This window comes from Tachysurus fulvidraco, chromosome 20 (assembly GCF_022655615.1).
Source record: "Tachysurus fulvidraco isolate hzauxx_2018 chromosome 20, HZAU_PFXX_2.0, whole genome shotgun sequence".
Classification (NCBI taxonomy): Eukaryota; Metazoa; Chordata; class Actinopteri; order Siluriformes; family Bagridae; genus Tachysurus; species Tachysurus fulvidraco.
In genome coordinates this window covers 17,056,466-17,200,644 of record NC_062537.1, presented here as the reverse complement: position 1 = coordinate 17,200,644, position 144,179 = coordinate 17,056,466, and the positions used below count along the sequence as shown (strand labels likewise).

The window sequence follows — 144,179 nt, the reverse complement described above, 5'->3', positions numbered from 1 at the left end:
GTGATAGGGCGCTGGAGAGATGAGCGGGATGGATGGATAGGGAGATGAGTGGGATGGAGGGTTGGAAAGGGAGATAAATAAGGATGAATTGATTGATGGGGAGATGAGTGGGATGGATGGATAGGGAGATGAGTGGGATGGATGGATAGGGAGATGAGTGTGATAGGGCGCTGGAGAGATGAGTGGGATGGATGGATAGGGAGATGAGTGGGATGGATGGATAGGGAGATGAGTGGGATGGATGGATAGGGAGATGAGTGGGATGGATGGATAGGGAGATGAGTGGGATGGATGGATAGGGAGATGAGTGGGATGGATGGATAGGGAGATGAGTGGGATGGATGGATAGGGAGATGAGTGTGATAGGGCGCTGGAGAGATGAGTGGGATGGATGGATAGGGAGATGAGTGGGATGGATGGATAGGGAGATGAGTGGGATGGATGGATAGGGAGATGAGTGGGATGAATGGATAGGGAGATGAGTGGGATAGGGCGCTGGAGAAATGAGCGGGATGTTTGGATGCATTAGGGATACGAGTTGGATGGATGAACGGGGAGATGAATGGGATAGATGCATGGATGATGGAGTTGATGGATGTTTAGAAAGACAGAAAGATGGAATTTGAGAATAAATAAAAGAGTAAAAAAGAGACAGAGTGAGAGCTGGAAGGCATTTGGAATGGAGAATCTCAAAACTGAGTTACAGATGGAAATAAGATTTATTTTAGAACAAGTGACTAAATAACACCATATTCATTTGAATAGAGCAGCAATAAAATGCTAATTTATTCATTTCAACCAATTATATTATTTCTCTCTCTCTCGCTCTCTCTGTCTCTGTATATCTATTGCTCTCTCTATCTATCTCTCTCTCTCTGTCTCTCTCTCTATATATATATCTATTTCTCTGTCTCTCTATATCTATCGCTCTTTCTGTATCTGTCGCTCGCTCTCTATCGCTCTCTGTCTCTCTCTATATTTATCGCTTTCTCTCGCTCTCACTTTCTCTCTCTATATCTATCACTCTATATCTATTGCTCTCTCTCGCTCTCTCTTTCTCTCTCTCTGTATCTGTCGCTGTCTCTCTCTCTATATATATATCTATCGCTCTCTCTCGCTCTCACTTTCTCTCTCTATATCTATCACTCTATATCTATTGCTCTCTCTCGCTCTCTCTTTCTCTCTCTCTGTATCTGTCGCTGTCTCTCTCTCTCTATATATATCTATCGCTCTCTCTCGCTCTCACTTTCTCTCTCTCTGTCTCTCTCTCTCTCTATATCACTCTCTCTTTCTCTCTCTCTGTCTCTATCTATCGTTTTCTCTCTCTGTATCTGTCGCTCTCTCTCTATATATATCTATCGCTCTCTATATCTATCGCTCTCTCTCGCTCTCACTTTCTCTCTCTCTGTCTCTCTCTATATATCTATCGCTCTCTCTATCTATCTATCGCTCTCTGTCTCTCTCTCTCTCTATATCTATCACTCTCTCTCTCTCTCACTTTCTTGCTCTCTCTCTCTGTCTCTCTCTATATATATATATCTATCGCTCTCTCTCTCATTCTTGTCTGAAGGGAACCGTATCCTGACTCTGGGTGAAGTGCCGAAGGAGCAGGTCTACGCTCTGAAACTGAAAGGAATTTCCATCTGCTTCTCCATGCTGAAAGCCGTGCTCAGCGGAAACTACGTCAACTTTGGGGTTTTCCGTCTCTACGGCGACGACGCACTCGATAACGCTCTCCAAACCTTCATTAAACTGCTGCTGTCCATCCCACACAGTGACCTACTGGTGAGAACTACTGATGGCAGGCCAGATCAATCCACTGAAATAATTATGGAGTCTTTTTGAAGAAAAAAAAACAAAACTATATAACAAAAGTATATTATTTAAGAAGTTTTTAAGCTAAATCGGCAGTAAATTCTTGAGATTTTTTTTTTTTTGCCGTCTATCTGTTTATTTATGTTTGTTTGTTTGTTTTTCAGGACTACCCAAAGCTCAGTCAGTCGTATTACTCTCTGCTGGAGGTGCTGACGCAGGATCATATGAACTTCATCGCCAGCCTCGAACCTCACGTCGTCCTCTACATTCTGTCCTCCATTTCAGAAGGACTCACAGCTCTTGGTGAGAGAGAAAAAAAACATACTCTGTGTGTGTGTGTGTATATATATATATATATATACAATACACATTTCCTTTCCTGTTTATGTTAAAAAAAATAGACAGTACTTCCTGTTTTGTAGCTAATGCGTACATTACTGTTGATCAGCAAATATCTTTTGCTAACTTAGAAGTAGGTTGCTGGATGATTTAACCAGCCCTGATCCTTAGTTATTTGATATTTAAGAAAAAAAAAACCCACTTGGTAACATGCTGATGTAGGAAAGAAATCAACAACAGGATGGTGAAATGATGCCCGAAGCTCTTTTCAATCTTTAAATGTTAATATCCATTACATTGAGTTTCCACACAGGCGGCTTAGTCTGAAACTGAGCCGTTTTTTTTAGTTAATAAAACATAAATGCAGCTCTTCCTGTTACTTATGCCTCTTTTCCACCGGAAAGAACCGAGTGCTGGTTCAGAGCTAGCGCTAGTGCTGGTTCAAAGTTGGTTCCACTGCACACACACACACACACACGTTTTGTTTTGTTGGTCTTTGTATTTGTATTTTTGCATCTAGTAAAAAAAAAAAAAAAAGGTGGTTCCACTGGCGAACCTTCTAAGAACCGGTTTGCCTTTCCACCAGCTAGAGAGCCACCACAGCGCCGAGTGTGACGTCACTGTATACGTGTCACATTTCCAAGCAACGTTAGCGCAGCAGCGGCAAACACAACAACAATGGCGGATGTTGCTTTACTGTTAATGCTTATGGCTTTGCGAACCTACATTAGCGAATAAAACGTGTACGTGCGGCTCCGTGTAATCTGTAGAAACGGAGGTTGTAATCGATAAAGTATATAACGTTATTTTATCGTTAGCACAGAAAAAATTATAAACTGTGTGATTATAAACTGTTATAAACAAGAGTGTGTTATTATGAATAATGTCCTTTCTACAGTCAGATACAGACTGAGAATTGTGTATTGATGTGGAGGTTGTTGTTTTCAAACACCACATGAAGTCGGCATCTTCTCACCGAAGGTCAGAAATCTTGGAGCATGGAGCAGAACACGACTGGAGCACAACAAAAAGACATAAACTGTCAGAAAAGATGAAGTTCTTATAGTTTGCAAGGAAGCAGGGTTCATCCCAAGTGCGATTAGTTCTAATAAGTCATGTTTATGATCCCACTGAACTATTTTAACTATTTTATAACCACAATTAAGTTTGTTGTAGAATTGTTTCAAATGTTCTCCTACTTAACAGGAATGGATCAATCGATCAGCTCAGTACTTTTTTTTTTTCTTTTTCCCTTTCCCTCTCCTTCCTCCCCTTTGCCAGACACAATGGTTTGTACAGGCTGCTGTTCGAGCCTCGATCACATAGTGACGTATTTGTTCAAGCAGCTGTCGCGTAGCACCAAGAAGAGAGCAGCGCCCATGGCTCAGGAGAGCGACCGCTTCTTCCACATCATGCAGCAACATCCAGAGATGATCCAGCAGGTCTGTGCACTCACTGTATATCAGATATTGTTTTTATACCTCTACCACTAAGGGCTGGAAGCGTCACGATTTTGTCCACTCGAGATTCTCCATATTGTAAGAACACAGTTTTGAAATTGATTTTGAAAACAAAATTAATATCTGCAGCTGTTTATCTTCTTTTAGATTTTATTTTTTTTTTCTTTGCCTTCCTGTTTATGCTCTGAAGGTTCACTAACGAACTGTACTGTACAATGACCGTACAGAGTCATCATTGGAACCAAGATAGGAGCTGATGAGATATCTGAGATCTTTTTTTTTTTTTCTGCAGTAGTTTCCTTCCTGTTCTTCATACACAGATGTTACTTGCATATTAAAATTCAGGAAACAAGTTTTTCTTCTGTAGCATCTTTTATGTTTAAAGTATTATTTCAAGGTAATTCTGGAATATAAATCAGCAACAAGAAGTACTAGACATCCCCATAGGCGCCGTTGGAATAGAGTTTTAAGCCGTTTGCCTAAGACGTCAGTTTCTATCTATTTCTTCCCCTCTGTCTCCTGTAGATGCTCTCCACTGTACTGAATATCATCATTTTCGAAGACTGCAGGAATCAGTGGTCCATGTCTCGGCCTCTGCTCGGCCTCATCTTACTAAACGAGAAGGTGAGATCTGATTCCATACAACTTTGGTGGAAGTTCAGTACACCCAGCTTGTCGATAACCCACTTAACATGCACAACTCACTCACACGTTAACGTTGTACTTAAAGTACTCCATCATATGGATGTAGTAACCACTTTCACAGGGACTAATGCAGACACTCCATATTGTAAAAAAAAAATCGCTCTTGGATCAAACTGATAAATCATTTTCTTTCCTTTCGACAACATGTCCTGCATTTTAACGTAATGTTTATTTATGAAAGTTAAAATGATCCTTATAGTTTTATGGTGGCTGAGATCACAGACAGGGGGCTGAAGCCACCCTAATAAAGGGCTAGAACCACCCCTGGCTCTAAACAAATAAACTAGGTGAATTGTTAGTATGGAAGAGGCAGCAGGACATCAAAAGCCGTTACTAAAAAGAGTAAAACGCGACACTGGTTACATTTAAACAGTAATCTCACCCGACTGTTCAGGAGACACTCGGTTCTTACACTCAAATTACATTTTAAGTGAAACCCCATTTAAACAACAAAGAGCAGTAACTGTGTAACATGTTTGAGCAGGATTCGTCCTGCGTTCTTATTGACCCCGTAGAACCCTGTGTGCTTCATGTATTTTGTCACTCCTTCGCTGGAATAAACGTCCTCTTCATTAAGATCTTTTCATCGCTTATGGTTTTATTTCCTTACAACATAAGAAAAGTTTATCTATGTTAATCTCAGATTTAACCTGTTTGTGTTATACCAGATGCTGCATTGAGTCAAGTAGCTTAGATTAGTTTGTAGATTTAAAGGTCTATCGCTCAATAGCACCGACTCTCACACTGAAACACACTAATGCACTTAAACTTGTTTGTGTTTGTGTCTTAGTATTTTGCAGATTTAAGAAACAGCATAGTGAACAGTCAGCCTCCAGAGAAACAGCAGGCCATGCACTTATGCTTCGAAAATCTAATGGAGGGAATCGAGCGCAACTTACTTACTAAAAACCGTGACAGGTGAGTCGCTCCTTCCTCGTGTGTAGGAACCTTTTCACAGCATCTTTTTAAATAATGGAAATCCCCCCCCCCCCTTTTATTTGGCTTCGGTCCTAAATTAGCTGTGTTTCTGCTGAAAAACTACTTGACATCATGAGTAGAGCAGACTGAAGCTCAGAGATTTTAAAAATCTGTTTTTAATCCTATGAGCTGTTTGAGCTTGTTAATCATTCCTTTGATGGCATGTTTTCTCTCCTCTGTGATTTTACCCTTCTCTTTTATTTATTTCATTTTGTACTTTTTACTTTCTAGCTGTTAATTTTAGTTTTATGTGAATTTTGTTTCATGTTTTTTATTGATATTTTGTATATTCATATTTATTTAATTGTTATGTATGTATATACATGTTTCTGTGTATGTATGTGTGTGTGTGTGTGTATGTATGTATGTATGTATGTATATATATATATATATATATATATATATATATATATATATATATATATATATGCACTTAATATTTTAATAATAATAATTTTTATTTATTTACTTACATTGCGTTGTTGATCTTTGCCACAGGTTCACGCAGAATCTTTCAGTATTTAGAAGAGAAGTGAACGACTCCATGAAGAATTCCACATACGGTGTCAACAGCAACGACATGATGAGCTGACATTCCACTCTGCTGCAGGCTCCGCCCACTCAACTAGACCCCGCCTCTAGGGCCCACAGGCCCCTCCCTCTTCTCCCCCCACACACTCCACTCTTCCTTCCTCCCTTTTTATATATACACATATAAATATATACATATTTTAAAGCCAGTTTCCAGAACCAACGAAAGTGAGGAACGGTGTGTATCGGGAGTGTGTGTGTGTGTGTGTTTGTGTGTATGTGTGGATCGGAACAGGGTTGGTTTGTGTGTGAGAGAGAAAGTGCATTATGCGCTATGATATGGAATTGTAGATTGGAATCAGCTCGTGTTTAGAGTGTGTGGTGGTTTTTTTTTTGTTTGTTTTTTTTTTCCAGATCTGTGGGGTGATAAGGGAAGTGGGAAACCTGATTGTGTGTGTGTGTATGTGTGTGTGTGTGTGTGTGTGTGTGTGTGTGTAAAAGGGGGAAGGGGCAAGCTGCTCTGCTTCTGCCTGCCTTGTATAGAAACACGCAAGAGGAGAAAAGTGTACATTTTTTTTGTCATAACAATTTTTGATGCTGTTTATAATGATTACAAAATTAAGGACAAAAAAATTACAAAAATGTGTGATTGGGTAAAAACGAGATCTTTTTACAGTGTAGTTAGTGCAGCTGTGCTGAAAGTGTGGCTTGTCTGTGTGGAGAGACGGAGTGACTGAAGGATTTGATCTGTGTTTGTGTTGAGATTTAGGGAATTAGAGGATCTACAGGTTTTAAATGATGTACATTTTCCTCAAGATGAACCTGAAGGAAGAGCAAAATGCGCCCGAAACTGTAAATAAATACTTTTTTGCTGTGCAGCAATGCCTGTTCATGGCCACCAGGGGGCACTTGTGTTGCGTATCAGTTTGTTAAGGCAATACGTTTCAATAACAGGTCATAAAACAATCTACTGAGTTTGTGGCATCTTCATTGAGTCTTTGTCCTGCTTTTAGCCACCCGCATCGAGTTCCCCTGCTGAGTTGGAATCTTGGTGTTGACATTCTCCTGAGAAATCTTTTTGTCCAACTCCGTCATCTGCATCCCCATTAGCTCGTTAGCAGGGTAAAGTTCAGATATTATGTGAGAAATAAACATTTATTTGAGCATGGACAATCAAATGTTAGCATTATTTCTGAAATATTTATCGCTCCTGTTTAAACGAATAAACAGTTTCATCATTCAGTTATTTTAAAAAGGTAAAACTGTCAGGTGGAAATTCCTTCTGAACTTTTCCTTCGTTGAATATCAAGAGCTGACGTCTCAGTTTGAGTGGGAATCAGACAAGGGGAAGTCAACAAGGGCGTGTTTAAAAACAGGAACGAGACTCGGGGCGGGAGTTTGAACAGCCCGTTTTTTTTTTGTCTGAAGTCTTTTGAGACTAAAAAATGACTAATGATTGTGGAGAAATTCGATCAGCCTGCTCATGTATCACTATTTCACTATTGTTTTTTTTTTAAACCACACACTGGTGCCCCCTTACAGTTCACAAAGGTGTACTAAAAAAAAAAACACACACAACTTGGTACTAAAAACAAAGCAAGAGCTGATCACACTTGCCAGTTTGCCTTTAGCTCGCTCCCTCACCCTTTCACTCCTCTTTAAAACAAAAAAAAAGTTTTTTTTCCTCTGAAGAATTCCATTTTTTTTTTAAAAACCAACAAAGAAATAATGCATTAGAAATATGGTAGATTTACAAAAACAGAACCAGAATGGAATATTTTAGCGACTTGTGCTATTTCTCAACATGCTGCTGCTAACTGTTTGTGAAGAACTAGCTCATTTCTTTAACCATGTCCAACACTCATTTGTTTTCTTGTTTTTTTCCCCCTTTATTTTTTATTTTGCTTCCCTGATGTGAATGTGTCTCTGTTTGGTGCGTGTGTGTGTGTGTGTGTGCACAAGGAGTCCTTTCTGAGTGATAAGGTAGCTGGTTGAATTGTTTGGATGTCTGCTACATATAGTGTTAGCATTGTGACTGCAAAATAAACGTCATTGGTTTGTACTAGCGTGCAGATCTTTCTATGTAATTCGACAGAATTTGAATTTCGGTCCGATCAGAACGGATCCACACACACACGGTTCAAAGTTTTATCACACCACATGTTCAGTACAACACTTTATGGCTACGAGTTTCAACACACCTGTGATCTCTCCTTTACTCTTCTGAAGATCATCGCTTCTCTGAAGCCTTTATACAAGATTTTGCAGCATGACTCGGAGGTTTTGTGCCTATTGACCTACAAAAGCACATCATAATGAAAAATCTTTATAGATTTTTATTCTAGACAGAAGATACAACCAATGACAGACGATCACCCGGCTGATTTAAAATAGTGCTGATTAGGATACTGACAACTAAATCGTTGTTCAGTCAAAAAATGTAGCTGTAACACGTCATCACTAATTTGTCAGTTGATCCATGTTGGGGTTTTCTACTGGAGTCTTAACATTTTACACATTTATCGGTTCATTGCTGCTGTATGTTGGATAGAAAAACCTCACTAAGACCTCAGTCATGACAGATTTGAGCTTTGTTCATTTCCTAAAGTTGTGAACAGGATCTAATTTTCACCACCAGTGAGACATTCAAAGCAAGTGTGTTAGACACAAGTTTTGTTTTAGAGAATGTCAATTTTTTTTTTTTAAATACAAATTGATATTTAATTCTTAAGTGTCAATTTAGAGGTTTTAACTGAATTCGAATTATTTTTAGTTTGTGTTCTTAGCTATGTGTTTTAGCTTCAGTTTCAAAAAGTATTTTAGCTTCAGATTCAAAAAGCTTTAACTTTTAAAAAAAAAATCAGTACATTGACGCAAGAAGACATTTTCAAAAGACGTAAACAAATGAATTATTTACTCACCGCGAGTCTGATCTAAATTGAGTCAGTATTGTTTTACTGCTTTGTTCATAATTTTTTTTAATGTTAGTGGTTGAACATAAACACCTTCAAATTTTACATATTTATGAACAAGCACTCACAGACAGCAGAAATGGGTTTGATATTAACATTTACTTTGAAGATACAGACATTTGTGTGGAATAAAAAAAATGTGACACGAGAGACATTTAATGCTGAAACCACAAAACAGGTACAAACGGAAAAAAAAATGCAAAGACAAAATATTGGATGGGGTATCAATAGCAGGTAAATATGCATGGTTTCATTATTAAAAGAAAAAGTGTTAAGGTGCGAGCTGTCATTTACATCAAGTTCTTTAGCAGACACGATCATGTGGAACATCTTAGCGGTTGATGATACAACAATGTAAAGTATCTAGCAAGGATTCATAACCTGAAAAATAAACACATCCAAAATACGAACAAAATTGTTCACACATGCTCAGACCATGGCTCAGAAATGCATAAGTAGATAGTTATTAAGAATTCTTTATTGAAAATGTACAATACCACGAGTAAGGACCGTTTTTCACGTTTCTCTTTGAAAAAAATACGTCATCATAATATTGTTGTGAATGATCGACAAAGTGTAGTTAAATTCGTTTCATTAGCGTTGGGGTTGCCAAGAAAAATAAAGACTTCGCTCACTATATAATTAGTGTTAAAGAAGTTCTTTAAATATATATACGGATGAAACGTTTGTTAGATAACTAAGCTAAACAGCTTTATAGGAGTTACTTGAAGACGTCGGAAAGATGCCAGCTTCGGATACGCGGTACACATCTGCAAAAGGTCAGAAGGTTAGTTGCAGCACAAAAATGAAAGATTTTTAAAAAGTTTTTTAAGTGACTCGTCAAATTTAGTTCGTCAGTTCTCATCCGTTAAGAATCTGATATTATGTAGTTGTAGTGCATAATTTGATATCAGACATTTTCACAAACGTGTTTATTCTAAATAATTTAGCATGAAATAAACGATTAGTTTTTCTAAAAAAAAAAAAGTTCCCACCACCAGAGCAGTTTCCTTTTTGTCCTTGCTGAATACAAATAGAAAAAATTCTGATGACTTTCTTGTGTCTTTTAAAGATTTTCTCCATGTCATGCTTGTGCTATTATTCCATTCTTGTACTTCAGTTCAACAAACATTGTGAATAAAGTTGTTTGTAATCCTTTGCTAGCAATCCTAATCATCATCTTTTTAAATCAGCATAGGCATGACTGAAAATAAGTTCACTGGAACAAACTTTGCCTGTTAATATATCCAAAAACCCATAAGTGGAGATTCAGTGGCTAAACCGAAGATGCACGGATCTATGTGATCAGGTTATGCGCTGTGTATAATATGGGTGAAGTTAAAAAAATGATGTATGACTTAAGTAAACAGTGTTAACTATCTAAAGTAGTTTACTATCTAAAGTTGTGACCAAGCATGATACACTTTGTGTGGTCATTAATTAAGAAGGTTCATGTGTGTAAAAATGAACTTTCTGTTCAGTTACGTACCTCTGCGCCATAACCCCTGAATGAAAATAAGACTGTTTGAGAGTGCTGATCCTGCACTTGTGCTCTGTAGATGAAAAACTTATTTAAAATACTGCATTTTAAAGTCCAATGCAAATGACTGAGTAATTATTCATTAAAGTGTTTACCCTGGTGTGGTTAGAGCTTACGTTCCTCAGAGCCAACCTTCCTGTCAGTGCTTCTCGGACCTGCAACCAGAAAACAAAATTAATACTGTTATTTATGGACACAGGGGAAAAGGAAAAAAATAAATAAAAGCGTGATATACTTTACTGTCCAGTAATGTTCCAAACAGCAAAATGAAGAAACCCTTTGAAGAGACAAATTGGACAATTTTACGGATTAGTTTGATCAGCTCATTTTTGTTTCATATAGAAGATCTTTATTATGTCATTATAAATACAAAGAGAATAGCATTTGTACCTGCAGTGAATTAAGGAATGCAAAAACTATGTGAATCCCAAAGTTTGGTGACACCAAGGTCCCAATGCCGAATCCCCACGTTAGACCAAAGATAGGTGTTAAAATCGCCACACATCTAGCAATGACAGCTAGGGGATGTTTCTCATCTGGCTGAACAGAAGCATTAACTCCTCTCATCAACATCTTAAACAGAACCACAATAAGCACCAGGAGGTTTATAGCTACAATCGTCAGAGCAGGAATCACAAATGCCAGGAGAGCCTTTGTTTTATTCCAGTTCAGCCAACAATTGTAACCTTGTTGAATGTATCCTTTGCCTCCAGCTGTAGATGCCACAGTAACGACAGCTATGATTAACGGGGCTCCATAGCCAACAGTGAAGCCTATGGCCATCATTGCTCCTCTGGTCATTCTGGAAAAGACCATGAGGGTGCGGTAGAGGAGCAAAAGTGCTGACAACAACATCCAGAAGAAAAGGGCAAGGTAAAAGAAGTGCATGAAGAACGTCGCTGTACTGCAGGGACCTTCTAGTTTAACAACAGCTGCTCCAATGATGAAGCAAATGTTCGCAATCAGGAGGGAGACAGCGATGTTGACTATGGAGACATGGCGCATGTAGGATGTGTCATTTCGTGTCACTGATTTCCATATGATGATTTCAATGATGAGGCACAAAACCAAGCTAGCCATTGAAATGCCAACACCAATGTAGGTTATATAGTCTAAGATTATGGCTTGGACTTTATCCAGCGTAAATGGTGACATCAGGATTGAAAAAGAGGTGGTGTGATTGCACTCACATGTGTATCTTTCAGGTTCATTCCCTAATAGCTTTAACTGACATCCAGTCCAGTCCCATCCACCACTACCATTCAGAATATTAAAGTTCCAAAAGACACACTGAGGGTTTCCAAGTGTCTGATTTTTGATGGCAAAAGAAAACGATATGTTGTTAATTGATGACTTTGGTTCAATCACAGCTACGTCTCCATTGATGCTGGTGTTAACTGAACTGTCATTGTACGCAGTGCGAACAGGTAAGACATTGTCAAGTGCTGAAAAAACTATGATGGTTATGAAAGTCTGTTGACTAATCATTGGAATGCTTATATGGGTCGATGAGTTATTACCAAATTCTTCAAAAAATGGGGCAGTAGTGATGTTATTTCTTTTAAGATGAGCAGAGGTGGTTTTTATCTTAATGACTTCATCTGGTAGGCTGCGTGCGATGCTTTCAATGGATGCCAGAAGTTCAGAACTGGCATTACTGGTTGTACTGTTTTTATTTAAATCAATCCATGCTTTCTGTGCATCTACTGACCCAATGACATCCACAGTTTTTAGGAAACCCTTAAAATTGAAATAAAAAAATTATTAGAACGAGCCCATCTAATCAAATCAAATCAAATATGGTATCACAAATTAAAAGTAAAACATAAATTCTCTTTCTTTCAAAAACTGCAATGAGTTTCGAAAGACAAAAAGAAAAAGAGAAAACAATACTATACTTACAGTCATAATGACTTCATTGACACGCAATGATTGGGAGATATTGGCAATGGTTTTAAGAATGTCAGCAATTGTTAATATGGTTGATGAAGACAATGTTATATTTCGAGCATTTGTTTCAGTCGCATTGCTGAGATTAGCCACAAATTGTGGGAGTTCAATGATAGTTAAGAGCTAAGGGAAAAAATGCAGAAATTTAGATTTTTTTCTCTGTTATTGGACATAAAATAAAAAGCAAATCTGATTACCCCAGTTTGATCTTTTAGATTTTGAATGACTCGCAGGACACAGTTGGTATATGTAATTTGCCACTGTCCTGTTGAGTTACACTTAGCTTCTTGATAACCAACCATGCCTTCATCACAGTCCCCAACATGTACGTCTTCCACATTCCCGGGTCCAAATACAGCATCAGAACACTTCGATTCTATGGGAATGATGTTGAGAAAATTTCAAGAATAACAACACACTTGCACAGAAGGTAGTTTAAAAAAACTGATAATTTTCCCTTTGCATGAAGACAAAATATATTTTTATACAATTATGAAGAGAAGAATGAATGTAATGTATACTGTACATAAAAACCCCCACAAATGCAAACAAATTTAAATGCTGTCTAATGTATATCTGAATAAGGTAATTACACAAATTCATTCAAATTTGCTTTCTCTGATCTTCTATATTTACATTTGAAATAAAAATGAAGGATTACTCACTTCCATTAAGTATATTTATTGTGATTTTCTGTGCCTTGTAATCACTTTTAATAAGTTGACATGTGACTGATATATTCTTGTTACTCTGACATTCCTGTGTGTTTATTTTATAGTCACATACTATGCAGCCTGTTGGTGGAACTGTAGGAAATAATAAATAGTTAAAGTTAAAGTACAAATCAAAACTATTTCAGTGGTGTAGCTTGACGAAATATTTGACATGAATAAAGTTTTGCTTTTTTATTTGTGACCTTCTGAAGGTTGGATGCAAGCTGCAGGGTCAATGCTCCATTTCACTTCATAGCTCTTCTGAACACAACACTGAAGCATAGTTTTTGGGTTCTCACAATTTACAAATTTGTCATTGCTCACTTGGATACTGGGCTCTGGAATCATAATCCTTTGCCGGATCACATGTGGAATTGAGTTCACTGTTGTGCTACATTCATACAGACCTGATCATTTTGAAAGGAAAGGAGATTAATATGGAAATCATAAACAATATCACACGAATAAAATGTTCAAGAACATTCCTGAATTTACATTTACATTTACGGCATTTAGCAGACACCCTTATCCAGAGTGACTTACAGTGAGCAACTGAGGGTTAAGGGCCTTGCTCAGGGGCCCAGCAGTGGCAGCTTGGTAGACCTGGGGATTTTTGAATTTTAGTGTTTAAACGAGAGCGATCTACATGATAATGTATGAAAATATGGGAAGTTATTATGAGGATTGATAGCGAGTAAAGATTCTTTTTGGTGCATGAAGTGAACTTATACACTATAAATGTATCTTTTACCATCTGGCTATTTTACTATGACAAAATAGGGTTAGATTTAAAAATAAATAAGAAAATAAATAAAACAGAAGACGATTTAGATTCTGGGATTTATAATTTGTATCCTAATATAATCTACTAGTACAAATACTGATCCAATACAAATCTTTGGGGACGCAGTAAAATGAATGTAAGGTTGTTTACTAGATACTGCAGTGACTTTTTTTTACGTACCACTATCCTCAGGAGTGGTATTTTTCACAGTGAGTACATTCTGATCAATTGTATATCTGTCAGACTCCTTTAGTTCAATTCCATTCTTCGTCCAATTAATGTTGTTATTTGTTGTTGTGTTACAAGTCAGTATCATATTTTGCCCAGGATATATTTGGTCTTGACTTTTATATAGCCCATCTGCCACTGAAACACAGAACCATGCACATATTTATTTAAGGCTTTATTGTTTTATTTTTTTACCATCAGTGCTATACAGAATGAGAATGAGAGTGTTCTGGATTGCAAAAATTAATAATAATAATAAGATGAGGAGAACGCAATAATAGGAAGAGAGTAATTTCCCTACCACTTTGACTGAATGCATCATTGCTTATGTTGTATCCCAGTGAACGGAGATTGCTAGCAAGTTGTTGGTTTGCCGATGCCAAATTAAGGTTATCGCTAGTTGCATTAACCTCGAAGTCTGCAATTACACTGCCAGGCCTGTCAAAACACAGAACATCACCTATGTCCTTTTGAAAGAAGCAGCGACAAAAGTCTACAAAAAATTGTAGGTATGAGTGGTTTTGTTTCCAGTTTCATTAGGTTTCAGTTAATGATCTATATATGCATTGAAGATGGTAAACATCATCTTTTCAACTAAAATATTAAACTACGAATAATGCAGTAAATAATGTTACCTGAAACCATTCACACTTGCAGAGTTGGGCTTATAGGCAGGCAAGCTTCTGTAACTTTCATCAATCTGAAAAAGGAACATACTCAGCCTCAGTCATTTATTTTTCTATAACAGTAACTCTGACAACAGTTCTAAATATAATTTCGATGGCAAATCTATGTTAATAAACTTTTAATTCATAAATGCTCATATTAATATATTATTGTTTCTACGGTAACAGCTCATTCACAAGGACACGTATGGAGGATGGGATGTTCCACCTAATCCATTACTAAAAATAAACAGCTTATTTACTGTATGTTTTCCTCCATAGAAAAGTCTTCATGAGAGAGACTATGAAGGAATGACGGTATATAGATACTTTTACGTACAGTACAGTAGGTTTTGCAAACATTCCACAATATTCAATGTATAAAAGGCATGATGAGTTTGTTATTATGAAATGTAATAACTAGATAATTGCTTTTGTAAAAGAGGAACAAAACACTTTGTGCTGTTATAGGAAAATATCAGTGGAAGCAGTAAATGTACTTTGTATCAGGCTGTATGATTCCAGCAAACCCAATAACCTTTAAGTATGTAATTCCTTGCTTGCATACTTCTAAATAAAAGCTGAAGTATGAACTGATGCTTTCACTGTGTTGAACTTACCGATTTCTCAATTGTTGCTTTAAGTTTTTTGAAGGTTTCACTTGTTTTATTGGTGAGTGCAATGTCAAATTCACTGTTTATTTTCATTGAGTACCCAAGGACACGTGTGTCTGTGGGTGAAAAACAAAATGACAACAGAAGTGAAATGTAACAGGTGTAAATTTAAGCGATTGAAATGGATCATACCATTAATTGGTAAAAGATGAATGAACACAGAAAGGGCAAAACACAAGCAAACAGAGAGGGGAAAAGGGAGGATGCATTCACACACCTACATTAAGCTTTAGCTCTTTCATATTTTTGTACAAATATCTTTACCTGGGTGATTATTTGTGACTTAATTGTATTTTTGTAACATTAAATTAGGGTCAAATATTGGTCTATTTATGGAACATAAAGGGGAAAGGCTTTGGGGGAAAATTAGAGTTTTAAATGGCTTTGGCATAAGTATATTATTGAATTTTATTTTATTTCAATAAGATTTAAACGTTTGAAATCTTACCTTGGTTTGGTGCTCTTGTGAGTGTGGTGGTGTTTGCAGTGGCTGTGGTTCTAGTAGAGCTCTCTATAGTTGTGGTGACAATGTTTGTCGAGGTGTCTGTAGTTGTTGCATCAGTGGTGTTGGTGAGATTGATTGTTGTTCGGAGAGCTTTTGTAATGTTTCTATCAGTTGTAATTGTTGTGGCTGTAGTTTGGAAAGCAGTGGGTATAGAATTTGTAGTTGTGGTGTTTGAGGTTGTAAAGATTGTGGTTGCATTTGCTGTGGTTTGAAGACTTGTACTTGTAGTGTCTCTGTCAGTTTTAGGTAGTGTAGTAGTGGGTATGGTGTCAGTGCTTGTATCAGTTTTGATTCTGGTCAATGTGGTTTTGGCTGCTGTGGTTTCAGCAGTTGTGGTGTTGTCAGTTGTAGTGTATGTGGTTGCTGTGATTTTATTTGTAAAATTTGTGTTTGTGGTGTCTGTGGATATAGCAGTTTTGACTGTAGTGGCTTTGTTTGTTTTGGTTATACTTAGAGTAGTGTTAGCTGTGGTTTGTATGGTGTCTGTAGTTGCAGTTTCTGTGGTTTTATTTTCCATGACCGCAGAAGTTGTGTTTTGGAAAGGTGTGGTTGTGATAATTGTGGTTGTACTAATTGTGATTTTTGAGGCTGTTGTTGGAGCAGCCATGGTAATAGTGTCTGTTGAGTTAACACTCATGATTGTGGTGTCTGTGTTTGTTGCAAGGGCTGTGGTTGTATCACCTTTGATTGCTGAGGCTGTCATATTAGCTGTGATTGTTGAGGCTGAAGCTGGGACAGCTGTGAATATGGTGTCTGTGGCTGTGTCTGTTACTTTTGTGTTGTCTGTGTATGTGGCACCTGTTGTTGTAGCAGTTGTGACTGTGGTGGCTTTGTTTGTTTTTGCTATGGTTGCAGCAGTGCTATCTATTGTTGCAATGATGGTTTGTTTAGTGTCGTTAATTGCAGTGTTTGTGGTGTTGGCTACAGCGTTTGTTTGGTTTGTGGTTTGAAGAGTAGTGGCTGTGACTTCTGTTGTTGTATCAGTTGTGATTTTTGTGGATGTAGTTGGGGCAGCTGTGGATATAATGTCTGTGATTGTTGCAGATATGGTTGTGGAATCTCTTGTGGTTCCTGTTGTTTTCCCTCTGGTTGCATTAGTGCTATCTATAGTGGTGGCAGTGATGGTTTTTGTGTTGTGTCTCATTTCAGTGTCTGTGGTGTTGGCTACAGGGTTTGTTTGGGGTGTGGATTGAAATGTTCTGGTTGTGACTTCTGTTGCTGTATCAGTTGTGATTTTTGTGGATGAAGTTGGGGTAGCTGTGGATATGTCTGTCAATGTTGCAGATATATTTGTGGCATCTCTGGTTGTTCCATTTGTGACTGTGGTTGTTTCTTTTGTTTTCCCCATAATTGTAGTAGTTCTATCTATACTTGTGGCAGTAAAGGTTTTTGTGGTGTCTGTAATTGCAGTATTTGTGGTGTCTGTAATTTCAGTGTCTGTGGTGATGGCTACAGGGTTTGTTTGGATTGTGGACTGAATACCTGTGATTGTGTCAGCTACGATTGTTGAGGCTGCATTTGGGGCAGCTGTGGATATAGTGTCTGTGGATTTATCAATTATTGTTGTGGTTTCTGTGCTTGTGGCACCTGATGTAGCAGTTGTGACTGTAGTGGCTTTGTTTGTTTTTGCTTTGGTTGCAGTAGTGCTATATTTTGTTGCGATGATGGTTTCTTTAGTGTTTGTGGATGTATCAGTTGTGATTTTGGTGTCTGTGGCATCCAATGTCATAACAGCTGTGACCGTGTTTGGTTTGTTTGTTTTGGCTATGGTTGCAGTAGTTCTATCGATGGTTGTGCCGTTGGTAGTTTTTGTGGTGTCTGTAATTGCAATTTCTGTGGTGTTGGCTACAGGTTTTTCTCTGGATACCAATTGAAGGGCTGTGGTTGTATCACGTGCGATGGCTGAGGCTGTCATATAAGCTGTGATTGTTGAGGCTGAAACTGGGACAGCTGTGAATGTGTCAGTTACTTTTGTGTAGTCTGTGTATGTGGCATCTGATGTTGTAGCAGTTGTGAATGTGGTGGCTTTGTTTGTTTTTGCTATGGTTGCAGCAGAGCTATCGATTGTTGCAATGATGGTTTGTTTAGTGGCTGTAATTGCAGTATTTGTGGTGTTGGCTATAGGGTTTGTTTGGTTTGTGGTTTGAAGAGTAGTTACTGTGACTTCTGTTGCTGTATCAGTTGTGGTTTTTGTGGATGTAGTTGGGGTAGCTGTGGATATAATGTCTGTTATTGTTGCAGATATGGTTGTGGCATCTCTGGTTGCTCCATTTGTGACTGTGGTTGCATTATTTGTTTTCCCTATGGTTACAGTGGTTCTATCTACAGTTGTTGCAGTAAAGGTTTTTGTGGTGTCTGTAATTTCAGTGTCTATGGTGATGGCTACAGAGTTTGTTTGGATTTTGGACTGAAGAACTGTGATTGTATCAGCTACGATTGTTGAGGCTGCAGTTGGGGCAGCTGTGGATATAGGGTCTGTGGATGTATCAATTATTGTTGTGGTTTCTGTGTTTTTGGCACCTGATGTTGTAGCAGTTGTGAATGTGGTGGCTTTGTTTGTTTTTAGTATGGTTGCAGCAGTGCTATCTATTGTTGCAGTGATGGTTTGTTTAGTGTCTGTAATTGCAGTATTTGTGGTGTCTGTACGTTCAGTGTCTATGGTGATGGCTACAGGGTTTGTTTGGATTGTGGACTGAAGACCTGTGATTGTATCAGCTACGATTGTTGAGGCTGCAGTTGGGGCAGCTGTGGATATAGTGTCGGTGGGTGTATCAATTATTGTTGTGGTTTCTGTCTTTGTGGCACCTGATGTTGTAGCAGTTGTGAATGTGGTGGCTTTGTTTGTTTTTGGTATGGTTGCAGCAGAGCTATCTATTGTTGCAGTGATGGTTTGTTTAGTGTCTGAAATTGCAGTATTTGTGGTGTCTGTACTTTCAGTGTCTGTGGTGATGGCTACAGGGTTTGTTTGGATTGTGGACTGAAGACCTGTAATTGTATCAGCTACGATTGTTGAGGCTGCAGTTGGGGCAGCTGTGGATATAGTGTCTGTGGATGTATCAATTATTGTTGTGGTTTCTGTGTTTGTGGCACCTGATGTTGTAGCAGTTGTGACTGTGGTGGCTTTGTTTGTTTTTGCTATGGTTGCAGCAGTGCTATCTATTGTTGCAATGATGGTTGGTTTAGTGTCTGTAATTGCAGTATTTGTGGTGTTGGCTATAGGGTTTGTTTGGTTTGTGGTTTGAAGAGTAGTTACTGTGACTTCTGTTGCTGTATCAGTTGTGGTTTTTGTGGATGAAGTTGGGGCAGCTGTGGATACAATGTCTGTGATTGTTGCAGATATGGTTGTGGCATCTCTGGTTGCTACATTTGTGACTGTGGTTGCTTTATTTGTTTTCCCTATGGTTACAGTAGTTCTATCTATAGTTGTGGCAGTAAAGGTTTTTGTGGTGTCTGTAATTTCAGTGTCTGTGGTGATGGCTACAGGGTTTGTTTGGATGTCTGTGGATGTATCAATTATTGTTGTGGTTTCTGTGTTTGTGGCACCTGATGTTGTAGCAGTTGTGAATGTGGTGGCTTTGTTTGTTTTTGCTATGGTTGCAGCAGTGCTATCTATTGTTGCAGTGATGGTTTGTTTAGTGTCTGTAATTGCAGTGTTTGTGGTGTCTGTACTTTCAGTGTCTGTGGTGATGGCTACAGGGTTTGTTTGGATTGTGGACTGAAGACCTGTGTTTGTATCAGCTATGATTTTTGAGGCTGCATTTGGGGCAGCTGTGGATATAGTGTCTGTGGATGTATCAATTATTGTTGTGGTTTCTGTCTTTGTGACACCTGATGTTGTAGCAGTTGTGAATGTGGTGGCTTTGTTTGTTTTTGCTATGGTTGCAGCAGAGCTATCTATTGTTGCAGTGATGGTTTGTTTAGTGTCTGTAATTGCAGTATTTGTGGTGTCTGTACTTTCAGTGTCTGTGGTGATGGCTGTAGGGTTTGTTTGGTTTGTGGTTTGAAGAGTAGTTACTGTGACTTCTGTTGCTGTATCAGTTGTGGTTTTTGTGGATGTAGTTGGGGTAGCTGTGGATATAATGTCTGTGATTGTTGCAGATATGGTTGTGGCATCTCTGGTTGTGCCATTTGTGACTGTGTTTGCTTTATTTGTTTTCCCTATGGTTGCAGTAGTTCTATCTATAGTTGTGGCGGTAACGCTTTTTGTGGTGTCTGTAATTTCAGTGTCTGTGGTGATGGCTACAGGGTTTGTTTGGATTGTGGACTGAAGACCTGTGATTGTATCAGCTACGATTGTTGAGGCTGCAGTTGGGGCAGCTGTGGATATAGTGTCTGTGGATGTATCAATTATTGTTGTGGTTTCTGTCTTTGTGGCACCTGATGTTGTAGCAGTTGTGACTGTGGTGGCTTTGTTTGTTTTTGCTATGGTTGCAGCAGTGCTATCTATTGTTGCAATGATGGTTTGTTTAGTGTCTGCAATTGCAGTATTTGTGGTGTTGGCTATAGGGTTTGTTTGGTATGTGGTTTGAAGAGTAGTTAATGTGACGTCTGTTGCTGTATCAGTTGTGGTTTCTGTGGATGTAGTTATGGTAGCTGTGGATATAATGTCTGTGATTGTTGCAGATATGATTGTGGCATCTCTGGTTGTGGCTATAAAGGTTTTTGTGCTGTCTGTAATTTCAGTGTCTGTGGTGATGGCTACAGTGTTTGTTTGGATTGTGGACTGAAGACCTGTGATTGTATCAGTAACAATTGTTGAGGCTGCAGTTGGGGCAGCTGTGTATATAGTGTCTGTGGATGTATCAATTATTGTTGTGGTTTCTGTGTTTGTGGCACCTGATGTTGTAGCAGTTGTGACTGTGGTTGCTTTGTTTGTTTTTGCTATGGTTGCAGCAGAGCTATCTATTGTTGCAGTGATGGTTTGTTTAGTGTCTGTAATTGCAGTATTTGTGGTGTTTGTAATTTCAGTGTCTGTGGTGATGGCTACCGGGTTTGTTTGGATTGTGGACTGAAGACCTGTGATTGTATCAGCTACGATTGTTGAGGCTGCAGTTGGGGCAGCTGTGGATATAGTGTCTGTGGATGTATCAATTATTGTTGTGGTTTCTGTGTTTGTGGCACCTGATGTTGTAGCAGTTGTGACGGTGGTGGCTTTGTTTGTTTTTGCTATGGTTGCAGCAGTGCTATCTATTGTTGCAATGATGGTTTGTTTAGTGTCTGTAATTGCAGTATTTGTGGTGTCTGTACTTTCAGTGTCTGTGGTGATGGCTACAGGGTTTGTTTGGATTGTGGACTGAAGACCTGTGATTGTATCAGCTACGATTGTTGAGGCTGCAGTTGGGGCAGCTGTGGATATAGTGTCTGTGGATGTATCAATTATTGTTGTGGTTTCTGTGTTTGTGGCCCCTGATGTTGTAGCAGTTGTGACTGTGGTGGCTTTGTTTGTCTTTGCTATGGTTGCAGCAGTGCTATCTATTGTTGCAATGATGGTTTGTTTAGTGTCTGCAATTGCAGTATTTGTGGTGTTGGCTATAGGGTTTGTTTGGTATGTGGTTTGAAGAGTAGTTAATGTGACGTCTGTTGCTGTATCAGTTGTGGTTTCTGTGGATGTAGTTGTGGTAGCTGTGGATACAATGTCTGTGATTGTTGCAGTTATGATTGTGGCATCTCTGGTGGTGGCTATAAAGGTTTTTGTGGTGTCTGTAATTTCAGTGTCTGTGGTGATGGCTACAGTGTTTGTTTGGATTGTGGACTGAAGACCTGTGATTGTATCAGTAACGATTGTTGAGGCTGCAGTTGGGGCAGCTGTGTATATAGTGTCTGTGGATGTATCAATTATTGTTGTGGTTTCTGTGTTTGTGGCACCTGATGTTGTAGCAGTTGTGACTGTGTTGGCTTTGTTTGTTTTTGCTATGGTTGCAGCAGAGCTATCTATTGTTGCAGTGATGGTTTGTTTAGTGTCTGTAATTGCAGTATTTGTAGTGTCTGTACTTTCAGTGTCTGTGGTGGTGGCTACTGGGTTTGTTTGGATTGTGGACTGAAGACCTGTGATTGTATCAGCTACGATTGTTGAGGCTGCAGTTGGGGCAGCTGTGGATATAGTGTCTGTGGATGTATCAATTATTGTTGTGGTTTCTGTCTTTGTGGCACCTGATGTTGTAGCAGTTGTGACTGTGGTGGCTTTGTTTGTTTTTGCTATGGTTGCAGCAGTGCTATCTATTGTTGCAATGATGGTTGGTTTAGTGTCTGTAATTGCAGTACTTGTGGTGTTGGCTATAGGGTTTGTTTGGTTTGTGGTTTGAAGAGTAGTTACTGTGACTTCTGTTGTTGTATCAGTTGTGGTTTTTGTGTATGTACTTGGGGTAGCTGTGGATATAATGTCTGTGATTTTTGCAGATATGGTTGTGGCATCTCTGGTTTCGCCATTTGTGACTGTGGTTGCTTTGTTTGTTTTCCCTATGGTTGCAGTAGTTCTATCTATAGTTGTGGAGGTAAAGGTTTTTGTGGTGTCTGTAATTTCAGTGTCTGTGGTGATGGCTACCGGGTTTGTTTGGATTGTGGACTGAAGACCTGTGATTGTATCAGCTACGATTGTTGAGGCTGCAGTTGGGGCAGCTGTGGATATAGTGTCTGTGGATGTATCAATTATTGTTGTGGTTTTTGTGTTTGTGGCACCTGATGTTGTAGCAGTTGTGACTGTGGTGGCTTTGTTTGTTTTTGCTATGGTTGCAGCAGTGCTATCTATTGTTGCAATGATGGTTGGTTTAGTGTCTGTAATTGCAGGACTTGTGGTGTTGGCTATAGGGTTTGTTTGGTTTGTGGTTTGAAGAGTAGTTACTGTGACTTCTGTTGCTATATCAGTTGTGGTTTTTGTGTATGTACTTGGGGTAGCTGTGGATATAATGTCTGTGATTGTTGCAGATATGGTTGTGGCATCTCTGGTTTCGCCATTTGTGACTGTGGTTGCTTTGTTTGTTTTCCCTATGGTTGCAGTAGTTCTATCTATAGTTGTGGAGGTAAAGGTTTTTGTGGTGTCTGTAATTTCAGTGTCTGTGGTGATGGCTACCGGGTTTGTTTGGATTGTGGACTGAAGACCTGTGATTGTACCATTTACGATTGTTGAGGCTGCAGTTGGGGCAGCTGTGGATATAGTGTCTGTGGATGTATCAATTATTGTTGTGGTTTCTGTCTTTGTGGCACCTGATGTTGTAGCAGTTGTGACTGTGTTGGCTTTGTTTGTTTTTGCTATGGTTGCAGCAGTGCTATCTATTGTTGCAGTGATGGTTTGTTTAGTGTCTGTAATTGCAGTATTTGTGGTGTCTGTACTTTCAGTGTCTGTGGTGATGGCTACAGGGTTTGTTTGGATTGTGGACTGAAGACCTGTGATTGTATCAGCTACGATTGTTGAGGCTGCAGTTGGGGCAGCTGTGGATATAGTGTCTGTGGATGTATCAATTATTGTTGTGGTTTCTGTGTTTGTGGCACCTGATGTTGTAGCAGTTGTGACTGTGGTGGCTTTGTTTGTTTTTGCTATGGTTGCAGCAGTGCTATCTATTGTTGCAATGATGGTTTGTTTAGTGTCTGCAATTGCAGTATTTGTGGTGTTGGCTATAGGGTTTGTTTGGTATGTGGTTTGAAGAGTAGTTAATGTGACGTCTGTTGCTGTATCAGTTGTGGTTTCTGTGGATGTACTTGGGGTAGCTGTGGATATAATGTCTGTGATTGTTGCAGATATGGTTGTGGCATCTCTGGTTTCGCCATTTGTGACTGTGGTTGCTTTGTTTGTTTTCCCTATGGTTGCAGTAGTTCTATCTATAGTTGTGGAGGTAAAGGTTTTTGTGGTGTCTGTAATTTCAGTGTCTGTGGTGATGGCTACCGGGTTTGTTTGGATTGTGGACAGAAGACCTGTGATTGTATCAGCTACGATTGTTGAGGCTGCAGTTGGGGCAGCTGTGGATATAGTGTCTGTGGATGTATCAATTATTGTTGTGGTTTCTGTGTTTGTGGCACCTGATGTTGTAGCAGTTGTGATTGTGGTGGCTTTGTTTGTTTTTGCTATGGTTGCAGCAGTGCTATCTATTGTTGCAATGATGGTTGGTTTAGTGTCTGTAATTGCAGGACTTGTGGTGTTGGCTATAGGGTTTGTTTGGTTTGTGGATTGAAGAGTAGTTACTGTGACTTCTGTTGCTATATCAGTTGTGGTTTTTGTGTATGTACTTGGGGTAGCTGTGGATATAATGTCTGTGATTGTTGCAGATATGGTTGTGGCATCTCTGGTTTCGCCATTTGTGACTGTGGTTGCTTTGTTTGTTTTCCCTATGGTTGCAGTAGTTCTATCTATAGTTGTGGAGGTAAAGGTTTTTGTGGTGTCTGTAATTTCAGTGTCTGTGGTGATGGCTACCGGGTTTGTTTGGATTGTGGACTGAAGACCTGTGATTGTACCATTTACGATTGTTGAGGCTGCAGTTGGGGCAGCTGTGGATATAGTGTCTGTGGATGTATCAATTATTGTTGTGGTTTCTGTCTTTGTGGCACCTGATGTTGTAGCAGTTGTGTCTGTGGTGGCTTTGTTTGTTTTTGCTATGGTTGCAGCAGTGCTATCTATTGTTGCAGTGATGGTTTGTTTAGTGTCTGTAATTGCAGTATTTGTGGTGTCTGTACTTTCAGTGTCTGTGGTGATGGCTACAGGGTTTGTTTGGATTGTGGACTGAAGACCTGTGATTGTATCAGCTACGATTGTTGAGGCTGCAGTTGGGGCAGCTGTGGATATAGTGTCTGTGGATGTATCAATTATTGTTGTGGTTTCTGTGTTTGTGGCACCTGATGTTGTAGCAGTTGTGACCGTGGTGGCTTTGTTTGTTTTTGCTATGGTTGCAGCAGTGCTATCTATTGTTGCAATGATGGTTTGTTTAGTGTCTGCAATTGCAGTATTTGTGGTGTTGGCTATAGGGTTTGTTTGGTATGTGGTTTGAAGAGTAGTTAATGTGACGTCTGTTGCTGTATCAGTTGTGGTTTCTGTGGATGTAGTTGTGGTAGCTGTGGATACAATGTCTGTGATTGTTGCAGTTATGATTGTGGCATCTCTGGTGGTGGCTATAAAGGTTTTTGTGGTGTCTGTAATTTCAGTGTCTGCGGTGATGGCTACAGTGTTTGTTTGGATTGTGGACTGAAGACCTGTGATTGTATCAGTAACGATTGTTGAGGCTGCAGTTGGGGCAGCTGTGTATATAGTGTCTGTGGATGTATCAATTATTGTTGTGGTTTCTGTGTTTGTGGCACCTGATGTTGTAGCAGTTGTGACTGTGTTGGCTTTGTTTGTTTTTGCTATGGTTGCAGCAGAGCTATCTATTGTTGCAGTGATGGTTTGTTTAGTGTCTGTAATTGCAGTATTTGTAGTGTCTGTACTTTCAGTGTCTGTGGTGGTGGCTACCGGGTTTGTTTGGATTGTGGACTGAAGATCTGTGATTGTATCAGCTACGATTGTTGAGGCTGCAGTTGGGGCAGCTGTGGATATAGTGTCTGTGGATGTATCAATTATTGTTGTGGTTTCTGTCTTTGTGGCACCTGATGTTGTAGCAGTTGTGACTGTGGTGGCTTTGTTTGTTTTTGCTATGGTTGCAGCAGTGCTATCTATTGTTGCAATGATGGTTGGTTTAGTGTCTGTAATTGCAGTACTTGTGGTGTTGGCTATAGGGTTTGTTTGGTTTGTGGTTTGAAGAGTAGTTACTGTGACTTCTGTTGTTGTATCAGTTGTGGTTTTTGTGTATGTACTTGGGGTAGCTGTGGATATAATGTCTGTGATTGTTGCAGATATGGTTGTGGCATCTCTGGTTTCGCCATTTGTGACTGTGGTTGCTTTGTTTGTTTTCCCTATGGTTGCAGTAGTTCTATCTATAGTTGTGGAGGTAAAGGTTTTTGTGGTGTCTGTAATTTCAGTTTCTGTGGTGATGGCTACCGGGTTTGTTTGGATTGTGGACTGAAGACCTGTGATTGTATCAGCTACGATTGTTGAGGCTGCAGTTGGGGCAGCTGTGGATATAGTGTCTGTGGATGTATCAATTATTGTTGTGGTTTCTGTGTTTGTAGCAGTTGTGAATGTGGTGGCGTTGTTTGTTTTTGCTATGGTTGCAGCAGTCCTATCTTTTGTTGCAATGATGGTTTGTTTAGTGTCTGTAATTGCAGTATTTGTGGTGTTGGCTGTAGGGTTTGTTTGGTGTGTGGTTTGAAGAGTAGTTACTGTGACTTCTGTTGCTGTATCAGTTGTGGTTTTTGTGGTTGTAGTTGGGGTAGCTGTGGATATAGTGTCTGTGATTGTTGCAGATATGGTTGTGGCATCTCTGGTTGCTCCATTTGTGACTGTGGCTGCTTTATTTGTTTTCCCTATGGTTCTAGTAGTTCTATCTATAGTTGTGGCAGTAAAGGTTTTTGTGGTGTCTGTAATTTCAGTGTCTGTGGTGATGGCTACAGGGTTTGTTTGGATTGTGGACTGAAGACCTGTGATTGTATCAGCTACGATTGTTGAGGCTGCAGTTGGGGCAGCTGTGGATATAGTGTCTGTGGATGTATCAATTGTTGTTGTGGTTTCTGTGTTTCTGGCACCTGATGTAGCAGTTGTGACTGTGTTGGCTTTGTTTGTTTTTGCTATGGTTGCAGCAGTGCTATCTATTGTTGCAATGATGGTTTGTTTAGTGTCTGTAATTGCAGTATTTGTGGTGTTCGCTATAGGGTTTGTTTGGTTTGTTGACTGGAGACCTGTGATTGTATCAGCTACGATTGTTGAGGCTGCAGTTGGGGCAGCTGTGGATATAGTGTCTGTGGATGTATCAATTATTGTTGTGGTTTCTGTCTTTGTGGCACCTGATGTTGTAGCAGTTGTGACTGTGGTGGCTTTGTTTGTTTTTGCTATGGTTGCAGCAGTGCTATCTATTGTTGCAATGATGGTTTGTTTAGTGTCTGCAATTGCAGTATTTGTGGTGTTGGCTATAGGGTTTGTTTGGTATGTGGTTTGAAGAGTAGTTAATGTGACGTCTGTTGGTGTATCAGTTGTGGTTTCTGTGGATGTAGTTGTGGTAGCTGTGGATATAATGTCTGTGATTGTTGCAGATATGATTGTGGCATCTCTGGTGGTGGCTATAAAGGTTTTTGTGGTGTCTGTAATTTCAGTGTCTGTGGTGATGGCTACAGTGTTTGTTTGGATTGTGGACTGAAGACCTGTGATTGTATCAGTAACGATTGTTGAGGCTGCAGTTGGGGCAGCTGTGTATATAGTGTCTGTGGATGTGTCAATTATTGTTGTGGTTTCTGTGTTTGTGGCACCTGATGTTGTAGCAGTTGTGACTGTGTTGGCTTTATTTGTTTTTGCTATGGTTGCAGCAGAGCTATCTATTGTTGCAGTGATGGTTTGTTTAGTGTCTGTAATTGCAGTATTTGTGGTGTCTGTACTTTCAGTGTCTGTGGTGGTGGCTACTGGGTTTGTTTGGATTGTGGACTGAAGACCTGTGATTGTATCAGCTACGATTGTTGAGGCTGCAGTTGGGACAGCTGTGGATATAGTGTCTGTGGATGTATCAATTATTGTTGTGGTTTCTGTCTTTGTGGCACCTGATGTTGTAGCAGTTGTGACTGTGGTGGCTTTGTTTGTTTTTGCTATGGTTGCAGCAGTGCTATCTATTGTTGCAATGATGGTTGGTTTAGTGTCTGTAATTGCAGTACTTGTGGTGTTGGCTATAGGGTTTGTTTGGTTTTTGGTTTGAAGAGTAGTTACTGTGACTTCTGTTGTTGTATCAGTTGTGGTTTTTGTGTATGTGCTTGGGGTAGCTGTGGATATAATGTCTGTGATTTTTGCAGATATGGTTGTGGCATCTCTGGTTTCGCCATTTGTGACTGTGGTTGCTTTGTTTGTTTTCCCTATGGTTGCAGTAGTTCTATCTATAGTTGTGGAGGTAAAGGTTTTTGTGGTGTCTGTAATTTCAGTGTCTGTGGTGATGGCTACCGGGTTTGTTTGGATTGTGGACTGAAGACCTGTGATTGTATCAGCTACGATTGTTGAGGCTGCAGTTGGGGCAGCTGTGGATATAGTGTCTGTGGATGTATCAATTATTGTTGTGGTTTCTGTGTTTGTGGCACCTGATGTTGTAGCAGTTGTGAATGTGGTGACTTTGTTTGTTTTTGCTATGGTTGCAGCAGTCCTATCTTTTGTTGCAATGATGGTTTGTTTAGTGTCTGTAATTGCAGTATTTGTGGTGTTGGCTGTAGGGTTTTTTTGGTTTGTGGTTTGAAGAGTAGTTACTGTGACTTCTATTGCTGTATCAGTTGTGGTTTTTGTGGTTGTAGTTGGGGTAGCTGTGGATATAATGTCTGTGGATGTATCAATTATTGTTGTGGTTTCTGTGTTTGTGGCACCTGATGATGTAGCAGTTGTGACTGTGGTGGCTTTGTTTGTTTTTGCTATGGTTGCAGCAGTGCTATCTATTGTTGCAATGATGGTTTGTTTAGTGTCTGTAATTGCACTATTTGTGGTGTTGGCTATAGGGTTTGTTTGGTTTGTTGACTGGAGACCTGTGATTGTATCAGCTACGATTGTTGAGGCTGCAGTTGGGGCAGCTGTGGATATAGTGTCTGTGGATGTATCAATTATTGTTGTGTTTTCTGTGTTTGTTGTACCTGATGTAGTAATGTGTGCAACCTCAGTTGTGAATGTGGTGGCTTTATTTGTTTTTGCCTTTATTTGCATATTGCTATCTATGGTTGTGCCGATTATGTTTTTTGTGAATTCTTTTATTGCAGTGTCTGTAGTGCTGTTCATAGAGTTCGTTTCGGCTGTGGTTTGAAAATCAGTGTTTGTGACTTTTGCTGTTGTTGTTGATGTTGTTGGAGCAGCTGTGGATATAATGTCTGTCAATGTTGCAGATATGTTTGTGGAATCTCTTGTGGTTCCTGTTGTTTTCCCTCTGGCTGCATTAGTGCTGTCTATAGTGCTGGCTGTGATGGTTTTTGTATTGTCTCTCATTTCAGTGTCTGTGGTGTTGGCTACAGGGTTTGCTTGGGGTGTGGATTGTAACGTTCTGGTTGTGGCATCTGTGTTTATAATGTCTGTGGATGTAACATATGTCATTATTTTAGCTGCAGTTGTTGAGACTGTAGTTGGGGTAGCTGTGGGTATAGTGTTTGTGAGTGTATCAGTTGTGGCATCCAATGTCGTAACAGTTGTGACCGTGGTTGGTTTGTTTGTTTTGGCAATGGTTGCAGTGGTGCTATCTATTGTTGTGCCATTGATAGTTTTTGTAGTGTCTGTAGTGTCTGTGACTTCGGCTACATGGTTTTCTCTGGTTGTGGATTGAAGAGCTGTGTTTGTATCAGCTGCGATTGCTGAGGCTGTCATATCAGCTGCGATTGCTTTGGCTGTATTACTAATTATGATTGAGCCTGTAGTTGGGGCAGCCGTTGGTACAGTGTCAGTGTATGTGTCAGTTGCTGTTGTAGTTTCTGTGTTTGTAGAATCTGATGTTGTAGCAGTTGTGACTGTGGTGACTTTGTTTGTTTTCAGCATGGTTGCAGTACAGCTATCTATAGTTGTGGCGGTGATGGCTTTTCTGATGTCTGTAGTGTCTGTGGTGTTGGTTACAGGGTTTGTTTGTGCTGCGGATTGAAGAGCTGTGGATGTGACCTCTGTGAATGTGTTAGTTGCGATTGTTGTGGCTGTAATTGGGGCAACTGTGTGTATGACATCTTTGGTTTTGGCTACAAGGTTTACTTGGGTTGTGGCTTGAAAAGCTGCGGTTGTATCAGCTGCGATTGCTGAGACTGTAGTATCATCTGTGATTGAAATTTTAGGTGGGGCAGTCGTGGGTATAGTGTTTCTGGATGTAGCAGTTATGTTTATGATGTCTGTAGTTATGAGTGCATTGATTGTAGTAATTGTGTCGTGATCTTCTGTAGTGTCTTTGGTTATATCATCTGCATTGTCTGTGTCTGTGGTTTCAATCAATGTGGATTGAAGGCTTGCATTTGTATTGAATGTGGTTACCACTATTGTGGTGTTTAGGTTACCAATGTTTGTAGCTGTGGTGTATGTGGGTATAGAGGCAGTAGTTTGTGTATTAGTTGGGCTTACAGTAATGGATGTAATTGTGATTGGTTGAGTTTGAATGGCTGTGTTTGTTTCATATGTAAATGTATCAGTCATGGGTTTGTTGGCTATGGTTGAGGGCATAGTTGTTTTAGCTTGGCTTGTGATTACTGTGGTTGTAGTGACTGCTGTTTGGCTGAGAATGCTTGTTGTGTCTAAGACGTTTGTGGGTAAGATAGTTGCTATTGTAGTGTCTGCAAATGTGCTCGGTGTCATTGTGGTTATTACTGTGGTGTCGGTGGTTGTAGAAGTTGTGATTGGGGTTAGTGTGGAAGTGATGGCTATAGGTGACATATCTGTTCTAGCTGGTTTGATTGTGATGCTTGTGCCAGCTGTGGTTATGGCATCAGTAGATGTGGATAGTGCTGTAGTGACTTAACAAAACAAAAGAGTTTTAAAACATAAACAAATATATCAAATATCAGAAATAGACTTTAAACACTTGCCTATAGGTAAGATGCCCTGTTCATAAATTAAATGTAATTTATGAGCAGGGCATCTTACCTCTATGCAAGTGTGTAAAGTAAAATGTAATTTAGTTTTTAACTAAATGTAAAATGTAATTTAGTTTTTAACTAAATGTCATTAAATGTAATTTAGTTTTTAAATGAACATGAAATTCTAAAAGTAACAAAACAGCAAGAAACAGCAATTTTTGCTATACGCTGAGAACCTTTGGGTCTGGGATTGAAAGATGAAGATGAGACGGCAGATCGGAATTTCAGCTTATGAATAGTGGATGTGCATATATAATTTTATGATATTTACATTTAGGTGTGTTTAAACATTTAGAACATGGGACCCACTGGCAGACAACCCTATGTACAAACTATGTAGGCAAAATAATCGGACAAAAAACCTTAAACACTTAAAAATCTTAACTGCATTATGCCAGCAAACCCACTGTTTTGACAACTAAAACTGTTGCATTATACTTATCTGATGCTTTTCCAGGGTTGACCCTAAGCATTTTTCTTGTTCGTTGTGCATGGTCTCAATTTCATGATGTGAAATGTATGATTAATTGGTTTATGATCTGGTTGTTGACTCTAAATTAGTTTGAATGCATTTAGTTTGGATCCATTTCAGTGTAAATTGTTATTTTTCTGCATGCTTCTGCATTCATTGTTTTCTTTGGTATTTAATATCTAAGTATTTCTTTGCAATTTTCTACTGACTTTGTTTTTTTCTACAGAGCAATCACAGTGTATCTGCCATCAATTGCTGTTGTTTCACTTGGCTAAACTGTTTAGTGTCTGGTTGTTAGTACACCAGAAATGGTTTATTTTTCTGGACATTGCAAATTGTTGCATTAGCTAAGGAGTGTTCAGTAGCTATGATCTTTCAAAATAGATTACATTTCTTCCACACATTCTCTGGATTTCATTCATTTTAACAATAAATGCAGTCTTCACCAGAGAAACCCAGTCCTCAAACTATTCTGAGCTATTAATTGCTTAAACAATAAATCTAACAGGCCACACTTGGCAACAAGAAGCCTGTGAAAAACTAGTGAGGTAACAAAAGGTGCAGTGTTCCACATTGTTGTTCTGATCTTCCATCTCATGTTCATTTCATGTTAATCCTCTTATACATATATATTTCATCTTTGTGATTTACCTGTTGTGCTTGTTGAAGATGGACATGCCAAGCCATCTATGAAACAAGAATGAGGATATTCTTGTAAACAAAAGTACTAAAGTAGAACTTGTTGATACTATTACATGTTTTTCAGCTGATATCTAAGGGAATATGTTAGTGTCCTTTAGATGTGCACATTTATATATTTTATTTTTGTCATACGTACATGTCGGCTCATTGATTTGTTGACAGAACTGTCCATCATTTGGAATAGCATTGATGCAACCACACAAGCCGTTGGTGACATTATCACAAGACCCATATATTGTGCACTTTTCACATGGCCAGAAATACTGATCCTCACACCTGCACTGATATTCAGTATCATTCAAACTGCACACTGTGTAAAACCAATAATGAATTCAGTGTGAGAAAAAAAAGCTCTTTAAATCATTGTTAATATTGAGATAATTATCAACAATCATCAAATATATCTTTCTAGTTCATAATACTCTCACAGGAGATAGTAAAATTTGCCTTGAACAAACTAAAATGTAGATTTTTCACATACTAATTCTTACCTGTTGTAATGTCCACCTTTGTAACTTCATATAATAATTGGAAACTGAATCCTTCTAGAAGATTCTTCACTTCACTTATCACTTCTGTGCTTGTGGCATTAATTTCAATTTGAACAATAAATTCAAATATCAATTCTATGAAAATACAATAGTCAAGTAAATACAAGAAAACATTTAAATCTTATACATATATCCATATACTCCAAAACATTTCTCTCACCATCTTTTGGCAAGCACATCTGTCCACCACTGGAAAATCCACCAGTACAGTTACATGTTCCTTCATTTATGGTATTACATTTATCATATATGCAGTTATCGAATGGCCAGAAATATTGATCCTCACATTCGCAGAAATAAATGGTTTCAACTGGCCTGCACACTGGGGACAAGAATAATAATAATAATAGAACAAAATGTAAAACATAGACGTTAGAAACAGTTATATAATTTAAAAATACTCATTGCATTATACAAAAAATGCCAATATGTGGCTACATGAACAATCTAAATGATCACAATAATTCATGCATATTTGGAATATAGTTTCCACACTGATTATTCACTGTACAGTGACAATCCAATTTTGGAGGTTAGAATGCAGGGTTAATCATGATACAGCAGACCTGGAGCATACAGAGGGTTAAAGGCCTTGATCAATGGCCCAACAGTGGCAGCTTGTCATGTAACCCCAATCCTCTGATTAACAACCCAGAGCCTTAACCACTTGAGCTATGATGACAAGCACCATCTTACTGATAGCCAGATATTTTTGTAAAACCATTCAGTAGACCAGAATCCAGTTATCTTATTATCCTCATCATACACCAGCTACAAACAGAAGCTGTTGAAAGATAACAAGTGCTTTCTCTTTTTTAAATCTCATTACATGGCAGTGTTACCCTCTCAAAGTGCTGTCTAATTTTATCTGCATGAGCTCACAGATGTTCAGTACTGTTACTGTGATTGACAGAAGTGTGATCTTTTCAACCCAGCACACAGAAGCAATTTTGCTCCATTGGCTGTGGTATTGTAATAAAACATGAATGATGTCTCCCAAAGACAGGTCAAACATTTCTGTTGCACCACATTTTGGGAGTGTCGAGATATTCATTAGTCATGCTGAAAAGAAACTATTGTCAGTGATCTTACCTGGGAACAGTGTAAAAATGACAGGATCTTGTTTCCATGGTTCAGAAAGTGAGGTGGCGTTAGTGACTAATGACACTTGTGCTATATATGGTCTTTCTATAGTCAATAACAACTGATTCAATTCCCATTGTTATAAAAACATGACTAAAAAAACTAAACATCAAAATATGACAATAATAGATAGAGTTTACCTGTTGTAATAAATAAAGCATCAATTTCGGTGGTGTTGTCTAGTTGTAATGGAAAACTGATGGACTTCAGTGAAGATTTGATTTGGGCAATCAAAATCAATTCTGTTACATTCACCTCAACCAATATGATGTATTCTACTACATCTGTTTTAGCTGGAAATAAAAGGCAGCTATTTAACTATTTGGGTGATAAGTACAATGATAGAGTTTACTGTACAAAATTATTGTCAGTCTTCATGAAAATTACTATTATTAGTTTACATCAAAGAGGATTCTTCTTCTTCTTCTTCTTAATATTCTTCTTCTTATTATTTATATATATATATATATATATATATATATATATATATATATATATATATATATATATATATATATATATATTAAAATATAATAGTTTCATATTTATAATTATATAATATATTATATATAATAGTATTATTTACCATCTCGCTTTCCTCTTAAGTCACCGAGTTGTCGTCCATCTGTATAACTAAGCTGCAATTTAAAAAAGTTCATTCTTTATACTTTTGTACCCGTGAACAGACATTTACAGAAGATTTAGTTTCTCTTATCCCAAGACAAATTTAAGTCTAAATTAAGTTTAAATGTAAGTTAATGTAAAGTCAAGCAGTTTACCTCTAAAGCCATGTCTGAAATTTCAGGAAGTCTCTTTGTGTTTACTACAAACATTAGCATAAGGACATTGACCAAAATCCTCAAGATGTATTCTGATGATTTCACTGTACAAGAAAGGTAAGAAATACACATTGTCAATTAAACATGATCACTGTTGAATAGGCTTACCAAATGGTATTAATAAAGGGGAAAATGAGAAATGGAAATTCATCTGAATTTATATTGGCACACAGAGAAACAAGGTATGCAAATTAGTGTTCATTAGTACTCCAAGCTTACAGAAAGTCCACAGTCATTAATATGGGAAAGTATTGGATATGGTGGGTTGCTGAGGTGAGGCTGTGACACATTTCCATAGTTTTGTTCATTCAACTTCAATAAATGTGGGGACGTGGTAGCCTAGTGTTTAAGGTGTTGGACTACCAATCAAAAGGTTCTGAGTTTAAATCCCATGTACACCGGGCTGCCGTGCTAGGCCTTTAACCCCCAATTGCTCAGTTATATAACACAAATGAGATAAAAATGTAGGCCGCACTGGTTAAGAGTGTCTGCCAAATGCTTTATTTATGGTCAAGACACAGTGATTTTAATGACATACTTATTTATATTTTGGGAAATGAAACCAAGTGATTTATTTGGAAATAATGTGTGTAGGTGTTAACAAAAGATGTGAGGTGGTGCTAATGGTCACGTCTGTCTGCAGGGGTGGAACTGAACTGGGTGGGACTGGGATTAAAATCATTGGTGGGATTAGCACAAAGTTCAAATTACATCTGTAATTCACTTTGTGTAACAAGACCTGGTTAAAATGTCTTTTTGTCTAAAAGTTAGTCATCAGCTTCTAACTAACTTGTATTAAATCTCTAACAGTATATTTAGTATAGGAAATAAGAAAAAATATAATATACTGTTGAATTATGATGACTATTCCTCAAAACTTCTTTAGGAATAATTTTAAAGAACAGGTTTACTCCTGACTGTTAAAAAAGGCTGCTAATGGAGCCTCCTTTAAACAATGATCAGACAGAAAACTTCAGCATTTCATTAATAACATGATTGAACAATCTGTTTTTGCCAAATATAAATCTGTTACTATGGAAACAATAACATTGGAACGTGTGCTTTAATATAAAGATACAGAGATACTGTAACAGAAAATTTATCATCCAGTTCTGACCAAACAGATTTAATTCACTTGAAATATTTACTAATGTTTTAGTTTAAACAACAGCAAAACTATTTCTATAGGTTAAAAATGTTTTAAGGAAAGTCTTACCTGGAATGGCCATGACGTTCACACAGATTTTAAGGCAACCTGCCAAAGTTGGGAACATTAAAATGTCAGGCTGTAAAAATAAGTTCCACTTTCCTCACAGCTTCTTCTGCACTTTAACTAGAACAGTATGAGTTTTATTTAATAATTTAACAGTAAATAGTGACTGCCTTAACAAATTTCACACACATTAATCCTTAGTATGTCTCCATAAGTAGAAATAAAAATAATTCATTTTGAAATTTTGTATTTGTTTTTTTTGTTTTATATATATATATATATATATATATATATATATATATATATATATATATATATATATATATATATATATATAATTCATATGTTTAAATGAATTTTGCATACTGAATATTATCTTTATGTTATGTTAAATACCTGAAATTTATCCTTTAAGACTAAAAGTACGTAGTCTCTCAATTGCCTGAAAATATTCACATCTCAGGAATTAAATTTATTGTGGTTACTGTTATATGTATATGAGTTATGATATTGTTATTAGAAACTTTACTGTTATATGATTAACCACTCTGTGTGTGTGTATATATATATATATATATATATATATATATATATATATATATATATATATATATATATATATATATATAGTTATTTGATAAAAGAGTCATATCTAATAAAACAACATTTAGCCCAATTGACAACAAATCAGAAAGTAAAAATGCCTATTCTGTTGAATGTGAAAGGCTGTGTGTGTATGTGTGTATGTTTGCACAATGATACCCAGTCCCAGTATTTGGTATTTGTATTTGGTATAATTACTTTTCACTCTGTGTTTAGTTTGGCTTTTTGATTTCTTTCATCCTGTATTTGTAGCATCTCCATCTCCGTTTTTATTTCACCTCCTCTCTCCTTTCGTTCTGTATTTGCACTGTCACAAACAAGCCACACATTTACACTTTATTATCTATAATTATAGAAATTACTCTGGGTGAATTACTTATTTTTTTAATCTGTCTTAAGGACCTCACTTGTTCAAAAAAGTACAGAAAAAAAATCTTTTTTTTTTTTTTTTTGGCAACCAACTTTTCTTATTTGTTTGTTATCATATATGTTTTACGTTTTTTTTGCTGTTGTGGAACCAACCAAAAACAAAGGAACCAGTGATGGTCTTGGAAAAAACATATATGATAGTATAAAGAAAAGGATGCTGAGGATTTCTTCATAGAGATAGATTCACGCAGCATGTTGTTGATTACAAAGTATGAAATACCCCTCTGATTTATGTCCACTGGAGCTAAATTACTTATTTATTTACACATATTCATCACTTACTAAAACCAATTTTGAAAAATATGTCATTAAATGATCACTGATTTTTTTTTTTACTAATACCTTCTGAAGACGAAGTAAATAGACTGAGCACAAATAGTGTTAACGCCTAAAAAGCTTTTATCTCACTTTCATTGAACATGTCACACAGGATGAGATGAATAAGAATGGAGACAAAACCCCTCTATTAGAGGTCTGGAATTACATCTACTATGTTTATATACAGGCAAAAGGAGGTTTTTAGGTTAAAGTAACGTTAAAAACCGAGTCAAAATAAAAGATTTTTATTGATATTTATTGTAATCCTTTTGTCAAATTCACACATTATGATTAATTCTAATAATGATTCTAATTCTTTATCTGTGTATTTTACTACAATGAACATTTGCTTAGACATTATAACATGTTTAGGCTACTATAGAAATTTCTCATAAAATTCTGAACAAAGTGATAATTAATTTAATTCATACAATTCAAGAGAAGCAAAATCATTTACTTATCTATCTATCTATCTATCTATCTATCTATCTATCTATCTATCTATCTATCTATCTATCTATCTATCTATCTATCTATCTATCATTAGAATGCATTCATGAAATGAATCTTTTTTTTTTGTATGTTATATAATTAGAAAGTCTTACCTTAAAGTGAGAATCACTAATCACCGTTTGAATCACTAATCTTTCAACAGGTTTTTTGAAGCCTGTTAGCTTTTGTGTTGTCCGGGCAGCTGATACACAGAGAAGTTTAATAATCAGTGACTAATAATACACACTGTCACACACTTGCAGAACCTGTTTGTTTTTTCTTTCCCTCTGTTTCCTTGTTCTACTGTGTGAGGTGAAATATAGTGGAAAATAATTCTGACACACACCTACCCAAAATTACAGTCTTTATACAAATGTGAGGCAATTAAAATCGTAATCATAATTATGTCTAAAGCTGATAAAGACATGCCTATATTTTGGGGGAAACTATATATTTATTGTGGAATTTAATAAAAGAAATGTTATAGAACCCCCAAAAACATACAATAAAACCATTAATTACAAAAGTTTTATGGTACAAAGAGATGAAACAAAATTATGAAGCATGTTGATTGTAGCTCAACCGTTCTTTAGCTGTTGGAACAATTTCCTGAAATCCCTGCAGAGAAAGCACAGATATTTCAAGTTATAAATGGGGACATAGCCCCTTAGGGAGCATGTAGACAATGCAAATCTTTTTAACATGATACTTCCTCAGATTACCGACCTTCACCATAGAGTTCCGGTCTAAGTTTACAGTGCTCTTCCAAACTACTGGAACATCAAGGCTTTTAAAAAACAAATTAAAAAACATATATGAGATAAGATTTCTTAACTAAAAATGATGATCTAAGAGATTTGAGATAAGAGATTTGAGATAAGAGTTTATGAAAAACAGATATGAGATGATTTCTTAAATAAAAGCTGAAACTCTTATCGAATATCTGTTTTTATGATATCAAACCTACAAACAATTGAATTAGCCTTGATGTTCCAGTAGTTTGGGAGAGGACCGTATCAATTATATATAAATATTAAGAACGTTTACATCTTGTGTTCTAAACAACATAAACATATATCAGTCCACAATTCAGACTCAATTTAGGCATATAATTAACTATAAGAACAATATGTCTTGACGTACAAAACATTTGCTTACTTTATAGAATTAATTGTACAATAATAACATACAATTTATTCTATAATGTAAGGAACGTAGGTAAGAAAAGCCTTAATTTAACCAACAATTTAATCAACATTTTCATAAATTCGAATATTGGACAATAAGTGACTGACAAATTATGTTTTATAATTCAGTGCCAGCAGGACTTCCTGAACAGCACATCAGTGGTCTGAATATTACTAAATGTCCTTTAGATGCATTGCTTTACAATCTTCCTTTTTAGAGCATCTAGCAGATCCTCATATGGCTTTTTAATGTGTTTCTGGTGGTCCAGTGATGGAGTTATGGTTCTTCTTGTCTTGTCTTATGGTGATAATCTAGAAAGTGCTGTCAGATTATAGTGCTATTTAGTAGTAAATTGAAAAATCACTATTCATTTATCAAATACAGAGAGCAAAAGGTCAGCCGATCAGCCTGTGTGTGTTTGGAAAGAGATGATCAGATGTCGAGTGAGGCAGTGTGCTGGGGATGTAAATCCTGAGATACTGAGCAGCAGTGTTTGTAGGCCAGGATGTACTGTAGTGTGGGTTTCTGATTTCACTGCATTAAAGTTACACAAACTTCCATTACGGTTCAATACATGATGAAAAACTTTTTTGTTTTCTAAACAATTTTTCATCTTGTTCTTTAGAAGGGTGGTACAGGGAGATCAGGAGGTGGGGACATCATTAATGGATGAACTGTTTCTAATTAAAGGTTAATTAGAAGTGAATTAAATGTAATTACCTCAGGACACATTTCTACATACCACAGCTGCCGGCTTTCAGGTAGGAGGTATGAGTAGCACGTTTCATAAAACCTGAGTCGTTTCTATTTGTTTATTTGTCAACAAATATAGTGCTGTGAGGTTTACGTTTAAAAACAATGATATACTCACTGCGATGGCTCAAGAAAGGTTCTCTTCGGGGTTACAGAGGTTACTTTTAGTTTCAACTTCTGGGTATGCTAGCATAAAGGGCTAGCACACATGCTACTTGGACGCAAAGTTTCGTCAACCTAGTTGCATACCAAGCCATTTATATTACCAATGGTGTATCTACCATGCATGAAAACTGTTCTGTTTAGCCTAGCCCTTGTCTGTGTGTTTGCTCAAATATCTGCTGTTGTTTGGTTACAAACGCTTTACTATTTTACTCATCTTGTTCTAATGTGCTTGTGCACCCAAGGATTGGTATCTCCACAGCCAGGACAAAAATGCCAAAAGCTCAATCCAATATACATAAGCCCCTTTAAAGTACTGAGGCAAATCAAACTAGTAACTTACCGCCAACTACCAACAACCCAACCAACTACCGTATATCACCCTTATTCCATGACTCCCTCCTAAAGCCAGCCCACCAGAGGAACCTCGATGTCAAGGAACCTCCATCACCACCACCACCCTTCAAAGTAGAGGGGGCACAAGCTTACTTTATTAAATCTATTATTGACTCTAGGAGATACAAAGGCAGATTACAGTACCTGGTGGACTGTGAGGGATTTGACCCTGTAGAACAGTCTTGGGCTGACCCCAAGGACATACTAGACCCGTCTCTAATCATGGAATTCCACCAGACACACTAATACCACCCAAACCCAAGACCTCGTGGGCATCCTAGGAACAGGACACCAGGAGGTTCCCTTATATGGGGGGATTCTGTAAGAACACTCTCATCATTCCCCACATTGACCACACTGTTAGCCTAGCCCTTGTCTGTTTGTTTGCTCCAATATATGCTATTGTTTGGTTATGAATTCTTTGCCTGTATTTCATCTTTACGAGTTAATGCCGATTTGGATTTTCTGATTAAAGCTGTGTCCCTGATTCCGCATATGGATTCCTCCAACTCCTCATTACAGCATCCAGTTGTATGTTGTCTCACAGATTTTTGTAGAAATCATTCTTTTATAGAGACGTAAATGTAAAATACATAATTTTTATTTTATTAATTATTAAAATGCGTAAGTGGGGGTGATATCGCCCTCTGCTGGGCAAGAGAGCTATGACAGCAATAGAGGTCATATGAGAGAGACAGAGAGATGAGAGTGGAAGTCTGGCACAGGCCTAGTGCCATAGTGAGGACAGACTGTTTTCCCCTTGTGACCTCAGAACATAGAACTGAGATAGAAATAGAGCTGTATTTGTTTAACCAACGCACAAAATATAAAGAAACTCTGCAACATTACTTCACTTAATAGGTGACATCATCACAGGGTTTCAGTGCTCTAGAGAAACTACCCATTCTGCTTAAGGAAAAAAAAAAGTAAAACTGCTGCAAGATTGCAGCAAAATATGTCACTGACTAGCACAACCTGAGGAACAACCAATAAACCTGTTCTACATGAGTATATATATATTTTTTATTATTATTATTATCATCATAGTAACATAACAATAATATTATTTAACAATATAGTCTTTCATTATAGCTAATTGTTTGCATATTATTATATATTATTATTACTTCCTTTCTTGATTCTTGATTTGATGTTCACTTGATGTCAAGCTAATTGGATTGAGTTGAGAGAGAGAGAGAGAGAGAGAGAGAGAGAGAGAGAGAGAGAGAGAGAGAGAGAGAGAGAGAGAGAGAGAGAAAGAGAGAGAGGTCAACTTTCAGAAACATTTTCAGAAATACAAAGTTAAAAGAGATGCAGTGTTTTGGGCCCAGGACACTGAACAATTTGCTGTCTGTGGTTGACTATGTAGACAAGGAAAAACTAAGAATATGAACCTGTATACATTTATCAAGCTGGCAAAATTGGGCTATTAGGGCTAAGCCTGTCATCTCTCTTAAGAGAAAAATGTTTAAAAATGTCACTGGCTGTGCTTACTGGGGCTGATTTTGTAGCTCAGAATGTAGATTCACTCATTCTGTCACTGACAGTCGTGTGAAATGATTATGTTTATCATATTTAAAATAATATTTAATTTAAGTGAACTTAAAACATTTGATTTCATTAATCATGAATTATGTTGTGTTTCTATAAGTGTGTGCATTACCTTTATGCATATGGCTCAACCACAATGGTTTCATATAGTCACTTACTGATAGGTAGTATAATTTATTCAGTTTCTTGACTAACGGTCATGATTTGGGGCTGTAACAAATGGAAAGTATAATTTATGTGTTTATGCTTAAAGATTCTAGATACATTTTATAATTCAGAATTTATATAACTATATAACTTTTTTGTAGTGTCATTTTCCACAGGGTGGTTATATGGTCATCAAAGAAAATCTACTTTTATACAAAGACAAAAAAAGAGTCTGGGTCAAAATCAGACCTCAGAAAAGAAGCACATTTAGAAGTGTGAGAAACGTTTATGAGGAAAAAAACAAAACAAATCAAAACAAAAGTGTTATAGAATTGCTCTATCACTAGATATGATCAGAGCCTTTTATAAAGCGGGATTTAATGGTATTTAATCTAACCCCGGATCCTAGGTGTATCATTTTTGTTCTGGTAATGTGAACTCTACCTGTACCTGTAAGCCAAACTGTTTCTGACGCAACAGGTTCAAGTTTATCATCTAATCTTACACCAAAAATGTGTTATTTCTTCTTTGATATGCAAATCCAGTTTCCTCATGAAATCCTACATGGATTTTGACTGCAAATTATTTACATACGCTAAAGTAAAGAAAAACATAGAAAATGTGATTACTGTCCTATACTGAGCTGTTTCTTTGGTTCATTTATATGGGGTGTACTTTATTTGTCAGACATTATTAAGATGTTTTTCCTGGCAGAGGTGACTATAACATATACACCCAGCTCTGATGTTTAGAAATAATATGACAGATGTCTTGGCAGACATAAATCAACTGAAGAGCGAGTATCTCAAAGAACATCACTTATTTACAGTGACGACCATGTGGCATCGGTGTTTTTAATGACGTGAAATGAATACCCCTAAAAATAGGTAGTATTATAAAAATGCTCTCATTTTTATCTCTCCCAGAGAATACCATCTCAGTGTGTACTTAGCTATGATACTGAGCTCTAGTTACTGTCTCTTCTGTGTGGTTTTTCTTGTTCTCACAGCCAGTGTTCCCAAATGAATTACTGAATGAATCATGAAAGAATAAATGTATGAGGAAATTTCTAAATAGGAAAGTCTATCTGTGAGAATGCAAAGTTAATCTGGTCCTGCCTTGCTGCAGGTTGTCATCACCCCAATGGGTTCATATTTTCACTGTCTCCCAGCCTAGCCTTTGTCATGATAATGATCCACATTATCTATCATTAATTTTCATTTGCGTCATAGTAAATGCTTAATAACCTCAATCGTATATGATCACATAAAAATATATTAAGCTCCTTGATGGTGAAGATGTATATAATTCTGTATGTTTATTGTATATATGCTTATCCATATTTTCCACCTGTTTATTTATTTAACAATATACTGTATAATAAGGCAATCCATCATAAAACTTGAACAACAACAACATACAGAAAGATAATTGGCTGGTGTATTGCTTTGCATTATGTAGACATTATGTATTTTACATATATAAGTTATATAAGAAGTTATAATTCTTTAACATTCAAAATTTGAGGTATATATTCTGGTAACTACTTATTTGAACCTCACACAGTTTGCACAATTATGTTGAAACTTAGAAAGAAACCAGCATAGACAAATCCCATACCAGTTAAACAAGTATACAATATAATGAGCTCATTACAATTAATTGACCAACTTCTGGGCGGATCAACTACTATGATCCTAGTACCTTTTAAGGTGTAGCGAGATAAATCTATCCAGGTTGGAGCTGAGGTAAGACTCTTAAATCCTGCTAGAAAAATCTCGAAGTTAATTTTAAGGAATATAAATGAATAAAAAAAATTCATATTCTGTTCCTGTGTTAGATTTGTTCGAAGACAAAATGTATTATATTATGTCTTTAAAAGTAGGTGTTCAATGCCCAGACAGATGAGAATGCTCTGTAATCTATAATCTGTAACAGTATTTATCGCAGAATTTATTTATTACTCTAGATATTTGATAATACTACTTAAAAAAAATTAAGTAACAGATGTAAGCATATTAAATTTAGGATTGTTGCACTAAACCTGAGTTTCAATTATAATTAAATGAGAATTGTATTAGATATTTATATTTTACTCTTTCGTTATAAGAATTAAAACATTAACAAGAATTTTATGTAGAATATAAAATCTCTTTGAAAAAAATTTGAAAAAAAAAGAAAGTACATGCTGTACATTTTGTATATCACTGTAAAAAATGTCATATAGATGGAACATTTTTCTACTAAATCTCTGAGTGTGCTCAAAGCCTATTATATGTTGTAGAGAGACACTGAAGTCATACCAGCTAAAGACTGAACCTGCCTGGAAATCATGCCTATTAAAGGTCAGTAATGTTTATAGTCATGCAAAAATGATAATCATTATTATTTACAACTGCATTCATTATTGTCATTACCATTTGTATATGTTTGAACTTGTGCTTGACAGACTTGTTTAAATAGAGATAATAGCTTATTAGGGAGAGTAAAAGTGAGTTTAGGAACTGTTTAGATTGTGATAACAGCAGCGGAGTGAGCTGAAACATTTACTATGTTTAGTCAGAATCAGTCTTTCTTTCTTTCTTTCTTTCTTTCTTTCTTTCTTTCTTTCTTTCTTTCTTTCTTTCTTTCTTTCTTTCTTTCTCAAGAGACACTCATTTACCCGTAGGAACCTGTATGTTGGATGCTTGACATAATCTTTATAGCAAATAAAAATGTTTAATAATTGATATGGTGAAATTAAGCATTTATTAAAGGAGTCTCCAGTGTCAATGCTTTGTAGCAGTCAGTTCAGGACAGAGAATACTGAGATTACAAAAAAACAGCACAGATATTTTACTTAGAACCTTGAAATCATTATTAACTTAAAGAGAAAGTTAAAAGTTAAAAAAAAAGAAGCTGGTAATGATCATTTATAGCTGCTATACCATAAATGATAACAGGAACTAACTTGTTTAGCAGATTTTCACAACATAAAATACACATTTTGCAACATGCCATTAAATAAAATTAATCAGCTATAAAATGGTAAAAGTATTTCCACTGATTATGCTCACATTCACATATCAGAGCATATTATATCTTATTTTTATTTGTTGTTACTCCACAAGTTCATTGTGTTGTTGTTTTTTTTTAACCTAAATATTATATATGTTTACCCATGGGTTAATGTTTGCTTAATTAAAATATTCTGGAAATTAACATTTTACATTTTAAATTAATTTTATAGGAAAGGCATCAAAACATTTCCTGAGATGTGTGACCATTTTGGTCATTCATATGTGTATAACGGACTCAAAAAAACTCCCCCACGTTTCAGAAAAGTTTTCAGAGGTAAAAGGATCCTTTATTTGAATTTCTAGATTTGTATTGTGAAACTGCACTCTCTTGATAAGAATTTGTGTATATATGTGCCATTCATTTTGTCCCTTTTGTACAACTGTACACTTTCCTTATATGTGATGGGGATGTGGTAGTTAAGGCGGTGGACTACCAATTTGAATTCCATGTCCACCAAGCTACCACTGCTGAGCCCATGATCAAGGCCCTTAATTCTCAATTGCTCAGTTGTATAAAATGAGATAAAATGTAAGTTGGTCTGGATAAGGATGACTGTTAAATGCTGTAAATATATACCTTTAGCTATAATCTTTAGCCAATATCTGAGCAGTTTATCATCGTCTCTGGTCCTGCGCTAGTTCATGTTGTCCTTTCTGGTCCTGACTAATTGTTGTTTTTGCCAAACCATGTTTGAAATTTGCCCAGTTTACTATATAAACATGCAGTGCTATGTTCCAGCACAACTTGTCAAGGGCTTATAAAGGGCTTCAATCCAGCTTATCAAGGGCTTCGTTATGAGCAAAACACTTCTATCTGATGGTTTAAGACCAGTACAATTTGTGCAAATAAAATATTCACAGGTCATCCAAAGAGTTCCTACTTTAATTATTTCAGGAACTAAAATAGAATTTGCAGTTGACTAGGGTCAGAGGCTCACAAGAACAATCTTTTATTTTTACTTTTAAATATACAAATTGTAATATGGATATTTTGGTTATTGTATCTTGTTTCAGAAGTGAAAAAAGAACCAAACAGTAAAATGCAAATATTAAATAAATACTGAAATAGAAATAAAATTTGGAAAAACATTGTAGCTAAACATGTAACATGCAATTAAGCTAAGAATTAGATTAAGTTAGATAAATAGTTATGACAGACAAAAGTTGTTCCATGTTTTTGGAAAGTGTTCTTTACCCTCTGATCATGACAAAATGATCTTAAATGTGTTTACAGTACTCTAAGAAAATGTTCTATCTGGATCACTTAAGAGACAAAACACACGGTAATCTCTATCTATCTATCTATCTATCTATCTATCTATCTATCTATCTATCTATCTATCTATCTATCTATCTATCTATCTATCTATTAAGTGTATTATTATTATTATTTAATTAAAATAAATATTTATTCTTTTTTCAAAGTCTAGAAATACTTTTGTTTTGTGTATCCACTACAGTATTAAAAGCTACTAGAACCACAGAGATCAAAACCACAGCCACCACAACCACAGCAGCCACAAAATCACCAACCACAAACAAAGCTGACATGACTGCAAAGTCCACAACCACACTCTCTACAACTGCCACAACTACTAAATATGCAACAAAGGCTGGCTCAACTACTAAATCCACAACTACTGCTCGCTCTACTACTAAATCCACAACTACAGCTCCCTCAACTCCTAAATGCACAGCTATGGCTCACCTAACTACTAAATCCAAAACTATGGCTTCCTCAACTACTAAATCCACAACTACAGCTCCCTCAACTCCTAAATGCACAGCTATGGCTCACCTAACTACTAAATCCAAAACTATGGCTCCCTCAACTACTAAATCCACAACTACAGCTCCCTCAACTCCTAAATGCACAGCTATGGCTCACATAGCTACTAAATCCGAAACTACGGCTCCCTCATCAACTAAATCCACAAGTACAGCTCGCTCAACTACAAACTCCACAACTACAGCCCCCTCAACTACAAACTTTAAAAATACAGCTCCCTTAAAGACAAACTCCACAACTCCAGCTCCCTCAACTACAAATATTACAACTCCAGCTCCCTCAACCACAAACTCTACAACTACAAACATTACCACTACAGCTCCCTCAACCACAAACTCTTCAAACACAGATCCTTCATCTACAAACATTATAACTACAGCTCCCTCAACCACAAACTCTACAAATACAAACATTACCACTACAGCTCCCTCAACTACAAACTCTACAACTACAAACATTACCACTACAGCTCCCTCAACCACAAACTCTTCAAACACTGATCCTTCATCTACAAACATTATAACTACAGCTCCCTCAACCACAAACTCTACAACTACAAACATTACCACTACAGCTCCCTCAACCACAAACTCTTCAAACACTGATCCTTCATCTACAAACATTATAACTACAGCTCCCTCAACCACAAACTCTACAACTACAAACATTACCACTACAGCTCCCTCAACCACAAACTCTTCAAACACTGATCCTTCATCTACAAACATTATAACTACAGCTCCCTCAACCACAAACTCTACAACTACAAACATTACCACTACAGCTCCCTCAACCACAAACTCTTCAAACACTGATCCTTCATCTACAAACATTATAACTACAGCTCCCTCAACCACAAACTCTACAACTACAAACATTACCACTACAGCTCCCTCAACCACAAACTCTTCAAACACAGATCCTTCATCTACAAACATTATAACTACAGCTCCCTCAACCACAAACTCTACAACTACAAACATTATAACTACAGCTCCCTCAACCACAAACTCAACAACACCAGCTCCCTCAACTACAAATATTACAACTCCAGCTCCCTCAACCACAAACTCTACGACTACAAACATTACCACTACATCTCCCTCAACCACAAACTCTACATCTACAAACATTATAACTACAGCTCCCTCAACCACAAACTCTACAACTACAAACATTACCACTACAGCTCCCTCAACCACAAACTCTTCAAACACTGATCCTTCATCTACAAACATTATAACTACAGCTCCCTCAACCACAAACTCTTCAAACACAGATCCTTCATCTACAAACATTATAACTACAGCTCCCTCAACCACAAACTCTACAACTACAAACATTATAACTACAGCTCCCTCAACCACAAACTCTACAAACACAGCTCCCTCTACTACAGACCTTACTACTACAGCTCCCTCAACTACAAACTTTATAACTACAGCTCCCTCAACCACAAACTCCACAAATACTGATTCCTCAACTACAAACTTTAGAACTACAGCTCCCTCAACCACAAACTCCACAACTCCAGCTCCCTCAACTACAAATATTACAACTCCAGCTCCCTCAACCACAAACTCTACAACTACAAACATTACCACTACAGCTCCCTCAACCACAAACTCTTCAAACACAGATCCTTCATCTACAAACATTATAACTACAGCTCCCTCAACCACAAACTCTACAACTACAAACATTACCAGTACAGCTCCCTCAACCACAAACTCTTCAAACACTGATCCTTCATCTACAAACATTATAACTACAGCTCCCTCAACCACAAACTCTACAACTACAAACTCCACAAATACAGATCCCTCAACCACAAACTCTTCAAACACTGATCCTTCATCTACAAACATTATAACTACATCTCCCTCAACCACAAACTCCCCAACTACATCTCCCTCAAATACAAACTCCACAAATACAGATCCTTCAACTACAAACATTACAACTTCAGCTCCCTCAACCACAAACTCCCCAACTACATCTCCCTCAACTACAAACATTACAACTACAGCTCTCTCAACCACAGACTCCAAAAATACAGATCCCTTAACTACAAACATTGCAAGTACAGCTCCCTCAAACACAAACCTTACAACTACAGCTCCCTCAAATGCAAATTCCACAACTACAGCCAAATCAACTACAAACATTAAAACTACAGCTCTCTCAACCACAAACTCCACAAATACAGATCCCTCAATTACAAACATTATAACTACAGCTCCCTCAACCACAAACTTCACAACTACAGCTCCCTCAACCACAAACTTCACAACTACAGGTCCCTCAACCACAAACTTCACAACTACAGCTCCCTCAACCACATACTCTACAAATACAGCTCCCGCAACCTCAAACTCCACAAATACATATCTCTCAACCACAAACTACACAAATACAGATCACTCAACTACAAACTTTACAACTACAGCTCCCTCAACCACAAACTCAACAACTACAGCTCCCTCAACCACAAACTTCACAACTACAGCTCCCTCAACCACAAACTCTACAAATACAGCTCCCGCAACCTCAAACTCCACAAATACATATCTCTCAACCACAAACTACACAAATACAGATCACTCAACTACAAACTTTACAACTACAGCTCCCTCAACCACAAACTCAACAACTACAGCTCCCTCAACCACAAACTCCACAAATACAGCTCCCTCAAACACAAACCTTACAACTACAGCTCCCTCAAATGCAAATTCCACAACTACAGACAATTCAACTGCAAACTTTAGAACTACAGCTCCCTCAACCACAAACTCCACAAATACAGATCCTTCAACTACAAACATTAAAACTACAGCTCTCTCAACCACAAACTCCACAAATACAGCTCCCTCAACCACAAACTTCACAACTACAGCTCTCTCAACCACAAACTCCACAAATACAGATCTCTCAGCTACAAACTCAACAACTACAGCTCTCTCAACCACAAACTACACAAATACAGATCCCTCAACTACAAACTTTAGAACTACAGCTCCCTCAACCACAAACTCAACAACCACAGCTCTCTCAACCATAAACTTTACAAATACAGTTCTTTCAACTACAAACATTACAACTACAACTCCCTCAACCACAAACTCCCCAACTACATCTCCTTCAACCACAGACTCCCAAACTACAGCTTCCTCAAAAACAAACTCCACAACTAAATCTCCCTTAACCACAAACTTCACAAATACAGCTCCCTCAACCACAAACTGCACAACTACAGCTCCTTCAACTACAAACATTAAAACTACAGCCCCCGCAAAAACAAACTCCACGTCTACGGATCTTTCAACTATAAACTCCACAATTACATATGCCTCAACTACAAACTATACAACCACACTCTCCACAACTGCAGCAAATAAAAATATCACAAATAATGAATCCACAACCACAAACTCCACAACTACAGCTCCCTCAACCACAAACTCCACATCTACAGCTCCCTCAACTACAAACTCCACATCTACAGCTCCCTCAACTACAAACTCCACAACTACAGCTCCCTCAATCAAAAACTCCACAACTACAGCTACCTCAACCATCTCAAACTCCATAACCGCGGACTCCACAACTACAGTCCTGTCAACGTCAGGTTAGGATTTTAATCCATCACAATCCAAACTGAGCCCATTATATATATATATATATATATATATATATATATATATATATATATATATATATATATATATATATGATATATATATATATATAAAATCATACAACCTTAGCCAAGACCAGACACCTACAGTATTCTTCTAAACCTTACTACACCTTAATAATGAGAAAACTGGTTCAATTCAATTCATTTTTATTTGTAGAGTGCTTTTTACAATCGACATTGTCTCAAAGCAGCTTTACAGAACATAAACATAGAACAAAAGGTTAATATAAAGATTAATAGAATACAAGTTTAAATTCAAGATTAATATTAGATATATTTAAATGTGTATGTATTTATCCACAATGAGAAAGTCTGTAGTGACTGAGGTGACTGTGGGGAAGAAAAACTCCCTAGAATTGAAGGAAGAAGAATGTATATCAAAATTATTATTATGGTTTTCAATTATTATTAATCATTACATTATTACCCAGAAGTGCTTATGAATGATGTACAACATGGTAAACTGTTAAAATAATTAAATAATTCTTCTAACAATTTTTAAACTTGTTGCATATATTTCAACATATATTTGTTGTGTTTTTGTTTGTTTTGTTTTTTGTTTTTTCCTCAGAGACATTTGTCATAACTTTCTCGCTGAGAATAATTGAAAATTTTGACTTGGAACTTGCCAACATCTCTAGTGAGAAGTACCAAAAATATAGAAAGATAATTGGGAATTCAGTAAGTTTTACACATATGATTCCTTCTTCTGTGTCATTATTATTATTATTATTATTATTATTATTATTATTATTATTATTATTATTATTATTATTATTATTATTATTATTTGATTACACATTATATAAATAATGTTTTTATTTTCTGTCATTTGTGTCAGATTAACAAAGGTTACAGCAGTGTATCTGCCTACAAGATTAATTCTGTGGCTGTAACTGGGTTCAGGTGATATTATTATTATTTCTGTGTTTATTTTTTTGCAATACCTTTTGTTTAAATACATATTTACTGCCCCGTTCCACACTTCAGACTTTAAAAAATCTTATAAATTAATTCAATGAAATGATTGAATTTGATTAAAATATACTTTTCCTTGTATTGCATCTAGGTGTAACGTGTAACGGGACGTAACTTTTTTATGTATACATAATCACTGGTTCAACTTTTAATCTCTGGTATTGTTTATTAAACACCAAAATTAATAAAAGTGCATGCTTTGAATGGTTTTCTGTTTTCAACAGGCCTGGAAGTGTGATTGCGGATTTCAATATTAGTTCAACAAGTACCTACCTTGATTTGGTATCAGCAAACCAGCAAGTAGTCACCAGTCTCCGAGAACAGGGATTTAATATAAGCGATGATGCACTCAGTAGAACTGGTAGGGAAATATTTGTCTCCTTTTTTTAGTCCTTCTTCTTCTTCTTCTTCTTCTTCTTCTTCTTCTTCTTCTTCTTCTTCTTCTTCTTCTTCTTCTTCATCTTCTTCTAATTCTTGTTCTTCTCCTTATCTGGGGAAGCTGATGTAAAATACACTAGCTAGTGCACAGCCTGCATTCTTGTAAAGATTAAAATGCATGTTTGTATTTGCATTTTTGTTTTGCTATGTGGTCTAACATATTTTTCATCTTGCTCAGATATATTCCTTGCTCTGTGTTTCAGTTAAAGATGGGCTGTATGAAAACAAAAGCCAAATATATCCTCAGAACGATCTCCCACTATCTTGTAAAACGGCAAATGGCACCATAACATGGATAAAGGATGGGAATAAACTAGAGCCATCGAATAAATATATAATAAATAAAACTTCACTAATTGTAAAAAACACTACTCCAGATGACACTGGTAAGTTACAAAAAATTATTCCTTTTATTTGTTATCATGTTACAACTACAGCACGATTACAAAAACAACAGACTTTAGTGTATATGATTGTAAATATCATCATTCAATGCTTAATCACATAAATGCTTTGGTAAAACATGACTATTACACATCTGCAACTTTGTGGTTTATACTGTGATGAGTGTCAAAATATAATCAAAATATTTTAACATAAAATCTAAGTATATGCTCAATATGTTAATATTCATTAAGCATTGTTGTGTGTGAATTAGGCCTTTCCTTTTATATTACATTTATGTTTGCTGATAATGCATTTACTGTATATACTGTATATTGGCTCAACATGGTTTAAACATTATTTCTTTTTTTTCCTCATCAGGTGTATACGAATGCATAACAACAGAGAACTCAATGCCTTATGTTATCTGGCAAAGCATTATGATTCCAGACCCCAATATTCAACTAAACCTTTCAAAAGCTGTAACATGTAGCAGCAAAGTAATTCTACAATGTTGTGTGCAGCAGAGCTATAGTGTGACATGGATCACACTTTCCAGTGAGGCTTGCAGTGAATCAGGTCATATACTTTTTTTATAACTGATAAGGGTCATGAACAGACCAACTGTCTATTCAGATTATCTCCAGGATTTCAGGATGTTTAACAATCTTATTTGTTTACATTGTTTTGCACAGTGCAAGAAAATGGCTGCATATACTGTGACTACAGCGTCAATGAAAATAAGTGTCGAGTGATGGACCAAAACCTGACGATCATATGTAAACTCACTGAAAGTGATTACTCGAAGAGCTTCAGTCTAGCTGCAGTCAACAAACGTGAGACGATTATTTTTGCTGCATTTTACACAGAAATAAATACAACCCAAAATACATCAGAGGATTATATTAACTCCCTAAATGTTCAGGGCCTGCCAGTGGGATCACACGTCCTATTAGTTTTACTGCTGTTACATTAATATCAAATTATTTATCTTCAGAAGTTGGCAGAAACTTTACTGTCCACAACAACACTGGAAATTTATTCATCACATATCCCAGCTTTGGAGGTGGAGGTCAGAGCACAGTTGTCAGCCATAGACAACCAAGCAGGGAGGGTTAAATGTGTTGCTCATGGGGCTCAAAAGTACAGTAGCAGTTTGATGGTGCTAAGGCTTGAACCCTTATCTTCTGATCAACAATTTAGAGCCTTAACCACTTGAGACACCACTGCCCCAAGTGGTAACAGTAACTTTAGTCCAAATTGTGCCACATCATGACAGGCAAGGGCATGGTTGGTCAAGAAAAAGGCACAGGTTAGGTGGTTAGCAAACAACACACCATGGGCTAGACGAAAACTCGAGATGATATACAGAAGTAGGCAATTAATGTAATCCAACAAAATGAGTAAAAGACATTAAGAACTGAGCAAACTAAAGGTATACTGGGGTAAACTGTAACTGTGAGAGTCTTGTAAAGTTTGTGAGAGTGTGTGTGTGAGTGTGTGTGACCAATAATAGTTGGATGAGTGTGAACGTGGAAGTGAGTGGGGAGCATAGTCCATGCTGGGCAATGACATCCATGGCTTAATCACTGAGCTACCGCTGTGTCATTGATAAGTTAGCAAGGAATGACTCAGTGTGTGCAGTTGTGCGGTTGTAACTTGAACAATTTGAAGCTTTGCTTCATCTCACAGTCATAATAATGCATTACATTAAGCTTAATCTTTGAAAACTGAAAAGTTGAGTTCAATATTCAAAACTTGTCATAAACCTGGAGTTAAAGAGAAGTTCACATAACTTAATTGGGCTATCATGTTTTACCATATGCTCCAAGTCATTCCATACTTAATTATCAATACTGCAGTGGAAGCTCAGTGGCTAAACCTTGAGCAATACCCTTAATCCACAAATGTAAATTAAGTAAATATAAGAAGCCCTGGATTAAGGTGTCTGCCAAATGCTATGAATCTACATGTTATTTTACTATCTTTATTATTGTTATTTTTATTATCATCTAATAACTTGATCCCTGTCAGTAACTACTGGGACAATTCTTAGCCAGACCTCCAGAGGGGTCACAGGCAGGCGTTTTGGTTATAACTTATTTTCATATCATGTGTGTTTGATTTCCCCTCATTGTTTTGTATCTTGATTCTCCTATTGTTCGGTTGCAACTTTTATTGCACCTTATCTCCTGTTTCCAATTATTCCGAAATGTGTTGCCCTATTTATACTTTCCCTTTTGTCAAATCATTGTTCAAGGTCCTGTTTGTTTTTTAGGCACTTTATGTTTATCCTTGTTGTTTCTTTTGTTTTTGCGATTCCCCTAGGAATTCATGTTTTGTTTATTTTGTGTCACGTTTTATTCTCTAAGGAAGGACTTGTTCTTGTTTTGGATTTTTGTTTCTTTAGAATTTACCTGCTTTGACAATAGCTCTAACAATGCATTTGGTGCTGGATATAAGGGAGACAACAAAACTGGTGACTGTAATGGAGACATGATTGGTTATCAAATAGCTGAGTGCCATGCATCGGGTTACTGGATGGTTAAATATGACAACTGTATCACGCGAGACATAAAATATTTGAAAGACAGATCTAAGGTAATGTAATTTACTTTCCATATGATATTATTTCTATAAAAAAATCGGGAAAATCTCTGTGATGTGACGCTAAACTATTTTTTGTTCACGTTCTTTCTTCGGTAGAATTTATTAATCACAGACCTGCCAATGTTTGCACACAATGTAAGCAATGCTGCAATTGAAAAAGCTTCTGAGATAACAAAGTCTTATGCAACCATCTTAACAATTGTTGAGCTACTAAAAACCATTTCTGATCTATCACAAACAATTATTGTTAGTGAAGAGATTATGACAGTAAGTATATTTAAAAAATTTTTACATTTTATTTTTATAACATTTTGAAATTGTTGGTGATTTTTTTTTTACATTTGTCTTTACACATTACAAGATATCATATGTGCTGTATTTCATGAATATTTTAATTTTAAGGATTATTTGAAAACGCTGGATGTCATTGGATCAAATGATGCGCAGGATGCATGGTTGTTTTTAAACAGAAACATTACAACTATGGCAAAGAGCTCTGAACTTCTGGACTCTACTGAGAAAATTACACGCAGACTCCATGATGAAAGCTTTAACATATCAACAAATTTGTCCTCTCTCCAAAAATTCAGTAACATTTCTAACCACTTTAATGGAACGTTTGGCAAAAATTCAACTACTCAAATAAGTATTCCAACGATCACTACACAGACGTCCCTCACAGTTATCATTTCTTCAGTTCTTAACAACATCTTACCTGTTCGAACTCTGACCTACAATGACAGCAGTCAGACTGGCACCAAGATCAATGGAGACGTAGCTGTGATTGAGACAAACTCAACAATTAACAACATCTCTCTCTCTTTTACTATTAAAAATAAGACACTGGTAAAACCTCAGTGTGTCTTCTGGAACTTTAATATTCTGAATGGTGTTGGTGGATGGGACTCGACTGGATGTCAGTTAAAGCTATTAGGGAATGAACCTGAAAGATACACATGTGAGTGCAATCACACCACCTCTTTTTCAATCCTGATGTCACCATTTACGCTGGATAAAGACCAAGCCATAATCTTAGACTATATAACTTACATTGGTGTTGGCATTTCAATGGGCAGCTTGGTTTTGTGCCTCATCATTGAAATCATCATATGGAAATCAGTGACACGAAATGACACATCCTACATGCGACATGTCACCATAGTCAACATCGCAGTCTCCCTCCTGATTGCGAACATTTGCTTCATCATTGGAGCAGCTGTTGTTAAACAAGAGGGTCCATGCAATACAGTGACGTTCTTCATGCACTTCTTTTATCTTGCCCTTTTCTTCTGGATGTTGTTGTCAGCACTTTTGCTCCTCTACCGCACCCTCATGGTCTTTTCCAGAATGACCAGAGGAGCAATGATGGCCATAGGCTTCACTGTTGGCTATGGAGCCCCGTTAATCATAGCTGTCGTTACTGTGGCATCTACAGCTGGAGGCAAAGGATACATTCAACAAGGTTACAATTGTTGGCTGAACTGGAATAAAACAAAGGCTCTCCTGGCATTTGTGATTCCTGCTCTGACGATTGTAGCTATAAACCTCCTGGTGCTTATTGTGGTTCTGTTTAAGATGTTGATGAGAGGAGTTAATGCTTCTGTTCAGCCAGATGATAAACATCCCCTAGTGGTCATTGCTAGATGTGTGGTGATTTTAACACCTCTCTTTGGTCTAACGTGGGGATTCGGCATTGGGACCTTGGTGTCACCAAACTTCGGAGTTCACGTGGTGTTCGCATTCCTTAATTCACTGCAGGTACTAAATTTATTTTAATCACATTTTCTCTACAACTGCAATACCACACACTGGATATAAGACATATATTTAGTATTTTATTTATAATGTTCTAGATAATACCAGGTCTGAATATTGTAAATCCATAAAAAAAAGATGTCTTATTTTTCTCTTCAAAGGGTTTTTTTATTTTGTTGTTTGGAACATTAATGGATTCTAAGGTACAGTTGCTCTTAAACCATGATATAAAGTCTTCACTGTAATACAGAAACAAATATTAATAAAACTTTGATATTACTTGTATTGCCATTTGCAGGTCCGAGAAGCACTAGCAGAAAAGTTGTCACTGACAAACCTTAGCTCTATTCACACCAGGGTAAATATGTCATATCTTGTTCTGATATCTAGATGTTATTATTACTCAAATTTTCCTACATTTAAAAGGTATTACTACACATTGATGACTGATGTGTCTATATTATAGAGTACAAACGTGGGATCATCCTCAGGTGGATTTCCTTTCATACAAAAGTTACGGAACAGAAGTATGTATAGTAACTGTACTGAAGGATGTAAGATTAGAATGGACATCTTACACTTTCTAACAATTTTGACAATACATACAACATAACTCAACTATTGTGCTGTGTGTGCTATGCTATTTCCATCCTCCAAGCAAGTGACCAGTGTCCTAATTTTTCAATGACACTAACATTTTGCTCTTTTGCAGATGCTCACAATGTATCGGAAGCCAGAGTTTTGACCACGTCTTCAAGCAACTAGGACAGTTTCTAGCAGTTAAGCTACTGTAGATGAAATTGCATACTTCACTATTATCCGAAGCTATGAACAATTAAGGCAGGACACAACTGAGCAGGTAAAGATTAAGGACCATGACGCTTTGGCTGTGCTGTGATTTCAACTGACATCCTTCTGTAAATCAGATTCCTGACACAGTTCCACTTGAACAAATAGCTCAGCAAACTTTATTGTGAAATTTTGTTAGTTGTCACTTTTTAACCTATAAGCAAAGCATAACACAATACGTCACTTTACATCCCATCCTGTCTACTCTCAGTCAAACAGTTAACATTGTTGTCTTACACTTATAATAAAAGTTGCCAAAGGTTAAGCTTATGCTGAAATTTTAGTTTTTGGTTCACAAATAAAGCACTGAAGAAAATTCATCCATTCATTCATTTTCTACCGCTTTATCCGAACTACCTCGGGTCACGGGGAGCCTGTGCCTATCTCAGGCGTCACTGAAGAAAATCAATTTTTTTATTGCCCGTATCTGTCAATAATCATTTTGAATAGTGCAACATATCTTTTAATACTTTTGGTAAACCAACTCATTTTCAACTGTTTATTTATTTATTTATTTTTTCATTTACATTTTCATGTTCATATACTTAAATTTAACATTTGTCCTTCTTACATTGCCAGAAATTAACAAATAATTGTTCACTCACCTGTGTCCAATCAAAATGGATTGTTTAATATTTTTGTTTAAGTTGGTGTTACATTGAGAATGGGATTGGCTCTCGGATTAAGCTTTAGCTTTCTTTCTTTATTCTTTCTTTATTTTGGTTAACCAATCGGAAGGTTGTGAGTTCAACTCCCACTTCCACCAGGCTGCCACTGCTGGGCCCGTGAGCAAGGCCTAAACCCTCAATTGCTCAGTTGTATAAAATTGAGATAATGTAAGTCGCTCTTTATAAGGGCATCTGCCAAATGCTGGAAATGTAATATATTTAAAATTTGGATTGTGGCCTGTTACTTTTACTATGCTTTTTTATTTACTTTGTAAATAAATCAACCTTCTGTGCTTAAACTTATGGAGTGTCATTGTTAAAGCTTAAGAAACATGTTACTTTTGTCCTAATCTATTTAATTTTATATCATTAAATTTTTGTGACTTCAAGTGTGTGTGTATGTGTGTATGTGTGTGTGTGTGTGTGTGTGTGTGTGTGTGTGTGTGTGTGTGTGTGTGTGTGTGTGTGTGAGGGGGGGGGGATTAAGACTGGTGTTGTTTATTGTAAGTGTTTGTTGCCTTTTTGGACTCCTTTATTATTTGTAATGTTGCTCCCATTTAAAACAGTTCAGCTCAAGCTCAGCCATTTTTAGGGTCATGATTGAGGACAATGTCCTGTCCAGAGACAAGCTGTTTCATGTTGAGGTTTTGTTCAAACTGAAAATACTCTCGGCATCAACATTAGAATGTGGAAGCACTAAAACCAAGGCTGCATGTTCTGAGCAGGTGTTTTCAGTGAACCGGGGCCCCCTGCTACCATCTCAGGGCCACCAGTTTGAGAACCACTGGCCTAGACTGCTTTTTTTTTTCATTGGTTGATGCCTTAAATCTTACCCATATATAATACTGCTAGTTTCTGATTGACTATTGTGTAGCCTCTTTTTTTTGATTGGCTTATAAGTGTCAGGCTCGACTAAGAACTCCAGGGGAGATGCGCTTGATTCCTGCCCGGTTCCATAGAGACAGCGGTGCGGACTGATACATCTTGGCGTTGTGGCATATTAAATATATGATAAATAGTAAGTTTTTCTGTGCGACAAATACAATGTGTGGTGGGAGTGCATGACAAAAGACCCAAATGAGTGAGTGTCACATAAATGTGTGACATTTGACAGCCCTGCACCATGTATTTTACATTAAGTCCTAAATTATTATCACTTTCCTAATTAAATATGACATTGTGTATGACCATATATAAAGTAAAACAAACAAATCCAGAACTCTAGAGACTATATAGACTGCCTACCTTTAATTAATTTTTATTCTATAAATATATTTGTAGCTCTCACATGTCAGTGTCCCAACATACATGCACAGTTCTCCTACTAGCCACCAGATGTCACTATCGTCACACTTTTAGTTTACATGATTTTTTAATGGTGTGGGAGCCGTTGTTTTACCAGTTCCACTGAGGTGGTGGAATGAACCTCCGCTAGAGGTCTTATAAAAAAGATATATAACACAAGATGCACACCCATGCTTGACAAGATTGCTGCTCCTTTTTTGGAGCTTCTATCTAAAGTCCTTCTATCCTTCATTTCCCAGCACTTCTTTCCAAAATACCTCTTGTTAAATTAATTTATCCTTTACTTAAATTTTCCTGTTAGGAGTCACCACAGCAAATCATCTCCTTTCACCTAACTTTATCCCCAGCATACTCTATTCTCACACCAGTTACTTTATTTCCTCATTTAACACATCCATGTATCTACTCTTTGGCCTTCCTCTTGACCTCTTACCTGTGAGCTCCATTTCCAACATCCTTCTACCAATATACTGTAACCATCTCCCTCCTCTGTTCAAGTCCAAACCATCTTAATCTAGCCTCTCTGGCCTTGTCCCCAAAACAGCCAACCTGAGCTTTCCCTCTGATGTGCTTGTTCCTAATTCTGTCCATCCTCGTCACTCCTAAAGCAAACCTCAAAATCTCTGCTGCCTCCATCTCTACCTCATGTCTTTTCCTCACTGCTACAGTCTCTAACCCATACAGCATAGCTGGTCTCACTACTTCTTGTACTCACTACTTTCCTTTCCTGACACTCTTCTGTCACTCAACACTCCTGACACATTTCTCAACCCACTCCAACCTGTCTGTACTCACCTGTTCACCTCTTTTCCACACTCCCCATCACACTGGACAGTTGACCCCAAATACTTAAACTCCTGCACTTTCTTGAACTCAGCCCCCTGTAACTTCACTGTTCTAATTTCCTCACTCTCGATCATACACATGTATTCTGTCTTAATATGACTGACATTCATTCCTCTTCTTTTCAAAGCAGACCTCCACCTTTCCAGGTGTTCATCCACCTGTTCTCTTCTCTCACTACAGATCTCAATGTCATCCACAAACATCACTGTTCACAACAATTCTTGTCTGACTTCATCAATCAAATTGTCCATCATGTCCATAGCAAACAAGAATGGACTCAATGCCGATCCTTGATGTAACCTCACCTTCACCTTCACCTTACGTCTTACCTTTAGCACATCTACCTGCTTTCATACTCCTCTCATACATATCCTGAACTACTCTGACATAGTTCTCTACCACTCCTGACATCCTCATACATTACCATAGCTCCTCTCTCGGCACCCTGTCATACGCTATCTCTAAATCCACTAAGACGAAGGGCAGCTCCTTCTGACCATGTCTTTACTTCTACATTAACATTAGCTCTTTCTGGGCATGAAGCCAAAATGCATTTTCTCTGCACACTCTCCCCATTTGTCAGTACCTTTCCATCTCTAACTGTACAAGTCCTTCATGTCTAACCTGGCATACAACTCATTGTATGCTTTCTGTTTGTCCTTTGCCACGTCCCTCTTCACCCTGCGCTGGGATTCCTGCTTATCCTGTCTACCTTCTTCAGTCCTTTCTATGTTAAACTTCTTTTTAGCTAGCCTCTTCCTCTGAATACTGTAATGTACTTCCTTGTTTCACCACCATGTTTCCTTATCTCTCTCAGATTGCCTTGTCCTTATAGAATGTGGTCTACCTGCATACTCCTACTACTGTACTCCTACCTCCACTCATATGTAACTCTATGATATAGACTACTGGAGCAGTAAGGATTAAGGGCCTTGCTCAAGGGCGGAACAGTGACATATTATATTGGCAGTGCTGGGGCTTGAATCATGATCATCCGATCAACAACCCAAAGCCCTAACTGCTTGAGCCACCAGCGCTGGCTTTTGCTTCAAATTAAACTACATATATACAATTGTATGTCTCAAGTAAGTGTAGTATTTTATGCAATGATTTGTTTCCCCAATCTAAATGTTCAAAGATCCATAGTCAGGCATTAAGCTTGGGAAAGTATAACTGTGTAGTACAGATTATTAATAGCTCATTCATACAACCAAAATGTTAGCACTTAACTTGTAAAAACACAATATTGTGTTGTGTTGACATTTCATAAGGGAAAAAACACAACAAAATGTTTTAATATCTTCCTTTTACAAGTTATATAACTAATGTAGCTTTTACAAAATATACTTGTACATAATATTTCCACAGGATCAATCAATGTAAATGTTAGTTAAAAGAATGAATGAAGTGAAATATGAATTAACTGGAACTGGAGAGCAAACATACATTTAGCAGAAAAAATAAAGTGCTTGTATATTGCATAAAAGAAATATCAAACATTGAAAATAAACAAGGATCTTTAAAAATCTTTGATTATCAATTTTTTTAAAATGTGGATTTCTTTCAATTTTCTTCAGTTACAATTAGATTTGATCAAATGGAAAAAGTCATCAAAATAACATTCAGGGAACTACATTTACTTTGTCTAAGCTCAATAGAAATAAAGAAATAATAACAAGTAATAGTGTCTATGAACTTTAGCTCAAATGTATTTGGTATGATTTCTAAGACTATTTGGCAAAAAATCTGGCAAAAGATTTCATTCCATGAATCCCATCCCAAGAATTGTACTAAGGCTCATTATCTGCAATTATTCCCTTCCTCAACTTGATTATTTATCATAAAAATCTTCAACTTAACTAGATGTGATTTGATAGATGTGAATACTAATTAAAGATTTGTTAAATTTGTTAAAATTGCAGCTCCTTCAGTATCAGCAGATGCATTTGTGTTGCTTGAAGACAACTTTTCTCCATTTGAGACATTGTACACATCTGCAAAAGACCAAAATATTCAGGACAAGTCAGGACAACGCTCACAGATATGGTTGAGGATAAAACTCACATAACAGAAATGTTCTGAAGATTGCAAAAAATTGCAAAAGTGAAATCAAATACACAAAATTTGAATTTGGCAATAAATTATGTTTACAATATAAAAATTATCAAAGATTATTAAGAAGTTATAGCATTTTTACAGAATGTGGGTTAGAACAAGGAACATGAACATTTATATTATAATTTTTATGGCTCAAATATGAATTAAATTATTTCTGGTCCACTGAAAAATGTATGATCTAAACAGGAAAATAGTCTGTATATTTATACAGCATTAGTGACCTACAGAGATGAAGATAGTCTCAGTTAGACATTGCCAAATGATGTGTGTTATCTTCATGTTTGCTCACCAGAACAGAATTCCATAACAGTTCCAGCAAACATGGTGAACTAAAGTCAATCTATTGAAGTCACTCCAAAAATAATAGCTAATTATAGACAGTATTAGCTACTTATAGATGTTTATAATTAGCATTAATAAGCAAAAATTGTTCTGGCTCAAACTTTTTATGAGAATAATCTGTGCAGTGGAAAACTATATGCAACCCATGATACAGAAAGTTTTTTCATCAAATAAGTTGAAATAGTATATACTGATTTATTGATTTATTTATTACCAGATCATATCATTTCCACAATCCTAGATCAAGCAGATTGAATAAAGTTATTATAGTTAAAGTGAGTTATGATCCCTGCAAGAAAAATGGTAATGAATAAACAAAACAGGTAAATTCAAAGGGCAGATTTATCCTCAGCTTGTTTTACGTACTTCTTCTCCGTAACATCTGAATGAAATTAATTCCACTTGAGGATGATGGCCCTGCACTTGTACTCTGTAATTCAGACACATCCATCATGGAATTTAAGTAGTAGTTCATAGATTAGATTAAAATAAGTATATTTACTTATTTTTAAAGAACACACAAGCAAATGTTGCATAAAATATATTTACCCTTGTGTGATTTGAGCTTAAGTTCCTCAGTGAAAACTTTCCTGCTAACGCTTCTCGGACCTGCGACCAAAAAACATTCAATATCAATGCGTTATTTATGTGTAAAAGAACTGTTTAAAAAGTGAAGAATTGTGTAAAGATCATTACAAGTGCACATGTACCTTACTATCCAGTAAAGTACCGAAGACCAAAATAAAGAAACCCTTAAAAGAAACAATTTAGATATTTATAACATTTACTTCATAAACACTAAGTAGAAGTTTTGGTAATTGTATAAAATTATAAAACAATTTCTGTTCACAGAAATTAGAATTACAGAAAAATGTAAATGCAATTAAACTGACTTTCATACCTGCATTGAATTAAATAATGCAAACATTCCATGAACTCCTAAGTTATTTGACCCCAAGGTCCCAATGCCGAATCCCCACGTTAGACCAAAGAGAGGTGTTAAAATCGCCACACATCTTGCAATGACCACTAGGGGATGTTTCTCATCTGGCTGAACAGAAGCATTAACTCCTCTCCTCAAGATCTTACACAGAACCACAATAAGCACCAGGAAGTTTATAGCTACAATCGTCAGAGCAGGAATCACAAATGCCAGGAGAGCCTTTGTTTTATTCCAGTTCAGCCAACAATTGTAACCTTGTTGAATGTATCCTTTGCCTCCAGCTGTAGATGCCACAGTAATGACAGCTATGATTAACGGGGCTCCATAGCCGACAGTAAAGCCTATGGCCATCATTGCTTCTCTGGTCATTCTGGAAAAGACCATGAGGGTGCGGTAGAGGAGAAAAAGTGCAGACAAAAACATCCAGAAGAAAAGGGCGAGATAAAAGAAGTGCATGAAGAACGTCACTGTACTGCAGGTAGCTTCTAGTTTAACAACAGCTGCTCCAATGATGAAGCAAATGTTCGCAATCAGAAGGGAGACAGCGATGTTGACTATGGAGACATGACGCATGAAGGATGTGTCATTTCGTGTCACTGATTTCCATATGATGATTTCAATGATGAGGCACAAAACCAAGCTGCCCGTTGAAATGCCAACACCAATGTAGGTTATATAGTCTAAGGCTAAGTTATCCATGTTAAATGGTGACATCAGGATTGAAAAAGAGGTTGTGTGATTGCACTCACATGTGTATCTTTCAGTTTCATTTCCTAATAGCTTTAACTGACATCCAGTCGAGTCCCATCCACCAACACCATTCAGAAGACTAAAGTTCCAGAAGACACACTGAGGGTTTCCCAATGCTTTATTTATTACATCAAAAGAGAGAGAGATGTTGTTAATTCTTGAATTTGCCTTAATCATAACTATGTCTCCATTGATCTTGGTGTCAGTCTGACTGCTGTCATTGTAGGTCAGAGTTCGAACAGGTAAGATGTTGTTAAATGCTGGAGAAACTATGACGGTGATGAACGTTGGTGGGGTAATCTCAGGAATACTTATTTGTGTTGTTAAATTGATACCAAATTCTTCCAAGAAGGAACTAGTAGTAATGTTAGTCTTATTGAGAGACGTAGACTCTATTTTTATATTGAAGCTTGTATTAGGGAGCCTGCTTCCAAAATTTTCAGTTGACTTTAGAAGTTCAGAGCTGGCATTCATGGATGCATTGTTGTTGTTTATACGCAGCCACGAGTCCTGTGCACCATCTGATCCAACAGCATTGGTTGTGTTTAGGACATACTTGAAATTAAATTATACATTATATACAACACATCTGAGCATCTTGAAATATTTCATCACTAAATAATAATCATTAAGCACAGTAAAATGTATTTCGTTCTTTCCAACAACAGCAATATGCTGGTGCAGATTGTATAAAATGATTTATACAACCATATATTTCTATTTACTTTTTTATATTTATGATTTTATTTTATTATTTGTAATGTATACAGTTATGAGAAAAAGAAAGTTCACCCTTTTGAATTCTATGATTTTAGGTATCAGAACATAATAATAAATCATCTGGTCCTTAGCAGGTCATAATATAAGATAAATACAACCTCAGATGAACAACACAAAACGAAGGAAAAATCTTATTTGAAAAACTAAGTACATCGTAGGATTCAATAGATTGTACAACCACCTTTATCAGCAATAACCTGAAGTAATCTTTTTCTTTATGGCTGTCAGTTTCACACATGTTGCTTAAGTTCATTTGAGGTGTAAAGGCATTTGTTTATGCATATTGTAAAGGCATTTGTTTATGCATATCAAAATAGCATATTAACTAGATTCAATCATATTCTAAACAAAGGTGAGTTTATTGTACATACCTCCATAATGGGTTGGTCGATTGAAGTTGTTAGTGAGAGATTTGAAACGATGTTTAGTACGTCTACAACTGCTATTATGGTTGCTGTCGAGTCAGTGATGTTTTCAGTCAGTGATATAACATTACCACTGAAACTGTTCATAAATGTCTTGATGTCTCCTACCTGTAAATTCTACAGAAGCACAAACCTTTATAAAGAAGCAAACACAAATTACACAACTAAGATTATTATTTCATTATTTTCATGGAAGTAAGAAAAAAACAAATTGCCTTAGCTTCATCTTTGAACTGTTGGATGGCACGAAGAACACAATTGTTTTCTATAATGTTCCAGCCATGTGAACTACACTGAGCTACTTGAAAGCCAGCAAAGTCTCCAGTACAGTTAATGGTTTGTATTGTGCTCACATTTCCAGCTCCAAATGCATCATTATAGCAGATAAATGCTAAAAAAGAAAGATGTGGATTTATTTATTTATTTGTTTGTTTTGCTGTTTTTTATACCAAGGTTACTAAATAAGCTAAAAGTACAATATTCACTTTGAACACTCAAACTGATTTGCAATACAAATGTCCACTTGTAACAATTATTAGAAAACATTTTTTTTTGCTTAATTTAAAGGCAGGGTCCATGATTTTTGAAAGCCAATGTCGACATTTGAAATCACCAAAACAAACACGCCCCTAACCCAAATGGGTCCCACCCCTGTATTGATAGCTCCGCCCACACATGCATATGTAACCCAGGCAAATAATGGAAATTGCAGATTACAGACAAAAAAATCAAGTAAAAATGGCACACAAACATAATCATGTAAAGGACGGCATATATTAGTTCTGTGAAACAAAGCAAAAACCAACGTTACTCACCTATCGAGAAGGAAAAAAGCGCCTTGGCGTCATAACTAAAGTTGAGTTTCCCGAGTCTCCTGAGCTAAACGCTGTTACTACACAAAACGCGGTTGTAGCTGCCTCTCTACATTACTACGATAGAAAAGAGGTGTTATTTGTGTAGTAACAATAAATAGTATTTGTGTAGGAGTTATTGACTCGGGAAACTCCAATCTGTGAATATGTGGCTTCCTGCTCCTTCAGTTCTCTCCAGCGCTGAAAAGCTGATCCTATATTAACATGTCCTACTTCCTGCCTTATCGTAAGCCTTTCTACGCTTTCTTTCTTTGTTTTTATCCTCCATGTCAATGCTAAAACCGCTTTCTGCTAATGTCACACATGCGCACTGAACTCTCTCTCCGCCACATATTGGCAAGCCCCGCCCCTTTTTGCTCATTGGCTACACATTTGTTTTGATTTTTGTTTAATATCGGCCCAACTCATTTTTCTGAAGCATTTCTCAAAAATCGGAGACCCTGCCTTTAAGGACAATGATTTCTTCATTTTGTTGGAAGAGTTTATAGCTTTTACAAAGAGAATTATTAATGAAGCTACATTTGCAAATTCACATTAGGTGATTTATTGTGTCAGAGTAGAAGAATGAATACAATTTGTATGTACAGTAACAGAAAGCGGCATCAAAAGTGGCCAAAAACAAGTATTAAAACAAAAATTAAATGAAATGAAAGTTAATTCATTGGTTTCTTTAAATCCACACCTATGCAATTATATACAGTAGATGATATGCATACTGAGTATGAGAACAAACTAATGGACTACTAACTAACTATTACAGAAGATGAAAGATGTATGTTTTCACATTCCACATATTACAAATGTATATACAGTATTTTAGGTTTATTATAGCTCTGGGAGGTAATTTAATTAAAAATCAAGGATTACTCACCAGTGTTTGTTATACGTATCGTGGAGCTTGCTGGGTAACTGTTTCCATTCATAGGTGATGTTAGTTGACATGTTACCTGTATGTTTTGGTCTACAGTTTGGCAGTCCTGTTTTTTACTATCATAGTTACATGATAAACATGATGATGAGTCTGCAGAGTCTATTAAATGGTAAAAAAAAATTGAATTAGCTTCTTACATAGTGTTTAATTTTAGAGTAGTAGCATATTTAGGCAAAATATGAAAAAAGATCATTCATCTAATTACTATACTAAAATTTATAGACTCCAGTTTTTCAGTCAGATATTGAGACCAGCGTGAAGTTGGCCCCCCACCCAATGCAAAACGTCAGCAAAATAGTCTCGTTCATTTGTGCTCCGTTTGTGCTGGCTTGTGCTGCAAAAATTTTGGTGTGTGCTGCTTTAGTTTTTTTAGATATTAAAAGAATAATTATAGTAAATTCTAGGTCACTCAACCCCCCCCCCCCCAATCTGCTCCAAATTTACTGAAATAAACATTGAATGGCCATTGACGTCATCAGCCCCCCTACATGCACCAAATTCAACAAAAATAGTCTTGTTCATTTGTGCTTCATTTGTGCTGGTTTGTGCTGCCAAAAGTTTAGTTTGTGCTGTTTCGGTTTTTGTAATATTAAACATTTTATTATAGCCAATGATGTCATCAGCCCCACACATGCTATTAAGACTATTAAACAACATCAAGACTATTAAACAATTCAATAAACAATTATCTTTACTTCCCTGGTCTCTCCTGACTTTTTATTTTATTTGCAAGGATTATCTGCTAAACTTCACTGCCACCACTAGGCACAAGTGTCGAGTATCGAGTGTCAAAATCAGTGTCGAGTTTGTTGAGAAAAGATAGATACAAATAAAACTACAGAAGTCGTTACTAAATAAAATTTCTGGCCAATGAAAGCACAAAGTTTTAACACTGTCAATTACAACATTATTAGTTAACTTCAAGAATAGTACAACATACAGTACAAGAGAGCTAAGATTGTCAATGTTTACTGAACAGAAAACTCATTGCTAATATAATACTGCTAATGAAGTTATGAGATGCTAATTACAATTGCCCCATGTTAGATTTTTTTTAATACATTGTACATCTAGGGGTCAACATTACCATATTGGTCATAATATAAGATGTATTATCCTTATTTATTACTATAATATGTATTCAGACCAATATAGTAGTGCATGAAAATAAGTTTAAACTGTACATGACATTTTTGAGTCAGGATTATTTAAGTGGGTAATTATGTTTTGCTTATCCCAGATGCCCAAGAAACCAACAGTTGACAGGGATTCCATTTTCACCGTCTTATGTTCAGCAAAAGATGCCATAGTCCAAAATGGCAATATAGCTACGCCTAATCAGAGTATCTGGACAGAACTTAGTAAGCAGCTAGAAAACAAGATCACTGCAAAGGCTCTATACACCTTTGTTAAATTAAACATCTGACTGTTTTAGGATTTACACATGAAAGTGATCATGAAAGAAGTGGCAGTAGTGATGATGCTTATTTTGAGCCAGGGTCACTTTCCCCCAGACCAAAAGATTCCTGGACTTTTTATCTTGAAGTTCAATTTCAGAAATAGATTGAATTCATGCCTGAAACAGTACAATAAATAGACAAGTTCTCTAAGTCACAAAAAAGGGAATACACAATTTTGAAGCCTGGAATCTGGACACATGTGGTACATCAAATTTGGCAAGAAGTGAATTGCTCCTGCACAAGAGCCAAGGTCTATCTATCAGCCACTGAGAAATACATTGAAATCAGAGGCAACTGTAAGGAGTGTCATGGCCACATTCACATAAAATGTGACAGAGGGCCTGAAATAAACTGCCCAGTAGTGCTCAACTGTTTAATTAAAAATTCAATTCTATTCAAATTTATTTGTATAGCGCTTTTTACAATAGACATTGTCTCAAAGCAGCTTTACAGAACATAAACATAGAACAGAAGGTAAACATAAGGAATAATATAAAGAATTAACAAAAATAAAAATTCAAGATTATTATTAGATATCTATAGTTTGTAATGTGTATGTATTTATCCCCAATGAGCAAGTCTGAGGTGACTCAGTGGCAAGGAAAAACTCCCTTGAATTGGTGAAGGAAGAAACCTTGAGAGGAACCCATCCTCATATGGGTGACACTGGAGAGTGTGATTATAAATATACAGTCAGACAAATGTTGTATTGTTGAAAGGATCACAGAGTTCACATCTCCTCTTTAGTATCACAGAGTCCAACTGGAGCTGGTAGATCTGTAGATGTCTCAGGATTCTCAGAGTCAGCCTCATCTCAGTGGAGGTCCAAAATCTTCATCACACGGAAGATGATCGGAGCTGGTACAATGTCTGGATGCCTCGGGATGGGTAAAAAGAGAGAAGCAGTGTAGAGGGATTAACATATCTGCTGTTTATAAAAAGAAAATGTTCAAGTCTGATATAATGGTGCACAATTTTATGGGATGTATTATGTGTACGCCTTACTAAAGAGATGAGTTTTTAATCTACATTTGAACTGTGAAAGTGTCTCTGAGCCACGGACAGCATTAGGAGGACTATTCCAAAGTTTGGGAGCTAAATAAGAAAACTCTCTACCACCTTTAGTAGACTTAGATATTCTGGGAACTACCAGAAGTCCTGAGTTTTGTGAAATCAGAGAGTGTGAAGGATTTCTAATGTGTTAGAAGACTAGTTAGATACATGGGAGCTAAACCATTAAGAGCCTTGACATAAGTAGCAGCAGTTTGTAATCAATTCTAAACTTAACAGGTAGCCAGTGTAGAGATGGACACTTTGGCTATTTCATCTGGTTTTGATGAGATATATAACTGTGTGTCATCAGCATAGCAGTGGAAACTAATCCCATGTCTTCTAATGATGTTCGCTAATGTACGCATGTATATATAGAAAAGCAGAGGTCCTAGAACTGATCCTTGAGGGACCCCATAATTAACTGGTAGTAAACTGGAGGATTCACCATTTAATTCTACAAAATGGTATCGGTCTGACAGGTAAGATCTAAACCAACTTAAAGCCTGTCCATGAATACCTGTGTAATTTTGTAAGCAATCTAGAAGGATGTTGTGATCTATAGTGTCAAATGCAGCACTAAGGTCAAGTAGAACTAATAGAGACATACAGTCTTGGTATGAAGCTAAGAACAAGTCGTTTGTGACTTTCACAAGTGCAGTTTCTGTGCTATGATGGGGCCTGAAACCTGACTGAAACTCTTGAAGGATATTGTTCTCCTGTAAGAAGGAGCTCAGTTGAACAGACACAACCTTTCCAAGTATTTTAGACATAATGGGAAGGTATGAAATAGGTCTGTAATTTGATAGTTCATTTGGATCTAAGTTGGGTTTTTTGATGAGTGGCCTAATACCTGCCAATTTGAGAGATTTAGGGATGTAACCTAAAGATAACGAGGAGTTAATAATATTAAGAAGAGGCTCACCAGCTCTATGTAACACTTCTTTCAGTAATTTAGTTGGAATGGGGTCTAGTGAACAAGTTGTTGATTTAGCTGTAGTAATAAGTTTATCTACTGTAGCTCTTCCTGTCCTGTACTTGTAAAGCACTGTAGTTGTGTGTCTAGAGCCTTAAGTGAGACTAGGTCACTAGTCTCACTTATGTTGAGCGTCACCTATTTTATTCCTGATACTTTCGATTTTATCAGTGAAGAATCTCATAAAATCCTCACTACTGAACTGTGATGGAATAGTGTGTTCAGATTTCTGTTTTTTTGTTAAACTAGCCACTGTGCTAAATAAAAACCTGGGATTGTTCTGGTTATTTTCTATGAGTTTGCTCAGGTGCTCAGCCCTAGCAGCTTTTAGAGCCTGTCTATAGCTGGACATACTGTCCTTATACACAATTCTAAAAACCTCTAATTTAGTTTTTCTCCACTTTCGCTCGAGGTTACGGGTTTCTCCTTTGAGGGTGTGAGTACGACTATTATACCACGGTGCAAGTGTTTTATCTCTAACCTTCTGTAATCGGATTGGGGCAACAGTGTCTAATGTGCTAGTGAATATAGCGCCTATGCTGTTAGTCAATACATCTAGGTTGTTTATGTTTAAGGGTACAGTAAGAAGTTGAGACAGATCAGGCAGGTTATTTGTGAATCTGTCTTTATTGGTCGGAATAACAGTTCTACCGAGTCGATAATGTGGTGAGACACAGTTACTCTGTTCTAAAGGCAGTAGAATACATATATATATATGTATATATATATATACATATATATATATGTATATATATATATACATATATATATATATATACGCACACACTTTGATTTGGCAAGGATGCATTAAAAGAATTAAATAAATTAAAAAGAATAGACATTTATGTTGAAAATTTAAAATTTAAAAATATTTCAGTTTCAAATTCTGTTCCTTTCAATCCACATACAAGTTCTTAATTGAGCACAAATTATAATTGATATTTAAGCATCAAATCATGGTATCAGAATGATTTGTGAAAGATCATGTGACTGAAGACTGTAGTAATGATAAGTACAGTAATGAGTAATGAGTAATACAGCTTTAATCACAGGAATAAATTACATTTTACTATATATTCACATAGAAAACAGCGTAAATATTGATATAATATTACACTGTTTTATTGTATTTATGATATAATAAATTCAGCTTTGATCACAGGAATAAATTACACTAATTTATATTCAGAGAACAGATTTCACAACATTTCTGTTTTTACTATATTTTTGATGTATGTACTGTATATACTTTGACTTTGAACAATCTTAATGTTTTCAAAGTTCTGACTTTTACTGTATATGTTTATATGCTTATTGGTGCTTGCATTTATGACAGTGTTACTCACATAAGAATGTAGAGAACCAAGTAAAAACACTTACCTTGGAGTTTATGATACATTCCACACATCGCTGTGTCCATTAAAAGCTGAAAGCGCACGGTAAATAGATAACAGTTTAGTGAATGCGACTATTTAATGTGATTTGGTTTGCCGTATGGATCTTACCTTGACTTGACTGCGTGACCTTAGAATGACCACCTAATATTATTTTAATATTATAAAAACCGAAGCAGCACAAATGAAACTTTTAGCAGCACAAACCAGCACAAACGGAGCACAAACGAACAAACGGAGCACAAACGAACAAGACTGTTTTTGTTGAATTTGGACGAGGTGGGGGGCTGAGTGACCTTAGAATGACCACCTAATTAAATGTTTAATATTTAATAAACCGAAACAGCACAAATGAAACTTTTAGCAACACAAACCAGCACAAACGAAGCACAAACGAACAAAACTATCGGCCAATAATTTAGTGTTTAAGACGTCATCGGCCAATAATTCAGTGTTTAATGTTATAAAAACAAACACAGCAAAAACGAAACTTTTAGCAGCACAAACCAGCACAAATGAACGAGACAATTTTGGGTAAATTTGGAGCAGGTGGGTGGGGCTGAGTGACCTAGATTTAACTATAATTATTCTTTTAATATCTAAAAAGCCAAAGCAGCACAAACAAAAATTTTTGCAGCACAAACCAGCACAAATGGAGCACAAACGAACGAGACGTATTTTGCTGACGTTTTGCATTGGGTGGGGGGCCAACTTCACGCTGGTGATATAGAGTTAGGCTGATATATCCATGACCACACACATCACATATAAAAAATGTATATAACCTGTTGATGATTGGCTGCAAACTCTGGAGTTAACATACAAACTCACTCCATAAATCCCCTGAAAACAACACTGAAGTGGAATTGTTGTATCCTCACATGGTACAACTTTGTCACTGGTTACTTGGATATTGGGGTATGGCTGAATAGTAATGAACTGATAGTTAATATTGGGCATAGAGTTTAGTATTGTACTGCAGGCATATTCACCTACAAAGAAGAGACAAAACCAGCACTATAATAAAATAATGTGTTTCAAACATCATCTATATAGTCATGTTAAATAATTAGGACACCCCATTAAATATTCGTTTCTTTATAAAAACAAGTCAATATTTGTTTTAATTTGTACCTGTAGATGAAAGTGATGTAATTGCATGTAAACATCAAAATTCACATTGTTTTTACTTATTAAACAAAAGAAATCAACAAAAATTAGTCTTTCAATTGAGGAAAAAGTTAGTTTTCCCTGTGCTATAAGAGCAAGTGTTTCGCCCTTTATCTGAAATAACCTCAATGATACGTTTCTTGTAGCCATCTATCAGTTTCTGATATTGACTGTAAAAAAGTTTTCCCCACTCTTCAATGCAGAATTCTTTCAGCTTTGTGCTTGAGGGGATTATTGCATGCACAATACATTTCAAAACACCCCACAGAATCTCAATAGGATTTAGATTTTGTCTTTGACTTGGCTATTCCAGAATTCTCCATTTCTTACTTTTCACTCAGTCCTTGGTGGATTTTCTGGTGTTTTGCATCATTGTATCTCAAGCACCTTCTGATACAATGTCAAATTCATAGTGGATTATATGATAATGAGCAGACCAGGTCCTGCTGCAGCAAAGCATCCCCAAACCATAACACTTCCACCTCCATGTTTCACAGTTGGTATGAGGTTCGTTTTCTGAAATGCTGTATTTGGTTTACGTCAAACATGCCATCTGTTTTTGTGTCCAAATAATTAAATTTTAGACTCATCTGTCCAAACAAACTTTTTTAAGCATCTTGTGATGTACTCTTGGGGTGAATTTGCCTGGCTGTTCTGACCTGGCCATGTTGACAGTTGTTTTAAATTTTTTCCATTTGTAAACCATTTTCTGGACACTTACTGGAATTACTGATTACAAATTATTTTTATATTCTTTTATATCCTTTACCAGAATCATAAGCATCAACAATCTGCTTACTGAAGGCCTCAGAGAGCACTTTGGATCTCACCACGGTGATACCTCACACTTCAACAGCTAAGAGCAAACCAAACTACTGCCTGAGGTTTAAATAAGGCAAGTGTTCTTCAGAATTCTCTGTAACAATGTTCTAATATTTTTTTAAATTACACTTTAAAGATCATTTCAAAAACTTTCCTTTTTTAAATTTATATTTGTGTAGTTCTGTTACTTGAATCTTCCACTATTGTTAAAATGAAGATCAAATGCCCATATGTTTAACTATTTAAAAAAAACATAGGTTTCGTGGGGTGTCCTATTTTTTCACATGACTGTATGTGTATATACATATGATATATATAATATGCTGAGAATATAGTCTATGTGTACATGTGTATTCATGATCAATGGAATATGAAAGAGCAAATTTCTCAGTGGACATAAGTGACAAAACCTGGTGGAAAATGAGGCATGGTTTAACCAGAATCTAATTTGTTCTTGAGGTGCATTTTTTGTCCTTTGCCACTAACATTTGTAGGCGTTATTAAGTAAATAGTTAAATTGAACCTTTCTAGTTTCAGATATTTATTATTTTATTAACAATTAATATATTTATGTATTTCATCATATTATAGTAAATTTGTTAATTAGTGGACCACGTTTCATTAATGTAGTAAACAGAATGGTTTCTGACTTACCGCTGTCACTGGGAACAACATCGTTCACAATGAGATCAGTGTTATTCATTGTATATTTATTCGATTGTGACAGTTGATTCCTATTCAAGGTCCATGTGATGCCATTTGTTGGTAAAAGTGTGCATGTCAGTGTGAGACTTGATCCAGGAAATATATTATCACTGTTTGTATATAGTCCACCTTGCACTGCATAGAAAAGATAAAGGTTAATATAATTAATAATTAATAGAGGTTAATAGAGATTTTAGAGTTAATAAAGTTGCAATATTTAGTATAACAAGAGATGCTATATATAGTTACTACATAAAACTGGCACGAAAAATTATAGATTGCACTTGCACTTCTTCTTTAACTTCTTTATCATTGTTATTTTTATTTATGTAGTTATGGCCTTATGTGCACAGTAATGCATTGTTCTTACATCCTACTTTGTCCTAATTAGTTGTGCAACAAATCAATTTCCCTCAGTGATTAATAATAAATCTGTCTATCTATTGAACTAAAAAACCCATCAACAACAATATTATTATTATTATTATTATTATTATTATTATTATTATTATTATTATTATTATTATTATAGGAAGAAGCATCTACCACTTTGAAAGACTGCATTATCGTTCACATTAAATCCATTTGATCTGAGAGTTTGAACAAGTTGTTTATTCGCTAGTTGCAAATCAGGCTGAGCAGTTGTTGAATTAATTGTGAAATCTGCAATCACACTGCCAGCCCTGTTTGGAAAAAAAAACAAAAAACAAAAACAGAATATCACAAGTGTAATTTCAAATAAATTATCAAAACAACTATATGTTTTTCTTAATTCATTAGAGATTACTTCTTATTTTTTTAAGTATACAGAATAGATGGAGATCTAAAACATCTAAGATTACAATAAATAAAATCACCTGAAGCCAGTCACACTTGCAGAGTTGGGCTGATAGCTCGGGACAATTTTGTAATTTTCATTAATCTGAAAGTAAAAAAATCTTACTATGTCACATGTAAAGAATAAGACAAAATATTGGGTGTTCACGTGATAATTCAAATGGGGCAAATGATAAGGAGGAATATAATGTTAATCCATTGTATTATTATAGGCACTAACTCCAATAAGCTTTGATGTTATAGTACAAATAACACATAGTAGACAGTGCTGTTACATGTAAATAATTTATGGCAGGGGGTGCATAACATCCCATCTGGAACACAGACAGAAGTACCTGATCTGTTAAAAAAATATTGCTGCACACCTTCTGACAGATTCCTGCATCCATCCGCTGCAGTATAATTTGTTTAAAAAGTGACAGTGGAAGTATGTATTACATGTTACAACACTACTACTACTACTACTACTACTACTACTAATAATAATAATAATAATAATAATAATAATAATAATAATAATAATAAAATAATAATAATAATAAAGATAATAATAATAATCAATGAAATCAGAAAGCATGTTTTATTGTATAACACTTACTGAACTCTGAATTATACTGCTGTATGTTATATACTTGTCACTCCTTGTGTTGTTAAGTGCGAAGTCAAATTGTTCAATTATTGTCAATGAGTAGCTTAATTGAATGACTGTAAAGAAATAAGAATGACAATAGTTGTTAAAAAACAGGTAGAGGGTTATCAAATAATTCGTGAAGTGTTTACTTCAAAACAAAAAAATAAAATTTAATCACACAATATGGGTAAATCTATATAGTTGGAATGGACAACAGAAAAAAAAGGATTAAAATCATACTTGTGGTTGGGATTGTAGTGGTGATTGGAGTTGGAGCTGGAGTAGTTGAGTAGGCTGTAGTTATGTCAGTTGGAGTTGAAGCAGTTGAATACTCTGTAGTTATGTCAGTTGGAGTTGAAGCAGTTGAGTACTCTGTAGTTATGTTAGTTGGAGTTGAATCAGTTGAGTACTCTGTAGTTATGTCAGTTGGAGTTGAAGCAGTTGAGTAGGCTGTAGTTCTGTCAGTTGGAGTTGAATCAGTTGAGTACTCTGTAGTTATGTTAGTTGGGATTAAAGTAGTTGAAGCAGTTGAATACTCTGTAGTTCTGTCAGTTGGAGTTGAAGCAGTTGAGTACTCTGTAGTTATGTTAGTTGGAGTTGAATCAGTTGAGTACTCTGTAGTTATGTTAGTTGAGGTTGAAGTAGTTGAGTAGGCTGTAGTTATGTCAGTTGGAGTTGAAGCAGTTGAGTAGGCTGTAGTTCTGTCAGTTGGAGTTGAATCAGTTGAGTACTCTGTAGTTATGTTAGTTGGGATTAAAGTAGTTAAGTAGGCTGTAGTTGTGTTAGTTGAGGTTAAAGCAGTTGAGAAGGCTGTAGTTATGTCAGTTGGAGTTGAAGCAGTTGAGTACTCTGAAGTTATGTTAGTTGGAGTTGAATCAGTTGAGTACTCTGTAGTTATGTTAGTTGGAGTTGAATCAGTTGAGTACTCTGTAGTTATGTCAGTTGGGGTTAAAGTAGTTAAGTAGGCTGTAGTTGTGTTAGTTGAGGTTAAAGCAGTTGAGTAGGCTGTAGTTATGTCAGTTGGAGTTGACGCAGTTGAGTACTCTGTAGTTATGTTAGTTGGAGTTGAATCAGTTGAGTACTCTGTTATGTTAGTTGGGGTTAAAGTAGTTAAGTAGGCTGTAGTTATGTTAGTTGGAGTTGAATCAGTTGCATACTCTGTAGTTTTATTGGTTAGGGTTCCAACAGCCTAGAGGAATTAGGAGAAATTTCACATATTTTAACACTTATTACCTGTTCAGTTCATTTAAGTTTAGATTTGTATTTTATCAGTTTATATATGTACTTTTTTGTATTTGTTTGTTACAAAAACTACATTTTATACTTATGTTCATTCTGTACTTATGTCCATTCTGTTGTTTGTTTAAATATTAAGCCTAAAATTTTAATCAGTATCTCCTTGTTTCTCAAGTTTTTCATCACCAGCTCCTGTATGTCAAGGAGCGTAATGTGGTTTTGTTTTCGGTAAGAATAAATCAAATTAATTTTAATACTTGTTTGCAAGGCTTACATAAGGAACTGCACACAAGAAACCACTCATTATTCTTAAAAATAATGAAATATATTATATTTAATCACTGTTTATTACAAGTTTATTCTAAGTAGGACCACTGAACAGACATCATACAATCTAATGTCTAATTTTTTACAATTTCTGCAGAAGAATGTTTAAAAATTTACCTTGTGAGTTATTCCAAAAATAAGCAGAACAACAACAAACCTCAGGGAATATTCCATTTTATCTGTGATATAAGAAAGAAAAGAAAAAACAATTTAGACTTCATCTAATGTAATAAAACAAGATATTAGTCACTGTACTTGCTGATAGCTGTAGTTTAGAAGCTTGACACTACACCTTACATCGCATCAATATACCACTCTGCTTCAAGAATCTGCTTTAATTAAATTCCAAAAAAATCAGAAAATTACATGGTGTTTTAATAGCTCACTACTGGAGAATTTTTTTCTTTTTCTTTTTAAAAAAAAAGAGAGTAGACATTCTGTACAAAACAATTGAGTCCACAGTAATGTCACCTACACTCCTCTGGAATACAGTAAAAGCAGTACTGAGGTAGGATATTATCTTATACTTTACACACATGAAGTATATGATGTTAAATCCTATACCTGCTGTCGAATGGGCAAAGAACACATTTCAACATTCGACAGCGAGCATTATTTCATATGACACTCACAAGAAGCTAAGAATCACAAGGTGCTATTGAAAGATAGCCCTAACCTGCTCATGGACCATTTATTCCTTGAATTAAATGCCACCTTACAATAATAATATATAATAATATTATATAATACTATGTACAACTTATTATATCATATATTATATGATATAATACACAAATAACAGTAAGAGTTAGTAGGTAATTGTTAAAAAGGCACATAATTTGCTAACTCTCTTTCCCATACTAACATTTAAAGTTACTTTAAATAACTTTCTGATAGATTAAGTTATTGTTTGGGCTAACTTGGACTATTAGAATGGTTATTTGCCATGCATAGTGATGTTAAATGTAACTTAAAAGTCACTACTCCAGGATCCAAAAAAATGTTACAATGGTATGTCGTGAAAGTGTCTGATTCATAAAATATTTGAAAGATAGTTGCGATAAGCAATCTCTTTTACACAGTATATTATTAAACAGAAGCAGTTAACAAGCACAACCTGATAAATAAGTGATCATCAGAATACTAGATGATTTTCGTATCTTACCAGATTCCTGGGTCCTGGTTCAGCTGTTTATATAATCCTCTTTTATTTCATATAACCATTGTCTTCTTTTCTATTCCATTATTTCTGAACCATCATACTTTTTTTGTTTGTTTGTTTTTTCAGTTTTTGATTATCGTCTCTTAGTGCATGCAGATAATTACATTTACAGCTATTAATCCTGTTATTTCTTGCAGACCCAACACTGACATACAAATGAAAAACAGCACTGAGAATATTCCTCTGCAAGATAAGATGGTAGATAATTGACAAGTACTGTATTTCTGATAATTAAATGCAGGTTCAGTGCAATGAGGATAAGGTTCCCTTCTGAGCCTTTTTCCTTTCAAGGTTTCTTCCCTTTTCTTTGCTTTAGACTTACTTATTGGGGATATATCATTTGAATGCACACATCACGTTTCTCTTTTTTTCCGATAAATTTCATGGTGTTTGTTTTTCTATCGATAACTACTGTTACAGATTACACAATATTAGATTTTAAAACTACTGTCAAAAGGACAAAGTGCAGTTATTATAAGCTGCAATAAATTCCTGCACTCTAGAGGACCTGCTGATTAATCATTAAAAAATACTGATAGTGAAATATGAGCTATATCATGGTATATCACTATACAATGTCCAGGGTGTATCCTGCCTTGATGCCTGATGATGCCTGAAATAGGCAAAGGCTCCCCGTGACCCGAGGTAGTTCGGATAAGCGGTAGAAAACATATGAATGAATGAATGAATGAATGAATGAATGAATGAATGAATCATGGAAATGCAATTTTAGGTCTTACCCTAGCTCCAGACAGTCCACTTTTATATCTAAACATTCACAGGTTAACAGAAACAGTTAAGCTTTTGGGGGTTTTATAGCTGAACACTGAACATACAGATGCTTTATCATTAATCATTAGTGTTATGGTTTGTCTTTTTTCCTCATTCCAGGTTATTTGCATGGGTTAGGCAAGCAGACTGATGGGTGAGATAATATACGAACAAAAGCATGTGGATATCTGACTCACACCTGGATATGTATCTTCCTCAAACTGTCCTCACAAATTTGGACACAGACATTTAGTTTGTCTTTGTATGCTGGGGTTTCATTTTTGCCCCAGGCAAGAAGGTTTACTGGCCTTGACAAGACATGCTACATACATTCAGAGGTAGCTACTGACCCTGCCGCTTCTCCACAGTACTCCGAGGAAGACCTCATACATCAGAAGATGACAAAGGGTTTTAGGTTGTATGCCATATTAATAGACCAAAACTTTGAACCTACCAGGTAAACCTGACTTGTCCACTACAATCAGCTAGGTTGCAAGCTCCTTGGTGGTTTCTTGGCTTACAACTGTATCTCAGAGGCTACAGTCAAAGCCATCTCACTGCTTGGTATAAAAGGAAACAGCTTCTTCAGCATTCTGTCCAAACATATGAAAGATTTCACCAAAATGTTCATGGAAAATGTGATGAAAGTGACTGAGCATGTACATTCAGTTATTATTTCCCATTCCAGGCATACACAAAAATATGGACGTTTTGAAAACAACTTGCCGTGTTGAACCACCTGTTTTGGCTACTGCTCAAAAACCCATGACATGTGATCTGCCGGCCTACATATTTGATTAACATAAGGAAGTACATTGGCCATATTCTCACCATCAAATTTGGTGATATCAGCACACACAAACTGAACAGGTCTAACTTTAAATTTAAAATTTATTTTAACAATTGACATTGTCTCAAAGCAGCTTTACAGGACATAAACAAATAAACAAAATGTTAATATAAAATAATAATATAAAGATTAATATAATACAAAAATTCAAGATTAACATTAGATATATTTAAATGTTTTTGTATTTATCCCCAATGAGTAAGTCTGAGATGACTCAGGGGGCAATGGCAAGGAAAAACTCACTTGAATGGTAAAGAAAGAAACCTTGAGAGCATCCAGACTCAAGGGGGAACCTCGTCCTGATTTGGTTGACAATGGAGGGTGTGATTATAAATATACAGTCTGACAAATGTTGTATTGATGAGGAGTTTGGTGTCCTCAAATACCACATGGAGTTGGCATCTCCTCTTAGTATGTCCGAATATTTTATGAAGCAGAGTACATCTCTATCTCTATGTATGGAGCTTGCACATCTCTAGATACCTCAGGATCCTCACAGGTTTGTAATCACTTCTAAACTTAACAGGTAGCCAGTGTAGAGATGATAAATTTTGAGTTATATGATCACACTTTCTTGTTCTGGTAAGAACTCTAGCATCTGCATTTTTTAATTAAATCTTCTGTGGTCATTACACACTTTGTTCAATTCAAGGATAATTCATGCAATATTGTTTATTTGAAAGCATTAGAAATACAGTTTCTTGTCTCTCCTTTCAAGTGGTTGAGGTTTATTTGGGATATAGAAAGTAATTAATAAGTACAGTAAGTAGAAGAAAATTAGTAAGTAGACCAATACTTTCTAGAGATAGTAATAATTAATCTAATTAGACTTGTTGAAGATGTAATTTGTAGTTAGTAATTAAGAACTATTTTAAGTTCCCAACAGTTATAATATCAGGGGTGAAACCAGAAGTAGTACAGTATTTTATTTTATCAGGAAACACAAAAATTGTCAGAAAGCGCTTAAGAGTGAGGCACAATATGTTCTGCATCCCCGATGTTATACACAAAACTACCTGTAGCACCCCGAACGACCAGGGAACTTAGGTGCATACAAAGAAAATCCACCACAGTAAGCATAGGATAATAGAAAGCACATTAAACTTTATTTAACAAAGCATTAAAATAATTTGGGTCATTCATCCTGACCGGAAACAGCCCACCAGAGCAGCCTCCTTCAGATGGTATACTCGGTAGACAAAAGATAATTGAGCTTCCTACAGGGAAGAGTAGTTTCACTGCAAACTGTATGAGCACAGCAATCTCCACCCCATAAACCTACCACAAATCATTAATAATGCACCCTCAAAATCAATACATCACACAATTAAGCACACAAAACCTGTTGGGGCTCTATCAATCCCTGTCTCCGATTCCCCATGAAGTGGTAGGAAGCTACCCAAGGGGTATACCCAAAGGGTACAGGTAAAACCAGAAAATCAAATGTATTTAAAAAGAAAAGGAAAAAAAAAATAAAGACAAAATCCCCTAGCCAAAAAAACCAAATTACACAAACATAATAAGTCAAAAAGAAACAAAAACCCCAGCTGGCTAGGGAATTAACATACATTCACAACAGGGAGCAGTCAGTTTTACAAAAAAGAAAACCCAAAAGAGAACAGCAACTAGTCACTATCATCTGATAACCTATAACAAAATAGATCATTTAATTATTACCAGTCACACTCAAATAAACAAAACTAAATAAAAATTAAACATACCTTAACGGTGGTCCTGAACATCAAGCACCCACATTCTAAATAAATTAAATAATTTTCATACATCAATCATACCCAAACACACAAACAAAACAAATAAAACAAAACATACCTTGGCAAAGCAAAACCAAGCAAATCCACAATGATCCGGAGTTTCAAACTATCACATACTAAAAACAGAATAAAATACTTATACAGGGGAAAATACACCAGGACTCCTGGTCCCACACAGCTACAAGCCGAGCAACGGGCAATTGCTAACAGAACCCCACCTGCCCTTCACTTTTGCCTTTCCTTTAAATAAGTGCGGCTTCTTAGCAATCCGTAATGGGGTTAGAGACCCCGCCCCTCTTTGTTACCTTGCTACATACCATTTGCAAAGAAACGTGAGGCAACACAAAGCATTAGCTCAGATGTAAGAGCACAGCCGCTATGGCTGATGTAAGGATGGATGAGATTATGGATGTATCTTATTGACTGTAAAGAAAACCGGTACCGCTAATATAAAAATGTATAGGGATATGACGAAAATCCACTCTGGGCGTCAAAATCCTCTCCCAGTGTAAATGTAACTCCCTACGAATTAATACAGCCTCTTCATCAACAGGATCGTCCATAAAAGGACATTTCATTCCCTTAGATACTCTCTGTGTAACTGAAATGTGTGCAATGAATGAGGTGTTTAAACATTGCTCCCTCTTTAAAAAAGGGGAGGAGACCGACAGAATTCTGGGTTTACCAAAGAAAACCTGCCCCCGACCAGGTTAGGTTTACAGAGTTAGTTACTATGGTAACTGGCTCTGAGTATAAGTTACCTCTCTTTCAGAAATGGGCTTAACTTAACCTGCTTTCTCGGGTTTAACATACCTCCCTTTCTGAAACGGAAAACCCAGAGTTTCCCTCATTTCATGCTTAAAATACTCAGAGTTTTCACTTAACCTGCTTTCTGAAACAGGCCCCAGGAGATGAAATGCATGCTCAATTTGTTTATGGTCTATTGGTTGAGCCAGTCTAAAACTTTCCACTTTAACCACCTGGTGATGTCTTGTTGTGTTGGCAGTGTGGTTTGGGTCATTGTCTTGCTGCATGATAAAGTTCATCCACGTTCTCTACCAACAGTACCTCAATTCTGCCTGAGCTCCACATTGCGATGAACTCGTATGCTTCGGATCATAAGCAGATTATTTTTTTCTCTACACTTTCACCTTTGCAAAACTTTTACATGATTTAGACTTGCAGATTTTACTCTCTGATACTTTTGATAAATTGAAAAATAGATGTGTTTAAATGTACCAGGTTTTATGTTTAAAACATCTTGATGGAATTAGTAGGAAATGAAAGCTGAAATTCTTATTCATCATGTCTTTTGCTTTGATCTTAAACCCAAATATATTAATGCATTTTTAAATAATACCCACTCCCATCCACTAATAATTCAATTTACAGCAAGTTAATAATTCAATAACACCTTTATTTATCAAGAACTTTCAGTCACTCATTTTTTTAGCAGCAAATGGAGACTAAATCTTATATTTGAATGTTTAAAAAGGATGTATGATGGTCATGTTTCCACAAACCTTTGACCAGTTAGATTGATAGTCATATTTGAATATAATTATATTGTATTACAATAAATAGCATCACCTGAAACCAGATACTTTTTCAGAATTAGTCATGTAGTCAGGAACATTTCTGTAAATATAATCTATCTGTGGGTAGAAATTCCCAGAATGTTATCTTTAGTTTTTATTAATATTGCTTCTAATATTGCTGAATTCATGAGCATGTTACATTGTGTTATGCTTACTAAAATCTCAATTGAGGGTATAGATGAGGTGTCTATCATTGTTGTAGATTTAGTTAAGGGTGCAGTTGTGGTGGTTGCCATTGTTGTATTGTTAGTTGAGGGTATAGATGATGTGATATTTGCAGGTGCAGTTGTGGTGAATGCCATTGTTGTATTGTTAGTTGAGGGTATAGATGAGGAGGTATTTGCGGGTGCAGTTGTGGTGGTTGCCATTGCTGTATTGCTAGTTGAGGGTATAGATGAGGTGGTTTTTGCGGGTGCAGTTGTGGTGGTTGCCATTGTTGTATTGTTAGTTGAGGGTGTAGATGAGGTGGTATTTGCAGGTGCAGTTGTGGTGGTTGCCTTTGTTGTAGTATTAGTTGAGGGTATAGATGAGGTGTCTATCATTGTTGTAGATTTAGTTAAGGGTGCAGTTGTGTTGGTTGCAATTGTTGTATTGTTAGTTGAGGGTATAGATGAGGTGGTATTTGCAGGTGCAGTTGTGGTGTTTGCCATTGTTGTATTGTTAGTAAAGGGTATAGATGAGGTGTTTTTTGTGGGTTCAGTTGTGGTAGTTGCCCTTGTTGTAGTATTAGTTGAGGGTATAGATGAGGTGTCTACCATTGTTGTAGATATAGTTAAGGGTGTAGATGAAGTGGTTGCCCTTGTTGTAGTGTTAGGTGAGGGAATAGATGAGGTATTTTTTTCAGGTATAGTTGTCATGATTGTAGTTGTGGTAGCTGTGGTTGTGGAATTAATTGTGATGGGTATTATTGTGGCATTTGTCGGTATAGACATGGGCGTAAATCCGAGGGTTGTCCCCCCCATCCGACATATCTTTATAAGTACAATTTGACTGTATTATTTGTGTCCCACTCAAAAATTGCTCATGAGAAATTTAATATTTATTGTCCCCCCCTAAAAAAAATATTAAAAAAATATTGCACTCTCTATTGTGAAAAATATATGTATGTATACCTAAATAATTGTGTAAGTAGAAAAAAAACAAACAAAAAAAACAAACGCAAGAAATGCATTTAGAAACAGTTGAGTTCCCCCTCCCCTTCCTCACAGTGGTTTGACCCACTGCCTGCTTTCCCAGTTCATCTCACCTACTGTGCTCACACGAGTCAGGTGTGTGACTGCGGCTCAATTAATGTTGAACTCCATTAAGTAGGGGATTTTATTCACTTTAAATGAAGCGATTTTCTTTAATGTAGTTGATGCAGACTCATTTATAAATTAGCTGCAGCAAAAATGCTGATTACCGATGTAATTTTCCATGAATCTATATTAGCGATTAAAATATTACTTATCTAGTTAACGTTAGATTGTTGCATAGTGCACTGCAACTAACACGCCAAAGCTGTTTCCCATGCATTGTTTTATTTGGAATGACTTGGCATGTTAACTTAACATTAACGGCCACAATTAGCATATTGTTTAGCTGTGCATTTATTAAATGAGCATTGTCCCCCTACTGTTAAATGAAATTTATGCCTTTTTGTATGTACCTCTATGATATAGACCCCTGGAGCAGTAAGGATTAAGGTCCTTGCTCAAGGGCTGAACAGTGATTCGGGCAGTGCTCGGGCTTGAATCATGATCATCCGATCAACGACCCAAAGCCCTAACTGCTTGAGCGACCAGCACCGTCTTTCGCTTCAAATTCAAATTCAACTTATATACAATTGTATGTCTCAAGTAAGTGTAGTATTTTATGCAATGTTTTGTGTCCCCCAATCTAAATTTACAAAGATCCATAGTCAGGCATTAAACTTGGGAAAGTATAGCTGTGTAGTACAGATTATTAATAGCTCATATATACAACCAAAATGTTAGCATTTAACTTGTAAAAACACAATCTTGTGTTGTCTTGACATTTCATGAGGGAAAAAAACACAACAGAATAAATTTTCAATATCTTCCTTTTATAAGTTAAATAATTAATGTAGCTTGTACAAAATATACTTGTACATAATAATCCCACAGGACCAATGTAATGATGCGTCATGAGACAGAGGATCCATTTGCACGCTTTAATAAGAAACTCCTGGTACAACAGGCTTAGGTCAGGGTCAGCAAACACAACAACGCAGGTGAGGCAGAAATCAGAATCAGTAACATAGGCAGAAGGTCAGGTGGCAAACAAACGTAAATCAGAGCAAAGCAAAAAGTCAGAAACCAGGAAGATGGGAGATGCAGTCTGGAAACGCCTAGTACTCAGGCGAATGTTCCATCTGGTGTTGGTCGGGGAACGAGGCAGGTGCTTCAGCCATGACAACCAATCAGTGTAAATGTTAGTTAAAAGAATGAATGAAGTGAAATATGAATTAACTGGAACTGGAGAGCAAACATAGGTTTCCATAAAAAAAATAAAGGATAGGGGCTTGTATATTACATAAAAGAAATATCAAACACTGAAAATAAACAAGGACAATATTTAAAAATCTTTGATTTTCTATTTATTATTTAAATATTGTTGATTTCTTTCAATTTTCTTCAGTTACAATTAGATTTGATCAAATGGAAAATGTCATCAAAATAAAATTCAGGAAACTACATTTACTTTGTCTAAGCTCAATGGGAATAAAGAAATAATAACAAATAATAGTGTGTATGAACTTTAGCTTAAATGTATTTGGTATGATTTCTAAAACTATTTGTCAAAAAATCTGGCAAAAGATTTCATTCCATGAATCCCATCCCAAGAATTTTAAGGCTCATTATCTTCAATTATTCACTTCCTCAACTTGATTATTTACCATAAAAATATTCAACTTAACTAGATGTGATTTTGAAACCTAATTAAACATTTGTTAAATTTGTTAAAAAGTTGCAGCTCCTTAACCATCAGCAGATGCATTTGTGTTGCTTGAAGACAAAATTTATCCATTTGAGACATTGTACACATCTGCAAAAGACCAAAATATTCAGGTAACACTCACAGACATGGTTTATGATAAAACTCACATAACAGAAATGTACTGAAGATTGCAAAAAATTGCAAAAGTGAAATCAAATACACAAAATTTGAATTTGTCAATACATTTTGTTTACAATATAAAAAAATATCAAAGATTATTAAGAATTTATAGCATTTTTACAGAATGTGGGATGGAACAATGAACATGAAGATTTATATTATAACATTTATGACTCAAATATGAATTAAATTAGTGACCTACAGAGATGAAGATAGTCTCAGTTAGAAGTTGCCAAATGATGTGTTATCTTCATGTTAACTGTGTTTAGGAAATTTAATTTTTGCTCACCAGAACAGAATTCCCTAACAGTTCCAGCAAAGATGGTGAACTAAAGTCACTCAATTGAAGTAAAAAATTAATAGCTAGTTATAGCCAGTATTTGCTACTTGTAAATCTTTTTAATTAGTATTAAAAACAAACATTGTTCTGGCTCATATATTTTATGAGAATAAACTGCGCAGTGGAAAACGATATGCAACCCAAGATACAGAAAGTTTTTTCAGCAAATAAGTTGAAATAGTATATACTGATTTATTGATTTATTTATTACCAGATCATATCATTTCCACAATCTTAGATCAAGTAGATTGAATAAAGTTATTTAATAATTTTAAAAATATTCAGATAAAAATAGAGTTTGGAGTTATGATTACCGCCAAAAAAATAGTAATGAATGAATAAAACAGGTAAATTCAAAGTGCAGATTTATCCTCAGCTTGTTTACATACTTCTTCTCCGTAACCTCTGAATGAAATTAATTCCACTTGAGGATGATGGCCCTGCACTTGTACTCTGTAATTCAGACACATCCATCATGGAATTTAAGTAGTGGTTCATTTTAGATTAAAATAACTATATTTATTTAATTATTTTTAAAGAACACCCAAGCAAATGTTTCATAAAATATATTTACCCTTGTGCGATTTGAGCTTAAGTTCCTCAGTGAAAACTTTCCAGCTAACGCTTCTCGGACCTACGACCAAAACATATTCAATATTGAAGCATTATTTATGTGTTTAAAAAGAACAGTTTAAAAAGTGAAGATTTGTGTAAAGACCAAGTGCACATGTACCTTACTATCCAGTAATGTACCGAACAGCAAAATAAAGAAACCCTTAAAAGAGACAATTTAGATATTTATAACATTTACTTCATAAACACTTTATGTAGAAGTTTTGGTAATTGTATAAAATTATAAAACAATTTCTATGTGCAATTAGAATTACAGAAAAATGTAATTTGAAATAAAACCGACTTTCATACCTGCAGTGAATTAAAGAATGCAAACACCCCATGAACTCCTAAGTTATTTGACACCAAGGTCCCAATGCCGAATCCCCACGTTAGACCAAAGAGAGGTGTTAAAATCGCCACACATTTAGCAATGACCACTAGGGGATGTTTCTCATCTGGCTGAACAGAAGCATTAACTCCTCTCCTCAAGATCTTACACAGAACCACAATAAGCACCAGGAAGTTTATAGCTACAATCGTCAGAGCAGGAATCACAAATGCCAGGAGAGCCTTTGTTTTATTCCAGTTCAGCCAACAATTGTAACCTTGTTGAATGTATCCTTTGCCTCCAGCTGTAGATGCCACAGTAACGACAGCTATGATTAATGGGGCTCCATAGCCGACAGTGAAGCCTATGGCCATCATTGCTCCTCTGGTCATTCTGGAAAAGACCATGAGGGTGCGGTAGAGGAGCAAAAGTGCTGACAGAAACATCCAGAAGAAAAGGGCGAGATAAAAGAAGTGCATGAAGAATGTCGCTGTACTGCATGGACCTTCTAGTTTAACAACAGCTGTTCCACTGATGAAGCAAATGTTAGCAATCAGGAGGGAGACAGCGATGTTGACTATGGCGACATGTCGCATGAAGGATGTGTCATTTCCTGTCACTGATTTCCATATAATGATTTCAATGATGAGGCACAAAACCAAGCTGCCCATTGAGATTCCAACACCAATGTAGGTTATATAGTTTAAGTCTAAGTTATCCAGGTTAAATGGTGACATCAGGATTGAAAAAGAGGTTGTGTGATTGCACTCACATGTGTATCTTTCAGTTTCATTCCCTAATAGCTTTAACTGACATCCAGTCGAGTCCCATCCACCAACACCATTCAGAAGACTAAAGTTCCAGAAGACACACTGAGGGTTTCCTAATGCTTTATTTATGACATCAAAAGAGAGAGAGATGTTGTTAATTCTTGAATTTGCTTTAATCATGACTATGTCTCCATTGATCTTGGTGTCAGTCTGACTGCTGTCATTGTAGGTCAGATTTCGAACAGGTAAGATGTTGTTAAATGCTGGAGAAACTATGACGGTGATGAACGTTGGTGGGGTAATCTCAGGAATACTTATTTGTGTTGTTAAATTGATACCAAATTCTTCCAAGAAGGAAGTAGTAGTAATGTTAGTCTTATTGAGAGACGTAGACCCTATTTTTATATTGAAGCTTGTATTAGGGAGCCTGCTTCCAAAATTTTCAGTTGACTTTAGAAGTTCAGAGCTGGCATTCATGGATGCATTGTTGTTGTTTATCTGTAGCCATGAGTCCAGTGCACCATCTGATCCAACAGCATTGGTTGTGTTTAGGACATCCTTGAAATTAAATTATACATTATACACAACACATCTGAGCATCTTGAAATATTTCATCACTAAATAATAATGATTAAGCACCGTAAAATGTATTTCGTTCTTTCCAACAACAGCAATATGCTGGTGCAGATTGTATAAAATGATTTATACAACCATATATTTCTATTTACTTTTTTCTCTTTATTATATATACTGTATACTGTACTGTTATGAGGAAAAGAAATTTTGAATTCTATGATTTTATGTATCAGAACATAATAATAAATCATCTGGTCCTTGGCAGGTATTAATATAAGATAAATACAACCTCAGATGAACAACACAAGTCTTCTTATACTTTGCTATTATTATTTTTAACAAAAATGGAAACATGGAAAAAGTTAAAAAAATTAAGTACATCATAGGATTCAGTAGATCTTTATCAGCAATAACCGGAAGTAATCTTTTTCTTTATGGTTGTCAGTCTCACACATGTTGCTTGATTCATTTGAGGTGTAAAGGCATTTGTTTATGCATATTGTAAAGACATTTGTTTATGCATATTGTAAAGACATTTATTTATGCATATCAAAATAGCATATTGACAAGATTCAATTATATTCTAAACAAAGGTGAGTTTATTGTACATACTGTACCTCCATAATGGGTTGGTCGATTGAAGTTGTTAGTGAGAGATTTGAAACGATGGTTAGTACGTCTACAACTGCTATTATGGTTGCTGTCGAGTCAGTGATGTTTTCAGTCAGTGATGTAACATTACCACTGAACCTGTCCATAAAAGTCTTGATGTCTCCTACCTGTAAATTCTACAGAAGCACAAACCTTTATAAAGAAGCAAACACAAATTACACAACTAAGATTATTTTTTCATTATTTTTATGGAAGTAAGAAAAAAACAAATTGCCTTGGCTTCATCTTTGAACTGTTGGATGGCACGAAGAACACAATTGTTTTCTATAATGTTCCAGCCATGTGAACTACACTGAGCTACTTGAAAGCCAGCAAAGTCTCCAGTACAGTTAATGGTTTGTATTGCGCTCACATTTCCAGCTCCAAATGCATCATTATAGCAGTTAAATTCTAAAAAAAAGAAAGATGTGGATTTATTTTTTTATTTGTTTGTTTTATACAAAGTTTTTTAAATAAGCTGGAAGTACAATATTCACTCTGAACACTCAAACTAATTTGCAATTCAAATGTCAATTCAAATTATTAGAAACATTTTTTTGCTTTACATTAAGGACAATGATTTCTTCATTTTGCTGGAAGTGTTTATAGCTTTTAAAAACAGAATTATTAATGAAGCTTAATTTGCAATTTCACATTAGGTGAATTTAGTCTCAGGGTAGAAAAATTAATACGATTTGTATGTAACAGAAAGCAGCATCAAAAGTGGCCAAAAACAAGTTTTAAAACAAAAATTAAAATGAAATGAAAGTTAATTAATTGGTTTCTTTAAATCCACACCTATGCAATTATATAGATGATATGCATACTGAATACGAGAACAAACTAATGGACTACTAACTAACTATTACAGAAGATGAAAGATGTATGTTTTCACATTTCACATATTACAAATGCATATACAGTACAGTATGTTAGGATTATTATGGCTCTGGGAGGTAATGTAATGAAAAATCAAGGATTACACACCAGTGTTCGTTATACGTATCGTGGAGCTCGCTGGATAACTGTTTCCGTTCATAGGTGATGTTAGTTGACATGTTACCTGTATGTTTAGGTCTACAGTCTGGCAGTCCTGTTTTTTACTATCATAGTTACATGATAAACATGATGATGAGCCTGCAGAGACTATTAAATGGTAAATAAAAATGGAGTCAGCTTCTTACATAGTGTTTAATTACAGTTTTTCAGTCAGATCTTGAGTTAGGCTGATATATTCATGAGCACACATCATATATAAAAAAATTATATAACCTGTTGATGATTGGCTGCAAACTCTGGAGTTAACATATAAACTCACTCCATAAATCCCCTGAAAACAACACTGAAGTGGGATTGTTGTATTCTCACATGGTACAACTTTGTCACTGGTTACTTGGATATTGGGGTATGGCTGAATAGTAATGAACTGATAGTTAATATTGGGCATAGAGTTTATTATTGTACTGCAGGCATATTCACCTAGAAAGAAGAGACAAAACCAGCACTATAAGAATAAAATAATGTGTTTCAAACATAATCTACTGTATATAGTCATGTTAAATAATTAGGACACGCCATTAAATATTCATAGTAGATTATATGATGATGAGCTGACCAGGTCCTGCTGCAGCAAAGCATCCCCAAACCATAACACTTCCACCTCCATGTTTCACAGTTGGTATGAGGTTCATTTTCTGAAATGCTGTATTTGGTTTACGTCAAACATGCCCCCTGTTTTGGTGTGCAAATAATTAAATTTTAGACCCGTCTGTCCAAACTAACTTTTTTAAGCATCTTGTGATCTAGTCTTGGGGTGAATTTACTTGGCTGTTCTGACCTGGCCATGATGACAGTTGTTTTAAATGTTTTCCATTTGTAAACCATTTTCTGGACAGTGGAATACTGATTACAAATTCATTTTATATTCTTTTATATCCTTTACCAGATTCATAAGCATCAACAATATTCTTTCTGAAGGCCTCAGAGAGCACTTTGCATCTCACCATGGTGAATCCTTCTCACTTCAACAGTTAATAGCAAACCAAACTAACTGCCTTAGGTTTTAAGATCCTCTGTAACAATGTTCTAATAATTTGCACCTAATGTTGTACACCTGTAGGTAATTTTATTCAATTTAAGTGCAAATTAATGTGGGGGTGTCCTTACTTTTTCCTCACATACATATTAAATTACATTTTATAGATAATTTAAAAAACTTTCCTTTTTTAAATTTTTATTTGTTTAGTTCTGTTACTTGAATGTTCCACTATTATGGCAGGGGTTGTTACTCAGAGGATCAAGGTTCAAGCACCAGCACTGCCAAGCTGCCACTGCTAGGCCCTTGAGAATGGCCCTCAACCCTCCCTGCTCCAGGGGCGCTGTATCATAGCTGCCCCTGCACTCTGACCCCAACCTCCTCAGTTGGGGTTTGTGAAGAAAATAATTCCTCTGTAATGTATATTTGGTGATAATAAAGGCTGGTGGAAAATGAGGAATGGATTAACCAGAATCTAATTTGTTTTTAGGGGCATTTTCTGTCTTTTGCCACTAACATTTGTAGGCATTATTAAGTAAATAGTTAAATTGGACCTTTCTAGTTTCAGATATTTATTATTTTATTACCAATTAATATATTGATGTATTTCATCATAAAATAATAAATTTGTTAACTAGTGGACCGTGTTTCATTAATGTAGTTAACAGAATGGTTTCTGACTTACCGCTGTCACTGGGAACGACATCGTTCACAATTAGACCAGTGTTATTCATTGTATATTTATTCGATTGTGACAGTTGATTCCTATTCAAGGTCCATGTGATGCCATTTGTTGGTAAAAGTGTGCATGTCAGTGTGAGACTTGATCCAGGATATATATTACCACTGTTCTTATATAGTCCACCTTTCACTGCATAGAAAAGATAGAGGTTAATATAATTAATAGTTATTGGAGGTTAAAAGAGATTTTAAAGTTAATAGAGTTGCAATATTTAGTATAACCAGAGATGCTATATTACTTCTTCACTAACTGCACTTCTTCATTAACTTCTTTATCATTGTTAATTTTAATTATGTAGTTATGGCCTTATGTGTGCAGTAATGTCTTCCATGCATTGTTCTTACATCCTACTTTGTCCTAATTACAGTAGTTGTGTGTGGCACTGCTGCAACAAATCAATGACCCTCAGTGATTAATTATAAATCTATTTAACTAAAAAAAACATCATCATCAACAACAAACAACAACAACAACAATAATAACTAGAAGGGTACATTTCCTGAAGAAAATGTGAATAATACTTGCACGTGAATACCTGGTGGGGTGCCAATACTTTTGGACAAAAATGACTACTAAGTGTTTTGACATTTATGTCAAAACTGCAGTCATTATGGAATTCTACTTATTATTCTGCATAGAACAGCATTTTGGGGGCGGGGCTACACATGACGTCACGTGAATACCCGGTGGAGTGCCAATACATTTGGACAAAAGTGACTACTAAGTGTTTTGATATTTATGTTAAAACTGCAGTCATTATGGAATTGTACTTATTATACTGCATAGAACAGTTTTTGGGGGCGGGGCTACACATGATGTCACATGAATATCTGGTGGGGTGCCAATACTTTTGGACAAACGCGTATTGACTGGGGGCCAATACTTGTGGAATCATTAGATTGATAATGTGGAGTTGATAGTTACATGTATTGAGAGTGTGATTTACATTTACAGAGAGAACAAAAGAATTTTAAGAATTCCCCATTCAAGTCTATGGGGAAAAAACCCATTTGAGCTTCCATACTGTGAATTCTGGAATCCCGATCGCTTATAAAAGTCATAGCACACCTATCCTCAATGAGCTGGTCGATTTGACACCTCATTCATGGGTCTATGACAAAAGCTGCACGACAAGTTACACGCTGAAAAAGTGTCCAGAAGAAGAGGAAGCAGAACTAAAACGGTACATTTCCTAAAGAAAATGTGAATGTGCTTGCACATGGCAAGTTCCCCTCATCGTGCTGAGTGTTTTGATATATGACATGTCAATGTTGGGCTAAATTTCTGATTTCGCTAGAATTTTAGGAATTGCCCATTCATTTCTATGGGACTGTTTTGGCCATTTTTTCGTCCGCTGTGCGAACATCGTTGCTCGGATCGCTTATAAAAACCATAGCACACCTCTCCTCAATGAGCCGGTCGATTTGACACCTCATTTATGGGTCTAGGACAAAAGCTGCAGGACAAGTTATGCGCCGAAATAGTGTCCAGAAGAAGAATAATAATAACTAGAACGGTACATTTCCTAAAGAAAATGTGAATGTGCTTGCACGTGGCAAGTTCCCCTCATCGTGCTGAGTGTTTTGATATGTCACATGTCCATGTTGTGCTAAATTTTTTGTTTCCCTCATTTTGGGGGCGGGGCTACATGTGACGTCAGTTCCCCTCATTGTGCTGAGTGTTTTGATATATTACATGTCCATGTTGAGCTAAATTTTTGATTTCGCTAGAATTTTAGGAATTGCCCATTCATTTCTATGGGACTTTTTTGGCCGCTTTTTCGTCCGCTGTGCGAACATCGTTGGTCGGATCGCTTATAAAAACCATAGCACACCTCTCCTCAATGAGCCGGTCAATTTGACATCTCACTCATGGGTCTATGACAAAAGCTGCAGGACAAGTTACGTGCTGAAAAAGTGTCCGGAAGAAGAAGAAGCAGAACTAGAACGGTACATTTCCTAAAGAAAATGTGAATGTGCTTGCATGTGACGTCAGTTCCCCCCATCGTGCTGAGTGTTTTATGTTGTGTAACTGAGATATGGCTTCTTTATATTGCAATATGGTTCGTAAGGTGCACTACATGGTTGCTAGGGTATGGCTGCACAGTTACTATGGTTATATTTGCAGACTAGTTTCTCACCTGCAACAAAAGAGCACACCTGAAAATGCATTTATCTTTTCCTGAAACAAGCGCCATGATCTTGAACTAAAGCATCAACCAGTGATTTTACTGGGAAAAAATATAATCACGTTACAATAAGGATCATTAGTTCAAATGTAATGTATTAACTAACATTTACTAACCATGAGCAATAAATTATTGTATTTAGTAATCTTTGTTAAAATAAAGTTTATTCTTTGTTCATGTTAGTTCACAGTATATTAACTACTGGGAAAAAATATAATCACATTACAATAAGGATCATTAGTTCAAATGTAATGTATTAACTAACATTTACTAACCATGAGCAATAAATTATTGTATTTAGTAATCTTTGTTAAAATAAAGTTTATTCTTTGTTCATGTTAGTTCACAGTATATTAAGTAATGTTAACACGGTGTTAATAATGTATTAGTAAATGTTGAAATTAACATGAACAAAATTAATAAATGCTGTAGAAGTGCAGTTCATTATTAGTTCATGTTAAGTAATGTGGTAACTAATGTCAACTAATGAACCTTTATTATAAAGTTTTAGAAAAAAAAATACTGTCCAAGGATGGATTCAAACCCCGAATCTCTGCATGCTAAACAGATTCGCTATCCACTAGGCCATCCAGGAACATGAGAAAGCCTTTGCGGTTTTATGTATTAATTCACTAATGTGAAGAATGGCGTGTCTACCAGTACCCAAGCTTTATTATAGTACAGTCATTCTTATCATTCTTTGTGATGTTCATGTGTCATATGTTTAAAAAATAATTATGTAATGAGCGGAGACAAAGAAAAAAATGTGCTTAATTTGAATTAATGGGTGGCTCTTAAAAGAGCCGTTGGTGCTCTTAAAAGTACATTAGTTTAAACTGAAATAAAAAATTATAAAAACTACACTGATTTGTTGAAAACAACAAAAGGTTATACAAATGGCAGAAACAACAACATACGTGACTGCAGTGCCGTCCACGGCAAACCACCACTAGTTTTAAGCATTAAATCCTCTAAATACACAGTTAAATTTTATATCGTTTGAAAGCTTAGACTCTCAGTATTTTATTAAGCCCACACACAAAGCATAATATGATTTATAGACATCATACTAATTTAATCCAAGTTGACTAGGCGGCACTAATCCAGTCGGTTACTTACGATTAAACGCTCCCCTTTCTTCACTGCGGTAATATTTTCCAAAACAAATGCTTGTTAAAAAATCCCCAAGAGTCTAAGGAACTGGAATATGTAAGCCTTTTAATCCAAAACGCTTTAATCCAAAACGCGTTTCTGACCCAAATCTGTAAACAGCAATCCACTTCTGTCCTTTGTTTTCGGCTCTCACTTTATTTTCCAAAACAAATGCTTGTAAAAAATCCCCAAGCGTCTAAGGAACTGGAATATGTAAGCCTTTTAATCCAAAACGTTTTAATCCAAAATGCGTTTCTGACCGAAACACACAGCAGTTCACTTCCGTCCTTTTCTTTTCGGCTCTCACTTGTCCTAGGAGGCTTAAAAAAATACTCTGAGCCGTCAGATTTGTAGTCCAGGGCCTAACGAATCAAACGAAAATCATGAAAATAGGGGACGATCCCACAATATATATATGAAATGAAACTGAAGCTCACTGTGAAATATATCAACAAGCTTTAAAGACCTTTAAACACATTCACTGGTGTCTGCTGCCCTCTTTTGGATGTTAGCACGTCTACAGAGAGATTCCCCATTCAAGTCTATGGGGAAAAAACACCCCTTTGAGCTTCCATACTGGGAATTCTGAAATTCTGATCGCTTATTAAAACTATAGCACACCTCTGCTCAATGAGCCGGTCGTTTTGACACCTCATTTATGGGTCTAGGACAAAAGCTGCGGGACAAGTTACACGCCGAAAAAGTGTACGGAAAAAAAAGAAGAAGAAGAAGTATGCAAGAGAATAAGAATGTGCTTTGCAAGCACATTAACTAGAATGGTACATTTCCTTAAGAAAATGTGAATGTGCTTGCACGTGGCAAGTTCCCCTCATCGTGCTGAGTGTTTTGATATGTCACATGTCCATGTTGTGCTAAATTTTTTATTTCGCTAATTTTGGGGGCGGGGCTACACGTGATGTCAGTTCCCCTCATCGTGCTGAGTGTTTTGATATATGACATGTCCATGTTGTGCTAAAAAAAATTAGAAAACCTTTTTTTGATTTCGCTTGAATTTTAAGATTTTCCCATTCATTTCTATGGGACTTTTTTGCCGCTTTTTCGTCCGCTGTGTGAACATTGTTGGTCGGATTGCTTATAAAAGTCATAGCACATCTTTCCTTAACGATCCGGTCGATTTGACACCTCATTTATGGGTCTAGGACAAAAGCTGCGGGACAAGTTATGTGCCGAAAAAGTGTCCGGAATAATAATAATAATAATAATAATAATAATAATAATAATAATAATAATAATAATGCAAGAGAATAAGAATGTGCTTTAGCAAGCACATTAATAATAATAAGTATGTAAGAGATTATAAGAATGTGCTTTGCAAGCACATTAATAATAATAATAATAATAATAATAATAATAATAATAATAATAATAAGTATTCAAGAGAATAAGAATGTGAAAAGTCATAGCACATCTCTCCTCAATGATCCGGTCGATTTGACACCTCATTTATGGGTCTAGGACAAAAGCTGCGGGACAAGTTATGTGCCGAAAAAGTGCCCGGAATAATAATAATAATAATAATAATAATAATAATAATAATAATAATAATAATAATAATAATAAGTATTCAAGAGAATAAGAATGTGCTTTGGCAAGCACATTAGTAAGTATGCAAGATAATAAGAATGTTGCTTTAGCAAGCACCATTAATAATAAGTATGCAGAATAACAATAATGATGCTTTGCAAGCACCATTAATAAGTATGCAAGAGAATAAGTATGTTGCTTTAGCAAGCACCATTAATAATAATAATAATAATAATAATAATAAGAAGAAGAAGAAGAAGAAGAAGAAGAAGAAGAAGCATCTACCATTTTGAAAGACTGCATTATCGTTCACAATAAATCCATTTGATCTGAGAACTTGAACAAGTTGTTTATTCGCTAATTGCAAATCAGGGTAAGCAGCTGTTGACTTAATTGTGAAATCTGCAATCACACTGCCAGCCCTGTTTGGAAAAAAACAAAACAAAAAACAGAATATTGCGAGTGTAATTTCAAATAAATTATTAAAACAACTCTATGTTTTTCTTAATTCATTGGAGATTACAGAATAGATGGAGATCTAAAACATCTAAGTATTAGATTACAATAAATAAAATCACCTGAAGCCAGTCACAGTTGCAGAGTTGGGCTGATAGCCCTGTACAATTCTGTAACTTTGATCAATCTGAAAGTATAAAAAAAAATCATGTCACATGTAAGGAATAAGGGTGTTTACATGATAATTCACATGGGTCACATGATAAGGAGGAATATAATGTTAATCCATTGTATTATTATAGGCACTACACTACCTCCAATAAGCTTTGATGTTATAGTAGACAGTGCTGTTACATGTAAATAATTTATCGCGGGGGGTGCATAACACACCACCTGGAACACAGAGCAGAATAACTTGATCTGTTAAAAAATAGTGCTGCACACCTTCTGACAGATTCCTGCATTCATCCCCTGCAGTATAATTAGTTTAAAAAGTGATAGTGGAAGTTTGTATTACATATTACAACACTACTACTGTCAGAGATCAGCCCGGACTTTCAGCCATGTGTTATTGTTATTGTTGTTGTCGCGTGTCTGCCCCTCCTTCGTCTGCTCCTCCCTGTCTCCACAACTGATTCATTGTCTGTCTTATAAAAGTGAGCCGTGTTGCAAAAAGGCAATGCCGGAGTGTTCCGTCAGTCTACCTAGATCCATTTTAATCGTTGTCTCTCCCTGGACTGTTCCGTCAGTCTTCCTGGATCTATTTTAATTGTCGTCTCCCCCAGACTGTTCCATCAGTCTTTCTGGACCTTTTTTCCTTTTTTTTTCTGGGGCCCTGCGGCATCGACCAGCACCTTGTTCCGTTGAGGGACGCTGCTCCATTTCCGATTCTACTGAGGAGGACGTCATCTCACTTCATCCGCGGGGGGTGTTGCAGGTCCCGTGGCAGAAGGTCTTTCTCATCCTCCCTTTTCCTCAGTTTGTTGAGGTGAGGGTTTGGCTGCGGTGCATTGGGGGACGCTGCTCGGCATGTTAGCTCGGCTGTGGACGTAGCTCGGCCCTTCAGCTCGGCGGTGGACATCGCTCTGCCCTTCAGCTCGGCTGTGGACTTCGCTCGGCCCTTCAGCTCAGATGCGGACATCTTCTCGACCCTTAAGCTCAGCCGTGGACGTCGTTCGGCTTTCTCTGGCTGTGCCATCGTGTGCCCTGCTCCCCCCACCTACCTCGCCATGTGCCTTGGCTCCCCTCACTTAACTCCCCCCACCGGCCTCTCCGTGGTCTTTGCTCCCCCCATGTGCCTTCGCTGTGGTCCTTGCTTCCCCTATCTATCTCGCCGTGTGCCCCCACCTCCTGGACCTTGTCAGGATTTGGCGCTTCGGGAGCTGTGCCTCAAGGGGGGGGGTACTGTCAGGGCTCAGCCTGGACTTTCGGCCATGTGTTGTTATTGTTATTGTTGTTGTCACGTGTCTGCCCCGCCTTCGTCTGCTCCTCCCTGTCTCCACACCAGATCATAATTGTCTCATTGTCTGTCTTATAAAAGTGAGCCGTGTTGCCAAAGGCAGAGTGGAATCATTAGTTACGTTTAGTTACATGTACCTTAGTCATTGCTAAGTGTCATCATCTGTATTGCTTTAGTTCTCGTCATTTACTGTGTTCGTCTTTATCATTTATTAAACCCAATTCATTTGAAGCTATCCTGTGTATGAGTGCGTCTCCTTCCTTCTACTACTACTACTACTGCTAATAATAATAATAATAATAATAATAATAATAATAATAATAATAATAATAATAATAATAATATTCTGTGGTCTGTGGTCAAGTTGGTGCCGGTGAGTTCGGCTGCTGTCACGACTGCTCCGGTTACAATTTGACTTTTTTGTTTATTTTATATTTTTATTTATATAGCTACAGTTTTACTTATAGAAGATGGACATCATAAGATATTACAGAGACACGGCATCAGGAACAGGCTGAGGGCACGCGCACACCGCTCTCCCTTACCTAGTATCCTATTAGCCAACGTCCAGTCTCTGGAAAACAAGCTCGATGACCTCAAGGCTAGGGTCAACTTTCACATGGACATTCAGGACTGTAACCTTCTCTGCTTCACCAAGACATGGCTGAACCCTGCGGTACCGGACCACGCCATCCAGCCGGCGGAGTTTTTCTCGGTTCATCGCATGGACAGAACACTGGAGTCGGGGAAGTCAAGGGGTGGTGGAGTGTGTCTGATGGTGAACAACCACTGGTGCGACAGAGCGAGCATGGTTCCTCTTGCATGCTCCTGCACACCAAATCTGGAGCTACTAACCATCAAATGTCAACCCCTCTATCTACCTTGGGAATTCAGCTCTGTCATAGTCAGTGCCGTTTATATTCCACCTCAAGCGGACACGGACACTGCAGTATGGGACTTACACAACACACTAACACTACACCAAACACAGCATCGGGACGCTGTGCTCATTGTGGTGGGAGACTTTAAGAGTGCCAACCTCAAACATGCACTACTGAACTTTCAGCAGTACATCACCTGCCCCACCAGGGGCAAAAGGACACTGGACCAATGCTACACACCATTTAAGAACAGCTACAAGGCACAATCACGTCCATCATTTGGGAAAACGGACCATGCCACCATCTTCCTCATGCCTGTTTACAAACATAGGCTGAAACAGGAAGCTCCAGTTCAGAGAGAGGTCGCACTGGACTGACCAATCGGTGGCAGCTCTGCAGGACGCTCTGGATGATGCAGACTGGGACATGTTCAGGCGCAGCTCTGAAGACGTCAACATGTTTACGGAAGCAGTTGTGGGATTCGTAGGGAAACTAGCGAATGATACGGTGCAGAAAACCACCATCAGAACGTTTCCCAACCAGAAGCTGTGTTTGTATAAAACCATCCGCGACGCTCTGAGATCACGCTCCGCTGCCTACAACACGGGGCTCGCCACCTGGGACATGGAAGAATACAATTCTGCGCCTTACAGTGTGCGCAGAGCTGTGAAGGAAGCAAAGAGTCACTACGGGAGGAAACCAGAGTCAATGTTCCAACATGGTAGATCTAGGAGCCTGTGGCAGGGACTATGGAACATCACGGACTATAGAACAGCTGTGTTACGCCCTTTTTGTATGTGGTCTAGGGTAAGGAGTAACATTTTATGGCTGTGGTGTTCTTTTGTGGGTGTGGTAAGCAAAGAAAATGCAGGGACAAGAAATAACCATGAAATGGTTTATTGGCGCACACCTCTTGCCTCCAGCATTGAGTTACCTACGTGAGGTGCTATGGAATTGGTGCGACATCTTCCCTGTCGCACTTCCACTGGTATAACAAAACAATCAAAAAGGAGCAAAAGCTCCTTAGACAGCGAGAGGAAATTCGACCCCAATGTTTTTAATATAACAATGTAATTAATTATTATACGAACCGAGTAACGTGCAACAATAGCAAAAAAAAAGGAAAAGTCGAAGGGTCTCTCCTTTTGCCGAATTAACATACACCCGAAATAGCGTGGCAACAACAAAAAAAGGCAAAGCAGAAGGGTCCTGGAAAGCTGGAGATGTAAGCATGTTCACCATCTAGGAGCATGACGTGAGGAGGGCGTTCAAGAGAGTGAACACCAGGAAAGCAGCAGGACCAGACGGCATCACAGGTCGAGTTCTGAAAGTCTGCGCTGACCAGCTAGCACTGGTGTTCACTGAGATATTCAACCTTTCACTGGAACAGTCTGTTGTCCCCTCATGCTTCAAACAGTCCACCATTGTTCTTGTCCCGAAGAAACCCCAGCCCACCTGCCTCAATGACTAACGCCCTGTAGCTCTGACCTCAGTAGTGATAAAGAGCTCCGAGAGACTTGGCAGAGTCTTCATCACTGCATCACTACCAGACACACTGGATCCACTACAGTTTGTGTACCGCCAGAACCGCTCTACTGAGGACGCCATTGCTTATCTTCTCCACACCACGATGAGCCACCTGGACTGCAGAAAAGGGAATTATGCGAAAATGCTGCTTGTGGACTACAGTTCAGCGTTTGACACCATAATTCCCTCCACGCTCACCTCCAAGTTGAAGATCCTGGGACTCAGACAGACCACAAGCTGTACGGGTGGGCAAACACACATCATCCACCCTCACTCTCAGCACTGGAGCCCCCCCAGAGTTGTGTTCTGAGCCCCCTGCTGTACTCACTGTACACTTATGACTGTGTGGCCACTTTCAACTCCACCACAATCATCAAGTTTGCTGACGACACTATTGTGGTTGGCCTGATCCCCAACAATGATGAGACGGCCTACTTACAGGAAGCTAAAAACCTGGAGAGATGGTGCCAGGAGAACAATCTTCTCCTGACCGTCAGCAAGACTAAAGAGTTGATAGTGGACTTCAGCACAAAGCAGGAGCGGTCATACCAACCGCTAAACATCAACGGGACCCCAGTAGTGAGAGTGGACAGTTTCCAGTACCTAGGTGTTCACATCACACAGGACCTGTCTTGGTCCTGTCACATCAACACCCTGGTGAAGAAGGCCTGTAACCGTCTGTACCATCTGAGACGCTTAAGGGATTTCAAACTACCATCACAGGTGCTAAAGACCTTCTATACCTGCACCATTGAGAGCGTCCTGACGGGTAACATCACTTCCTGCTTTGGGAACAGCACCATGTAGGACAGGCGAGCTCTCCAGAGGGTGGTGCGTTTAGCTGAACATACCATCCACATTGAGCTCCCTGACCTGCAGGACATCTACAGCACGCGGTGCCGGACCAGAGCCAGGAAGATTGTAAAAGATCTCAACCATCCCAACAATGGACTCTTTTCTTTGTTGCGTTCAGGGAAACGCTTCCGCTCTTTGAAAGCAAACACAGAGAGGATGAGGAGAAGCTTCTTTCCGCAGGCCATCCAGATCTTAAACCAGGAGACATCCAGGATCTAACACTGGACCTCTCTCTCCATCCCCACTGTTCTATGCACCCCTATGCATGGACACTTTACTTCTGGACTGTCAATGTCAATTTAACTCTGAACTTGCACAGCACAGTGCCATTTTATACACTCCATACACTATTACACACACCATACTTCACCTGGACATTCTAAGGACACTTTAACTCTGGACTTGCACAGCACAGTACCACTTTATACACTTTTTACACACCATACTGCACCTGGACACTTTATGGACAATCTTTTAAAAAACATACACATTTACGTATATGTATATTTATTAATATGTATATATGTTATTTCTTCATATACTCCACATATTTCATATTTTTATATAGTTTTTTATATAGTTTTCTTTTATAGTTTATACTTTCTTATTATTTTATTCTCATTTTATTTTTTGCTTTTTTATACTTTTTTATTCTTTATTCTTATACCAGACAGTTGCATAAAGCATTTCACTGCATATCGTACCCTGGATGTATGTGTATGTAACAAATAAAATTTGATTTGATTTGATTAATATTAATTAATGGCAACATAAATGAAATCAGAAAGCATTTTTTATTGTACAACACTTACTGAACTCTGAATTGTACGGTTGTATGTTATATACTTGTCACTACTTTGATTGTTAAGTGCGGCATCAAATTCTTCCATTATTGTCAATGAGTAGCTTAATTGAATGACTGTAAAGAAACAATAATGACAATAGTTAAAAAAAACAGGTAGAGGGTCATTAAATAATAATTTGTGGATTGTTTAGTTCAAACCATAAAAATAAAATTTATTCACACAATATGGATAAATCTATATAGTTGGAATGGACAACAGAAAAAACAAGGCTTAAAATCATACTTGTGGTTGGAGTTGTAGTGCTGACGGTAGTTATATTGCTTGGGATAAAAAAAAATATTGTGTTGGCTGTAGTTCTTTTAGTTGGGGTTGGAGCAGTTGTGTTGGTTATAGTTATGTTAGTTGGGGTAGAAAAAGTTGTGTTAGCTGTAGTTATGTTAGTTAGTGTTGAAAAAGTTGTGTTAGCTATAGTTATGTTAGTTGGGGTTAAAGCAGTTGTGTTGGTTATAGTTTTGTTAGTTGGGGTTGAAAAAGTTGTGTTAGCTGTAGTGATGTTAGTTAGGGTTGAAAAAGTTGTGTTAGCTATAGTTATGTTAGATGGGGTTGAAGCAGTTGTGTTAGCTGTAGTTATATTAGTTGGGGTTGAAACAGTTGTGTTAGCTGTAGTTATGTTAGTTGGGGTTTGAGCAGTTATTGTGTCAGCTGTAGTTATGTTAGTTAGGGTTTGAGCAGTTGTCGTGTCAGTTGTAGTTATGTTAGTTAGGGTTGGAGCAGATGTTGTATCAGCTGTAGTTTGGTAGATTGGGCTTAGCACAGTTGTAGTGTTGACTGTAGTTTCATTGGTTTGGGTTACAACAGCCTAGAGGATTTGGGAGAAATTTCACATATTTTAACATCTATTATCTGTTCAGTTCCTTTAAGTTTAGATTTGTATTTTATCAGTTTATATATGTACTTTATTTTTTTTGTACAGTATTTGTTTGTTACAAAAACTACATTTTATAATTATATCCATTCTGTTGTTTGTTTAAATATTAAGCCTGAAATTTTAATCAGTATCTTCTTGTTTCTCAGGTTTTTCATCACCAGCTACTGTATGTCAAGGAAAGTAATGTGGTTTTGTTTTCAGTAAGAATAAATCAAATTAATTTTAATACTTGTCTGCAAGGCTTACATAAGGAACTGCACAATAGAAACAACTCATTATTCTTAAAAATAATGGAATATAATTTAATCAGGACCACTGAACTGTCATCATACAATTTGAAAATGTCTAATTTCTTACCATTTCTGCAGTAGAATGGTTTAAAATTTACCTTGTGAGTTATTCCATAAATAAGCAGAACAACAACAAATCTCAGGGAATATTCCATTTTCTCTGTAATATAAGGGTAAAAAAACAATTTAGACATCCTCTAATTTAAAGAAAAAACAAGATATTAGTCACTGCTTTACAATACACCTTACATCTCATTAATATACCATTCTGCTTCAAAAATAGACTGGAATTCCTAAAAAAATTCAGAAAATTAGTTGCTGTGTTAATAGCTCACTACTGGAGGACTTTTTTTTTTTTTAAGAGTGTACACATTCTATACAAAACAAATGAGTCCCAGAAATGTCACCTACACTCCTATACACTAAAAGCAGAACTGAGGTAGCATACTGTCTTATACTTTACACACATGAAGTGCATCATGCAAATCCTATACCTGCTGTCGAGGAGCCATTCAAATGTGTTCTCATGGATTATGTTGGTTCTTTTCTTAAATTTAAAGTGGGTCATCAGTAGCATTTGACAGTAATGTGTGCCACAAACCAGATGAACAAAATCAATTCTACTCTGTAGTCTACAATCTAAGGCTATATTCTAAGGCAAAGAAAACCTCACTGAGATAATATAAGGAAACAATCTTGAGAGGAACAAGGCTCAAAACACTGATGCTGGCCTATAAAGCCAAAAATGGACCAGCTCAACCTCAAAGCCCTCATCACTCCTCGCATTGCACTCCGCACCCTCCGATCTACCAGCACTGCTCGACTGGTTCCACCATCTCTCAGGGTAAGAGGCAAGTATACTACAAGACTCTTCTCTGTTCTGGCACCAAGGTGGTGGAATGAACTTCTCCTGAACTTCAACTAGCACTTCTTTCCTTATCTTTTGCATTTAAAAAACAACGAAAAGAAAATAAGCAAACAAACAAACAAACAAACAAAACACAACCTTTGACACTTTTTCATTGTAACTTTGTTTTAAACTCATGGTATCTGAAGTATGTAACCTAGTGAGCCAGCATTAATTTATTCAATGTTAGAGATTTAAGCACTTACAGTATGAACAGTACGTCGCTCTGGATAAGGGCGTCTGCCAAATGCTGTAAATGTTAATGTAAATGTAAATTTGGGTGACACTGGAGAGTGTGATTATAAATATTGTTCTTTTTACAAGTGTTTATAGTCAAGTGGAATCCTTCCTACAAAAGTGTCATATGAAAGACTCACAAGGAGCTAAGAATCACATGTTGCTATTGAAAGATAGCATAAAACCCTAAAGTCTGAAATGAGAAAATATTGCATTATATATTACAGTCCACAATGCAATGTCTTAACCTGCTCATGAAGCATTTATTCATTAAATAAAATGCTGCCTTACAATAATAATATATAATAATATTATATAATACTATGTACTACTTATTATACAATATATTATATTGTATAATACTTACACAAATAACAGTAAGGGAATTGTTAAAAAGCATATAATTTGTATATAAACTCGCTTTCCCATACTAACATTTAAAGTTACTTTGAATAACTTTCTGATAGATTAAGTTATTGTTTGGGCTAACTTGGTCTGACCATTAGAATGGTTATTTGCCATGCATAGTGATGTCATATCTAACATAAAAGGCACTACTCCAGTATCCCAAAAATTGTTAAAATGGTATGTCTTGAAAGTGTCTGATTCATAACATATTTGATTATTGTGATAAATAATCTCTTTTACAGAGTATATGATAAACCAGAAGCAGTTACTAAGCACAACCTGATAAAGAAGTGATCATAAGAATACTAGACGATTTTTGGATCTTACCAGATTTCTGGGTCCTGGTTTAACGGCTGTTTACATAATCCTCTTTTATTTCTGTTCCATTATTTCTGAGCCTTCATACTTTTTTTGTTTGTTTTTTCAGTTTTTGATTATTGTCTCTTAGCACATGCAAATAATTACAATTACAGCTATTAAACCTGCTATCTCTTGCAGAGCCAACACTGAAATAAAAATGAAAAACAGCACTGAGAATATTCCTCTGCAAGTTAACCCAATGCGTTTAAATACGAATGTTGGAACAGTGTCAAGAATGAAGTATAGCAGGATAGAAATGCCAGTTTTTTTGTGAAGGACAGATGGTAGATAATTGACAAGAATTTCTGATAATTAAATGCAGGTTCAGTGCAATGAGGATAAGGTTCCCTTCTGAGCCTGGTTCCTTTCAAGGTTTCTTCCTTATATCATCTCAGGGAGTTTTTCTTTGCTTTAGACTTACTCATCGGGGATATATCAATTTAATTTTAAAATTGGTCATTTTATTCTATATTTAATACAGCTGTGAACCTATTTTGAGACAATGTCCATTTTTAAAGGCATCATACCAATAAAATTGGAATTAAATCGAATCTCCATTAATTGCCATTTCATGGGCCATATGTCTGATACCCCTGAACAGCTTTCACACATTCAAGTTTATTCTAGTCATCTGTGTGAAAATGTGATATGGACACGGCACAACAGAGAAAATGACCACTAAGGGATGAGCCAGAAGCAACTTCGTTGTAGCTTTTAAGCATTAAGTCCTCTAAATACACGGTTAAACTTATTTTTCTATTAAAGCTTAGACTCCCAAGATTTTTTTAAGCCCACACACAAAGCATAATATGATTTATAGCCATCATACTATTTGAATCAAAATTGGTAGTGAACTGAACTAGGCGGCGCTAGACCAGTTGTTCCCTTACGTTTATACACTTCCCTTTCTTCACTGGGGTAATATTTTCCAAAACAAATGCTTCACAAAAATCCCAAAACGCTTTGGTCGCCTCGCAAATATTCCGCTTCTGACCAAAAACTGGAAACAGCAGTTCACTTCTGTCCTTTGTTTCGGCTCTCACTTCTCATTGGAGGCTTCAAAAATTACACTGTTGCGTCAGATTTGTAGTCCAGGGCCTAACGAATCAAACAAGCCAATCGCCGCTCGTAGTGCAGAGATAGACGGCTGAGAAGGCAATGATGTCTTCAAAGTTATACAGTAAACAAGTAAACAGGAAAAACATGACCGGACAGACATGTCCGTAGAAAAATATTTTTATTGAAGCCATTTTTGGGTCTTTTGACTTGAATTTTTTTTGGTGAAAGCCAAGACATGTGGCTATGACCCTCAGTTGTTATTTGGTTCCTAACATGTTCCAGAGTAATAAGATTAATCAGTTTATCAGGTAAACAACTCAGATGGAAATCAAAACCTTCCATTCTAGCCTCTGTAACTTTGTGCCAGTAAGTCCTAGAATCTCTTCTTTCTAATGAGACCAGGCTCACCCCTGTGTGTTAAAGTATGTGGGAGCTGTACCACTTTTTGTTGGGTAGGTCATGTAGGCGAAAAACCTGCAAAAAGGGGGCGAGGTCCATAACAAGACAAGCCAATCTGCAGAGATTATTATCTTTAACTTTGCTGTGCATCAATTGGTATAACCTGAATTTCAGCAGAAAGCAGGAACTGCTTTATCTGTGGGTAAAGCAACAAGTATGCTCATCTTCCTGGTTCCAAAATATTATCTGATTTCCTCACTTGAACAAGATGCAGGATGATCAAAATGCAAACTGGTGACTCAGTTCCTTAGTTATTGAGATACCACAGTTTATAGTATACATGCTTTCTTGAAAAAAATGGGTGATTTCTCTTGGATGTGCAAGTAAAAATTACAACTAAAATGTAATATCAATTAAATTCACAATATATGAATTCACATATCTTATATACTGTATTTTATATATAATATATAATAATATTATGCGATAAACAATAAATGTAAATATTTTTATAGTCATTTATGCTTCAGTTAAGTTTTAACTGACATTGTTCATTTCTTCTCATAGTCTTTGAATGCACACATCACATTTCTCTTTTTTGCTGATACATTTCATGGTGTTTGTTTTTCTATAAATAACTACTGTTACAGATTACACAATATTAGATTTTAAAACTACTGCCAAAGGACAAAGTGTCTTACCCTAGCTCCAACCAGTCCACTTTCATATCATTGAACATGCACAGGTTGACAGAAACAGCTTAGCTTTTGGGGGTTTTATAGCTGAACACTGAACATACAGATGCTTTATCATTAATCATTAGTCTTATGATTTGTTTTGTTTCCTCATTCCAGGTTATTTTCATGGGTTGGGCAAGCAGACTAATGGGTGAGATACAGTAATATACAAACAATAGCATGTGGAACAATAGCATCTGACTCACACCTGGATGTGTTTCTTCCTCGAACTGTCCTCAGAAATGTCCTTCCACAAATTTGGACACAGACATTTAGTTTGTCTCTGTATGCTCTGTATATGTAGTATACAGAAGTAAAATGGCGATAAAAGTGTTGGAGAGCCGCTATGTCCTACTTGAATGGACTGAGGGTGAGGATAGAGGGGTCCATAGTATTTTGCCCCTCGACTGTGTCCGGAATTTTTCAGTTAGAGACTTTTTTGAAAGGACTGATAAGACCGAGAAGCTGGAATGGCGAAAAGGCCGCCAACCGGCCGGTACGCACCGAGCCAGAATTATTCACGTGGCAAGTAAGTTACACGCAAACTTTACCTGACGTTATGTAGTTAAATACCACATTAAATGGTTTTGCTCGTACATAAAGAAGTATAAAATGAATCTTGCTAGGTACCTGAATATAGCTTAGCTTTCATGTTAGCCGTATGCTAATTTGCTTTAGTCCAATAATGTTAGATTTGGTAAACATGATTAGACAAACGTTTGCAGTTCATGATAACATTAAAATTTTATTGCACCAGAACTTTCCAAATTAAACTGATCGAGATGGAGAAAGATGGCACACAATGGCAAATAAAACGTCCTCACATCACAAAGTAAGACACAAGTCCTGATGAAACCTATAGTATAATAATAATAATAATAATAATAATAATAATAATAATAATAATAATAATAATAATAATAATAATGTCTTTTTATTTTGTCTTCCCTAGAGGCTACGTTGAAGAAGTGGCCGGCAGCCAGCCGAGGGCAGATAGGCACATCTATTAATTCGAAGCTCACGGAGCTGAGAAGAGCAAAAAGATATATATATATATATTTTTTATGTTCATTTTTTTGTCTTATTTTTGTTCTTGTACTATTTGATTGTTCTTGTAAATACATAATGTACAGTACATTTCTATATTTTGGACTTTTATTTATGGCGCCTTGCAGGTTTTTTTTTCTTATTTTTGTTCTTGTACTATATTTTGTTTTGTACTATTTGATTGATCTGAAGTAAATAAATAATGTACATTTCTACATTTTGGACTTTTATTTATGTTGCCTAGCATCTATGGATTTTAATTTTACTATTATATAGGTGAACATATAGGTGCATAATATACGTGCATATATGTACCTATATAGGTATATGTATGCGCGCATATATATGTACATATAATATAGGGAAATGGCCAATTTTATATATGTCACATATATCAAAACCTATATTGAAACATATATGTTTATATAGGTTCTTTCCATGTGGGTTGTGAAAAATATATGTATGTATACCTAAATAATTGTGTGTAGACAAAAAACCAAACGCAAAAAATGCATTTAGAAACAGTTCCCCCTTCCCTTCTTCACAGTGGTTTGACCCACTGCCTGCTTTCCCAGTAATTAATGTGCTTGCTAAAGCACATTGTTATTCTCTTGCATACTTATTATTATTAATGTGCTTGCTAAAGCACATTGTTATTCTCTTGCATACTTATTAATGTGCTTGCTAAAGCACATTCTTATTATCTTGCATACTTCTTCTTCTTCTTCTTCCGGACACTTTTTCGGCACGTAACTTGTCCCGCAGATTTTGTCCTAGACCCATAAATGAGGTGTCAAATCGACCGGCTCGTTGAGGAGAGGTGTGCTATCTATTTTGTAAGCGATCAGAATTCCCAGTATGGAAGTTCAAAGGGGTGTTTTTTCCCCATAGACTTGAATGGGGAATCTCTCTGTAGATGTGCTAACATCCAAAAGAGGGCAGCAGACACCAGTGAATCTGTCAGATCACATAACGTTGGAAGTACAGAACTAGGACGGAAGTAAATTTTTCGGTCAGAAACGCGTTTTGGATTAAAGCGTTTTGGATTCAAAGGCTTACATATTCCAGTTCCTTAGACTCTTGGGGATTTTTTACAGGCATTTGTTTTGGAAAATATTACCCCAGTGAAGAAAGGTAAGCGACGCCTATTTCCGGTGACTATCAAGTTGGATTAAATTAGTATGATGGCTATAAATCATATTATGCTTTGTGTGTGGGCTTAATAAAATCCCGAGAGTCTAAGCTTTCAAACAATATAACATTTAACCGTGTATTTGATGCTTAAAACTAGTGCTGGGGTGCTTTGGACAGCACAGCGGTCACATATGTTGTTGTTTCTGCCATTTGTATAACTTTTTGTTGTTTTCAACTATCAGTGTAGTTTTTATAATTGTTTATTTCACTTTAAACTAATGTCCTTTTAAGAACAGCAAGAGCCACCTTTTAAGAGCCACCATTAATTAAAATTAAGCGCATTTTTTCTTTGTCTCCTCACATTACATAATTATTTTTTAAACATATGACACGTATATCACAAAAAATGATAAGAATGACTTTAATATAATAAAGCTTGAGTATTGTTAGACGCGCCATTCTACACATTAGTGAATTAATACATAAAACCGCAAAGGCTTTCTTGTGTTCCTAGATGGCTTAGTGGATAGCGAATCCGTTTAGCATGCAGAGATTCGGGGTTCGAATCCACCCTCGGGCGGTTTTTTTTTTCTAAAACTTTATAATAAAGGTTCATTAGTTGACATTAGTTACCACATTACTTAACATGAACTAATAATGAACTGCACTTCTACAGCATTTATTAATTTTGTTCATGCTAATTTCAACATTTACTAATACATTATTAACACCATGTTAACATTACTTAATATACTGTGAACTAACATGAACAAAGAATAAACTTTATTTTAACAAAGATTGCTAAATACAATAATTTATTGCTCATGGTTAGTAAATGTTAGTTAATACATTACATTTGAACTAATGATCCTTATTGTAACGTGATTATATTTTTTCCCAGTAAAATCACAGATTGATGCTTTAGTTCAAGATCTTCATGGCGCTTGTTTCAGGAAAAGATAAATGGATTTTCAGGTGTGCTCTTTTGTTGCAGGTGAGAAACTAGTCTGCAAATATAACCATAGTAACTGTGCAGCCATACCCTAGCAACCACGTAGTGCAACTTACGAACCATATTGCAATATAAAGAAGAGCCATATCTCAGTTACACAACATAAAACACTCAGCACGGTGAGGGGAACTGACATCATGTGTAGCCCCGCCCCCAAAATAAGCAAAATCAAAAATTTAGCACAACATGGACATGTCATATATCAAAACACTCAGCACGATGAAGGGAACTGACGTCACATGCAAGCACATTCATTTTCTTTAGGAAATGTACCGTTCTAGTTCTCACCTACTCCGCACACACGAGTCAGGAGTGTGGCTGCGGTTCAATTAATGTTGAACTCCATTAAGTAGGGGATTTTATTCACTTTAAATAAAGTGATTCTCTTTAATGTAGTTGATGGAGACTCATTCATAAATTAGTTGCAGCAAAAATGCTGATTACTGATGTAATTTTACATGAATCTGCGATATTAGCGATTAAAATATTACTTATCTAGTTAACTTTAGCTTGTTTACAAGCTTGTTGCATAGTGCACTGCAACTAACACGCCAAAGCCGTTTCCCATGCATTGTTTTATTTGTGACGACTTGGCATAAAGTTAACTTAACATTGACGGCCACAATTAGCATATGTTTAGCTGTGAATTTAAATGAGCTCTGTCCCCCTACTGTTAAATGAAATTTACGCCCTTGTATGTACCTCTATGATATAGACCCCTGGAGCAGTAAGGATTAAGGTCCGTGCTCAAGGGCTGAACAGTGACATATTGGCAGTGCTGGGGCTTGCATCATGATCATCCGATCAACAACCCAAAGCCCTAACTGCTTGAGCCACCAGCGCTGGCTTTTGCTTCAAATTCAACAACTTATATAAAATTGTATGTCTCAAGTAAGTGTAGTATTTTATGCAATGATTTGCTTCCCCAATCTAAATGTTCAAAGATCCATAGTCAGGCATTAAACTTGGGAAAGTATAACTGTTTAGTACAGATTATTAATAGCTCATTTATACAACCAAAATGTTAGCACTTAACTTGTAAAAACACAATATTGTGTTGTGTTGACATTTCATAAGGGAAAAAAAAACACAAATAAATTATATTGCATAAAGAAGTATCAAACACTGAAAATAAACAAGGACAGTATTTAAAAATCTTTGATTATCTATTTATTTTTTAAATGTTGTTGATTTATTTAAATTTTCTTCAGTTACAATTAGATTTGATCAAATGGTAAAATTCATCAAAATGACATTCAGGGAACTACATTTACTTTGTCTAAGCTCAACAGAAATAAAGAAATAATAACAAGTAATAGTGTGTATGAACTTTAGCTCAAATGTATTTGGTATGATTTCTAAGGCTATTTGGCAAAAAATCTGGCAAAAGATTTCATTCTATGAATCCCATCCCAAGAATTGTATTAAGGCTCATTATCTGCAATTATTCACTTCCTCAACTTGATTATTTGCCATAAAAATCTTCAACTTGGCTAGATGTGATTTGAATACTAATTAAAGATTTGTTAAATTTGTTAAAATTGCAGCTCCTTCAGCAGATGCATTTGTGTTGCTTGAAGACAACTTTTCTCCATTTGAGACATTGTACACATCTGCAAAAGACCAAAATATTCACAAGTCAGGATAACGCTCACAGACATGGTTGAGGATAAAACTCACATAACAGAAATGTACTGAAGATTGCAAAAAATTGCAAAAGTGAAATGAAATACACAAAATTTGAATTTGTCAATAAATTATGTTTACAATATAAAAATGATCAAAGATTATTAAGAAGTTAAAGCATTTTTACAGAATGTGGGTTAGAACAAGGAACATGAACATTTATATTATAACATTTATGGCTCAAATATGAATTAAATTATTTCTGGTCCACTGAAAAAAGTATGATCTAAACAGGAAAATAGTCTGTATATTTATACAGCATTAGTGACCTACAGAGATGAAGAAGTTGCCAAATGATGTGTGTTATGTTCATGTTTCCAACTGTGTGTAGGAAATTCAGTTCTTGCTCACCAGAACAGAATTCCCTAACAGTTCCAGCAAACATGGTGAACTAAAGTCACTCTATTGAAGTCACTCCAAAAATAATAGCTAGTTAGAGACAGTATTAGCTACTTATAGATCTTTTTAATTAGTTTAATAAGCAAACATTGTTCTGGCTCATACATTTTATGAGAATAAACTGAACCCATGATACAGAAAGTTTTTTCAGCAAATAAGATGAAATAGTAAATACTGATTTACCGATTTATTTAATACCAGATCATATCATTTCCACAATCTTAGTACAAGCAGATCGAATAAAGTTATTTAATCATTTAAAAAATATTCGGTTAAAATTGAGTTTGGAGTTATGATCACTGCCATAAAAATGGTAATGGATGAACAAAACAGATACATTCAAAGTGCAGATTTATCCTCAGCTTGTTTTACGTACTTCTTCTCCGTAACATCTGAATGAAATTAATTCCACTTGAGGATGATGTCCCTGCACTTGTACTCTGTAATTCAGACACATCCATCATGGAATTTAAGTTTAACTAAATTATTAATTATTTAATTATTTTAGATTAAAATAAGTATATTTATTTACTTATTTTTAAAGAACACCCAAGCAAATGTTTCATAAAATATATTTACTCTTGTGTGATTTGAGCTTAAGTTCCTCAGTGAAAACTTTCCTGCTAACGCTTCTCGGACCTGCGACCAAAAAACATTCAATATCAATGCATTATTAATGTGTTTAAAAAGAACTGTTTAAAAAGTGAAGAATTGTGTAAAGATCAATACAAGTGCACATGTACCTTACTATCCAGTAAAGTACCGAACAGCAAAATAAAGAAACCCTTAAAAGAGACAATTTAGATATTTGTAACATTTACTTCATAAACACTAAGTAGACGTTTTGGTAATTGTATCAAATTATAAAACAATTTCTGTTTACAGAAATTAGAATTACAGAAAAATGTAAATGCAATTAAACTGACTTTCATACCTGCATTGAATTAAAGAATGCGAACATCCCATGAACTCCTAAGTTGTTTGACCCCAAAGTCCCAATGCCGAATCCCCACGTTAGACCAAAGAGAGGTGTTAAAATCGCCACACATCTAGCAATGACCACTAGGGGAGGTTTCTCATCTGGCTGAACAGAAGCATTAACTCCTCTCCTCAAGATCTTACACAGAGCCACAATAAGCACCAGGAGGTTTATAGCTACAATCGTCAGAGCAGGAATCACAAATGCCAGGAGAGCCTTTGTTTTATCCCAGTTCAGCCAACAATTGTAACCTTGTTGAATGTATCCTTTGCCTCCAGCTGTAATGACAGTAATGACAGCTATGATTAACGGGGCTCCATAGCCGACAGTGAAGCCTATGGCCATCATTGCTCCACTGGTCATTCTGGAAAAGACCATGAGGGTGCGGTAGAGGAGCAAAAGTGCAGACAGCAACATCCAGAAGAAAAGGGCAAGATAAAAGAAGTGCATGAAGAACGTCGCTGTACTGCAGGGACCCTCTTGTTTAACAACAGCTGCTCCACTGATGAAGCATATGTTCGCAATCAGGAGGGAGACAGCAATGTTGACTATGGCGACATGTCGCATGAAGGATGTTTCATTTCGTGTCACTGATTTCCATATGATGATTTCAATGATGAGGCACAAAACCAAGCTAGCCATTGAAATCCCAACACCAATGTATGTTAAATAGTTTAAGGCTAAGTTATCCATGTTAAATGGTGACATCAGGATTGAAAAAGATGTGGTGTGATTGCACTCACATGTGTATCTTTCAGTTTCATTCCCTAATAGCTTTAACTGACATCCAGTCGAGTCCCATCCACCAACACCATTCAGAAGATCAAAGTTCCAGAAGACACACTGAGGGTTTCCCAATGCTTTATTTATGACATCATAAGAGAGAGAGATGTTGTTAATTCTTGAATTTGCCTTAATCATGACTACGTCTCCATTGATCTTGGTGTCAGTCTGACTGCTGTCATTGTAGGTCAGAGTTCGAACAGGTAAGATGTTGTTAAATGCTGGAGAAACTATGACGGTGATGAACGTTGGTGGGGTAATCTCAGGAATACTTATTTTTGTTGTTAAATTGATACCAAATTCTTCCAAAAAGGAACTAGTAGTAATGTTAGTCTTATTGAGAGATGCAGACCCTATTTTTATATTGAAACTTGTATTAGGGAGCCTGCTTCCGAAATTTTCAGTTGACTTTAGAAGTTCAGAGCTGGCATTCATGGATGCATTGTTGTTGTTTATACGCAGCCACAAGTCCCGTGCATCATCTGATCCAACAGCATTGGTTGTGTTTAGGACATCCTTGAAATTAAATTATACAGTATATACAACACATCTGAGCATCTTGAAATATTTCATCACTAAATAATAATCATTAAGCACAGTAAAATGTATTAATTCTTTCCAACAACAGCAATATGCTGGTGCAGATTGTATAAAATGATTTATACAACCATATATTTCTATTTACTTTTTCTATTCATGATTTTATTTTATTATATATACTGTATACTGTATGAGAAAAAGAAAGTTCACCCTTTTGAATTCTATGGTTTTATGTATCAGAACATAATAATAAATAATCTGGTCCTTAGCAGGTCATAATATAAGGTAAATACAACCTCAGATGAACAACACAAGAGTTCTTATACTTTGTTATTATTATTTTTAACAAAAATGGCAATTTGGAAAAATCATATTTGAAAAACTAAGTACATCCTTCAGTAGATTGTACAACCACCTTTATCAGCAATGAACTGAAGTAATCTTTTTCTTTATGGCTGTCAGTCTAACCCATTTGAGGTGTAAAGGCATTTGTTTATGCATATCAAAATAGCATATTAACTAGATTCAATCATATTCTAAAGAAAGGTGAGTTTACTGTACATACCTCCATAATGGGTTGGTCGATTGAAGTTGTTAGTGAGAGATTTGAAACGATGTTTAGTATGTCTACAACTGCTATTATGGTTGCTGTCGAGTCAGTGATGTTTTCAGTCAGTGATGTAACATTACCACTGAAACTGTTCATAAATGTCTTGATGTCTCCTACCTGTAAATTCTACAGAAGCACAAACCTTTATAAAGAAGCAAACACAAATTACACAACTAAGTTTATTTTTTCAATGTATGAATCAAATATTTCAAAACTTTTACAGTAAATTATATTCCTCCAATAAAAACCCAGATCAGAAAGACATTGACTCATTCCTCAACAATATCAACCTACCTCAACTCAGTAAACATCAAATAAATACTCTTGAATCTCCCTTATCAGAATATGAACTTTTTAATGCCCTCAAACTCATGCCAAACAACAAAGCACCAGGCCCCGATGGATTCCCTGCTGAGTTCTACAAACACTTTTGGTCCATTTTATCACCACTTTTTATCCGTATTATTACTGAATCAAAGCAAAAATCAAAACTCCCTGATACTATGAACACCGCCACAATTTCACTCCTTCTTAAACCAAATAAAGACCCAACATTACCATCAAGTTATCGCCCGATTTCCCTAATTAATGTAGACATTAAAATCATCGCTAAAGCACTAGCTCATAGAATAGAAAAAGTCACACCATCTATAATCCACTCAGATCAAACCGGTTTCATCAAAGGTAGACTTTCATCCAACAACACACGCAGATTTTTTAACTTGATGCATTATTCATCAACTCAAAAAACCAAAACCATCATAGTTACTCTCGATGCAGAAAAAGCTTTTGACAGGGTCAATTGGAAATTCCTGTTTTCCACATTAGAGAGGTTTGGTTTTGGGGAGTCATTCATTAATTGGAACAAAATTCTGTATACATCACCTTTAGCCACTGTCATCACCAATGGACTAACATCACATATCTTCACGCTGCAACGGGGGACTAGACAAGGATGCCCACTCTCCCCTTCATTATTTACCATTTTCATTGAACCATTAGCAGCAGCTATCCGTCAAAACAGCTACATTAAAGGAATTCAAACACTAAACATGCACCACAAAATTAGTCTTTACGCTGATGATATATTACTATATTTACAAGACCCCTCATCATCATTACAAGAAGCGATTAAACTCATTGATTCATTCTCAAATATCTCTGAATACTCCATCAACTCGAGTAAATCAGCCATACTTTCATTACATTCTAACAGTTTGGATGTGACATCCCAGACATCACCTATTCCTTTGTGCACTAACTATATCACATACTTGGGCATTAATGTTTCCCCCAGGCTGTCAGAGCTGTTTGGACTCAATTTTACTCCATTACTTAAAACAATAAATGATGACCTTCACCGCTGGATGAATTTACCACTATCCATTATGGGCAGAATATCAGTAATTAAAATGACTATACTCCATAAATTAAACTATTTATTTACAATGACTCCAGCACTACCCACCCTCACCTGGTTTAAATCACTAGATTCAATCGTCACTAAATTCTACTGGAAAAATAAGACTCCAAGAATTAAATTGACTACACTACAGAAACCAAAAACACAAGGAGGACTGGAAGCACCACATTTCTACCACTACTATTTGGCCAATCAGCTCCAAAACATATACAAATGGATTCATCTTAACCCTTCAGAAAGCACATGGCTAGATGTTGAACAGTCAATTTGTAAAGAGATTAACATTTCAGAATTACCTTTCTATAGGTAGGCAATCAAAAAGCACAACTGTTTTAAATCACCAACAATAGCTACAGCTCTGACAGCCTGGTGGAAATTTCATCAAATCACAAACACCCCTCTTGCATCATCTAAATACACCCCGATCTGGAATAACCCAGATTTTATAGTAAATAAGAAGCCACTCAACTTACGCACATGGGTAGATAAGGGCATCACACAACTTCAACACATCCTTCTTAATAATAACTTGGCACCATTTTCCCACTTGGTCCAGAAATACGGCATTGGGAGTAATTGTTTTTCGGAATATTTACAAATCAAATCATCCATTCAATCAAAAATTGACACTCAGGGAATTAATCTAGACCTTTCACCTCCAATTTCAGAACTAATAATTATAACCTCACCCCCAAAAAAATTACTCTCCAGAATATATAAAATAATATCCAAATCAGACAACACATTAAGCCTACCCAATGCTAAATGGGAATCAGACTTATCTATTGCTCCCAATGCCGCTTTCTGGACACAAATCTGCAAAAATATCTACTTCATGACAAAAAACACCAACTTACAACTTATACAGTATAAAGTACTTCATAGATTTCACTTAACTGGACAGAAATTATTTAAAATGGGTTTTACTTCAGAAACATGCTCACATTGCACACAAAACACCCCAGATACATATTTACACACTATTTGGCAATGCACTGCGGTTAAAACATTCTGGGAAAACGTTATCGACTCACTATCCAACCTTATGGGTTGTCACATCCCGCTGTCTCTCTCCCCTCTGTATATTAGGTGACACATCCATAATCAATTTAAACAGTACAAACAGTCAATTACTCCTAGTGGCTCTAACTATCGCCAAGAAAACTATCCTCATGAACTGGAAATCGAGGAACGCCATACACATTACAACTTGGAAAAATTTACTAATAGAGTACATCTCCATGGAAAACTTGTCTACCTCCACTCAAAATAATACATCAGAATTACACCCGTCTTGGTTATCTCTCTTTAACTTCAAACAGTCATGAATCCACTGACCTTCTTTGTCTGAAGCCATCCTCAATGATACACCATCAATAATCACACATGATTGGGAGGAGGGAGGGTCAGGAAGAGGCAGCAACACAGACTAATAAATATAAATTAAATACTTATTATATTTAAAACTCTCTCTCTCTCTCTTTCTCTCTCTCTTTCTCTCTTTCCCTTTTTCGCTGCTTCTGGACCCTGGTTGGCTGTGGCATACTAGTCCCTGCCATGTGCAGTTTTGATTAGTCGTGGGTGGGTGTGATGTGGGGCCGGGGGCATTGGACTTTCACCCTCCAGCTTGTACTTCTGTCTGATATTTCTTGTCTCCGGCTGGCCCAGCACTTGTCCCGCTGTTTTAATGCATCACATATTAGATGAGGTGCACACACATTCATTTGAAGCATAATAATATTAAAAAAATAAAAATAAAAAATACGTAGTACACAGGGTAAGTGTGTCGTGTGCACATACATAGGGTAAGTGTGGCGCGGGCGTGGTGGCCTGGGCTTTGCACTGGGCTGGTTCCATGCTACACGCCATGCTTTTTTAATGCATTATACACTAGTTGACAAACATATTATGAGTATAACAATGAAAGCAGCCATATTTAAACCCCCCCCCCCCCCAAAAAAAAAAAAAACAAACAAAAAAAACGTATACACACAAACAGGTTAAGCGTGGCATGTGCGGGACGGCTGGGGATGGGTATGGATTTTGGGACCATGGATCCCACAGCACTTAACCTTGATAGCCCGTTGTAATATGACGCCGGCGTTGGTCTATGCTATGCCATGGCCATGAGGGTTATCAGCGGCAGCTTTATAATACCTTATCATTAATAGTTGTATCAATATTACCGTTATTATTATTATTATTATTATTATTATTATTATTATTATTATTATTATTGCTATTATAAGTACTACTATTATCATTACTATTAATGGCTGTAGAAGCATTATTATTGCTATTACTACTACTATTTCTAATGGTCCTCTTTCTGATCCTTTAACCTCCCCTTCATTCTGGAAGAAATGAGTATATTTGTAAATATATTTATCATTACTACTACTGCTAATACTATTATTACTATTTCTTATTAATTGGATTTTTCAATATTATTATTATTATTATTATTATTATTATTACTGTTTTTTTATGTTATTTTTTATTATTATTATTATTGTTTTTTTGTTTATAATAATAATAATAATAATAATTATTATTATTATTATTATTTTGTCTTGTGTGATACCATTACTGTCTTCATCGTTATTATTGTCATTATAATTACAATTATTAATATATTTTACTCTTTGATTTATGTATGTGTGTATATCTATGTATTTATACACACACACACACACACACACACACACACACATGTTTTGTTTTGTTGGTTTTTGTATTTGTATTTTTGCATCTAATAAAAAAAAAGAAAAGAAAAAAGTCTCCTACAATTAATGCTTTGTCAAAGTTAACCAATAGGTCTGAGAGAAAATCTGTGAATTCTCTAAGAAAAACTGTGTAGGGCCCTGGGGGTCTGTACACGGTCGCTAGAGCAATAGACATCAGGGATTTCTTTGTGTGCATGTGCGATAGTGTAACATTAAGGACAAGCACTTCAAAAGAATTAAATCTATGCTGTGTTCTCTGGGTAACAGTGAGGTAATCACTAAGAATAGTGGCGACACCACCTCCATGACCAGTCAGACGAAGTTCGTGCTTATAGATATATCCTGATGGTGTAGACTCGTTTAGACTGATGTATTCATTTGGTTTAACCCAAGTTTCGGTGAGGCAGAGTACAGTAAGGCTATTTTCTGAGATCATTTCATTTACAATAAGTGCTTTGGGTGCAAGCGATGTTCAGAAGTCCAAACCTTAAGAACTGTTTTTGTTTGTTTCTTTGGCATTTTCTGGTCTAATTACAGTAAGATTATTTCAAGAACTTTTCATGTGTTTACTTTTTGATCTCACTGCTCAGGGAACAGACACAATTTCTATAGGGTGAGCTATGTGTGCATTTTTTGTGTCAATGTGCTGAGGTGAAGGATGGCTATTGAGATTTTAACCCACCAATTCACTATTTAAAAAAATTTGAATATTCAATTAGAATATTTATTTAGAATAGTAGCTGTAATTAGTGGGATGTTGTTTGGTCCACTAGGTGGCAGTAATGGGTAGTATAAAGTTGGGTGCATTGAGTGAAGAAGTGTTGGTAACTTGTATGTGATGGATGTCCCCGGTGGAATAAAGGGGACATCCATCAAAAGTCCCTCTTCTTTGTATGATGCCTGAATAAAACATGGTACCAGGGGTGGGGTTAGAAGAACGCAATGGATGCCATTAAACCCCCTGTTTCACTGAAGTTGTGTGGAAACGTTGATGCAAACTGGAGGACTTTCAAACAACAGTTTGAGTTGTATGTTACAGCCATTGGACAAATGGCCGCTGCAGATGAAAGAAAGATTGCCCTGCTACTTACGATTGCTGGAGTGGATGCTGTGGAAGTTTTTAACACCTTTATATTTGAGGATGAGGCAGATAAGAAGAAACTGGACAAGGTATTGGAAAAGTCTGATGTTCATTGTTTGACAAAGAAGAATGAGACATATGAACGATATGTATTTAGAGCTTGAATACAGCATGAAGGAGAGGCTTTTGATTGCTTTCTTACTGACCTCAAGATCAAGGCAAAAACCTGTAATTTTAATAACTAATTTTACAGAGATTCCATGATTCGAGATCAGAGTGTGTTTGGTATCTGGAATAAGAAAATACGATAAAGATTGCTACAAGAATCCGAGCTTACATTGGATTGTGCTGTTGAATTGTGCCAGTCCAGTGAATTAGCACAACAGCATGTGATGCAGTTTGATGTTTCTATAACAATGTCCTCTCAAAATGCAGCTGCAGAAATAGATATCATTTCGTATAGAGATAAGAAATGAGGTTATGCAAGAAGTAGTAGAGGCAATGACAATGAAACTTTTCTTTGCAAATGTTCTGAGACTAGGCATAAGTTCAGACAGTGCCCAGCATTTGGGAAAAGGTGTTTTAAGTGTAATGGCCTAAACCACTTTGCAAAAATGTGCTTTTCAAAAGAATCTATAAGAGTGCAGGTAGTGGAAGAAGATACAGATGACAGTGATACCTTGAGTGATTCCTTTTATGTTCAGATGGTTTCAGAGGAAAAAGAGGTATCCATGATGGAGTCTGTACAGTCATCAAAGTGGATTGTTCCTCTCGTGGCTAATGGGACAACATTACCTTTTAAATTAGACACTGGTGCTAAAGTCAACTTAATTAATATCTGAGACATTCTTCTTTGAAATGGCCTTTTAGGAAGATTTTTAATTGGGGAAGCGTCAACTTGCTTTTAATTTCAAGCAAATCTCGAAGGCTGAGGCCGGGAGTGATAGATCTTACAACAGCATCCACAATATCTGTCTCAGCATGTCCTTTTTGAACTCCACTGTCTATCTGATGCATCAAATTTGTGTATGACAGTCTATCCTTTCTCACCTATTTGTCCCCAAATTTTAAAATCACGTCTGATGGTTACTTCTGGCACTCTTGATGGCTGAGACTCGGCATCCCTAAGTATAGCTGAGGCTGACCTGCTCTCTTTTTTCTTTACTTGATCACTAAGCCTTGTAATTTTGCTCTACAATGATTTTGTGGAACTCTGAAACATCAGCTGGAGGTCTGCATATTGTTTTTTTAACTTTACCAGCTCATCTTCGTCCTCGCCTAAACTCTTTTCTGCCTCCCGAGCGTTTTCATTTTTCATCCGTTTAGTTAATTCCAGAACATCGCCAATAAACTGACGTGCTGCATCCTTATCTTCCTTCTCGATAACTACATCAATCTCTTCATTTATTAGAGGAACGATAACGTGCTTTTTTTCTCACCTTATCTACGGGCAAATTCAGCAATTCTTTAAGCTGATCCCACGTCAGGTGCACTAACTCCGCACCGAGTTCCTCGTGCAGCTGCCGAAGATCCATCTCCGTTTTCCCTTTTTTACTTTCGCACACTATTGCAGCCACAATCTCGCTATTTTCAAATCTCCTGGCTGGCTCGCCAATTTTGTGTGTTGATATGAAGATAAACGGTTCGTTTTATTTAAAAAAACATTAAGCACAACGTGGATCAGTATAATATTGCACTTCGGCATCTCGCACTCTCGCGCTCTTTCTCTAATAACAACTGTCTGTCGAGTCGAGCTCCGGTTTTTTAAAGACCCAGACACACATAAGTTAAACAAAGAGAACATGGGGAAAAAAAATTACAAAACCCCGAAAAATGTCAAATGTCATCAACAGGAACAATACAATCAGTTAACAATTATAAGCATAAAAAAATAAACAAAACGCCAATTGAATCGGGGGGGTTATTCCCTTACAACTGCGCAAAAACTGCGTAAACTTACAACTTAAACTTACAATGTAAAGCACTTTGAATTATCATTGTGTATGAAATGTGCTACAGTATAAATAAACTCGCCTTGCCTTGCAGTGTCATATAGATAAAATGACGGAGAAAAGGAAAATGGACATGAGAGAATTTTTCTGTGCACCTAAACGCCAAGTAAGTTGGTTTTAAAAAGTAAAGTAATTTGGTTTTAAGAATGGGTGCTTATGAAAATACTAATGTCACAATATTAATCACCGGCAAAGGGGACAGAAATTATTGAGGGACAGGTAGAGCAGGGTCAATCAGAAGTACAGTGTCAGGTACAGTAAGTGTGTTGTGCTTTTATTGAAGGGGTAATGACATAATTTTTTTTTTGGGTGAACAGAGTTGTGGCTGTTCAGCAGATGAACATCACAGGCTCACTAATTTACAGTATGATCTGTCAATTTAACAAGTGTAATGTAAACAAGTTAGTTATTATGAGTATAGAGAACATCTTTTCCTGCATTTTTTCTGCTTCAGGAGTCAGTCTGTTCTGAGACAGTGAGAGTAGAGGAAGGGGCAGGGAGATCCAGGGAGGGAGCCGGAGACAGCAGAACAAAGAGATCATATTGCCAGCACCAGCACAGGGAGCACAGTTTTTAGTTTACTGTAAATCTCAGTGCCTGCATGTTATTTTCTATATATATATTTTTTCACAATAATAGTCATGTTTATATTTTATTGTATGTTGATGGCTTAACTGTAAACAACACAAACAATGCGATAAATAATTTTGAAGAAAAATCTGCTTTGTCATTGAACCTGAGAAAAACTTTGAAAATAACCATAATGACACAGTCTCCATACAATAATAATGATAAAAGCAAAGTTTTTCACTGTGGGGACATATCTTTATAAGTACAATTTGACTGTATTATTTGTGTCCCCTTCAAAAATTGCTCATGACAAATTTTATATTTATTGTCCTCCCCCCATTCGAGGATTGTCCCCTCCAAAAAAATTATTTAAAAAATATCGCACTCTCTATTGTGAAAAATATATGTATGTATACCTAAATAATTGTGTAAGTAGAACACAATTCCTCACAGTGGTTTGACCCACTTCTGCTTTCCTAGTTCATCTCACCTACTCCGCACACATGAGTCAGGTGTGCGGCTGTGGCTCAATTAATGTTCAACTCCATTAAGTAGGGGATTTTATTATTATTATTATTATTATTATTATTATTATTATTATTATTATTATTATTATTATTATTTTATTTTATTTTTTTTATTATTTATAAAGCGATTCTCTTTAATGTAGTTGATGCAGACTCATTCATAAATTAGTTGCAGCAAAAATGTTGATTACCGATGTAATTTTACATGAATCTGCTATATTAGCGATTAAAATATTACTTATCTAGTTAACGTTAGCTTGTTTACAAAGCTTGTTGCATGGTGCACTGCAACTAACACGTCAAAGCCGTTTCCCATGCATTGTTTTATTTGGGACGACTTGGCATAATGTTAACTTAACATTAACATTAATTAGCATATTGTTTAGCTGTGCATTTACTAAATGAGCGCTGTCCCCCTACTGTTAAATGAAATTTACGCCCTTGTATGTACCTCTATGGTATAGACCCCTGGAGCAGTAAGGATTAAGGGCCGTGCTCAAGGGCTGAACAGTGATCAACAACCCAAAGCCCTAACTGCTTGAGCCACCAGTGCTGGCTTTTGCTTCAAATTCAACAACTTATATAAAATTGTATGTCTCAAGTAAGTGTAGTATTTTATGCAGTGATTTGTTTCCCCCAATCTAAATTTTCAAAGATCCATAGTCAGGCATTAAACTTGGGAAAGTATAACTGTTTAGTACAGATTATTAATAGCTCATTTATACAACCAAAATGTTAGCACTTAACTTGTAAGAACACAATATTGTGTTGTGTTGACATTTCATAAGTGAAAAACACAACAAAATAAATTATATTGCATAAAAGAAGTATCAAACACTGAAAATAAACAAGGACAGTATTTAAAAATCTTTGATTATCTATTTATTTTTTAAATATTGTTGATTTATTTCAATTTTCTTCAGTTACAATTAGATTTGATCAAAAGGAAAAAGTCATCAAAATAACATTCAGGGAACTACATTTACTTTGTCTAAGCTCAACGGAAATAAAGAAATAATAACAAGTAATAGTGTGTATGAACTTTAGCTCAAATGTATTTGGTATGATTTCTAAGACTATTTGGCAAAAAATCTGGCAAAAGATTTCATTCCATGAATCCCATCCCAAGAATTGAACTAAGGCTCATTATCTGCAATTATTCCCTTCCTCAACTTGATTATTTGCCATAAAAATCTTCAACTTAACTAGATGTGATTTGAATACTAATTAAAGATATATTAAATTTGTTAAAAAGTTGCAGCTCCTTAACCATCAGCAGATACATTTGTGTAGCTTGAAGACAAAATTTCTTCATTTGAAATTTCTTCCACATTGTACACATCTGCAAAAGACCAAAATATTCACAAGTCAGGACAACGCTCACAGACATGGTTTATGATAAAATTCACATAACAGAAATGTACTGAAGATTTCAAAAAATTGAAAAAGTGAAATGAAATACACAAAATTTGAATTTGTCAATAAATTATGTTTACAATATAAAAATTATCAAAGATTATTAAGAAGTATTAAGAAGTTAAATCATTTTTACAGAATGTGGGTTAGAACAAGGAACATGAACATTTATATTTTAACATTTCTTGCTCAAATATGAATTAAATTATTTCTGGTCCACTGAAAAATGTATAATCTAAACAGGAAAATAGTCAGTATATTTATCCAGCATTAGTGACCTACAGAGATGTGGCTACTTATAGATCTTTTTAATTAGTTTTAATAAGCAAACATTGTTCTGGCTCATACGTTTTATGAGAATAAACTGCATAACCCATGATAAAGTATTTTCAGCAAATAAGTTGAAATAGTATATACTGATTTATCGATTTATTTAATACCAAATCATATAATTTCCACAATCTTAGATCAAGCAGATTGAATAAAGTTATTTAATCATTTTAAAAATATTCAGCTAAAAATAGAGTTTGGAGTTATGATCACTGCCAGAAAAATGGTAATGAATGAACAAAACAGATAAATTCAAGATTTGCAGATTTATCCTCAGCTTGTTTTACGTACTTCTTCTGCGTAACCTCTGAATGAAATTAACTGAGGATGATATCCCTGCACTTGTACTCTGTAATTCAGACACATCCATAATGGAATTTAATTAGTAGTTCATTTTAGATTAAAATAAGTATATTTATTTACTTATTTTAAAAAAACACCCAAGCAAATGTTTCATAAAATATATTTACCCTTGTGTGATTTGAGCTTAAGTTCCTCAGTGAAAACTTTTCTGCTAACGCTTCTCGGACCTGCGACCAAAAAACATTCAATATCAATGCGTTATTTATGTGTTTAAAAAGAACTGTTTTTTTAAAACAGTGAAGAATTGTGTAAAGATTATTACAAGAGCACATGTACCTTACTATCCAGTAAAGTACCGAAGACCAAAATAAAGAAACCCTTAAAAGAGACAATTTAGATATTTATAACATTTACTTCATAAACACTTTAAGTAGAAGTTTTGGTAACTGTATAAAATTATAAAACAATTTCTATGTGCAATTAGAATTACAGAAAAATGTCATTTGCAATTAAACTGACTTTCATACCTGCAGCGAATTAAAGAATGCAAACACCACGTGAACTCCTAAGTTGTTTGACACCAAGGTCCCAATGCCGAATGCCCACGTTAGACCAAAGAGAGGTGTTAAAATCGCCACACATCTAGCAATGACCACTAGGGGATGTTTCTCATCTGGCTGAACAGAAGCATTAACTCCTCTCCTCAAGATCTTACACAGAACCACAATAAGCACCAGGAGGTTTATTGCTACAATCGTCAGAGCAGGAATCACAAATGCCAGGAGAGCCTTTGTTTTATTCCAGTTCAGCCAACAATTGTAACCTTGTTGAATGTATCCTTTGCCTCCAGCTGTAGATGCCACAGTAATGACAGCTATGATTAACGGGGCTCCATAGCCGACAGTGAAGCCTATGGCCATCATTGCTCCTCTGGTCATTCTGGAAAAGACCACGAGGGTGCGGTAGAGGAGCAAAAGTGCCGACAGCAACATCCAGAAGAAAAGGGCAAGATAAAAGAAGTGCATGAAGAACGTCGCTGTACTGCAGGGACCCTCTTGTTTAACAACAGTTGTTCCACTGATGAAGCAAATGTTCGCAATCAGGAGGGAGACTGCGATGTTGACTATGGCGACATGTCGCATGAAGGATGTGTCATTTCGTGTCACTGATTTCCATATGATGATTTCAATGATGAGGCACAAAACCAAGCTAGCCATTGAAATCCCAACACCAATGTAGGTTATATAGTTTAAGGCTACGTTATCCAGGTGAAATGGTGACATCAGGATTGAAAAAGAGGTGGTGTGATTGCACTCACATGTGTATCTTTCAGTTTCATTCCCTAATAGCTTTAACTGACATCCAGTCGAGTCCCATCCACCAACACCATTCAGAAGACTAAAGTTCCAGAAGACACACTGAGGGTTTCCCAATGCTTTATTTATTACATCAAAAGAGAGAGAGATGTTGTTAATTCTTGAATTTGCCTTAATCATGACTATGTCTCCATTGATCTTGGTGTCAGTCTGACTGCTGTCATTGTAGGTCAGAGTTCGAACAGGTAAGATGTTGTTAAATGCTGGAGAAACTATGACGGTGATGAACGTTGGTGGGGTAATCTCAGGAATACATATTTGTGTTGTTGAATTGATACCAAATTCTTCCAAGAAGGAACTAGTAGTAATGTTAGTCTTATTGAGAGATGTAGACCCTATTTTTATATTGAAACTTGTATTAGGGAGCCTGCTTCCAAAATTTTCAGTTGACTTTAGAAGTTCAGAGCTGGCATTCATGGATGCATTGTTGTTGTTTATACGCAGCCACGAGTCCCGTGCATCATCTGATCCAACAGCATTGTTTGTGTTTAGGACATCCTTGAAATTAAATTATACATTATATACAACACATCTGAGCATCTTGAAATATTTCATCACTAAATAATAATCATTAGGCACAGTAAAATGTATTTCGTTCTTTCCAACAACAGCAATATGCTGGTGCAGATTGTATAAAATGATTTATACAACCATATATTTCTATTTACTTTTTCTATTTATGATTTTATTTTATTATATATACTGTATACAGTATGAGAAAAAGAAAGTTCACCCTTTTGAATTCTATGGTTTTATGTATCAGAACATAATAATAAATAATCTGGTCCTTAGCAGGTCATAATATAAGATAAATACAACCTCAGATGAACAACACAAGACTTCTTATACTTTGTTATTATTATTTTTAACAAAAATGGCAATTTGGAAAAATCTTATTTGAAAAACTAAGTACATCCTAGGATTCAGTAGATTGTACAACCACCTTTATCAGCAATGAACTGAAGTAATCTTTTTCTTTATGGCTGTCAGTCTAACCCATTTGAGGTGTAAAGGCATTTGTTTATGCATATCAAAATAGCATATTAACTAGATTCAATCATATTCTAAAGAAAGGTGAGTTTACTGTACATACCTCCATAATGGGTTGGTCGATTGAAGTTGTTAGTGAGAGATTTGAAACGATGTTTAGTATGTCTACAACTGCTATTATGGTTGCTGTCGAGTCAGTGATGTTTTCAGTCAGTGATATAACATTACCACTGAAACTGTTCATAAATGTCTTGATGTCTCCTACCTGTAAATTCTACAGAAGCACAAACCTTTATAAAGAAGCAAACAGAAATTACACAACTAAGATTATTTTTTCATTATTTTCATGGAAGTAAGAAAAAAACAAATTGCCTTAGCTTCATCTTTGAACTGTTGGATGGCACGAAGAACACAATTGTTTTCTATAATGTTCCAGCCATGTGAACTACACTGAGCTACTTGAAAGCCAGCAAAGTCTCCAGTACAGTTAATGGTTTGTATTGTGCTCACATTTCCAGCTCCAAATGCATCATTATAGCAGATAAATGCTAAAAAAAAAAAAAAAGGAAAGATGTGGAGTTATTTATTTATTTGTATGTTTCGCTGTTTTTTATACAAAGGTTACTAAATAAGCTGGAAGTACAATATTCACTCTGAACACTCAAACAATACAAATGTCCACCTGTAACAATTATTAGAAAAAAAAATTTTGCTTTACTTTAAGGACAATGAAGCGGCATCAAATGTGGCCAAAAACAAAACAAAATTAAAACAAAAATTAAAATGAAACGAAAGTTAAATTATTGGTTTCTTTAAATCCACACCTATGCAATTATATAGATGATATGCGTACTGAATACGAGAACAAACTAATGGACTACTAACTAACTAACTAACTATTACCAAAGATGAAAGATGTATGTTTTCACATTCCACATATTACAAATGTATATACAGCATGTTAGGTTTATTATAGCTCTGGGAGGTAATGTAATTAAAAATCAAGGATTACTCACCAGTGTTCGTTATACGTATCGTGGAGCTCGCTGGGTAACTGTTTCCATTCATGGGTGATGTTAGTTGACATGTTACCTGTATGTTTAGGTCTACAGTCTGGCAGTCCTGTTTTTTACTATCATAGTTACATGATAAACATGATGATGATTCTGCAGAGACTATTAAATGGTAAAAAAAAAAAAAAAAAAGGTGTTAGCTTCTTACATAGTGTTTAATTACAGTTTTTCAGTCAGATATTGAGTTAGGCTGATATATTCAAGACCACACCCATCACATATAAAAAATGTATATAACCTGTTGATGATTGGCTGCAAACTCTGGAGTTAACATATAAACTCACTCCATAAATCCCCTGAAAACAACACTGAAGTGGGATTGTTGTATTCTCACATGGTACAACTTTGTCACTGGTTACTTGGATATTGGGGTATGGCTGAATAGTAATGAACTGATAGTTAATATTGGGCATAGAGTTTATTATTGTACTGCAGGCATATTCACCTAGAAAGAAGAGACAAAACCAGCACTATAATAATAAAATAATGTGTTTCAAACATCATCTATATAGTAATGTTAAATAATTAGGACACCCCATTAAATATTCATTTCTTTATATTCATTACTTGTCACTATTTGTTTTAATTTGTACCTGTAGATGAAAGTGATGTAATTGCATGTAAACATCAAAATTCACATCATTTTTACTTAAACAAAAGAAATCAACAACAATTAGTATTTCAATTGAGGAAAAAGTTAGTACACCCTGTGCCCTAATAGCAAGTGTTTCACCCTTTATCTGAAATGATCAATGAGTTGTTTCTTGTAGCCATCTATCAGTTTCTTGTATTGAATGGAAAAAGGTTTTCCCCACTCTTCAATGCAGAATTCTTTCAACTGTGTGCTTGAGGAGATTCTTACATGCACAATACATTTTAAAACACCCGACAAAATCTCAATAGGATGTAGATCTTGTCTTTGACTTGGCTATTCCAGAATTCTCCATTTCTTACTATTCAGTAAGTCCTTGGTGGATTTTCTGGTGTTTTGGGTCATTGTCATGTTTCAAGGTTTTTTGACAAATGGCCTCACATGTTTCTCAAGCACCTTCTGATACAATGTCGAATTCATAGTGGATTATATGATAATGAGCAGACCAGGTCCTGCTGCAGCAAAGCATCCCCGAACCATAACACTTCCACCTCCATGTTTCACAGTTGGTATGAGGTTCATTTTCTGAAATGCTTTGGTTTACGTCAAACATGCCATCTGTTTTTGTGTCCAACTAATTCAATTTTAGACTCATCTGTACAAACTGACTTTTTTAAGCATCTTGTGATGTACTCTTGGGGTGAATTTGCCTGGCTGTCCTGACATGGCCACGTTGACAGTTGTTTTAAATGTTTTCCATTTGTAAACCATTTTCTGTACAGTGGAATTACTGATTACAAATTAATTTATATTCTTTTATATCCTTTACCAGAATCATAAGCATCAACAATCTTCTTACTAAAGGCCTCAGAGAGCACTTTGGATCTCACCACGGTGATACCTCACACTTCAACAGCTAAGAGCAAACCAAACTACCTGCCTGAGGTTTAAATAAGGCAAGCGTTCTTCAAAATCCTCTGTAACAATGTTGTAATAATTTGCACCTGATGTCGTACAACTGTAGGTAATTTTATCCAATTTAAGAGCAAATTAATGTGGGGGTGTCCTTACTTTCTCCTCACAGGAAATATATATATTTTTAAAATTATATTTTATAGATCATTTAAAAAACCTGCCTTTTTAAAATCTGTTTTTTGTTTGCTTCTGTTACTTGAAATTTCCAATATTGTTAAAATGAAGATCAAATGCCCATATGTTTAACTATTTAAAAAAAACACAGGCTTTCATGGGGTGTCCTATTTTTTCACATGACTGTATGTGTATATACATATATATATATATATATATATATATATATATATATATATATATATATATATATATATATATATATATATATATATATATATATATATATATAATATGCTGAGAATGTAGTCTATGTGTGTATGTGTATATGATTAGCGGAATATGAAAGGACAAATTTCTCTGTGGACGTAAGTGAAAAAAACTGGTGGAAAACGAGGCATGGTTTAACCAGAATCTAATTTGTTCTTGAGGTGCATATTCTGTCTTTTGCCACTAACTCTTGTTCATTAGTGGACAGTGTTTCATTAATGTAGTAAACAGAATGGTTTCTGACTTACCGCTGTCACTGGGAACAACATCGTTCACAATGAGATCAGTTTTATTCATTGTATATTTATTCGATTGTGACAGTTGATTCCTATTCAGGGTCCATGTGATGCCATTTATTGGTAAAAGTGTGCATGTCAGTGTGAGACTTGATCCAGGATATATATTATCACTGTTCTTATATAGTCCACCTTCCACTGCATAGAAAAAATAGAGGTTAATATAATTAATAGAGGTTAATTGAGATTTTAGAGTTAATAGAGTTGCAATATTTAGTATAATCAGAGATGCTATATATAGTTACTAAATAAAAAAGTGAAAATGATAGATTGCACTTGCACTTCTTTTTTAATTCTTTATCATTGTTGTTTTTATTTATGTAGTTATGGCTTTATGTGTACTGTAATGTCTTCTAGTAATCTATTGAACTAAGAAAAACACTAACAGCAACAACAACAACAACAACAATAATAATAATAATAATAATAATAATAATAATAATAATAATAATAATAATAATAATAATAATAATAATAGGACGAAGCATCTACCACTTTGAAATACTGCATTATCGTTCACAATAAATCCATTTGATCTGAGAACTTGAACAAGTTTTTTATTCGCTAATTGCAAATCAGGGTAAGAAGTTGTTGACTTAATTGTGAAATCTGCAATCACACTGCCAGCCCTGTTTGGAAAAAACAAACAAAACAAAAACAATATTACGAGTGTAATTTCAAATAAATTACTATATATTTTTCTTAATTCATTAAAGATTACTTCTTATTTTTCTTAAGTATTCAGAATAGTTGGAGATCTAAAACATCTAAGTATATTAGATTGCAATAAATAAAATCACCTGAAGCCAGTCACACTCGCAGAGTTGGGCTGATATCCCTGGACAATCATGTAACTTTGATCAATCTAAAAGTAAAAAAATCTTAGTATGTCACATGTAAGGAATAAGACAACATATCCGGTGATAATCCACAGTTCTCAACATATGTGATAATTCACATGGGGCACATGATAAGGAGGGAGATAATGTTAATCCATTGTATTATTATAGGCACTAACTCCAATAAGCTTTGATGTTATAGCAGAAATAACACATAGTAGACAGTGCTGTTATATGTAAATAATTTACGGCAGGGGGTGCATAAAATCCCATCTGGAACACAGACAGAAGTACCTGATCTGTTAAAAAATATTGCTGCACACCTTCTGACAGATTCCTGCATCCATCCGCTGCAGTATAATTCGTTTAAAAAGTGACAGTGGAAGTATGTATTACATGTTACAACACTACTACTACTACTACTACTACTACTACTACTACAAATAATAATAATAATAATAATAATAATAATAATAATTATTATTATTATTATTATTATTATTATTATTATTATTAATGTCAACATAAATGAAATCAGAAAGCATATTTTATTGTATAACACTTACTGAACTCTGAATTATACTGCTGTATGTTATATACTTGTCACTATTTGGGTTGGAAAGTGCAAAGTCAAATTCTTCAATTATTGTCAATGAGTAGCTTAATTGAATGACTGTAAAGAAAAAAAACAGGTAGAGGGTCATCAATTAATTTGTGGATTGTTTAGTTCAAACCATACAAATAAAATATAATCACACAATATGGATAAATCTGTTAGTTGGAATGGACAACAGAAAAAAAACAAGGATTAAAATCATACTTGGGGTTGGGATTGTAGTGGTGATTGGAGTTGTGATTGGAGTAGTTGTGTTGACTGTAGTTATATTTCTTGGGGTTGAAACAATTATTGTGTTGGTTGTAGTTATGTTAGTTGGGGTTGGAGCAGTTGTGTTGGTTGTAGTTATGTTAGTTTGGGTTGAAGCAGTTGTGTTTGGTATAGTTATGTTATTTGAGGTTGAAAAGGTTGTGTTGGCTGTAGTTATATTAGTTGGGGTTAAAGCAGTTGTGTTGGCTGTAGTTATATTAGTTAAGGTTGAAGCAGTTGTGTAGGCTGTAGTTATGTTAGTTGGGGTTAGAGCTGTTAAATATACTGTAGTTATGTTAGGTCGGGTTAGAGCAGTTGAGTAGGTTGCAGTTATGTTAGTTGAAGTTGAAGCAGTTGAGTGCTCCGTAGTTATGTTAGTTGGAGTTGAAGCAGTTGAGTACTCTGTAGTTATGTTAGTTGGGGTTGAAGCAGTTGAGTACTCTGTAGTTATGTTAGTTGGGGTTGAAGCAGTTGAGTAGGCTGTAGTTATGTTAGTTGGGGTTGAAGCAGTTGAGTAGGCTGTAGTTATGTTAGTTGGGGTTGAAGCAGTTAAGTAGGCTGTAGTTATGTTAGTTGGGGTTGGAGCAGACGTTGTGTTGGCTGTAGTTATATTAGTTAAGGTTGAAGCAGCTGTGTAGGCTGTAGTTATGTTAGTTGGGGTTGAAAAAGTTGTGTTAGCTGTAGTTATGTTAGTTGGGGTTAGAGCAGACATTGTGTTGTCTGTAGTAATGTTAGTTGGGGTTGGAGCAGACGTTGTGTTGGCTGTAGTTATATTAGTTAAGGAGGGAGCAGTTGTGTAGGCTGTAGTTATGTTAGTTGGGGTTAAAGCTGTTAAATATGCTGTAGTTATGTTAGTTGGGATTAGAGCAGTTGAGTCGTCTGTAGTTATGTTAGTTGGAGTTGAAGCAGTTGAGTGCTCTGTAGTTATGTTAGTTGAGGTTAAAACAGTTAAGTAGGCTGTAGTTATGTTAGTTGGGGTTGAAGCAGTTGAGTTGGCTGTAGTTATGTTAGTTGGGGTTGAAGCAGTTAAGTAGGCTGTAGTTATGTTAGTTGGGGTTGGAGCAGACATTGTGTTGGCTGTAGTTATATTAGTTAAGGTTGAAGCAGTTGTGTAGGCTGTAGTAATGTTAGTTAGGGTTGAAGCAGTTAAGTAGGCTGTAGTTATGTTAGTTGGGGTTGGAGCAGACGTTGTGTTGGCTGTAGTTATATTAGTTAAGGTTGAAGCAGTTGTGTAGGCTGTAGTTATGTTAGTTAGGGTTGAAGCAGTTAAGTAGGCTGTAGTTATGTTAGTTGGGGTTGGAGCAGACGTTGTGTTGGCTGTAGTTATGTTAGTTAAGGTTGGAGCAGTTGTGTAGGCTGTAGTTATGTTAGTTGGGGTTGTAAAAGTTGTGTTAGCTGTAGTTATGTTAGTTGGGGTTGAAGCAGTTAAGTAGGCTGTAGTTAAGTTAGTTGGGGTTGGAGCAGACGTTGTGTTGGCTGTAGTTATATTAATTAAGGTTAAAGCAGTTGTGTAGGCTGTAGTAATGTTAGTTGGGGTTAGAGCTGTTAAATATGCTGTAGTTATGTTATGTCGGGTTAGAGCAGTTGAGTAGGTTGCAGTTATGTTCGTTGAAGTTGAAGCAGTTGAGTACTCTGTAGTTATGTTAGTTGGAGTTGAAGCAGTTGAGTAGGCTGTAGTTATGTTAGTTGGAGTTGAAGCAGTTGAGTACTCTGTAGTTATGTTGGTTGGAGTTGAAGCAGTTGAGTAGGCTGTAGTTATGTTAGTTGAGGTTAAAGCAGTTATGTTAGTTGGAGATGAAGCAGTTGAGTACTCTGTAGTTATGTTAGTTGGAGTTGATGCAGTTGAGTAGGCTGTAATGTTAGGTGAGGTTAAAGCAGTTAAGTAGGCTTTAGTTATGTTAGTTGAGGTTAAAGCAGTTAAGTAGGCTGTAGTTATGTTAGTTGGGGCTGAAGCAGTTGAGTAGGCTGTAGTTATGTTAGTTGGGGTTGAAGCAGTTAAGTAGGCTGTAGTTATGTTAGTTGGGGTTGGAGCAGACGTTGTGTTGGCTGTAGTTATATTAGTTAAGGTTGAAGCAGCTGTGTAGGCTGTAGTTATGTTAGTTGGGGTTGAAAAAGTTGTGTTAGCTGTAGTTATGTTAGTTGGGGTTAGAGCAGACATTGTGTTGTCTGTAGTAGTGTTAGTTGGGGTTGGAGCAGACGTTGTGTTGGCTGTAGTTATATTAGTTAAGGAGGGAGCAGTTGTGTAGGCTGTAGTTATGTTAGTTGGGGTTAAAGCTGTTAAATATGCTGTAGTTATGTTAGTTGGGATTAGAGCAGTTGAGTAGGCTATAGTTATGTTAGTTTGAGTTGAAGGAGTTGAGTACTCTGTAGTTATGTTAGTTGGAGTTGAAGCAGTTGAGTGCTCTGTAGTTATGTTAGTTGAGGTTAAAACAGTTAAGTAGGCTGTAGTTATGTTAGTTGGGGTTGAAGCAGTTGAGTTGGCTGCAGTTATGTTAGTTGGGGTTGAAGCAGTTAAGTAGGCTGTAGTTATGTTAGTTGGGGTTGGAGCAGTTGAGTACTCTGTAGTTATGTTAGTTGGAGTTGAAGCAGTTGTTGTGTCAGCTGTAGTTATGCTAGTTAGGGTTGGAGCAGATGTTGTATCAGCTGTAGTTTGGTAGATTGGGCTTAGTACAGTTGTAGTGTTGACTGTAGTTTCACTGGTTTGGGTTCCAACAGCCTAGAGGATTTGGGAGAAATTTCACATATTCTAACACCTATTACCTGTTCAGTTCATTTAAGTTTAGATTTGTATTTTATAAGTTTATATATGCACTTTATTTTTTTGTATTCAAAATTTCTAATTAATTTTAATACTTGTTTGCAAGGCTTACATAAGGAACTGCACAATAGAAACAACTCATTATTATTAAAAACAATGAAATATAATTTAATCAAGGTTTATTACAAGTTTATTACAAGCAGGACCACTGAACAGTCATCATACAATCTAAGAACGTCTAATTTCCTACAATTTCTGCAGAAGAATGTTTTAAAATTTACCTTGTGAGTTATTTCAAAAATAAGCAGAACAACAAAAAACCTCAGGGAATATTCCATTTTCTCTGAAATATAAGGGTACAAAAACAAAACAATTTAGACTTCATCTAATGTAATACCCTAATGTAATTGTGATAAATAATATCTTTTACATAGTATATTATTATACAGAAGGAGTTACTAAGCACAACCTGATAACTAAGTGATAATCAGAATACTAGACGATTTTTGGATCTTACCAGATTCCTGGGTCCTGTCAGTAATGCCCAAATGCATGATAGCTTAAAATAAACTGGTAAAAAAAGACACCAGAGGATTCCGCACTGCTCAAGGCAAAGTGGCACAGTTAAATAGGTGTGCAGAGAGGAAGAAAAGTAAACATGGGCGGGGCAGGCACGTGACAGGGAACAAAAACAAGAACACATGGCCAACGTCCGGGCTGAGTCCTGCTAGGTCCTGGTTTAATGGCTGTTTGTATAATACTCTTTTATTTCATGCCTTTTTTTCAGTTTTTGATTATCGTCTCTTAGCGCATGCAGATAATTACAGTTACATCTATTAAACCTGTTATCTCTTGCAGAGCCAACACAGAAATAAAAATGAAAAACAGCACTGAGAATATACCTCTGCAAGTTAACCCAATGTGTTTGAATACGAATGTTGGAACAGTATCAAGAGTGAAGTATAGCAGCATAGAAATGCCAGTTGTTTGTGAGGGAAAGATGGTAGATAATTGACAAGAATTTCTGATAATTAAATGCAGGTTCAGTGCAATGAGGATAAAATTCCCTTCTGAGCCTGGTTCCTTTCAAGGTTTCTTCCTTATATCATCTCAGGGAGTTTTTCTTTGCTTTAGACTTGCTCATTGGGGATATATCAATTAAATTATAAAATTGGTCATTTTGTTCTACATTTAATACATCTGTAAACCTATTTTGAGACAATGTCCATTGTTAAAAGCATCATACCAATAAAATTGAAATTAAATTGAATCTCCATTAATTGCCAGTTCATGGGGCATATGTTTGACACCCCCTGAACAGATTTAACATATTCAAGACATCTGTCCAGTGATCTGTGTGAAAATGTGTTAAGGGACAAGCCAACCTGCAGAGATTATTATCTTTAACTTTGCTGTGCATCATCAATATAACCTGAATTTCAGTAGAAAGCAGGAACTGCTTTATCTGTCAGTAAAGCAACAAGTATGCTCATCTTCCTGATTCCAAAATATTATCTGATTTCATCACTTTAACAAGATGCAAGACGATCAAAATGCAGACTGGTGACACAATTCCTTAGTTATTGAGATACCACAATTTATAGTATACATGCTTTCTTGAAAAAATGGGTGCATTAATATAGACCACTCACACAACTGTTACATATTTTAGAAATAACTTCTGGAAAATTTCGTTATTGCTACAAAACCATTAAATGTGTGGGGAAAAATGCCCAGTTTCTTCAAAACTCTAATTAGGTATGCTTTGTAGAAGCCAACATTCTTTATGTTGGCTTTGTAGAAGCCAACATTCTGTTTTCCTATTTAACCCTCTGGGGTCTGACCATTTTGGGACACTGGCAGAGGTTCTGACATGCTCTTACATTTGGTCTTTTTTCATTTATTTCAAAACATATTAATGGCTAATATCACATAACATTGTATTCAGCACAAACTGGGCTACAATATTATGCAAGTAAAATATATGTACATGTTTGTATTTTTAAGTAAATGATGTTTATGCGTGGGTAGTAAAAAAAGAAAAAGAAAAGATGCTGAAATAAGGCCAAGAAACACATACTAAACATTTGTTCACACACAATAAAGTTCTCTACTCTTGTAGAGTTGATAATTTGCTACAAAAAGATGTGAAAACCATTTTACCCATTCATTCACATGAAACAATACATTGATTTAACTTTTGTAAGACAGTTTTTGTTGTGTAAAGGCAATATGCAAGGGAGGGTCAATGGTCTTGAATATTGATGATTCACACCTGAGGAGGCCCAACCCCCGAATGGCATAGTCTGGATTGTGTTGACAAAAGAATGAATGTGGGGAGACTTAAAGAGAAAATCTTTTGCTTGTAGTGTAATAAAATAGTGTACAATGAAGTACAAAAGACTTAAGATATTATTTATATCTGTACTTGACAAAATAAGACTTTTATTTTACCAATGTTAAAAAAACATGAACAATACAATAGAGTCAAGAGTCAAGAATTGTATGCAATGATTCAAAATGTCATCTGTAAATGTACAGTTTGGTGTGCATCTAAAAATACTTTACATATAAATTAAATATTTATATAAATATAAATTTGTTAAATGTTGTCATGCCATTGTTCAAAACAGTTCCTATTTAACTGAACACACAAGGGAACATTACATGTTTTGCATTTCCAAGGTGTGTCCTGTCTTTTACCATGCACTGTCTTGCAGCGCACACATTTATTCTTTATTGTTCTCGCCGGCGCGTTTTTGGCACTTTTTTCCTCTTCAATGTGAAATGCACTTAAAATATTCCGTCATTCATAATCATACACATACATGTAATACATCATTCGAAACTGTGAAGTGTCTACTTTTATATGACTGCCTTCATAATAACAACAAAACTCTGTGCTTTTTGCAACTAAAGAAAATTCAGACATCTCTGTCTCCTTGACCATCTTCCTGAAACACATTACAAACATGAACTGATAACTCCGCCAATACTTTTAAATGAGGTAATTAAATCGAAAGCAAATATTGTCTTTTTGTGTAATTTGTATGATAACACGAGTGAATGAATCTGTTAAAACTTTTGGGCTTCTTATACCATTGTTTGGGGGCGTTGATCTTGTTTGCATAGCCCGCTACTGTAATTTTCATATGAATGGCGCGCGCGGTAGGTGGGATCACATTAAGCGCTAATGAGGTCAAGCCAGAAAAACTGTACCTCTCTTTACTTACATACAGATTCACAGTTTCGAATGATGTATTACATGCATGTGTATGATTATGAATGACGGAGTATTTTAAGTGCATTTCACGTTGAAGAGGAAAAAAGCGCCAAAAACGCGCCTGCGAGTCTGTCGACCCCAGAGGGTTAAGCTTAGACAAAAATATATCAAGAGTAACCCCTCCTAGGGCTTTCGAGCCACATGAACCAAATTCGGATATGTCGTAGACCCTGGTCTGAAGTTTGTTGCTATTACTTTCCTAAGCTATCAGAGTTCCGGTACTTCCGGTACCGGGTCTCAAATTGGCCTTTTTCCCCATACACTCCCATTGAGCTCCTTTAGGGTGATACTCTGAACAAAGTTTTAAATTGGTGTACCGACTGGCCTTTCGGTTGTCCCGCAGCCCCACCCCCAAAATATGAAAAATCAAAAAACTTTTTACAACATGGGCATGCGACATAAAACACTCTCAGCACAATTAGGGGAACTGCCTCACGGGTATTCTGATGATGTCACGTGAAAACAAAAACATTAGCACAACATGGACATGTGGCATATCAAAACACTCAGCCCAAAGAGGGGAATTACATCACAGGTTTTTGGATGACATGCTTGTCTCCACTTGCCTCCAAATGTTTTGCCACCCAAGCGCTCCACTAGATTTCACAAGTTTTATGTCCACTTGCCTTCAAAAAGCACCGGCCTTTGTGAATACTTGCCTCGTCAAAGCCAACATTAAAGTTTGTTGCGACTTTAAAAATCTACAAAACTTTACAAATCTAGTTGAAATTTGCATCACATTTGTGACAGCATTTTTGAAATTTCATTGCATCTAAAAAATTTCAAAATTTCTGCAGCATTACTATGATAAAACTACATCAGAATTTGTATATAATTGGAGAGTATAGAGTCTATGTTCGTACGATGATTTCTCTTGGATGTGCAAGTAAAAATTACAACTAAAATGGAATATCAATTGAATTCACAATATATGAATTCACATATCTTATGTACTGTATTATATATAATATCTAATAATATTATGTGATAAACAAGTAAATGTAAATATTTTTATAGTCATTTATGCTTCAGTTAAGTTTTAACTGACATTGTTCATTTCTTCTTTTAGTCTTTGAATGCACACATCACATTTCTCTTAATTGGTGATAAATTCCATGGTGTTTGTTTATCTATCAATAACTACTGTTACAGATTTACACAATATTAGATTTTAAAACTACTGCCAAAGGACAAAGTGCTTTGAAAGAAATAAAAGTAACACTCATGACTGATAATATTAAAGGAGTTGAGGAAAAACAGTTATTATAAGCTGCAATAAATTCCTGTTCTCTATAGGACCTGCTGATTAATTATTAAAAATACTGACAATGAAATATAAACTGTATCATGGAAATGCAATTTTAGGTATTACCCTAGCTCCAGCCAGTCCACTTTTATATCATTAAACATGCACAGCTTGACAGAAACAGCTTAGCTTTTGGGAGATTTATAGCACTGAACATACATACTGTATGCTTTATCATTAATCATTAGTGTTATGATTTGTCTTGTTTCCTCATTCCAGATTATTTGCATGGGTTGAGCAAGCAGACTAATGGGTGAGATAATATACAAACAATAGCATGTGGATATCTGACTCACACCTGGATATTTATCAAAATTTATTTTGTCTTTGTATGCTGTGGTTTCATTTTTGCCCCAGGCAAGAAGGTTTACTGGCCTTGACAAGACATGCTGCATACATTCAGAGGTAGCTACTGACCCTGCCTCAACTCCACAGTACTCTGAGGAAGACCTCATACATCGGAAAATGACAGAGGGTTTTAGGTTGTATGCCATATTAATAGACCAAAACTTTGAACCTGCCAGGTAAACCTAACTTATCCACTACAATCAGCTAGGTTGCAAGCTCCTTGGTGGTTTCTTGGCTCTCAACTGTATCTCAGAGGCTACAGTCAAAGACCTTCACCAAAATGTTCATGGAAAATGTGATGAAAGTGACTGAGCATGTACGTTCAGTTATTATTTCCCATTCCAGCCTTTAATTACCATAGTTGTTCATATATGTTTCTTGATCTTATTAGGAACATGGTGTTAATTCTATATGAAGTGTTGAACTCTAGCTAAAGCACAGCCAGGTTTCCCTTCCCTACATTCACCTCCCTGATGGGAATGGTCACACCAGTGTGTTCTAGACACCCTGGCATTCCTGGAATTACCCATTTCTCTACTGGCAAATTGTTCATGAGAAAGAAATCTTTCATATGTTGGGACAGAATGCTGAAGAAGCGGTTTCCTTTTACACCAAGCAGTGAGATGGTTCTGAACTGCTCTAGTTGTATTGTAAGAGAGGTTCTCATATGAACCTCCTCTTGTAAATGGGTCTGTCAGAATAATGCAGGCATGCACAAAAATATGGAGCTTTTTGAAAACAACTTGCCGTGTTGAATCAACTGTTTTGGCTACAGCTCAAAAACCTGTGACATGTGACCTGCAGGCCTACGTACTTGAGGAACAGAAGGAAGTACATTGGCCATATTCTCACCATCAAATTGCCCTGCTGATGTGAAAGGGAGAGACCCTGACAAAGTTTGTATGGTGGTATTAACTCGCAAACCCTGGTGTCTACATCCTAACCAGCACATGTGGACCTGTAAGGCTTCAAACATTCATAGTGAACTACCTTGTGTTTTGAATTTATATATCTCAGACTCATTTCTGTATAAAGTACCCTATTGATGTGCACAGCAACCGCTCTATATGGTCCTGTTAATATGTATTCACAAAACTGCCAAATAACTGGCAACTTGAAGGATTCAGGGACATGACCTAAAGATAACGAGGAGTTAATAATATTAAGAAGGGGCTCACCAGGTTTATGTAACACTTCTTTCACTAATTTGGTTTGAATGGGATCTAGTTGTCAGGGATCAGCGCAGATCCGTCAGGGATCAGCGCAGACTTATGGCCATGTGTGTTTGTGTTTGTTTGTGTCACGTGATTGCCCCGTCCACGTCTGCTCCTCCCGG

The 144,179-nt window shown here is 36.2% G+C and overlaps 8 protein-coding genes across 14 annotated transcripts in view; 2 read left to right on the top strand and 6 right to left on the bottom strand.

Moving 5' to 3' along the window:
* Nucleotides 1–7,890, top strand: part of xpo7 (exportin 7) — a 35,616-nt gene extending 27,726 nt beyond the window's left edge. For all 4 annotated transcript variants that reach the window (XM_047804641.1, XM_027175426.2, XM_047804640.1 and 1 more), the window contains exons 23-28: nt 1,571–1,785; nt 1,980–2,118; nt 3,436–3,596; nt 4,140–4,238; nt 5,110–5,237; nt 5,796–7,890. In XM_047804641.1, the coding sequence (XP_047660597.1) occupies nt 1,571–1,785; nt 1,980–2,118; nt 3,436–3,596; nt 4,140–4,238; nt 5,110–5,237; nt 5,796–5,889 (836 nt within the window). In that variant the 3' untranslated portion in view covers nt 5,890–7,890. The remainder of the gene's footprint in view (nt 1–1,570; nt 1,786–1,979; nt 2,119–3,435; nt 3,597–4,139; nt 4,239–5,109; nt 5,238–5,795) is intronic.
* A 964-nt stretch (nt 7,891–8,854) lies between these two features.
* On the bottom strand, nt 8,855–13,351 carry LOC113661340 (adhesion G-protein coupled receptor F1-like). Its single transcript, XM_047804642.1, has 9 exons — nt 13,207–13,351; nt 12,956–13,096; nt 12,488–12,666; nt 12,243–12,413; nt 10,731–12,080; nt 10,576–10,617; nt 10,436–10,495; nt 10,290–10,353; nt 8,855–9,570 (listed from the first exon to the last, which is right to left on the bottom strand). The coding sequence occupies exons 1-9, from the start codon at nt 13,349–13,351 to the stop codon at nt 9,503–9,505; spliced, it is 2,220 nt and encodes a 739-aa protein (XP_047660598.1). The 3' UTR covers nt 8,855–9,502.
* Nucleotides 13,352–13,931: 580 nt separating this feature from the next.
* LOC113661338 (mucin-3A) lies at nt 13,932–29,577 on the bottom strand. Its single transcript, XM_047804638.1, has 5 exons — nt 15,803–29,577; nt 15,301–15,410; nt 14,651–14,715; nt 14,317–14,453; nt 13,932–14,153 (listed from the first exon to the last, which is right to left on the bottom strand). The coding sequence occupies exons 1-5, from the start codon at nt 29,406–29,408 to the stop codon at nt 13,960–13,962; spliced, it is 14,112 nt and encodes a 4,703-aa protein (XP_047660594.1). The 5' UTR covers nt 29,409–29,577; the 3' UTR covers nt 13,932–13,959.
* Nucleotides 29,578–43,702: 14,125 nt separating this feature from the next.
* LOC113661337 (mucin-2-like) lies at nt 43,703–58,065 on the top strand. Its single transcript, XM_047804441.1, has 17 exons — nt 43,703–43,788; nt 44,673–44,776; nt 45,737–45,785; nt 45,963–49,922; nt 50,566–50,675; nt 50,836–50,900; nt 51,197–51,333; nt 51,614–51,796; nt 52,176–52,373; nt 52,490–52,630; nt 54,205–54,395; nt 54,501–54,671; nt 54,807–56,162; nt 56,321–56,362; nt 56,458–56,517; nt 56,626–56,686; nt 56,872–58,065. Exons 1-17 carry the CDS (start codon nt 43,776–43,778, stop codon nt 56,922–56,924), a joined length of 6,894 nt encoding a protein of 2,297 aa, XP_047660397.1. The 5' UTR covers nt 43,703–43,775; the 3' UTR covers nt 56,925–58,065.
* Nucleotides 58,066–61,375: 3,310 nt separating this feature from the next.
* LOC113661336 (adhesion G protein-coupled receptor F5-like) lies at nt 61,376–79,151 on the bottom strand. Of its 2 annotated transcripts, XM_047804454.1 has the most exons (16): nt 78,762–79,151; nt 77,714–77,775; nt 76,274–77,222; nt 76,001–76,107; nt 75,423–75,487; nt 75,112–75,248; nt 74,515–74,700; nt 72,654–72,860; nt 66,929–67,087; nt 65,401–65,576; nt 65,132–65,302; nt 63,189–64,535; nt 62,998–63,039; nt 62,837–62,896; nt 62,654–62,717; nt 61,376–61,821 (listed from the first exon to the last, which is right to left on the bottom strand). In XM_047804454.1, the coding sequence occupies exons 2-16, from the start codon at nt 77,768–77,770 to the stop codon at nt 61,718–61,720; spliced, it is 3,831 nt and encodes a 1,276-aa protein (XP_047660410.1). In that variant the 5' UTR covers nt 77,771–77,775; nt 78,762–79,151; the 3' UTR covers nt 61,376–61,717. The 2 variants fall into 2 exon arrangements, with proteins under 2 accessions (XP_047660410.1, XP_047660411.1); XM_047804455.1 differs by lacking the exon at nt 72,654–72,860.
* Nucleotides 79,152–86,789: 7,638 nt separating this feature from the next.
* On the bottom strand, nt 86,790–105,641 carry LOC113661290 (adhesion G protein-coupled receptor F5-like). The gene is given in 15 exon segments (XM_027175339.2): nt 86,790–86,857; nt 87,659–87,722; nt 87,844–87,903; nt 88,003–88,044; nt 88,194–89,540; nt 90,176–90,346; nt 90,445–90,620; nt 91,197–91,346; nt 91,482–91,688; nt 92,930–93,115; nt 98,157–98,293; nt 98,450–98,514; nt 103,862–103,968; nt 104,138–104,175; nt 105,568–105,641. Coding segments are annotated over 15 exon segments (2,892 nt in total).
* Nucleotides 105,642–113,599: 7,958 nt separating this feature from the next.
* Nucleotides 113,600–120,718, bottom strand: LOC113661285 (adhesion G protein-coupled receptor F5-like). The gene is made up of 6 exons (XM_027175333.2): nt 117,326–120,718; nt 115,393–116,736; nt 115,202–115,243; nt 115,038–115,097; nt 114,835–114,898; nt 113,600–113,986 (listed from the first exon to the last, which is right to left on the bottom strand). The coding sequence occupies exons 1-6, from the start codon at nt 117,464–117,466 to the stop codon at nt 113,889–113,891; spliced, it is 1,749 nt and encodes a 582-aa protein (XP_027031134.2). The 5' UTR covers nt 117,467–120,718; the 3' UTR covers nt 113,600–113,888.
* Nucleotides 120,719–126,593: 5,875 nt separating this feature from the next.
* LOC113660911 (adhesion G-protein coupled receptor F1-like) lies at nt 126,594–138,551 on the bottom strand. 3 transcript variants are annotated; one of them, XM_047805216.1, is made up of 14 exons: nt 138,424–138,551; nt 138,188–138,249; nt 134,245–134,309; nt 133,937–134,073; nt 133,397–133,582; nt 131,436–131,642; nt 131,141–131,299; nt 130,497–130,672; nt 130,228–130,398; nt 128,286–129,632; nt 128,095–128,136; nt 127,926–127,985; nt 127,747–127,804; nt 126,594–127,051 (listed from the first exon to the last, which is right to left on the bottom strand). In XM_047805216.1, exons 1-14 carry the CDS (start codon nt 138,458–138,460, stop codon nt 126,975–126,977), a joined length of 2,784 nt encoding a protein of 927 aa, XP_047661172.1. In that variant the 5' UTR covers nt 138,461–138,551; the 3' UTR covers nt 126,594–126,974. The 3 variants fall into 3 exon arrangements, with proteins under 3 accessions (XP_047661172.1, XP_047661171.1, XP_047661173.1); XM_047805215.1 differs by lacking the exon at nt 127,747–127,804; XM_047805217.1 differs by lacking the exons at nt 127,747–127,804; nt 131,436–131,642.
* Between the last annotated feature and the right edge of the window lie 5,628 nt (nt 138,552–144,179).

Excerpts from the sequence above, each read along its gene's own strand:
- LOC113661340 (XM_047804642.1), bottom strand. The coding sequence starts at position 13,351 with ATGATTCCAGAGCCCAGTATCCAAGTGAGCAATGACAAATTTGTAAAT. Across the intron at positions 12,667-12,955 it reads AATAAATATACTTAATGGAA|AATCGAAGTGTTCTGATGCT; the intron begins GTGAGTAATCCT and ends TCATTCCCATAG. Across the intron at positions 10,496-10,575 it reads GAACATTACTGGACAGTAAA|GTCCGAGAAGCACTGACAGG; the intron begins GTATATCACGCT and ends TTCTGGTTGCAG.
- LOC113661338 (XM_047804638.1), bottom strand. The coding sequence starts at position 29,408 with ATGCTGAAAACAAACAAAGTCACCACAGTCACAACTGCTACAACATCA. Across the intron at positions 15,411-15,802 it reads CACAAGAGCACCAAACCAAG|ACACACGTGTCCTTGGGTAC; the intron begins GTAAGATTTCAA and ends TTTCACCCACAG. Across the intron at positions 14,154-14,316 it reads TGATGCATTCAGTCAAAGTG|TGGCAGATGGGCTATATAAA; the intron begins GTAGGGAAATTA and ends TCTGTGTTTCAG.
- LOC113661337 (XM_047804441.1), top strand. Across the intron at positions 54,672-54,806 it reads TTAGTGAAGAGATTATGACA|GATTATTTGAAAACGCTGGA; the intron begins GTAAGTATATTT and ends TTTAATTTTAAG. Across the intron at positions 56,518-56,625 it reads TTAGCTCTATTCACACCAGG|AGTACAAACGTGGGATCATC; the intron begins GTAAATATGTCA and ends TCTATATTATAG.
- LOC113661336 (XM_047804454.1), bottom strand. The coding sequence starts at position 77,770 with ATGGAATATTCCCTGAGGTTTGTTGTTGTTCTGCTTATTTTTGGAATA. Across the intron at positions 75,249-75,422 it reads GCAAGTGTGACTGGCTTCAG|GGCTGGCAGTGTGATTGCAG; the intron begins GTGATTTTATTT and ends TTTTCCAAACAG. Across the intron at positions 64,536-65,131 it reads TCGACCAACCCATTATGGAG|TATGTCCTAAACACAACCAA; the intron begins GTATGTACAATA and ends TTTAATTTCAAG.
- LOC113661285 (XM_027175333.2), bottom strand. The coding sequence starts at position 117,466 with ATGAACAGTTTCAGTGGTAATGTTACATCACTGACTGAAAACATCACT. Across the intron at positions 115,244-115,392 it reads CATTCTTTAATTCAATGCAG|GGTTTCTTTATTTTGCTGTT; the intron begins GTATGAAAGTCA and ends GTCTCTTTTAAG. Across the intron at positions 115,098-115,201 it reads GTACTTTACTGGATAGTAAG|GTCCGAGAAGCGTTAGCAGG; the intron begins GTACATGTGCAC and ends TTTTGGTCGCAG.
- LOC113660911 (XM_047805215.1), bottom strand. The coding sequence starts at position 138,460 with ATGCATTTGGGCATTACTGACAGGACCCAGGAATCTG. Across the intron at positions 133,583-133,936 it reads TAATGCAGTATTTCAAAGTG|TGGAAGGTGGACTATATAAG; the intron begins GTAGATGCTTCG and ends TTTTCTATGCAG. Across the intron at positions 129,633-130,227 it reads TCGACCAACCCATTATGGAG|GATGTCCTAAACACAAACAA; the intron begins GTATGTACAGTA and ends TTTAATTTCAAG.